Source organism: Sus scrofa, chromosome 6 (genome assembly GCF_000003025.6).
Source record: "Sus scrofa isolate TJ Tabasco breed Duroc chromosome 6, Sscrofa11.1, whole genome shotgun sequence".
Classification (NCBI taxonomy): Eukaryota; Metazoa; Chordata; class Mammalia; order Artiodactyla; family Suidae; genus Sus; species Sus scrofa.
Window position 1 is genome coordinate 88,131,872 of NC_010448.4, and position 124,016 is coordinate 88,255,887.

The 124,016-nt window shown below is 54.0% G+C and overlaps 3 protein-coding genes across 9 annotated transcripts; 1 reads left to right on the forward strand and 2 right to left on the reverse strand.

The window, feature by feature from the left end:
- On the forward strand, positions 7,752–17,660 carry HCRTR1 (hypocretin receptor 1). The gene is given in 8 exon segments (NM_001043346.1): positions 7,752–7,828; positions 8,984–9,321; positions 9,504–9,682; positions 10,829–11,072; positions 11,424–11,539; positions 13,545–13,771; positions 15,381–15,502; positions 17,189–17,660. Coding segments are annotated over 7 exon segments (1,278 nt in total). The 5' UTR covers positions 7,752–7,828; positions 8,984–9,122; the 3' UTR covers positions 17,380–17,660.
- On the reverse strand, positions 20,361–38,456 carry PEF1 (penta-EF-hand domain containing 1). Of its 2 annotated transcripts, XM_003127768.5 has the most exons (5): positions 38,352–38,455; positions 28,279–28,594; positions 23,570–23,725; positions 22,954–23,097; positions 20,361–21,326 (listed from the first exon to the last, which is right to left on the reverse strand). In XM_003127768.5, the coding sequence occupies exons 1-5, from the start codon at positions 38,373–38,375 to the stop codon at positions 21,097–21,099; spliced, it is 870 nt and encodes a 289-aa protein (XP_003127816.2). In that variant the 5' UTR covers positions 38,376–38,455; the 3' UTR covers positions 20,361–21,096. The 2 variants fall into 2 exon arrangements, with proteins under 2 accessions (XP_003127816.2, XP_020951433.1); XM_021095774.1 differs by having other exon boundaries at positions 20,369–23,097; positions 38,352–38,456.
- COL16A1 (collagen type XVI alpha 1 chain) lies at positions 45,927–111,847 on the reverse strand. 6 transcript variants are annotated; one of them, XM_021095778.1, is made up of 73 exons: positions 111,718–111,846; positions 107,462–107,557; positions 98,780–98,886; positions 96,792–96,866; positions 96,562–96,679; positions 95,561–95,684; positions 94,989–95,255; positions 94,331–94,411; positions 94,033–94,158; positions 93,226–93,279; positions 92,910–92,936; positions 92,326–92,361; positions 91,246–91,272; positions 90,066–90,128; positions 89,752–89,793; positions 89,579–89,623; positions 89,448–89,483; positions 89,020–89,082; positions 88,601–88,645; positions 88,421–88,516; positions 88,203–88,241; positions 87,583–87,627; positions 87,407–87,442; positions 86,536–86,646; positions 86,088–86,123; positions 85,832–85,867; positions 85,646–85,756; positions 85,241–85,285; positions 81,323–81,358; positions 81,156–81,200; positions 80,724–80,855; positions 79,638–79,673; positions 79,343–79,450; positions 78,907–79,029; positions 78,747–78,800; positions 78,500–78,541; positions 78,125–78,160; positions 77,986–78,039; positions 77,743–77,811; positions 75,323–75,376; positions 75,207–75,233; positions 74,410–74,469; positions 74,184–74,231; positions 74,006–74,059; positions 69,798–69,851; positions 69,551–69,583; positions 66,829–66,942; positions 66,702–66,743; positions 66,534–66,620; positions 65,699–65,743; positions 64,800–64,844; positions 63,011–63,064; positions 62,437–62,490; positions 61,861–61,914; positions 60,230–60,274; positions 60,073–60,126; positions 59,738–59,773; positions 59,316–59,378; positions 56,679–56,750; positions 56,442–56,495; positions 55,796–55,840; positions 55,560–55,604; positions 55,211–55,264; positions 54,753–54,806; positions 52,730–52,780; positions 52,308–52,397; positions 50,570–50,605; positions 49,959–50,003; positions 48,908–49,096; positions 48,490–48,556; positions 47,583–47,759; positions 47,346–47,423; positions 45,927–46,304 (listed from the first exon to the last, which is right to left on the reverse strand). In XM_021095778.1, exons 3-73 carry the CDS (start codon positions 98,850–98,852, stop codon positions 46,102–46,104), a joined length of 4,875 nt encoding a protein of 1,624 aa, XP_020951437.1. In that variant the 5' UTR covers positions 98,853–98,886; positions 107,462–107,557; positions 111,718–111,846; the 3' UTR covers positions 45,927–46,101. The 6 variants fall into 6 exon arrangements, with proteins under 6 accessions (XP_020951437.1, XP_020951436.1, XP_020951434.1 ...); XM_021095777.1 differs by lacking the exons at positions 107,462–107,557; positions 111,718–111,846 and adding an exon at positions 100,461–101,120; XM_021095776.1 differs by having other exon boundaries at positions 45,961–46,304; positions 66,534–66,743; positions 111,718–111,847.

A 124,016-nucleotide genomic window follows, 5' to 3' on the forward strand; every position in this document is an offset into this window, starting at 1 on the left:
GCAGATTGATGTCTTTATTTTTAATAATTCAATGGATTTTATTATATTTATAGTTGTACAACCATTATCACAACCAGGCCAAGAGTTTTTTCCATTAAAAACACTAGCAGGATTTCCCTTCATGGCTCAGCAGTTAGTGAACAGGACTAGTATCCATTAGGATGCGGGTTCGATCCCTGGTCTCATTCAGGGGCCCAGCATTGGCATGAGCTGTGGTGTAAGTTGCAGACATAGCTTGGACTCAGTGTTGCTGTGGCTATGGAGTGGGCCGGCAGTTGTAGCTCTGGTTCGACCCCTCGCCTGGGAATCTCCATATGCCGCAGGTGCAGCCTTAAAAACCAGAAAAAAAAAAAAAAATACGAGCCAACACTTACCTGTAAACTATGTGTCAGGCACTTTTGTAAGTGCTTTGTGTGTATTAACTCATTTAATCTAATGAGGTTGTGTAGTTTCTGTTGCTGCTGTAAAAAATTACAGCAATGGTTTTAAACAAAACAAATATACCCTCTTACTGTTCTGGAGGTCAGAAGCCTTAAAAACAATGTGTTGGCTGGGCTGCTTCCTTCTGGAGACTCAGGGAGGAATCCGTTTCCTTGCCTTTTTCAGGGTCCAGTGGCCACCTGCAATTCCTTGGCCCACTGGTCTTTTCATCACATCACTGGAGTTTCTTGTTCCATTATTGCATCTCCTATTTCTACTTTGATTTCCTGCCTCCCTCTTATAAGGACCCTTGTGATTACACTGGGCCAACCGGGGCCACCCTGGATAATATCCCCACGTCAAGATTCTTAGCATAATCACTCTGCCAAGTCCTTCTCCTGCTACACAAGTGAAGATTCACAGTTCCTATGGATTAAGCTGTAGACATCTTTGGGGGAGCATTATTCTCCTTCCCTCAGGCTGGAACTATATTATCCCTATTTAACAGATGAAGAAATCCAAGCACAGAGACGTTAAGTAGCCTGCTCAGGGTCACTCAGCTCATAAGCAGCAGACCCATAATTTAAGCCTGGACAATCTGGCACCAGAACCTTGCTCGAAACTGTGATATTCTTCTATCCTGGCAGAATTTGGGCTTCCTGATGATTGTAGAGCTGCCCTGCCAGCCCTGGATGGCCTGCAGGGAAGAATAAACATCCACCTTTCTAAGTCACTATCATGAGGGGAATCTTTGCTGCAATAGTTATATTCTAACACAGGAATCCATAGCTACTCTACATAATTAAAAATAATGATTTCACTTATTTATTCTGAGCGGTTGGAATCGTTTACAAGGAAAATGTGCTTTTTATTCACTTCCGATGTGTTTCAGTGGGAGGGTATGGCTGCCAATCTGTCCATATCACACCCTCACTTACACACGTACAGAGATGCCACTGCCTCTGGAATGGAGTCCAAGCTCCTCAGCCTAGACTCAAGGTCAGCCCTCCATCCATCTTTCTATTTCTCATTGCTTCTCTTCAGGGGAGCACCCTCAGGCCAAGCGTGTGCTGTGGCCCCAGAATAGACCTTTGGCCATGGCATCCCTCAGGCTGTCCTCTCTGCCCGGAATCCTGTCCACTTTTCCTCTCCCACTCCTGCCCAGCATATCTCATTTGAAACCCACCTGTGAACTCCTATTCTTCCTTCAAGACCCCACCCCAGTTGCCTCTGGAACTTTTTTTTTTCAGGGTTGTACCTGAGGCATATGGAATTTCCAGGCTAGGTGTAGAGGCAGAGCTGCAGCTTCCAGCCTACACTACAGCCACAGCAACACTGGATCCGAGCTGCACCTGTGACTGGTGCTGCAGCTCACAGCAATGCCTGATCCTTAACCCACTGAGTGTGGCCAGGGATGGAACCTGCACCTTCACAGACACTGAACCAGGTTCTTAACCCACTGAGCCACAACAGGAACTCCTGGAACATTTTTATCTTGGTTTTTCTCTGTCCTATTAAAGATTTTCTTCAAGTGTCTGGTGATCCAAGTCATAGCTAAGCCATTCTTCACCCTCAATCTACACACACACACACACACACACACACACACAAATACACACACACACACACACACCCCTCTCAGGAAGATCAGGCCTCTCCTTCTCTTCCTTCCCTTGTATGTTCTTGTGTTGAAATAACTGCACCTCCGTGCAGCAAGAGTTGACACAACATTGTAAATCAACTATACTTTAATTAAAAAAAAGTTTTAAAAATAAATGCACGAGCACACATTTCCTATGATCATTGTTTATTACTAATGTTACTTATTATTTTAGGATTTAGATCTTTAGCAGCCTCTAGCACCAATATATGACTCAAAATAAGAACAACACCAAATGACCTTACTGCACTGTTGGTGGGAGTGTAAATTTGTGCAACCACTGTTGAGAACAGTACAGAGAGTCCTTAAAAAAACTAAATATAGAACTACCATATGATCCAGCGATCCCACTCCTGGGCATATACCTGGAGAAAACCATAATTCAAAAAGATACATGCACCCCAGTGTTCATTGCAGCACTATTTACAACAGCCAAGACACGGAAGCCACTTAAATGCCCATTGACAGATGAGTGGATAAAGAAGATACGGTACCTATATACAATAGACTATTATTCAGCCATAAAGCAAGGATGAAATAATGCCATTTGCAGTAACATGGATGGACCTAGAGATTATCACACTAAGTAATTCATACCGAGAAAGACAAATACCATATGATAGCACTTGCATGTGAAATCTAATAAAAATGATAAAGAAGAACTTATTTATACAACAGAAACAAACCCATAGCTTTCAAAAGCCAACTTATAGTTATCAAAGGGGAAACTGTGGGGGGAGGGATAAATAGAAGGTTGGGGTTAACATACACTCACTACTATGTATAAAATAAATAAAAAGCCCCCCAAAACGAAACCAAAAGCTAAATGAAATAAATAGCTAACAAGGACATACTGTAGAGTACAGGGAAATCTCAATATTCTATAATAATCTACAGGGAAAAATGGATATATTGTATATATATAACTGATTCACTTTGCTGTATATCTGAAACTAAAACAACGTTGTAAGTCAACTACATGCCAATAAGATTTTTTAAAAAATAGAAACAAACCAACAAAGCACAACAAAAAATAATACCAAATGACAGAAAAGAATAAAGGTGTCTGGCAAAGTCCTGATTCTTCCCAGGAAAATCACTTTGATTTTTTTTTTTTTTTTTTTTTTTTTTTTTTTTTTTTAGGGCTGCACCAGTGGCGTATGGAGGTTCCCAGGCTAGGGGTCAAATCAGAGCTGTAGCCACTGGGCCTACACCACAGCCACAGCAATGCCAGATCCTTGACCCACTGAGTGAGGCCAGGGATCGAACCTACATCCTCATGGATACTAGTCAGATTCATTTCTGCTGAGCCATGACGGGAATTCATGACATCTAAAAATATTAAATTGTTTTTAAAATATTGTGTGAGGATTTCCCATTGCGGCACAACAGAAACGAACCCGCCTGGTAGCCATGAGGATGAGGGTTCAATCCCCGGCTCTGCTCAGTGGATCAAGGATCCAGCGTTGCCATGAGCTGTGGTGTAGTTCACAGACTCGGCTCAGATCCTGCATTGCTGTGGCTGTGGTGTAGGCTGGCAGTTTAGCTCCAATTCTACTTCTAGCCTGGGAACTTCCATGTGCTGCAGGTGCAGCCCTTAAAAAAAAAAAAAAAAAAATAGTGCATGAAGAGACCAAAGACTGCTGCCTCCAGCCCCCTTCCTCCAGCTCTGGCTTCAGGCTTGAATATTCTCCTTAGCATGTGAAGCCAAGGGGATGCCTGCCTTCGGCCCAGGCCCCTTGTTTTTCCTGTGGATGCTGGACCCCTTACAGCCACTCAAACCCTGGAGGAGGGCTGGCCCTCCCCAAGGAGAAGGGACACAAAGCCAAGTGTGTGGCCTGGAGATGGAGGACATGAGTTCTCTTTTCCCTGGAGTGGACATGGCCAGGAACTTCCAGAGGCCAGTTCTGTTGAGCCCAAGAATCAAAACACCCCAGCGGCCTTCATGGCCTGGCTGGAGTCAGCCCTGAGAACCCCCTTTTCGGGGCCCAGAGCCCAGTCACTACTGGCTTTCCCCCCACTCTGCCCCATACCTCTGCTTGTTTTCTGATCTCTGTTCTTCTGAAAAGCACCTCCGCCCTGCCCAGAGTATTCCCAACCCCATCCCGGGCCTGTGGCAACGACAGCAAGTCGAAAACACAATTACATTTCCATTACTCTGGTCCTAGCCAGACAGAGGTTTCTGTAAGTCACACTGGAATTGGGAGGGGAGGGGAGGTAGCACCTGGGGCCAGCACCCAGGCTGACACTTGAAGATGGATGTGACAGGGACCTGGGGCTCAGAAGCTCAGGATTAGATCAGCAAGGCTGAGGCTGGCTGGTTCCAGGAAAGAGGTCATGTGGCCGTGGCTGACTGGCAGCTCGAGCACAGCAAAGGCTTCAGGCTGGCCCTCCCTGGGAGGAGGAAGCACCAGCCGGAGAGCCCAGCCTAGAGATGGAGGATACGAGGTCGCTGTGTCCCTCCCCTGGGGCACAGGTCCCAGAAGACAGTGCTATTGAGCCCAAGGACCAAAGCACAGCAGCTCCTTGTGGGTCTCCTGGAGCATCGCTGGCCCCCTTGGGACCCCAGGGCTTTCTCGGAGCATACCCCCCAGGGTATAGCCACAGGGATCAAATAACTTGCCTCTCCCATCCTCAGGCCATGGCCAGTGGAGCCAGACTCAGGACCAGCAGGACCAGGGACCCAGAGGCTCCTGCCTGGTTAGGGTCTGATGGGGAGGAACAAAGATCTGTTTCAGGGTAGAAGGAACGACTCAGGATCCCTTGTCCTGTGGAGCAGCCATCTGTGGGATACCAAGGGATACAGAGGACTTTGGTACTTGAGAATCCCTCTTTTTTTTTTTTTTTTTTTTTTTTTTTTGTCTTTTTTCTACTTTTTATGTCCGCACCCATGGCACATGGAGGTTCCCAGGCTAGGAGCTGCAGCTGCTGGCCTAAGCCACAGCCACAGCAACGCCAGATCTGAGCCCCATCTGCGACCTATGCTGAGGCTTGCGGCAATGCTGGATCCTTAACCCCCAAATGAGGCCAGGAATAGAACCAGTATCCTCATGGATACTTGTCGTGTTCTTAACCTGCTGAGCCACGATGGGAACTCCCTGAGATCCCTCTTAAGGGGAGATGGGACTGGCTCCGTGAAACTGGATATTGTGGATGTGGGGGTGGAGTTTCAGCCTGATTCCTCCCCCACACAGACACATGCACCCTATTATAATGATTTTGGGGGACCTGGGGAGCCCCTTGCTCATTCCAATGCAGGGTGTCTGGAAGGCCCTGAATCACAGCATTTTAAGCTCTGGGCTGGATTCTAAGCCTGGGCTGTGGGGGCTCAGCTGGTGCCCACCGCCCACACAGGCACAGAGGGGTCTGTACTTTCCCTATCACCGGCTGTACCTTGTTTGCTGCAGCTGTCATTTGATTGTCCCTGCATGATCTGCCTCTCATCCCCACATGTGCTGCAGCCCCCTCCCCAGCCCCTACCTAGCAAACAGTTACAGCTCTAGAAGGGCGGGCGTTCATGTGGGGGATTAGATGAGTCATTGCGGTGGGGGCAGGCGTACCAAGTTCCATGTACGCACACTCCAGAGCCATGGACACAAAGGCACACCACACTCACATGCCCACACTCACCGGGGAACGCACTGGGAGGACAATGCTAGGCAAAGCCATAATCGCACATTCAGACACACAGAGAGACACCCTCCAACACACACACACACACACACACACACACACACACACACACACTCCTCATAGACATAAACACCAGTACAGTACACAGAGACAAATCAAGACCCATACACCATACAGACACAACCCATCCAGGGTGACCCCCAGGTCATCAACTCAGATCCCGTCCCTTATACACAAGCACACTCAGAGAAACACACACACACACACACACACACACACACACACACTGGATCCCCCAGACACACACTCATAGCCCTTACTTCTAAATACAGACACGCACACACACACGTCCACTCATCCATTCGCCTACCTTTGCCAGCACCTGGGGAGGCAGGACAGAGTGTTGGTACCACACTGATGCAGGTCAGAACGTTGGCACCACACGGAGGCTCTAACCCATCACCCACTGTGTGGATGCCACCCAGGGACAGAGTTCTGCCCTAGGGTCAGTTTCAGTCCCTCCTCCTGCTCTAGACAAGGTGAAGGAGGTCACTGACCCATCCCCTGTGCTGCCCCAGCTTCCTTCCCACACATTCTATGCCTAATGGTGCATCCTCAGCTCCTTTGAAAAAAAGGCTTTGGCTGCACCGGGGAAGATGGAGGTTACATCTCAGGAATCACCTCCCAGAAGGGAAGGGGTGTAGATCTCTGAGGGTGAGAGAGGAGCCTGAATCTGTTGGATTAGGAAGGTCCCATTCCGAGACAGAGGATGGCCAGGGTGATGGCTAGATGCCCAGAAGGTGACCCTTCATCTGCCTGTGACTCCCGGAAGGCACAACCTCACAGCTTTGCCCCTGTCATTTCCTCTGCCTGGAATCCTCCCCGCAGGGCTTCCTTCTCATTCTCTAGGTGTCTGCGCTCCTGTTCCAGGAAGCCAGTCCTGACGCCCTGGCTGAATCAACCTTTCCTTCTCTGCCCCATAGCCCCTGGGCCCCCTGGCAGCTCTCCTCACACTATCAGGACTTGACTGGCTGTGAGCCCGCTTCCCTCCAGCTAGTCTGGATGCCTCTGTCTGGTGAAGGAGGAGGGTAGACCTGGAGAAGTGTGCAGGTTTGAATCCTAGCTTGGCCTCTGCCGTGTGACCTTGGGCAAGTCACTGAACCATGTGAGCCCAGGGTCAGCACCTGTGAAATGGGGATGGTAACAGCTGCCTCACTGATTGATGTGAAGATTAAATGAGATCATGCGTGGCAGCTGTAGTATTCGAGCTCATTGCCTGGCACACAGCTTAGAAAATGTTCGTGAATTCATCAGCCCTCTGGCACCCCCCTTCCTACCCCCACCTACTGTCCCTGTGTTGGGAGGGAGGAAAGTAGGTATGAACAGAAAGGACTAGGGAGCAGATAGAATCGGAGGCTGCGAGATGGGCGAGAAGGGCCTTCTGGCATCGCGAGGAGCGAGCTGCTCCAGCAACAGCCAGAGCCTGGCTGGAGGCGGTGCGGGCGACGTTCTCTCACCCCGGTGACCCACCTGTGCCATCATCCTCGTCGGCTAGGTGAGGCAGCGGGGAGAGGTGGAGCTGGGATCCACTTCTGCACTGTGGCTCTGCGAAGCTGTCTGGAGCCCGCCGGGCACACAGTAGGTGCGCTCTGAACGCAGAGCAGTCGGAGGCATAAATGTTGAATGAATGAGAATCAGATGAATGAACGGATGGACACATGAATGGAGGTGAGATGGACGCGTGAGGTCGGGGGCTAGGAGGAACGCGCCTCTCCCTCCGCCCTCCGGGTCTCTGGTCTCGCGGCTAGGAGACCTGCAGCCGAGACCCGCTGGGGGCTCCCTCCCCGCCCTGCCCCTCCCGCCTCGCAACCCCCCCCCCCCGCCTCCCCGCGGCGCGCAGCCTGGCGGAGCCGGAGCCGAGCCACAGCCCGCGTTGGAGCCGGCTCTCGCGCCCAGCCGAGGGAGCCTCGGCAGCGCACCCTTGGGAGGGGGCTGCCCCGGCCCCCTCCCTCCGCCCCGGCCCCCAGAGACCGGCCTTCGGGGCGGGGAGGTGAAGTCACAGTGCAAGGTCGGGTGGGCGAGCAACCGAGGACGCCGGGGTCCCGGAGCCAACAGGTGCGGGGCTTGGGGGACCCCCGGGCCTGGGGTGGGGGATTCCAGAGGACCCTTGGTGGGAGTCAAGACTCTCCGGAGATAACCTGGGTGCTGGGAGGCTGGGTCCCCAGCAGGCTCTGCCCTCCTCCGGACAGGCTCCTAAAAACCCCTCTCGCTCTCGCTCCCTCCACTGCAGCCCCCATAGCCCCCGAGGTGCAGGGAGGTCCTGCTGAGCAAGCGGGTCTCACTGGCGCTGGGTGGGGGGTTAGAGCCCCCTCTTCTTCCCCCAGGGGTCTTACAGGCATCCGTAACCCTTCTACACGCTTCCGGGGTCGTCCCTGCCCAGGGGCGGGAAGGAGGGGTCTGAGCAAGCAAGGAGGGGCGGGGTGGGGTGCGAGGCCGGATTTATGAATGGAGAGGGAGGCCTGAGCGCCGGCCCAGCGACCCCTGGCGGCCACCAGGGCTCATCGCGGCCGCGCGATTCAAATGGGGACTAGCGTGGGTGGGAGACTGACCCGCCCAGCCGCTGGGCCTGGGGCCCTCCCTCGCATTCAGGGAGGTTGTCAGTTTCTCCTTGCGCCTCCACCGTGTGTGTGTGTGTGTGTGTGTGTGTGTGTGTGTGTGTGTCCCCACGGGGGAGGATCTGGCAGGTCTTGTAGGCAGGGCCTGGGTCTCTAAAAGCATACCATTTTTCAGGCCTGTGAAATGAGAGAACATTTGCAATCTGGTGGCTTCCTCTCCAGTCCGTGGTGTTTGGTGGACTGACAGCCCTGGAACAGTAGCTTTGTGTCCTTGAGCAAGGGCCTCAACCTTTCTGAACTTCTAACTCTGCACAGCAGGGCTCTTAATATTGGTAACGGCAATGGACACTGGCTGGGCAGCTGGCTTCCGGTGCCAGTCTCCAGATAAAGTACTAGGCATACATTAGAGCTCATTACTCCTCACCGCAGCCCTGTGAGGCAGGTTCAGTTTTACTCCATGAGACAGATGGGGAAACTGAGGCTGAGAAGGGCAAATAAGTTACCCAACTGGTATGTAATTTGGATGCGAAGCAGATCAGTTTTTCTCCATCAATTTCAGGCTCACCATATCCCCACATGGCTGTGAAATTAAGAAGGAGCTTATCTGCAAATTGCCTGACACCCTCCCTAATGTTCCCTTCCTTCCTTCCTTCAGAAGGTTTTGGGCTGAGACCCCAAAGGCCTGAGTGCAAGATTCGGGGACCCCCGAGGCAAGTGGGCTAAGGCCTGGTCCCAGTGCTCCCTGGTCTCAGGAGAGCCCAGGATGCCCATCAGCCGCAGCAGCTCCTGAGCTCATGGAGCCCTCAGCCACCCCAGGGCCCCAGATGGGGGTCCCCACAGGTGTCGGAGATCCGTCCCTGGTGCCGCCGGACTACGAAGAGGAGTTTCTCAGCTACCTGTGGCGCGATTATCTGTACCCGAAGCAGTATGAGTGGGTTCTCATCGCAGCCTACGTGGCTGTGTTCCTCGTGGCCCTGGTGGGCAACACGCTGGGTAGGTGTCTGGGTCCCTGTGGTGCTTCTGCTGGGGATGGGGAGGCATTGCGGGTCTTGCTTCTCGTCCCCTCTCCCCAGTCCCTACTGGGTAGTGTGGGGTAAGGGTCTCTCTGATGCAACCCAGCTAGACTGGGTGTGACGCTGCCACCCGCCTCATCTTTTCCTGGCCCCACCCTGCAGTCTGCCTAGCTGTGTGGCGGAACCACCACATGAGAACGGTCACCAACTACTTCATCGTCAACCTGTCCCTAGCAGATGTGCTGGTGACAGCCATCTGCCTGCCCGCCAGCCTCTTGGTAGACATCACGGAATCCTGGCTCTTCGGCCACGCCCTCTGCAAGGTCATCCCCTATCTACAGGTGAGCCCTGCCTGGGTCCCCCTTGTGATCACCCTCTCACACCAAGTACAGAAACTATGGCCTCGCGCAGTCTCAGTGATCCTCTGACTCGACTTTCAGACCGGACGCCGTGGCTCAGTACCTCGGCAGTGTCACGCTCTATTGTCAGCAAGGGCAGACCACCAGGCCTGATGTTCAAGGACACAGACACAGCCCCACATCCTCGTAAAGAGGTCCCCTCCAGGTCACACCCACAGACATACAGCCATGTGCAGACACATGGACGGGTATCTCCAGGTCCACGGGCACACAGAGGAGGAGAGAGGCTCAGGCTCACCGTGCCAGAGTCCTGTGCCTGCTCCTCCATCCCAGGGGGCCCAGACTTGAGGAGGCCTGCTGGAAAGAGCCCCCCCACCCCAATCCCTGGCCAGGGCCTCCCCTCACCCCCTGCCGTGGTGGGAATCAGGATGTCCAGGGGGATTGGTGGGGTGAAAGGAGGGCTGGCAGAGGCCGGGGTTCCATCCCTCAACCCCCTCCCTCTATCCCAGAGGGCAGGGGGCACTCCTGGAGCCAGTGCCCACCTACACCTCAGGCCTCCCAGAATGAGGCTCCTTCCCTGATAGCCTGGGGAAGGGCTGGGGTCCCAGGAAGGGCAGAGGGAAATGCCTCTTGGGTTTCCCCTTCTTTTGAGGTTTTCTAGTCAATCGAGTAACTCTAAGAATAAAGCCAGGCCGGTGAGGAAATTCACTTTAGGCACATTATTTAACCTTTCTGTGCCTCAGTTTCCTCCCCTGTACCACGGGGGTAAGAGTCCCCATCTCAAGGGGTTGTTGTGAGGATAATGAGAACAGTCCCTGGTATGTAGTTATTTCCAAAAGTGTTGGTTATTTATAGCAGGGAGCACCTACTATGTGCCAGGTCTGGAGCTGGACATTCTCCATCCCTAATTTCACTTATTCTCACAAGAATCCTATCCGGTAGTTGATCTATTCCCACGATGCAGATGAGGCTCAGAGAGGGTAAGTGATCTGCCCAAATCTACACAACAATAAGTGGTGGAGTCAGGATTTGCACTGCACCTGGCTGCCTGGTGTTTCTGGGCTGCGAGCTCCATCACTCACCCCACGTGGTCTCCTAAAGGACTGCCTTCGTGTCCCCACCGAGCAGGCCGTGTCTGTGTCAGTGGCAGTGCTGACTCTCAGCTTCATCGCCCTGGACCGCTGGTATGCCATCTGCCACCCTCTGCTGTTCAAGAGCACTGCCCGGCGTGCCCGGGGCTCCATCCTGGGCATCTGGGCGGTGTCGCTGGCTGTCATGGTGCCCCAGGCTGCCGTCATGGAATGCAGCAGCGTGCTGCCTGAACTAGCCAACCGCACCCGGCTCTTCTCTGTCTGCGATGAACGCTGGGCAGGTAATGGTGGCACCCCCGAAGTGGGCACCTCTGGGGCACAAACCCCCAGGGCAGACATCTATCAGGGCACTTTGGGGGCGGGCCCTCCCAGGGTGGGACATACCCTAGAGCAGGCATCTAGCAGGGGTGTCTTCAGGGTGGGTACCTCCTCCAGTGTAGACATCTGCCAGCATCCCCTCCAGGATGGACACACACCCTGAGCTGGGCAACGCTAGGGTTTCTCTGCCATGGTGCCTGAATGGGGCTCAGCTGCTCACATTGGCCCAAGTCAGGGCAGGGTGGCACTGCAAGGCAGGGCAGGCTGGGGGCTCCCACAATGGACCCAACCCTTGTCTCTCTTGGCACCTATAGATGACCTCTATCCCAAGATCTACCACAGTTGCTTCTTCATCGTCACCTACCTGGCCCCGCTGGGCCTCATGGCCATGGCCTACTTCCAGATCTTCCGCAAGCTCTGGGGCCGACAGGTGAGGCCCACTCTAGTGTCACTGTCTGGGCTGGGAGGGGACAGGGCTACGGGTCTGAGGGAGTAGACAATCCTCTGTCTTCCAGAACAAGCCATCCTGGCTGCAGCCAGAAAGAGGCAGGGCCCAGGGACCTGTCGCACTCAAGGTCCAAAGCGCTGGTGCCTCCCTGGAACCAAATAGTCAGCATTCGAACCTCAGTAGCTTCCAGCTGTTGTCCCAGGCCCTCCCAGCTCGTCCTATATCCTCTTCACCATCCTGCGCGATTCCCACCTTCGCAGATGAGAAAACTGAGACCCAGAGATCCAATCCCTGAGCAGTGAAGATCGGGGACCGACATCTGGGTCTACGGGCTTCCAAGCCTCAGTTCAGGGCCGCCACAACGATAGCGCCTCCGTGGTGCTTCCCAAAAGTAGGCACTTTGCTTGCAGTGTCTTTGCAACTGTCTAAGCACAGAACCAGCATTACCCACTTTATGAATGTTGAGTGAGGGCAACCATCTTTTTTGTGTGTGTGTCTTTTTTAGGGCCACACCCGCGGCGTATGGAGGTTCCCAGGCCTCGGGGTCCAACTGGAGTTGTAACCACCAGTCTACGCCAGAGCCACAACAATGCAGGATCCGAGCCACGTCTGTGACCTACACCACAGCTCACGGGAATGCCGGATCCTTAACCTACTGAGCGAGGCCAGGGATTAAACCTACATCCTCATGGATACTAGTTAGGCTCATTAACCCCTGAGCCATGACAGGAAGTCCAAGGGCAACCATCTGCCACAGCCAATGAATATGGCAGAACCTTCTGGTTCCAGGGCCTTGCTTCTTTCCTCTGTTACAAACTGACCAGAAGCAGGTTTTGTGGGGGTTTGGGCCAGGGGAGGGAGTGCTCAGAGGCCCTTGGCACTGGTGGGAGTGAGCGCTGGATCAGTGCCTGGGCAGGGGACGAGGCCGGCCAGAACTCCAGCAGCCGAGCAGTTCAGCAACACTTGCCATCTGCTCCTCGCTGTCCCCTAGTCAAGATGGCAGGAGTCAATATCCTTAACTAACAGGAAAGCCAAGGCTCAGAAAAGAAAAGTGAGTTGACCAAGGTCAATGGCTGAGCTGGCCCTAGCCCCCAAGTTTCCCAAACCTAGCCTTGGGCCCTTCTGTTGGGGTGATTCAGGGGTCCAGGGTGGGAGAGGCTTGAGGATATCCAGCAGCCTGGCACCATCATAGGCCTATGGGCACCGACCCAGGCTGGGACATTTACTCTGAGGACCAGGCCATTCCATGCTGCCTGCTTGCTCACCCTTTGCTCAAGCTTCCCCAGGTCAGGAGCTGGCCAGGGGGAGGCATGATTCATCACCCACCCTACCCCCAAGGATGTAAGTGGCGATTTAAGGAAGATGGGGGTGGGGGGCAGGAGTTCCCGTCATGGCTCAGTGGTTAACGAATCCAACTAGGAACTATGAGGTTGTGGGTTCAATCCCTGGCCTTGCTCAGTGGGTTAAGGATCTGGCGTTGCCGTGAGCTGTGGTGTAGGTTGCAGACGTGGCTCAGATCCCGCGTTGCTGTGGCTCTGGCGCAGGCCAACGGGTACAGCTCCGATTAAACCCCTAGCCTGGGAACCTCCATATGCCGAGGGTGCGGCCCTAGAAAAGGCAAAAAGACAGAAAAAAAAATAAATAAATAAATAAAAGGAAGGGGGGGTAGCTTGGAGGATGGTCAGGCCCCAGACTGTGACCCTGGGGACTTGTCAAGGGTCCCCTACCTCATCTATAACTAAGGACCAATAATACCTTCCCAAGAGGCATGTTGTGGGTGACATCACAATAAGATGGAGAATGGAAGTGCCCTCAAGTCGAGTGCTGGGCTTTATCATGAACACTAGGTTCCTTCCCACTGCAAGGGTTTGTTCCCCTGCCCACCGCCACCCTGTCCCAGGGTCCAGCCCAGAGCAGGCCCAGCAAAGCAGAATGACCCACCCAAGGGGCTGGACCCACCGCTGCTGTCTGTGTGTGTGCTGGACAGATCCCTGGCACCACCTCGGCCCTGGTGAGGAACTGGAAGCGGCCCTCGGACCAGTTGGAGGACCAGGGGCAGGGCCCGGGTGCAGAGCCCCCGCCTCGGGCCCGTGCCTTCCTGGCCGAGGTGAAGCAGATGCGGGCTCGGAGGAAGACGGCCAAGATGCTGATGGTGGTGCTGCTGGTCTTTGCCCTCTGCTACCTGCCCATCAGTGTCCTCAATGTCCTCAAGAGGTGAGAGCACGTGGGGCGTGGCTGCGGGTGGGGCGAGGTGGCGGGTGCAAGGAAGGTGCTCTCTCTGCTCTGGAGAAAGACCTGGCGCCACCGCGCATCCACCGTGTGACTTTGGGCCAGTCGTGTTTCTTCTCTGAGCCTCAATCGCCTTCTCTGCAAAATGTGAACAACAACTGGCCTGCCTCCTAGGGCTACTGTGAAAATTCTCTCTGATTCACTCGAGCCTCAGATTGTAGGGGCTAGGAACAGAGTGAACAAGTGCACAGGATACCGTCTTGCCTTCATGGAGGTGACCTCTAGTGGGAGAGAGAATGGATGGATATTAGCGTCAGCCAGTGATAACTGCTATGAAGACAAATAAGAGGGGAAAAGGCAGAGAGAGTGACAGTGACAGGTTGGTGGGGTTTTTTTAAACCTTTTTATTTTTTTAATATTTATTTATGTATTATCTTTTTAGGGCCACACCCACAGCATACGGAGGTTCCCAGGCTAGAGGTCAAATCAGAGCTGTAGCCATTGGCCTGTGCCACAGCCACAGCAACTCCATATCTGAGCCCCGTGTGTGACCTACACCAGAGCTCTCACAGCAACGCCGGATCCTTACCCCATTGAGCAAAGCCAGGGATAGAACCCCACGTTGTCATGGATACTAGTCGGGTTTGTTACTGTTGAGCCATGATGAGAATTCCTTAATCTTTTGTTTTAGATGTAATGGTTTAGGAAAAAAAAAAAAAAAAGCCTCTCTAAGGAAGTGGCATTTGGGAGAAACTTGAAGGAAGGGAGAGACCATGCCCACAGGTGTCTGGAAGAACAGCAAGTTTGCCATGGGGTGCAGGGCAGGACCGAGGGCTATTTGGCAAGAGACAATCTCATTGTGAGTTTGTGCTTGGCCGCCTCCTGGCTGTGTGAGCTTGGCTCTATCACTTTACTTCTCTGAACCTCAGTTTCCCTATTTGAAAAATGGATGATGTCTATGACTCATGCTGCTGTGAGGATGGACGATGATGTGGAGGGGGCAGTTCCTGTTGTGGCTCCGCGGGTTAAGGACCCAAAGTTGTCTCTGTGAGGATGCAGGTTCAATCCCTAGCCTGGCTCAGTGGGTTAAGGATCCAGCATTGCCGTAAGCTGCCACATAGATTGCACATGTGGCTCTGATCTGGTGTTGCTGTGAGCTGTGGCGTAGGTTGCAGCTGCAGCTCCTATTTGACCCCTGGCCCGAGAATTTCCACATACAGCAGGTGTGGCCCTAAAAAGAAAAAAAAAATAATAAAGTTGGGGGAGGCCCAGGGTATCGATAGCCTGTGACTGAGTGGAGGTATCCTGGTCCCTGTGCCTAGGCCCACTCTGGTCATAACCCCAAACTGTGGTCAGGACTCCAGATCCAGAGGCCCAGGAAAAGCCCCCCTACCCCAGGGGGACGGAAGAGGCAGTGGGACTCCTGTACTTTATAGCCATTCACAAGCTATGGGACCTTCATCAACTCATCTTCCTTTTCTGAGCCTTGGTTTTCCTGTCTCTTAGATGAGGGCAGTGACCCCCCCCTGCCCAATGCAAACACACGGACACACACCTCTACCCCATTTCTGAGTGTCTCGTCCCCCTGTCCTAGGGTGTTCGGGATGTTCCGCCAAGCCAGTGACCGGGAAGCCGTCTACGCCTGCTTCACCTTCTCCCACTGGCTGGTGTACGCCAACAGCGCCGCCAACCCCATCATCTACAACTTCCTCAGTGGTGAGTGGGCTGGGAGGCACAGGGACTGAAGGGGGCAACAATCCCCAGGACAACAGTCTCCCCACCTCCTATCCAGGCCGAATAAAGCCTGGCAGGGAAGGAGACACCTGCTCCCCCACCCCTCGGGGATCAGGGATCGGGACTCTGCTCTGGGACCTCCCACTGGAGGGCGGGGCACAGCTTGGCCCCGCCCAGAAGCCCTGGCCTAAGTGGGAGACAGGCCACACTCCCAACAGGGGCCAGAGAAAGGTGACCGGTACCAGGACCCAGTTTTGCCAATTATGCAGCCCAGTGAGAGGGTGGGAGGGCAGGGGCTAGGCCAGCTCACGTCCACTCCTGCCTGGTGCATGCACAGCAGGACTGCCAACCAGCCAGCCTGGTCCACACAGGCTCCATCTAAGAAGATGACTGCATAATTGAGGCATCAGGGAGAAGGGAGGGCCACCAGGAGAGGCAGCCCAGGGCCAGGGAGCAGCTTTCCCACACGCAGCTAGATGCTTACTGGCAGAGTGGCCAGAATTTAGGGGGCTACCCCTGAATCCACCTGCCTCTAACGCCAGGCCTCTCGCTCTCCCCTCTGCAAGTCCAGGCATCCCTGGTCCCCTGCCCCCAGCCTGGGCCTCCTCTCTGGGCTGTCCCACAGTCCCCACCCCCTCCCAGCACCTCCCAGTCTCAAGGTGGAAAGGCCCCCAGCCCAGCCCCCTCCCTGGGCTCAGCAGGGTGACTCACCAGACCTCTGACTCGGACAGGCCTTAGAGAACTGACCATATGATTATTTGAGCCTGGGCACCATCTTTGCAAAAAGGCTGAAAGGTTAAAGAAGAGGCTGGGGTCGGTATGGTAAACCCTCACTGAGAGTAGAGAGTAACTCCACACAGGCGAGCCTGCTGGTTTCCAGATGGGAGGAGAGAACAGATGAGAGGTGGTGGAGGACGTGTCAGGAAGCATCCCTTTGTTTGCTCTGCATTTATTGAATGCCTACTGTGTGCCTGGCCCTCTCCTGGGCTCCGGAGAGGCTTATGGGGTGATGAAACATGGTTATTCACTTGCAGCCAGAATCTGTTTCGTGGTGTCCTCTGGTTGTGCAGGTGACCGTAGTTGTCCCTCCTTCCCCACGTTCCACCCCTTTAAGCGGAGGACTCTGGAATTACAGCGGGGTCCAATTTCTAGCTGGTGACCTTGGGCGAGCCACTGCACCTCTGTGTGTCTCCCCTGTGGAGTGAGGATAGAGGACTCCAGCCTCTCTGACTTTTGGGGGGACAAGCTCAGGCACCTGGCACAGGGCCTTGTGTGAGGGCTGCTGCCATTTTCATCACCTGGGGGCAGAGATGGGTTAAGCCTAGCCACAGATGGTGAGCCCTGAGCCCTGCCACCTACACCCAATGAGGGCGGAGGTGGCCTGGGCCCCTGAGCCAGACACCGTGCTTGGAGCCGGGCTCAGAGCCAGAGCGCAGTCAAGGAATCAGATGAAAATTGCATTTCTCCTTGGGAACCAGCTCCAGAGCCTCTGTCCTCACTCTCTTTGGCAGTGACGAGGTTGCCTTGGGGCTCTCTCCAGCCCAGCTCTGCCCCTCCCTCCGCCCCTCACAGGCAGCTTGGCTGGAGCTGCGTGGGTGTCCCTGGGCCCAAGGCCCCTTCCTGCCGCATCCGTCTCCTTATGGCTGTGTCTCCTGTCTCTCAACCAAGGCAAATTCCGGGAGCAGTTTAAGGCTGCCTTCTCCTGCTGCCTGCCTGGCCTGGGTCCCTGCGGCTCCCTGAAGGCCCCCAGCCCTCGCTCCTCTGCCAGCCACAAGTCCTTGTCCTTGCAGAGCCGGTGCTCCGTCTCCAAAATCTCAGAGCACGTGGTGCTCACCAGCGTCACCACGGTGCTGCCCTGAGTGAGGGCCATCCCGGTGGCTCCAGGAGGTGCAAACTGTTCCCTGCCTGGGCTGCTTTTCCGGCTCCTGGGGGACCCACCCCTGCTCCTGTAGAAAGACTGCTGGATGCGGTGCAAGACCGGGGCTGCACTTCTGGTTTTCTGCCTGCTGAACGCTGGGCAGTGTCACTTCCCTTCTCTGAGCTGTGTCGCCTAAGCGGGATTGATGTGAGGATTAAGCATGCTTACGAAAGTGGAAAGCTCTTTGCAAACTGTAAAGTGCAATGAACAAGATTATCCCTGTATTCCTGTCGCTTGGCCATACCCCACAGTACCATCCATCCTGTCATCTTTCCAGAGCTTGGCCTTCCTCCCAAAGACCCCCCTTACCCAATTACAGGTCTTCCCCAGAGTCTGCTATAAGGGTCCCAGCGGGCATTTCCATCTGGTCCAGGGGCTCCCTGAAGTCCAGGCTGCGCTTGGCCAGCCGCTCCTTGAGGCCAGTGTGAACTAGTCTGAGCCTCATCCTCACTGCATGCCAAGCGCACACACCGTAGACTAGACCCCGTAGGTTTGGGGGTGTGATAAGACACTCTCCGTGGGGCCATTTGGCGTGGAGGCCAGCGGCCCGAAGCAACTGTAATTAATAGCCTGGCACTGAATGTTCCCTTTCCTTGCCACTGCACAAAATCTGTGCTTCTTAGGTTAGGAGTGAGAAGGTGGGAGGCTGGGGGAGCGGAGAGACAAGGCAGCGCTGGCATGCAGCGATCTTCTGACCGCTCCCACCTCTCCTCCCTGACACACGAGGTCCCAGGTGGCCCCCGGCCAGGCCTCAGAACGCACCCGCTGCTGCCCCCTCACGCACTGCAGACCCTCTGATGCCAGGACCTCGATCCTGGCCACATGTGTCTGCTCACGGGCCAGCGGCCTATGGAAGGTAAGGGGGTAGGGTGGGCGGACAGCAGCGTTAACAGATTGATTGAGTGTTATCTTCACCTTCTTGGAAATCAGGGCTGGCATTTATTTTCTATGAACTCACAGGATGAAAAGAGAAAGCCAGAGACTTGGCTAGACGTGCCCCGTCTGCCACCAAGATGATTAGAGGGCTGCCGGAGGCCCTGCTCCTTGCTGCCAGAGCGGGAGGTAGAACGCAGGCTGAAGGGCTCTCTGCTGGGAGGAGCGGGAGATGTCCATCTGGCAGAGGCCGGCTCGGCCGTGCGCCGCTCTGCTTAACCTGATTAATGACCTCGCCCGTCCAGAAGTGGGGCAAAACCCAGCTCCTGCCAGGGGCCCAGCCCAGGACTGCTTTGGCGCCCCTCCTCGCAGGCAGAGCAGGTGGAGGGAGTGGTCCGAGCACTCCATCCCGCCCGCTCTCCAGGTGACTCGCCGGCCAAGCTCACATGAACATTTCCACCGAGGTGCGGTGGCTGCCAGACAGGCCGGGCTGTCCCACCCACGCCCCACGCCTGCTCCCAGCTTTATCCAGTTCGTAGCAGGCATGGAGGGGCAGTGTGCGGAACGAGGTGTGAGGGCTGGCCCCCAAGCTCGGGATCAACCATGCCCACATGGCCGAACCCAGGTCCTGGACACCTCAGGGCGATAGACTACGACTGGCACTGTTCTAGACACGGGTTTCCGTAGACACTTGGCTCAGTGGGAAGAAGAAAACAATAGCAGTTTACCTAATGGCGGCAGTTCTGCTCTCATCTCTGCTGGTTGAACCCAGCACCCTGGTGGCCTCAGGCCCCCATTTTGGGAGACTCGGGTGAACTGGAGAAAATTCAGGGGAGGTGAAAGCCCTGGTGAATGCACCAGGGGAGGTGGCATCCCCAGGATGCCAAGGGGAGTGATGCTTAGTGAAGAGCTGCTGAAGGCCCGGGATGATCCAGCCTGGGGGAACCTGGGGCAGGTTCCAGTTACGAGGAGGGCCGCGTGCAGAAAGGGGTGAAATATGTGCTGGGTGGCCCAAGAGAGACAACCTTAGGCAGCGGGTGGCGTTTTCAAGGTGGCAGGATTTGGAATCCACCTCAGAAAGAAATTCCTACCAGTCAAGGAGGAAATGGGCTGCCTGGAAAGGCACGGAGTTATCTGTCACGGGAGGCTGGCAAGTGGAGGCCATTCTCACAGTGGGGAGATGGAGGGGAGTCTAGCTCCAAATGGGGCTGGCCTCTGGGAGCTGGATTCCATCTGATTCCAGCACGCTCACATGACAGCTTCCCAACCAAGCAGGGAGGAAAGCCCCGCTTTCTTATCTCCATCCCCAAAGCGAAAGGATTAGCTCACTGTTACCCATCGTAAGGTCCCCCAAGCAAATCAAAACATCTGGTGTCTTGGCTTTGGATTGAAATTCTGTCGGATCACTACAAACGTTTGGTATAGACTGGTTATTATGCTCATCTCAAGATCCAGCTGGCGAGTACAGATGTCTGTGATTAATAAAAATGGGGGGAAAGTTATGACTTCATAAATGCAGTTTGTCTGGAAGATAAAACTAGGGCTTGAGATAATAAAAAGGCCTTGCTGTGAAAAGGCTGGAGTGACTGCTTGTAGCCCAGGATGCCAGTCCTAAAACTGCTATAAAACACACAGCCAGCATCTTGGACTGGGCCTGGCAGGCCCCTAGGCCAAGCTTTACCCCGGCAAGGGAGAGCAGCCCCACAGAGGCGGTGATGCCCTGAGCTGCTGCTTTAGGCATGGCGTGGCAAACAGCATGTACTTAGATATTCACTGAATCAAAGAATGGATGAGTGTATGAACCTGTAACTGGGAAGGTGTGGTGGAAAACGTGGAACTGTGGAGTTCTTTTGTTTTTTTCTTCCTAGGGCTGAATCTGAGGCATGTGGAAGTTCCTGGGCCGGGGTCACATCAGAGCTGCAGCTGCAGGCCTGTGCTACAGCTTGTGGCAACGCTGGATCCTTAACCCACTGAGCAAGGCCAGGATTCCAACGTGCATCCTCACAGAGACAACACTGGGTCCTTAACCCATTAAGACACAACAGGAGCTCCACACGCCAGAGTTTTATTCTTTTATTGAAGCTTACAGTTTCACTGAACTTTTGGCCCCGAATGAAAAAAACACAAATTTTAAAAAAAGCATTGGCAGTGGGGGGTGGTAGCTTGTCCCCTGGGGACTGAAGCCAAGCAGAGGGGTCCACGCTGCAGAGGGGTAGCCTAGCCAAAGAGGCCCAGAGAACAGACTGCCTGAGCTCCCCGAGCAGGCACAGCCCCCAGGCAGCTAGGAGTCAACACCCACGGACCTGTGGGAGTGGAATCCGAGCCACTGGTCCCATGGGCAAATCTCTGGTCGGATTCCACTTTGGAGAAACGAGGTTCATCTGGCAGCAGAGGAGAGGGACGCAGGTGCTAATGGTACAAGGCCGATGACCACTTACCACTGGCATCAGGGCACAGAAAGGAAAGCTAGCGGCTGGAGCCAGCTGACTGGACACTAATTCTGCTGCAATGACCAGCATCTCCTGCACCACTTCAATGCTCAGGGCTGTAAGGACATTCAACTTCCAGTCCTCTCCTAGGTCAGGCCCATACCTGTGTGGCCTCAGCCTACTATTTGGTGGCTAAGACGAAGGACTCTCTGCCCTCTTTGGGAACAGTGCTGCATCAGGCAAGGAAAATTCTTTTTCTGGGAGGGGCAAGAAAAGAAGCGAGGCCTACATGCTTCTCCCACCCTAGGAGCCAGGAAAGGACCCCTGGTGCACTCCCCACTCCACAGATGGCCTGGTCATAGCATCCGAGAGGCTGTCATGGTGACGAAGTCCTCGAAGCTGAGCCGAATGTTGCCCTGCACAGCGGTGTCCTTCTCCCGGAAGGCCTCAGTCAGCACCTGCAGCTGGGTGCACACCTGGATGAAGCGATCGAGCTGCATGGCGGGATTGGCGGAGCGCGGGCAGTAGCGGGAAACCAGGAGCTGGGTGAACTGGGGGCTGAGGTTGTAGCCCATCTGGGACAGAGCTGGAGAGGAGGGCACACAGAGCAGACCCAAGAGCCTGTTGTGAGTGCTGCCATCATCCAGCTCCAGGGGGCACAGCAGTACAGGAACTTCAAGGCAACTGGCCCCAAAGCAGAAACAAACGTCCCAAGGGCTGTCCAAGACAGCAGGAGCACAGCGGGGGCTCTGCCTGGATGCTCCCCTTAGGTGGAAGGCCTCTATCCCTCTTTCTCAAAATCTCTATTACTGTCTGTTCAGTTAGGGGCCCAAGGGTCCCAGAATGACCCCAGTCTGTCCATGCTCATCTCTGACTTGTCTGTATTACAGACAGAAGCCTGAGTCCCCTCAGGCCCCGCTGCCCAGGGCAGGCACTAGAGGCATCTCAGGGAGATGACTCCTGTTCTGGAGTCAAGACAGCCCCTCGGCAAGCTGCTTATTAACCCTGCTTATCCTCATCATATCAGCTCTAAAACGGGGATAATAGTTATCTTGTAGGTTCTAGTAAGGATTAAAGGAAGCGATCATGCAAAGCACTTGGCCTAGCGCCTGGCACCTAAGAGGCACTCAGTTAAGTGTTATTTATTAAAAGTAATAAAATCATCATCATCTCCCCAGGCGAGGCTGCTCCCCCATCCCTCCACCTGGGTGCTTCCTTCTTCCTCTATCATCTACCAGCTCAGACTAAAATGTCAGCGCCCCTTCGCTCTTGCCCCTTGGGCAAGTTACCAGACTAAGCCTCAGTTGTCTCATCTGTAAAAGGGTAATAATAAGAGATCCTTCATCTAAGGGTGGGGAACAAGAATTAGTAGCTATCACAGAGGGAGAGCAAGTGATGTAACATCTCTCGTATGTAACAAGCACCTATGAAGAGTGCTTATTACAATGCCTGGCCACAGCAGGCATTCAATAAATAACAGCTTTCTCGTGATAATAATATCCCCTTAACCAATATCCATCACCACATCAGCACCTGACAACAGAGGGGGTCTCCCCCGCCTGACTTAGTCTGACCCAAATCTACCACCAGGGCAAGGGGCTGGGCTCTCTGGGAAGCCCTTTCTCCCTCTCATGTGGCAAAGCTCCCTGCCTGGTTCTCATCAGGTTCTCATCATCCACTAACTACCCATCCTCTAAAGTCAGAATTGGAACCAGACCTGGAGCTGTGGCCTCAGGTCATCTTATCCAACTGCAACTTTTAGAGTGGTCTGGGTCCCAGAGCTGGGAAGACACTGCCTTCTAGCAGAGCTGTAGCAACAGAAGCCATCTTTCTGAGCCCCTCTGCAGGGCTCTTCCATTCTGCACGTGAGGAGCTAGAGAGGAAAGAGCCACACAAGCCATACATACAGGTCTCAAAGTCCCCTGGGCCGAGTATCCATCCGCAAGGCTCCCTGCTGGCTGGGCCTGTCTCACCTCATGCTGCCTGGAATCCCATCACCAGAGTCCAGCTCTGATCCTGGAGCCAGGCGTTCCAGGCTCCCTGCCCAGCCAGGCCACAGAAGGGGTGGGGAGTGGGCCCGTGCTGAGGGCAGCACTCCCAGTGCAGTGGGATTATCTGGTAGTCAGAGCCAGAGAGAACCCCTTGCTCCATCTCAGGGAGTAGAGAGAAAGGTCCAGCTCTGCCTGTGCACCGAGGCCCTGCCAGGCCCTCACCTTGCTGCAGCTCTGTGTAGCTAATGGAGCCTGAGTGGTCCCGGTCATACTGCTGGAAGAGGTTCTTCCACTGCTGGATGAATTTCCACAGGGCCGAGAAGCCGTAGACGTCGATACGGCCTGTCTTGGTCTTGTCAAACAGGTCTTGGGGAGAAAGGAAAAAAGGCTTCAGGACTAAGGGCCAAGGGTCCTCAGGTACCACGGAGGCAGCCTTCTCCACAGGCTGGAGCAGGAGTCGCCACAGAATCACAGGCTGAGGCCCAGACGCCGCTCCCGACACCCGCCCCTCCCCCACATCGAGTACCACAGCAGCCCCTCCTCTGCCAGAACCACATCCCTCCCCCGGCTTGGCAGCTGACCCCTCCCTGCCATCTCCTACCAGGCCAGGGGGGCCCATCCTGCAGAACGAGAAACTGAGCTGGTCTACGACTCAGCAAGGTCTAGAACTTGAGAAAAGACCTAAGGAAAAGAGCTCTCGATCTAAGGGATCTCACCTTGAACCCAGCTTCCTGCCTGAAGGAAAGCATTCTCCTCAGAATGGCCTCCCACCCGCCTTCCATCAGACAGGAGGGGGCTCTGCCCCAGCTCGAGCCCTTGGGGAAAGGCTACGACTCACTTATCATCATGAGGCACGTCTCGTCGTTGAATGAGGACCAGTTGGAGTTGACCAGGGCCTGCTTCAGCTCCTTGATGGAGATGTAGCCACTGTGATCAGAGTCCACCGACTGGAACCAGGAGTAAGCCTCGGGGTCCACATTGGGAGGGGCTCCACCTGCAGGAAGGGGTGCCAACCAGGGCCATCAGACCCAAGTCTCAGGACCAATCTGCAGAGACGCTGGGAAGGGCCAGCCTTGGTGCCTCCCTGGAGACAAGCTTTCCTTACCCAGAGAGCCTCACAAATCTGCCTACCCCCCACCACCCCCGTCTTCCATCAAGACTACACCCTGACTCTAATGGAAGAGGACCTTCTGTGTAAACTCACGGGATCTGTGGTTGATTTCTCCTCCACGAAGCCTGAAGGAGCTCCAGTCACTTCTGTATTCGATTTTAAGTTTCTAAGGAATAGGGACTTGTCTGGCAGGTTAAGAATGCTCTGAAAGGGGGATTATCTCTTCCCCACAGACTAGGGACCCAAAACTATCTGCTGAGCACCTAACATGCACAGCCCAGAGGCAGGTACGAGAGTCCCAGCAGCAGGGAGCTCTCTGGCCTGGGTGCCAGGTCCAATGCATCTCTGACGGGCTCTGACTGGCACAGGGAGATGGCATGTTCTATCCCGAGCTGCCTGAGTGTGGGTGGCCATGGAGCCCCATCTCTCTTCCCTCCCTGTCACCTCTGATGCTCGTCCCCATCTCCAGACCTCTCGAGAACATCTCTGACACCTTCTCATCCCAGAGATCCAAAGAGCTACCCAAAGCTGGCAGCGCCACACACTGGTATCAACCCTACCCTGTTCCTACTGCTCCTGCCCCGATTCTGACACCCCTCATCTGGCTTATGAACAACCGCCGATTCCTAATCAAATCATCCTCAAAGCAACTCTCTAACACCGAGCATTTGCTGTTGAGTAATCTCAGTAAAATTCCACTCTTTTCTCACCAATTTCCCCCCACCTCAACTCAAAGCTCTTCAAAGGCTTCCCACTGCCTACAAAATAAAGTCCAGCATCCCTAAAGCAGCATTCTAGTCCCCCTGCAATGCGGTCTACCCCCGTCTACCTGTCACGCTGCCCCCACTGTGCTCCAGCCTAGATGCAGCAGGATGCTCGCTCCTACCCAGAACTGCACAGCCCCCCGCGGAGCCTTTACTCCCCGGGTTCTCTCCCTTCTCCCTCAGCTCTGTGCATCCACCCTTCAAAACCCAAATAAAATGCTCTTCCTTCCCTAAAGGCTTCCCTTGCCCTCCATCCTTTTGCAGGCCTCCTTCTTCTCTCCTTTGCACTCCGTCTCTTGAAGGCCCTGATCACCCCACAGCATACACATTTTTTCCTGCTCCCTCGAGGTTAGACTTGGAGCAACATGTGGGCAAGATCCCAGCCTAACTCAGCTCTGCATCCCCAAGGCCAGCACGGAGGCAGACACAGAAAGGAGAGGAGCTCCGTTCGGCTAGAGTGGGCCTCTCAGTTCAAGTCCCAGCTCTCCCATGTGTGACCCTGGCTAAGTTACTTAAGTTCTCTGGGTTTCCGTTTTCTCAACTGTGAAAGGAGGACACAACAGCATCTACTTCATAAGGTTAAGGTTACTGTCAAGATATAATTAATATATGAAAAACCCTAGATCAGCACCTGGCACCATCTAAGTCCTATATAACTGCTCATTATTAGTGTGGTTGTCATGGTTCAAACAGCTTTGTGTGTCTCGGAGCTCTGTCTGTACATCAGAAGAGGGAAGAAAAGCTCATGAGTTTGGAAAGACATGCCGGGTGGGCTGAGGGCGAGGGGAGAGACGGTGTGCAGAGGAGAGCAGAGCACAGAAGACTGTCTTGGGAAAAGCCAGAGTTACTACGTTTTGGTAAACCTGCTGAGTTGGCCAGCCACAAAAAGGACTCCTTTGCATAAGGGAATATCAGAGACATGGCGAAATCACTGCCCGAAGGTGAGGCTGGAAGGAAACAGGTTTGCCTGACTGAAGGATTAGTCTGACCTCGCTGGAAGATCCAAGCAGGCCCCATCCTCCTTCCTAAAGAGCTGATATGCCATAGGGGAGGGGAGGCCACAGCCACGGGCGGGAGAGTCTCTGTAACAGGTGGTCTGTGCAGTCAGCATAGACGAGCTCAGGCTCTGGAAGCAAAGAGCTCTGATCCTCACTAGCCTGTGTGACCCTAGAGAAACTGTTTCATTTTCTGAGCACTGCGTTCCCCTTTTCTAAAATGGACCTACTTCCCAGGCTGCTGTGAGGATTAAATGAAATTAACAGCAAAATAAAGTTTTTGCAAAGGGCCTGGAACATGTGCAGTCACCTAATCCTAGAGGAAGGGCTATTTAAACTGGGTTTGGAAGGATGATAAAGAGTTGCAGCGATGGGGAGAAGACAAAGCGTGTGGCAAAGGCACAATGTGTTTGAAGTACTCCTGCGGTGGTGGTGGTGGTGGTGGGGGTCTCTGGTTGACCAGAGGGCGGGGCAACAGCAGGTGAGGAGCTGGGAAGGCCTTTAGGGAGTCGAGTGCCCTTAGGATCCTTTCTGCGGGCAGTGGGCACCGTTATGGTCAAGCCTCTTGTATAGCGTGGTGCTCAATGTTTAGATCCTGGATCCAGTGGGGCTAAGGCGGGGCCCCCAGGTCACTGCAATGCAGGTGAAATATGGATCATGCTCTAGGAAGCAGGGCTCCAGGGGCTCACTGGCAGCACTGGTGAGGAAGTGGCCAGGCCAGAGGCAGCTGCAGAGGCTGAGCAGCTAAGAGTCTGAGGCATATCTCCCCTCTCCCCCACAGCCCCAGAGATTAGCTCTGGCCTCAGGCCCCAGAGGGATAAGCCTCCCAGCCAGGGGCTCCTTTCCCTGCAGTGACCTCACGCAGGCTCAGAAACAGGATTTTAAAAGGAGGAGAAAATCTACCAGGAAGCTACTGAGCTGAAAGCAAACAACCAGCAGCTCTGGCTCTGACAAGATAAATGCCACCGACTCAGAGTGTTCAGAAGCCCCAAGGTCTGAGCCTCTCCCTTGGCCACCTGCGGGGTATGTATGCTAAGATGCCGCAGCTTCCCAGCAGCACCTTCCCTGGAGGCCCTTCAGGGGCGCCAGAGTGATTCCAGCTGCCTCACTGCTGCTGTGGTCTCCTGGGAACAAGCATTCTGCAGAGAGGCTGACTGGACAAGTTTGAGAGGATGCAGGGGTCTGGGCACTTACCTTCCCTGACCCCCAGCCCCCCGCCCCCATCCGAGACCACTCAGAAACCTTCACTGAGCCTGAAGCCCCCACCTAAGATCCCCTGCTTCTACTGAGTTGCCAAGCCCCCTCCCCAGCCCCCAGCCCGCCCAGTGCCTCACCTTTACGTCTCTGCTCTTTATTCTTCTCCTGTCTTATCCCATCACTCTCCTGCCTGCCTTGGCATCTCTCAGGGATACAACCCTTGCTGCATCTGCTGTCGCATTAAATGCCGAATACTCTGTTGAGTTTGCCCCAGACGCGTCCTCTCACAGAACACGGTTCACTGAGCCCCTCCTGCTCGCCAGACACTGTGCCTGGTGTTTACCTGCACGTTCCCATCTAATCCTTATTAAAAATCTTGTGATGGAGTTCCCGTCGTGGCGCAGTGGTTAACGAATCCGACTAGGAACCATGAGGTTGCGGGTTCGGTCCCTGCCCTTGCTCAGTGGGTTAACGATCCGGCGTTGCCGTGAGCTGTGGTGTAGGTTGCAGATGCGGCTCGGATCCCGTGTTGCTGTGGCTCTGGCGTAGGCTGGTAGCTACAGCTCCGATTAGACCCCTAGCCTGGGAACCTCCATATGCCGGGGAGCGGCCCAAGAAATAGCAACAACAACAACAACAAAAAGACAAAAAGACAAAAAGACAAAAAAAAAAAAAAAAAAATCTTGTGAGGTAGTCGCATTTACCTATTTTACAGATGTGAACACTGAGGCTTAAAGAGATGAAGCAGTGTGGTCAAGTCAGTAAGTGGTCTGATCTCAAAAGCCCAAGCTTTCAACCACTATGCCATCTCGCCTTTCTTCGTACAGCACTCAGTGTCCCTGAAATGGGGTGTCTTCCTACGGCAGATGGTAGTGTTGTCTCCAACTTGCCTGCTAGCCCAGCCCCTGCCCCGCTTCCCTACAAGAACACGGCGCATCCTCTCCACTGCCGCGGCTTGCACAGCCCCTCCAAGGAGAGGAGTATCCATCCCCACCCTACAGATGTCAGGCTTGCAAGAGGATGTGGCTTGGCCAATAGATGGAGGGGAAGAGATACAAAGTACTTCAGAGCAGAAGCTTTAGGCCTCCTGCCTTCCTGCCAGCGCTCCTGCCCCTTTCTGTCCGCCCCAAGAACAGCGTATCCCAAACAGGGGCTGCTCCTCCAGCCTGGATCCTGGAAAGAAAAGACATGTGGAGCACAGCCTCAGCTCCAAGCCCACAGCTGCCCACACATAAGCAAGAGTAAATAAGTGCAAGCGAGCAAAAGAAATAAATGCCGTTGTAAGCCAAAGAGACTTTGGAGCTGCTGTTACCGTAGTAAAACTGACAGACTTCTCATTCTGCTAATGCGAGCTAAGCTAGAGGCAAGAGGCTACGGTGCCAGAGCCCAGGCTGCCTGCACAGCCACAGGAAAGGCAGGGAAGGGCCCTGGGTAACTCAGAACAAGATCGGAGGCACCTGCAGCCAAGATCTCTACTTACCTGGAGGAGGTCCCTGTCCGTAAGGGCCGGGATGCTGGGCACCATAGGAACTTGGAGGTGGCTGACCATAGGGGCCCCCTGGAGCCGCACCACCATATGGTCCTCCTGGAGTGCCAGAGGGGAGTCCCCCAGGGCTGGGGTGTCCATAGGGTCCTCCACCAGCTGGTGGTCCGTAAGGCCCTCCAGGGGCAGGACCTCCTCCATATCCGCCTCCAGGGGGTACCCCACTACCATACTGCCCTCCACCATGGGGGGGTCCGGGGTAGTAGCTACCAGGAGGGGCTCCGGGCGCTTGTCCTCCGGCTCCTGGGCAGCCCTGCAAGAAGAGCAAGAGGTCAATCAGAAGACAAGGCCAGAAAGTAGCCACATATGGTACTCCATGACTATAAAGCACTGCCACTGCCTTCCTTTTAACGGAACCTACAGGCTGGCCTGGAATTATGATCTCATTGCTCAGATGGGGAACCGGAGGCTTCTAGAGGAGACACAACTTACCCAAGGTCTCACTGCCAATGACCTGCAGAGGTAAGGCTGAAACCCTTCTGGCTACCCTTTCCTCCACACCGAGGGGCTCCATAAGGGCTGGGATCATGTCTGGCTTGCTACTTTACCCCCAATCCCCTGTGCAGAATGGATGCTCAGTAAATATTTATTGCATGAGTGAGCAGTCAAATGACTCAAACTGAATTCGAAATCCTCGCCCCGTGGTACCCCCATCTTTATCTGCAAATGTGATCTCCATCACACCCCCCTGACCATCCTCACCCCATCACAAACGGTGTATCCTTAGCACGGATTCATCTGCAGCATGTCTTCCTTACCCTACTCTAGCTTATGAAGAAAAAACATTTCCCCAGCTTCCTCAGGGCCCTATAAGACAGGCAGACAAGACGCTATTCCTAGGGCAATACAGGACAGTGGTGAAGGGCGGAAAAAAAAAAAAACCAGTTCAAGTTTGGGTTCCGCTACTCACTGCTACTAACGGGTCTACTCTCTTTAAGCCTTTGCTCTAATAGTGCCTGTCGACCTCCAGGTTAGTATGTGAATGAAATGAGGCCAGTCACGTGAAGGGGTCTGATACAGGCCCTAGCGCAAAGTAAGCACTCAGTACACATTAACTATTAGCAGCAGCACTTGTCTACGGAGAAGGAAAATCAAGTCCAGAAAAATCATCCTAAAACCGTGTGGAGGGGCTGGGTGCTGAGCCCAGGCCATGTGTACAGTGGAGAATACCTGGGAACACTCCCTCTCTTGTCTGTGTCCCCACTAGCCAGGGACCCCTGCGGCTCAGGGTGTTTGGCTCCATCTCCCTAAATGGCCAGCAGAAGGCCCAGCGGAGCACAGCCCCAGTACACCTGCAGGCAGGCTGAGCTCAAGGGCCCAGCTGGGCCCAGCTCTGGGGATTGGGAGGATGGTACCATCTAGACATGTTCTAGATGAACCTGTGAGGCACACCAGTGCCCTAGCCAGTGAGAGACTGGACTCTCTCTCCCTTTGTTTTGGCTGCACCTGTGGCATGTGGAAGTTCCTAGACCGGAGAGCAAATGCACATCACAGCAGTGTCTGCGCTGCTGCAGTGACAACTCCCGATCGCTAATCCACGGCACTACAAGGGAACTCCTGAACTTTCTCTTTGTGTCTGATAGCTTCCAAAACAGTTACCCTCAAGGCTAAGGCCAGATTCACACTTCACTTAAAGAGGGTCTGCTTGCACAAGAGAGGCTTCTTGAGAGAGGGTGGGAAGCAGGCCCTCCCACCTTCCTCACGCAGCATCATGGGAGCTCTTCTGCCCTGGCCGCTGCCACAGCTAGGAGATAGACTCCTTCATAGGTAACTAAGTCACAAGCAAATTTCAATTTAAAACTCCACTGTCAGGAGTTCCGTCATGGCACAGTGGAAACGAATCCAACTAGGAACCAGGAGGTATTGCAGGTTTGATCCCTGGCCTTGCTCAGTGGGTTCAGGATCCGGCGTTGCCATGAGCTGTGGTGTAGGCTGCAGACGTGGCTTGGATCTGGTGTTGCTGTGGCTGTGGCGTAGGGCAGCTACAGCTCCGATTAGACCCCTAGCCTGGGACCTCCATATGTAGTGGGTGTGGCCCTAAAAGGACAAAAAGACAAAAATAAATAAATAAATAAATAAAACTCCACTCTCATTATCTGAGTTCATGACTATGGGCCAGCGGCTTAACCTGTCGAAGCCTGTTTCCTCACAAGCAAAATACAACAACCCCCTCCTCACTGGATTGTTTTGCAGATTACAAGAAATGAATATAGCAGAATTTGTTAGTTTAAACCTTTAGATAAATAAAAATTTAAAAACAGATCAGAGAAAGCTGCTCTGGTTGAAGGTGAGGGTTTCAGAGCCCTAACCGTGTGGGGTCCCTTCCTTGCTAGACGGTGAGGGCGTTCTGCGGAGCCTCCCCAGTGATTCAAAAGTCAGTAGGAGCAGTGTCTGCTGTGGTGCAGTGGGATAAGAACCTGGCATTGTTTCTGAGGCAGCTTGGGTTCAATCCCTGGCCTAGCGCAGAGGGTTAAGGGATCTGGTTGTGGTGTAGGTCACAGCTGTGGCTTGGATTCAGTCTCTGGTCCAGGAATGTCCATGCACCACAGGTATGGCATTAGAAAAAGAAAAAAAAAGCATGAGGAACTAGTGTTTAGGAGGAGTCCCCTGGCAGCCTAGCAGTTAGGGATCCAGCGCTGTCACTGCTGTGGCGCAGGTTTGATCCCTGGCCTGGGAACTTCTGCATACGGCAGTGTGGCCAAAAAACAGGAAAAAAAAAAAAAAAAAAGGGAAATAAGTATTTAAAATGGACACATAAACTACGTACCATGGGACCACGAAGGAGGTGAAATCAGGAGGGTTTCCACAAGAAGGCAGTATTTGGATTAGAACTTAATAAAGGGAGAGGGAGAGGTGTGATGGGAGGGAGCCTGGGGCACCTCTTGGTCTAACCCCTTCAGTTTCAGGCCAGGTGAGGGGAAGGGACTTGCTCAAGTGATGCTGAGTTGGAGGTAGTGGCAGAGTTAGACCACTCCCCAGACCCCAGTCCAGTGACCCCCACCACCTGCTACTACAGTGCTCTTTCCCTAAGCGATAGGGCACAGGACCCCAGGGCAGGAAGAAGAGGGGATGGGGACTCTGCAGGGCCTGGGCACACACAAAGGACAGGCGGACCCCAGGCCAGGAAGCGGCTGCTCCACAAGAAGTCCTGTGAGCAAAGCCATAAACCGTTCCTGGCTTCGGGTGCGGGTAGAGCAGCCTTCCTGAGAAACACCCCCACACCAGCCAAGCTGGTGCTGCCAGGCAGGTCTTCTGACAGCGGCGCTATTCCAGTCCAGGGGTCGGGTGCAGCCTGGCGGCAACAGCTAAGCCCTTTCCTTTCTGCCCTGCATTAAAGCCCTCATCTGTACAGTTTACAAAGTACTTTCACATACACACAAACCCTACTGGCAAAATCCTGCCAACGATTCTTTAACAGAAAAAAAAAGAAAGTATTAGTAGGCCTATTTTCAGATGAAGAAACTGAGGTGCACAACTGTTAAAAGACTTCATTCACTCAGCAAGCATTTACAGAGCAACAATATTATGTCAGGCTCTGTGCTGGGCAGGGAGCAATGGGCATAAAACTAAGCAGGGCCTGGCCTTGATAATTATGATAGTCTGATAATTATGGCCAGATAATTATGATATAGTCTAGTCGATGTCATCAGAAAAGTCTACTTAAATGCTATCAAAAAAGGTTTGGGCAGAGGAATTGGTTCTGTCTGTCAAAGGATAAATGAGCCATGGAATGAACAAATGCAGGCAGGGGGTCAAGGAAGGCTTCCTGGAGGAGGCAGGTGTACTATCGGAGCTGGCATCAAAGGATGCACAGCCGGTCTCCAAAAGGAAGGCAGTAAAGGACATTCCAGATAGAAGGGAAAAGACAGGAGCACAGACTTATGAGCGAGCACAGGGTGGTCGGGAGCGGGCTCAAAGGCAGGAGGGCACACAGTGTGAACTCAGAAGGGCAGGCTCCGTGTGTACTCCTTGTCCAGTCACCTCTCCTGCTGCAGTCCACTGAGCTGGTGGGTAACTGCGGCTTAGAGCAGTTTCTGTTATACAACAGTGAGCTCCCCGGGGGCAGACACTGGGCCTCATTCATCACGGGACCCCAGGGTCCAGCACACTGCCTGGCACCTGCAGGTCTCCACAAGAATGTTAGCAAATGAATATCACTCTAAAGATGTGGAGCTTTTTGCTGGGGGAAACAGAGCACCATACAAGGGTTTCCAACAGGGAAGGAACGTGATCAGAGCCTTGTTTAGAGAACTAAGCGGCAGCAGCAGCGGTGTGGAGATGAGCTGGCGGGGGAGGCGGTGGCCCAGGTGCTGGACAGGCAGGGCATGAACCAGACAGCAGACTCAGAGAGACCGGGATGGATTCCGAAGCTATTTCAGAGATAGACTAGACATGACTTGGCAACTAATTAGGTTAGGGAAGCGATGGAGGGGGCAGTGAGGGAAGTGTTCAGAATGACTCAGGTTTCTAGCTTGCACCAGAAGATGAAGAAAGTGAAAGCACCAGAAGCCAGGCGGGGAGCACAGTTCCCAGCATCACTGAGTTGTTAGCAAAGGTCTGGACCAGAATCCTGACTCCATGCTCTTGTATAGTGCTCCATGCCATGCTGCCCCCCCTTTAAGAGCTTTTCCAAAGGCATTTCAGGCTGATAAATACAAGACTGTTTAAAAAAAAAAAAAAAAAGAGTTCAGTAATCATGGGTTTCCAAAATATCACAGAAACCTAATCCTAGGTCTTTGCAAACATTTGATAAATTTGGGTAGGGGGAAGGGCAATTAACATTTTACTAAGGCCGTCTTTGATTCTCAGTCCTATGAGTGCTATGATTCCCATTTTATAGGTAAGAGAATTAAGATGCAGAGTTGAATCATGTGCCTGTGATGAACCAGACTCCAAACAGGGTCTGCATGACTCCACCACTCTACCCTCTTCTTCAAGTTCATTCAGTAAATGAAGGGGCGTCTACCATGTGACTTGCCAGGGACCATCCTAAATGGATGTGTCAAACCCGATGGACTTCTACAGTGGACAGGGTTGATGTGAGAAGGGCGGGATTAGATGATCTTTCACAGTTTTCAAGCCCAGAAATCAGGGAAACTCAGAAGAATCTTACTCTGTTTTCACCTTAGCACCCAGATCCAATTCGAGAGCCACAGTATTTAAGAGATCCCAAAGATCTCCCAGCCCAACCTCGCAGGGGATGATGGACTCTCTATAGCACCATCCGGAATCTCTGCTTTCCTCCAATGGTGGGGAGCTCACTCATTCCCAAATGATCTACTCAGAAAGTCCTACACTTCTATCTTTCCTTCTTTCTTTTTTTTTTTTTTTTTTTTTTTTTTGGTCTTTTTAGGGCCACACCTCGGCATATGGAAGTTCCCAGGCTAGGGGTCAAATTGGAGCTACAGCTGCTGGCCTACACCACAGCCACAGCAACACTGGATCCAAGCCATGTCTGCAACCTATACCACAGCTCACATCTACACCGGATCCTTAACCTACTGAGCGGGGCCAGGGATGGAACCTGCATCCTCATGGATACTAGTCGGGTTTGCTACCACTGAGCCACGACAGAACTCCAGAAGCTCCTACATTTTCTTTTGGCTCTGAGGGCTCAGTCGTCTACCCCCAAGATCCCTGGGAGGCTCAGAGGTGTCAAAGGTTGGTCCACGGCGAGTTCTGATGGGGAAGAGTAGTCTGTGTTGCAATGACAAGCCTGTTGGTTCAGAGCTACCCCCCAGCCCACTGGAGGAGGACAGAGCCCATGCTAAGGGGTTAAACAATCACAAGACGACAGAAGGAGTGGCTTGTGCCAGCAGACCCTCCTAAAATATTTAAAGGCCAGAACCCTGCAGTCAATAAACAGTGAGCCAAGAACTGTCCCAAGACTTCAATTACCACCTCTCCGCTGACACTCGCTGATACTTTCTCTCCAGCTCCATCTCTCCTGAGCCACAGGCCCTCATACCCAACAACCTTCCAGACCTTCCTTCCGAATCTCCTCCTCCTCCGTGTTCCCATCGCAGTGAAGGGAAACCCTGGTGCCTTTGTGGACACCTTTTCATTCTTCCCCTCTGTGACCTCAATTAGGTACCAAGTTTTCTCAATTCACCTCCCAGCTCCACGTTCACCACATCACTGCTCTGGCTCACCTAGACTTCTTCAATAGCTTTGAAACTAGTCTCCCTGCCTCGTCTATCCTGCTTCAACCCATCCTCACAGTGCCCCGTGGTCACAGCCCCAAAGCACGAAAGTGAGAACACTCTTCAAGCACTCCATCCTTTAGGGTGAAGTCCACACTCAAAAAGGCACACAGGCCCTTTAAGATCTGGTCCTTACCTACCTTTCTGGTTTCATTTCTTACCCTTCCCCCTCTTGCTTCACTACAACTAGACTCATCTCCTTAAATTCTTCCAAAACACACCTTTCTCACTTGCTTCCTGGTCTTTGTGAATACCACTCCTTCTGCTAGAATACTGGCCTTTCTTCACCCAGCTAACTCTTAATGGAGATTCTGTTTTTGGCTTAAATGTCACCTCCATCAAGAAGCCTTCCTCCCACCCAAGACTCAGTTAAGTACCCTCCTGTCCTGGCCTGACACTTAGTCCCATTTTATACATATGACACTGATTCTACAACTTACATATCTACATTACTCTTCCGCTTGGAATGTTAACTATATGTCCAAATGCCATACCAAGCCCTTAACATGGATTATCTCATTTGATCTTTACAGTAACCCTTGAGGTGGTACTCTTATGACCCATTTTTAAAAAGGGGAACCCAAGACTCAGACTTCTGTAAGAAATTTCTGCAAGAAAATGGCAGAGCAGGTATTTGAAGCCAAATCTCTCTGGCTGCAAAAAACCAGGCTCTCAAGCATTGAAATCTATCAGGCTGGCTCCCCCACAGGACCAAAGGGTCCTTGAGTTCTACTCCTCCAACCCCTAGTCTATGCTTGAGGACCCTGGGGCAGAAGGCAGCAGAAAATTACAGGAGTGCTGACTCCTAACAGTAGGCTGGAATCCTCTAGGACTAGGTACTGGGTGGAAGGGAAGTGATGCTGACTGAGCCTATGGATGCTTTCAAACAATCCACTTCCTTTCTTGGAACACAGTGGACCAGGAATTGGATAGGAGGACAAAGGTACAATGAGGGTGTGTGTGGGGGGGGGCATGTTTCTTCTTCTACTCAAGACACATTTCTCTCGGTACTCCTTTTCAATATTTCACTGAGCATGAGCCCAGGCGGCATGGCATGGTAATAGCAATCACAGTAGCAAAGCTAGGCCACCCCACACTGGCAAGCACTGTGTATCAGCAATGTGCCAGGCTCCTTACAAGCCTTATCATCTTCTTTTATTTCATCTTTTTAGCCCTATGAGGTATTATTCCTTCCTTTTTGCATGTGAGTTAACTGAGGCTCAGAGCCCTTAGATGATCTATTCAAGGGTGTTAACTAACAAATAGCAGAATTAGGATTCTAGCCCAGTTCTGTCTGTCTAATCTGGAAGTTCATGTTCTAAATTTCTATGCTGCTGCTTCTAGGATGCATACAAATTACCTCCAAAAGCTTATTAAAATGTAGACACTTGGCTCCTTCCTGGGTGCACAACAGGTCTGAGGTAGAACCCCCAAATGTGGTGTTTTTAAACAACCTCCTAGGCGATTTTGATGCAGGCCATGCACTGAGAAACAAAGCACCATGGCAATGTCCTCCCAAACAATGTTCCCTACATTGTCACCGAAAAATGACGAGACTTGGGGTTCCGTCCGGGCACAGCAGAAACGAATCTGACTAGGAACCATGAGGTTGTAGGTTCGATCCCTGGCCTCTTTCAGTGGGTTAAGGATCTGGTGTTGCCGTGAGCTGTGGTGAAGGTCACAGACACGGCTCAGATCTGGCATTGCTATGGCTGTGGCGTAGGCCAGCACCTATAGCTCCAATTAGACCCCTAGCATGAGACTTAAAAGGGCCGAGGAGTTCCCTAGTGACTAATGGTTAAGGATTCACTGCTATGGCTCAGGTTGGAGCCCTAGCCCCAGAACTTTTGTTAGTCTAGCCAAAACAAAAAAAAAAAACGGGGGTGGGTTCCACGGTTAAAAAATTTTAAGAAACACTGTATATTCTATCCCTCTCTGCCAGATTTACGTCTATTAACAAATTAAGAATTCTGAGATGCTCTGTGGTGAACAAACTTATTAAGCTGTTATACCTAATACCGAAGAATTTCCCAAACTTATTTTACCACAGAATACTCCTTTACCAGCAGTACTTCTTAACATCTCACAAGACTCAGCAAATGGAACTTGCTTGGGAAACACTGCTAGGTTATACTTCCTTCTGACCCCAGCCCATGCTGGCTTCTCTATTTCCCACCACTGCTGGGAATGCGATGAAAGGAGCTCTAAGTTCTAGCACTGGCCTCGCCCCCTGCCCCACTTGCTAATGTGTGACCTTAGGCAAGTCGCTTAACTTTTGGGGGCTCATTCCTCAGCTATAAATTGGGGGAATAATCCTTGCCAGACTGCTTTCAGGGCCTTCATGATTTGAGATCATGGATGTCCAAACACTGTGCGCAAAAACCGTACAGGGCTGCACTCTCTCAGACAGTTCTTGCCACATCTTTTGGTATGTGATTATACTCAGTCCAGCATTTAGTAATAAGCCATGTGACCTCATTTTCCAATTGTGCCTTCCTGGGTTTTATTTCCTAAAATAGCATGATCTTGGGTAACTCAGGAGCCCTCTCTGAGCTTCATTTCCCTCCTTTTAAAATGAAGGGACTCTTTGAGTTCTGTTGTGGCTCAGCAGTTAATGAACCTGACTAGCAACCATGAGGACGAAGGTTCGATCCCTGGCCTCTCTCAGTGGGTTAAGGACCCAGCTTTGTTGAGCTGTGGTGCAGGTCCCAGACGTGGACCAGATCCAACATGGATGGCTGTGGCTGTGGCGTAAGCCAGTGCCTGTAGCTCTGATTCGACCCCTAGCCTGGGACCTTCCATGTGCCACGGGTACAGCCCTAAACAGACCGAAAAATAAATAAATAAATAAAATGAAGAGACTCTTTTGAGGGTCCTCCCAACACTGACCTTCTAGGAATCTAATAAAAATCAAAATACTAAAAGGTAACACCTGTTACACTCTTAGTAGTACCAAATGCTTTACAAGCATCATTTCATTATTCTTCATACCAGCTCTATGAAGTAGACATTATTTGGCCCTGTTTTACAGAGGAGGAAACTTAAGCTCAAAAAGGCAAAGTACTTTGCTCAAAGACTCAAAACTATTTAAGGGATGGAGCCAAGGTGTGAATCTTCCTCTGACTCCAAACTGCACTTCATCACTCTACCACTCCTGTCATCCACCAACGGATTCTGGCCACAGAATCACCCTGCTGTAGTGTTCTTGGCAGGATCAAATGGGCTGGCAAGTAGGTAAGAGGCATTTGCTGACAGCCCTGGGTTCTGCTACCTAACTCCCTGGTGACTAAATTCCATGTCCTCTCTGGGTTTCACTTTTCCTGTGTGTCAAATGTGGAGGTACTGGACTAACTCAGTAGTCAAACAAGCTCATTCATACTAAAACCTACTAAACCACAGTTTCTCCTGATTATTCAGAGAATAACCAGTACGTCAGGGGTGTATTTTAATCTGACGCCCCAAAGGATACCGACAGAACCAGTGCTCTGAACGTTCCGGTGACGTTGATGACCCCGCCCGGAGCCCCAGAGGGAGCGCAGGCCAAGCGCAGCCTGACTCCGTGGGGTCTAGGAGCCCCAAATCTTCGCGTGCACGACGTCACAGGGGGCGCGACACGACCTCCCCAACGTGCAGTCCTGCGTGACGTGAGCCAGGTGCGACTGACCATCCCGTTTCCCTTCTCTCCTGCGCGACACCGCCCCCTGCGTGGGAAAAGCGCGGAGGATGCAGGGAGAAAGCGAAGCTGGGGGTCCTGGCCAGGACTTGGCGAGACTTCTACCTATATTGGCCCACCTCTTACACACTCACCTGCCCGTATGGATAGCTGGCCATGGCGACTCTGACGTCACACGTCGGCGGGGGGCGGGGCTTCCCAGTCTCAAATCCGCCTCCTCCTGGGCCTGGGGGTGTGCCCTATTCTGATTGGATGTACCTGACTATCAATCCTGGGCGCAAAGGTCGACGGAAGTGACGCTAGAGGGAGGTGGTCAGGTGCCTCCCAAGGAGATGGAGGAGCTGAGGCTCCTATGTCAGTTTCCGGAATCATGTTTCCTGTACTGGCGCAGTAGTTCTTAAATTTTCTGCCCTAGAGTAGGCCCCAGAACTGGTCAGTCCCACGTATTTAAAGAGAAATTTAGGTGGAGTGTTACAGTGGTGGCCATGTTTTAACCTGGCAGATGGGACGCATGGTAGTGGCGTAGTTGCTGTCGTCACTCCAAGTTTTCCCCGGAGAAAGGCCCGGGCGGTTGCCGTGGCAACAGGGAACAGACCCAAGCTTCCAGGGAAGGCTAGAGGCTACGGGCGATAAGTACTTCGTTCTAATGTCAAGACACCACGTGCCAGTTAGTAGCTTTGGAGTGGGATCTATGGTATTTGGTGAGGCTATTCCAAAGCGGCAGAGTGGGAGGGAAATTAGATCTAGGGCCTCTTCTTTGATAAGTGGGGAAGCTGAGGTCCGAAGAAGCAATGACTTGTCCTAGTCACTGTGGGTTAGAGGCAGAGGGTAGCCTAGAACTGGGGTCAATGGATGCCACATTGCTCATCAGGGAAGTCTTGACTCGTCTCGAAGGTAGATAAAATTCTAGTTACTAAGTGACCTCATAGTCATGTACTTGCCTCTTGGTGGTTCAGGCATTCCACCTTTTTGCATGCTTATTTGACTAATTTGTTAGTTCTTCCATGTAGACACAGATTGTGTCTGGTTTTGCTTGTCATAATATCCACAGGGCCTCTATATTTTTTTATTTTTTATTTTTATTTTTTTGTCTTTTTGCTATTTCTTGGGCCGCTCACGCGGCATATGGAGGTTCCCAGGCTAGGGGTCCAATCGGAGCTGTAGCCACCGGCCTACGCAAGAGCCACAGCAATGTGGGATCCGAGCCTCGTCTGCGACCTACACCACAGCTCACGGCAACGCCGGATCCTTAACCCACTGAGCAAGGCCAGGGACCGAACCCGCAACCTCATGGTTCCCAGTTGGATTCGTTAACCACTGCGCCACGACGGGAACTCCTTTTTTTAAAATAAATTCATTAATAGTGTTACAAGGTGTTGTCCATTCCAGCCCATCTATCTAACTATCTAGCCAGGCACTTTCCAGAATTACAGTGCTGATCATGCTACTAGCCCACTGAAAAGTCTGCAGTGGCTCCTCTACCTGCCCAGCCCCTTCATTATGGCACCACAGGCCTTTCACAGTCTGGCCCAACCTGACCTTTGCAGTCTTATCCAATAGCCACTGACTGCTGTGCTGTACTGCTATGTTCAGTTCTACCACCCAGCCCACTTTCTCTGAAATGGGGATCTTGATTTTACCACTTTCTAACTTCATGACCTTGGGCAAGTTAATTAACTTCTGAGTCTTAGTTTCCTCAGCTGTCAGAAACCAATATGTAAAGAGATCTGAAAAATGAGCTTATGGTACCTGCTTATGCCCAGACTTACTTTCACAGGACGAGCAGCCCTCCCATCTCCAGTCCTTCAAAGCTCAGTTCCAATCCCATCCTCCACCTAATCCTCCCACATTCCCCTAGCTCCAGAATTAGTCACTCTGTTGCCTGCCTCCCTTTGCAGTTGGTACTGTGACTGTGCTATATTCTAGCCTATCTTGTATAAGAGTTCTCTTTGATATTTCCCCCAACATTCCTCTCCTTTATCTCAGAAAATTCACCCATCTCTCAGGCCAGAAACTAGGATCATTCTTGTGGGGCTTCTATTTCTATGCAAGCTCTCCCATCTCTGTGTGCTCTAGTTCAAAAACTTCAGCAAGCTTGTCCTATCACCCTAGTCCAAGACATCATCATCTGTGGCCTGGATCATGACCATAGCATCCTGATTGATGTTCCTGCTTTCACTCTTTCCTGCACATTCTACTCTGTAGGGCAGCCAGAGTGATTGTCTTCAGTGTAAATCATATTATGTCATTCCTGGGCTTAAACTCCTCCAGAGACTTCCAGTAACTCTTATAAGAAAATCTAGGAGTTCCCTGGTAGCCTAGCAGTTAAGAGCTCAATGTTGTCACTGCTGTGGCTGTGGTTACCACTGTGGCTTGGGTTCCATCCCTGGCCAGGGAACTTTTGTATACTCCAGGCACAGCCAAAAAAAAAAAAAAAAAAAAAAAGTAAATAAATAAATAAAAGTTACACACTTTAAGTATTAAAAAAAGAAAATTAAATTCACCCTCATGACCTTCACGTCTCTCTGTAACCAAGACCATGTCTGCATCTCCAGCCTTACTTGCTGCCACTGTAGTTCTCAGGTGACTCCAGCTGTGCTGGTCTGGTCTCTACCCTTGGAACACACCAAACTCATTCTCACCTCTAGGTTTTGGATTAGCTCTTTTTAATAATTTTTTTTTTATGTTTTGCTTTTTAGGGCCACACCTGTGGCATATGGAAGTTCCCAGGCTAGGGGTCCAATCAGCGCTGTAGCAGCCGACCTATCCCACAGCCATAGCAACCTGGGATCTAACTGCATCTGTGACCTACACAACAACTCACAGCAACGCCAGATCCTTAACCCACTGAGCGGGGCCAGAGATCAAACCCACATCTTCATGGACACTAGTCAGGTTCATTTCTGCTGAGCCACAACGGGAACTGCAGTTAGCTCTTTATTATCTGGCATGCTCTTCGTTTGGCACTTCACTGGCTACATCCTCCTTGCCATCCAGGCCTCTGTTCAGATATCACCTCCTGGAGGGGAACATTAAAGTAGCATTGCCTCTCCACACGTTCTAGTCATTTATGGTTATCATTATGTCTCATTTTTTCATAGCACTTGCCATTGCTTGAATTGTCCCTTTAAAGTGTCCATGTATTGTAGGATTGTCCTTTTCTTATTCACTCCTCTATCCCCAGTGCCTAGAACAGTGCCTGGCATGAGTTCAATAAGTATTAGTAGTTAGTTGTTAGTAGTAATAGTAGTAGTAGTGATAGTAGTAGTATCCTGTATTGAATGCTTACTAGGTGCCAAACGTTGTGCTAAGTACAATGTGTTGTTTCATTTTCACCACAATCTTTTGAGATGGATACTCTTACCCATTTATAATGAGGAGCTGAGGCTGAGAGAGGCTAAGTGTCTTCCCCGCTATCAAAAGGAAATGAAGGGAGTTCCCATTGTGGCTCAGTGGAAACAAATCCGACTAGTGTCCTTGAGGATGCAGGTTGGATCCCTGGCCTCACTCCGTGGGTTAAGGATCTGGTGATGCTGTGAGCTGTGGCGTAGGTCACAGATTCAACTCGGATCCCACGTTGCTGTGGCTGTGGTGTAGGCCAGTGACTCCGATTCCACCCCTAGCCTGGAAACTTCCATATGCCATGAGCCCCAAAAAGACCAAAAAAAGGCGGGGGTGGGGGGAGGATGGAGAAGGCAGGATTTGAAGCCAGGTCCACATCTGTTAACTAATCAGTGCCTAGTAGTTAGCTGGTCTTACCTTTTTTGCCTTTGTAAACCCACCCCACCCCACCCCACCACACACAATCCAAAGCAATGGTGGAAATGAATTACAAAATCTCAGAAAGAAAGAAGTCCTATAGTCTGGGCTGAAAGTCAAGGGGTATTTTCTGGGAGAGAGAACAGTGACACCTGGCCGGCAAACTGGGATAATGTGAGGCTTGCTCATTTTATTCCACAAATGTATTAACCTACAGAGTTCCCACCACTTGCCTGGCTCTGTTCTAGGTGTCGGGGATTAAGCCATGAGGTTCACGCCCCAGCCCCCTCTGCTCAGCAAAGGGCTCTTACAAGAACGTTCTCTTGGATGTCTGTGTTGTTTGGGGGCAAGGTATCCAAGTCATCTCTCAGGCAGTCAGAGACCAGCCAAAGCCAAGTCCAGGGCTGTGCCTCGGAGGACCTGCAGCAGGCCCAGGTGTGTTTATTTTGGAGAGGGCTGGGCAAAATGAAGAGCAGATCTTCCAAAGACTGAAAAACAATCAACTCATTTCCAAAACCTTAGCTACCTGAGGCAGACAGAGGTGGGTGGAGAAGTTCCTGTTTTTGTTTAAACTTTGGCCAAAGGGGAAAACGTGGATTCCAGCTCTTTTTAGAGCACAGAGCACTTTCCGGAGCTCATGGAAGCCCCATGCTCGGCCCATTAGAGGTAAAGCAGAGCTTGGTAATGGAAGGCCCATCCACTGGAAAAGATTGCCACCCCTGGAGACACATCATTCTCCCCAGGCATCCTGGCTCAGCACCAGCTCCAGTGTTGCTTACAGAGAAGGAAGACCAATAGCCACTCAATTATTAAGGAATTAAGTCTCTTTGATTCTGACTAGATCCAGTTCCAAAATTTAAATTCCAGTTGGATGCTTTGGATCAGAGGGCGATTTGCAGCTTTCCACAGAACCAACGGAAAAATGAGAACAACAGACATGGCAATTTGGCCACACTCCCCTGCATTATGGGATTGTATGGCAGGTACATTGATAAGTTCAATTCCCGTAAACTATTCAGGACAATGACAAAAAGATCGAGGCTCATCGGGGGTTAACAGACCACATGTGAAGCAAGAGTCTAAATAGAGTCTGTTGAATTCTGGTGACAGGGGAAAATATTATGACAGAAGAGAAGATTTAAATTCCAGAAGGCATCAAATTTGGAGATTTTTCTCTGCAGAATAAAGATGCAGCATCCTTTTTTCCGTCTTACAGAGCAGAGGGTTTTTCAAATTAAGAATTCCTCATCAGGAAGTTCCTGTTGTGGCTCAGTGGTTAATGAACCCAACTAGTATCCATGAGGACACGGGTTCGATCCCTGGCCTCGCAGAGTGGGTTAAGGATCTGGCATTCCCATGAGCTGTGGTGTAGGTCGCAGACGCAGCGCAGATCCCATGTGGCTCTGGCTGTTGTGTAGGCCAGGCGGCTGCAGCTCCAATTTGACCACTAGCCTGGGAATCTCCATATGCTGCAGGTATGGCCCTAAAAAGACAAAAGACAGGGGGGGAAAAAAAAAAAAGGAATTCCCCATCAGGCCAACCTGGCTCGACATAGCCTCACATGAAAGCCTTGCTTCCCCGATCTCACCCTGAGCACAGCCCACATTCCAGCCACATGCACTGTCCCCCGTCACTCAGCGTGCTGACTTCAGTCATGGCTGGACCTTGGCTCATACTGTTCCCTCTGCCTACATCGATCTCTGTCCAGACAAGGTTAGGTCTCAGCTCTCTGCCTCCCTGGCTCCTGGTGCTGCCCCATCATTCCACTTTATTTTAACTGCTTGTTGAACCCTCTGCCCTCCCCCAGACATTGGGTGGGGAGGCATATATGTCTAGTTTGCCTGTGAATCCCCCAAACCTGGTACCATTTCTGGCACAAAGTAGAAGGAAGAAACGAACTCGTCAAGTGAGACGCTGCCAATCCAAATGATCCGTGGGTTGCCTTCAAGGCCCGGAATAAATACACTAAGAAATGAAGACAGGAGGATAAGGGCGGGAATGTGAGTGAGCTGCCTGAAGGGAGAGGGAGGGCATCCACTGCTCCTTCCCTTCCCTTCAGCTTACCCAGTGCCCGAACTTAGGAGCAAAATCTATGGATTTTTTTTTTTTTTTTTTTTTTTTGCTGACCACAGTAACAGAAGAGACTATAAAATTCAGCCTTCCATCTGGTTCTTCATGGTCCAAGAAAATACAGCAATTTCAAACTCCAGGGAGACAAGCACTCAAATCATGAAAGCTCGAACCTCGCCTGTCGTAGGATCCCCTAAGAGTAGGGTGAACTTGACTCAGGAAGAAAAGTGAAGAAAGCATCATTGACTCTGTGAGGCTTGATTCCCTGGTGGTCCTCGGAGGAAATGAGTTTGATGTTTCCTCACAGCGATTTCCCCTCTGGCCCCTGGAGCCAGCCTGCTCGATTCAGCAGCTGGTCCTTGCTTCTCTTTCTTTCTACTCATGCCAACATGCTCCTTATCATGAGGCCCATCATCAGTGCTTTGCAGACTGGGCCAAAAAGAAGCTGGCTTTCCAATGGGAGCTCTTTAACATCTGTCCTTGTCCACTGCCCCAAACTGGCTGCTACTTCAATGCAAGGAGGACGCGTTTGCTTTTTAATGGTTTCTGTTAGAAGCAGGGTTAACTGAGAATTGCTGGTAAGAGATAAAATAAGAATCGGCTCCTCCTTTATCTAAAACCTCATGTGAGACATTTGGCATACTTGGGAGTCTGCCTGATTTCATTTCCGGGGCCAGTGGCACACCTCTGCTCCTGGCAGGAAAAAAAAAATAGGACCAAGGGCCTGAAAAGCTCTTGATATTTTGGGGTTCGATGGGAGAAAGGAATTTTCAAAACTGTGCTGGAAAGGGCAGCAGCTCGGGAGAGATTTGACAGCCAGTTTGAAGGCTTCAGGCGGTTTGGATAAGCATCTGGACTCTGGGTTCATTTCTCAGCCTACTGTGATCCCTTTGAAGTTTATCCAACTTGAAGAAATCTTCCAGAAAGCTGGGGCCAGTAAAAAGGCTTTCTTTGGAAGTCCCTCTGGATGTGTGCTATTGCTTTCTCACAGGGCAGCCAGCCCATCGGGACAAGAGATCTGAAAAGTAGAAAGAGAAGAAGCTTGAGATAGAATGTATCTAGTATATTCCACTTGCTGTCTCTTTTTTCTTTTTCTTCCTAGCCTTTTTACATATGGAGAAGGAGGCAGCAGACGGATCACCGGAGTCCCAGTGGACTTCGAGGACCTCGAACTCAAATCTGATCATGGCTTGCCCATGACCCCTTGGCACTGATGCAACCTGTTTCTGAAGGCCTAGGCTAAGAAGTACAGGAAAAGTACCACACATGCTAGATTAATAAAGAATCAAAGATGCCATGTGAAACCCAGAAGAGCTGGTGACAGGGTCATGCATTGGTACAGGTAGAACTTTCCATATCATTTCCCAGAGAAGCATTCCCTGGTCACCTAGGCCAGGGGCTACAGCCTATCTTTCTAATCACAGAATTACTGGAGCAGCAAGACAAGACCCAGTGTGTGGAGGTGCTGCCAGGCAGATGAAGGCACCTTGGCACTCGATGGCATTTCCCAAGATGCTCCCTGGATTGGCTTTGGGTTACACCCAGGAAGTGAAAATGGTAGACACAAGGTGAGTCGGGTACTGGTTTCTTTAGGGAAGCAAATAGGTGGGGCCTTTATGAGCTGAGAGTGGGAACTTCAAGCTTGTTTTTGGTTCATTCGTGAGGAGAAGCTGAGCAATGCCCCTGCTCTGACTTGGAGAAGTGAGCCATGAAGGACAGAACACAGGTCCAGGGGGTGGCTCAGAAGGATCGGGAGAGGAGAGCTGAGCCGGCGGGTCCTGTACAGCAGCATCTTACAGCTCCATTGCTTGACCAGACGATGAAGGAAATGCCCTCTTTCAACCCAGGGACCAAATGACAAGAGGAGTATGACATGGAGGTGCAGTTGCAGCCCGCTGGGAGTGAGACTGCAGATAGTTTTGTTTGTTTATTTATTGATAAAAAAATATTAATAGCCATTAAAAAAACCCCAAACATTCACAACCCATCACAGAGTCCTGCAAGTTTTAGCCATTTGTTCCCAATGGAGTTCTTCATCTGACAGAGATGGAGATTTCAGCCAAAAGGCCCCTTCATGTTTTTCATGGGCGGGTACTGCTGCTCCATCGGCATGGCCCCAAAGCAGTCAGAGGGGTTACAGTGGCCGGCCTTGCCCGGCTGGCCCATGGGGCCCGGGGGGCCAGGGATGCCAGGAATGCCTTGCTGGCCCATCGGCCCAGTTGCACCCATCTTGCCATACCCTGGGGGACCTTGAGGACCTAGGAGGGAAGAGTCAGAGAAAGAAAATCAGGAGACCCAGATGACAAGCAAAGGAGAAATAATAGTCATGGCAAAGAACACCTTATGTTTGATTAATATTTCTCGGGTTACGACATGTTTCCATGAAGACCTGATCTGATCCTGACATTTATTTCATGGTAACAGTAATACTACAGGCTAGTTTTATTCAGAGTTTTCATGTGTCAGGCACAAGGCAAGTGCTTTTTCTGCATTATTCAGTGAATCTTCATGACAGTTCCACAAGAAAGGAGCTATTATGTCACCTTGGAGAGGAGGGCCCAGGCTCAGTAACAGATCACCCCCCCCCCTGCTGAGTGGTGAAGCTGCAGCTCAGAGCCAGGCTATCAAGTGTGAGTCATTTCTCTCTTGGGCTCGTCAAGGTCATGCAGCCAGTGTGATGTTGAGCAGGACCTGAACTTGTGTTGTTCCCTGGCCTCACCACATCCAGGGCTCTTGCACTATGTCATGCTAGCCCAGTTTAGGACTTGAGGACAGGCACTGGGTCTTCCACTCCATCCCCAAACCCCCTCCCCCTCCATACACACACATACCCGCCCTGGTAGAGTATCTTGCACATAGTGGCACGCTATACATGTTGAATGAGAGGCCTGTGGTGATTTGAGATTCTACACAACTATGTTATGGAAGGAACGTAAACAAAGATGATCCCAGGAGTTTCCGTCATGGCTCAGTGGTTAATGAACCCCACTATCATCCATGAGGATTCGGGTTCAATCTCCGACCTTGCTCAGTGGGTTAAGGATTTGGCATTGCCATGAGCTGTGGTGTAGGTCGCAGATGTGGCTCGGATCCCACATTGCTGTGGCTGTGGCGTAGGCCGGTGGCTACAGCTCTGATTGGACCCCTAGCCTGGGAACCTCCATATGCCGTGGGTACGGCCCTAAAAAGACAAAAGACCAAAAAACATGAAAATGAAAATGAAAAAAAAAAAAGAAAGAAAGAAAAAAGGTGATCCCAACCACTCTAGATTCATGGTCTCGAAGGCTGGCTTTTCCTACCTGGGGGACCAGGGAGACCAATTTCTCCTGCAATGCCAACACCGATATCTCCCTTTTCACCTTTGGTACCAGGCAGCCCTGAAACAAAAGAAATAAAATATCCCTGAGTAGAAAAATGACACACCCATCAGATCATTTAAACCACACACATGCACACAAGAGCCACATTCATAGCAGACGCTCGTACTTGCCCCAAGGAGCTAGGCGTGCACCTCAGTAACCAGAGGGCAGACCTACCTCTCACCCCTGGCAAGCCCTGCCGTCCTTCTCTGCCAATCTGGCCAGGGAGCCCAGGTGATCCCGGGGAGCCAGGCCGGCCTGGGGCACCGTCCTTCCCTGGGGGCCCTGGTCGTCCTGGAGCTGCCACCATCTCCATGGGGAACTGCATCCTGGAGGTGTAGTAAGCCATCCTCTCTGTAAGTAAGGGACGGAACAAGTCACAGGGTGCCCCAGAGACTTGGGATGACCACAGATGCTACAGAGAAGCCACCAGCATGGAGTCCAAGACAGCCTCTCTTCAGAGCAATGTCAGAGCAAGGAAGGTGTGGGCGAATCTCTCAAGTGGTCTCCTGTGCCCTCGCCCCCGAGGGTGGCTCCCCACGGTGATCTTCCTGAAGCACAGATCTGATTACAGCATCTCTCCTCCCCAACGGCCTTCATTAGTTCACCCCTGGCTTCAGAATAAAGTCCAGACTCCTTGCTTGGCATGCCAGGTCTGCTTCCCAAGCAAGACGCCTAGCCCCTTCAGGAAGGGTCCCTGCTGGCCCCAGTCCTTAGCATATCAAGGTTGGATGAACAAATGCACAGAAAAAAGCTTAAAATGAAACAACACCAGCCATCGTACAGCTGCAGCTCGACCCTCTACTTAGAGCTCACTCTCTGCCGACTGGTTTGACATCAGTTTTCCTGTCTCCTCTGCTTCAGTGGGGGCTTGGGGGGGAGCAGGAAGGAATCATTTTCCCGCTGAACCGAGCAGGTGACAGGGAAGGTCTGAAGCCTAATTGAACACATGCCCATAAGTGGGGGAGGAGGGTCAGTGGGGGTGCGGGTGTTGAGCTTTAAGGAAAAGGAGGCCGGGCCGGGGTGGAGAAGTAGCTGGGAAGGGCGAGCAGCCCCCACTGCCACCCAGCCGGCTGCCAATTACCATCAAACATTTTAATGATCTCTTGTCTGATGAACCTCTTGATTTCATCATAATTCACCATGTCTCCCTGAGGAAAGAGAAGAAACCTGCCTCAATTATGCTTCTAAGCCCAGTGCGCATCTCCCCTGGGAATAGACTTCACGGAAATAAAGGTTGGGGAGAGGGATAGAAGTTTCCAAGCTTCCCTCAGATATAACCCAGTGTCCTAACTTCCCCCAAATGGTCCAAAACATTTTGTGCATCGGTGCATTTTTCTGGGGCGAGAGTCCTCACCCGCCCCCCATTCTCCCACACAGTTAGGAGCCACCCACATGTTCCTTCCTGTAAAGCGTCAGCAGAAGCTTCTAAAATGGTCCATGCTCTACCCCACATGCTTGCTCTGTGGGTCAGTGCCCGTGGCTGCCAGCGTCCCCCTTACCATGGAGCCTGGCACCCCCGGCAATCCTGGGCTCCCTGCAGGCCCCGGAGATCCAGGGTGGCCTCTCTCTCCTGCAGGACCCGGTGGCCCAACAGGTCCCATGGAGCCACTCTTGCCAGGCCCACCAGGCATGCCAGCTCGTCCCTTCTCTCCTGCCTGGCCCTTCTGTCCTGAAGGTCCCGGGTCACCCTACAAGGAGAGGAAGTTACAGCCCAGCACTGCCAAGCACTCTCAAGTCCACCTCGTGATGTCTCAGCCATCCGCTCCTGGCTCCAGCCCCCTACCGAGCCTCCCAGCATCCTGACAGGTGGCTCGTGTCACTGCCCCCAAAGCGGTCCTTCTAAAGGACAGTTTTCATGGTGTTACTCCTTGTTTGGAAATTCTGATGGCCAGCTGCTCTCGGGATAAAGGTCTAATTCCTCAGCCAGGCATTCAAGGCCATTCATGACGTGGTCCTGACCACATCTTCTCCAGCCTCGTCTCCCTGCCCTTGAACCTCCAGCCACACCTCGCTGGTTATGATTCCAGTTCAGCCATGTGTCTTAGTCCCCCCTGCCCGGAATGCCCTCCCCTTCCCCGAGCACTCCTCCCACTCAGCTGAAATGTTCCTGTTCTCTGCACAGCCTCCCTGGCGCCCCGGGCTGAATCGATCACTCCCTCCCTCTGATGCCACGGTGCTCCATCCAGTCTTCTGTAAAACCTGCCATGCTCCCGTGTATGTGTGACTGGACTAAGTGGGCACCTATTGTTCAGGGACTTCTGCTTACTCACTGCTAGGACAGAGGGCCTGGCAAGTGAGCAAGGCCAAGTGGATGCTCACAGAATGAATGAATCCATCATGAGTGAATGAACTGTTCTCCCAACCATGGCTAAAACCCTGGAACAGCCCCATGTGAGGAGTTTTCAGAGTGGATATGGCTCGAGTTCTGCCCACTTTCCCCCCTGCCCACTGGCCTCCCTGTGTCTTCTCTCTACAGTTAGAGTCATAGCCTGGACCTGGGCTTAACAACTCATGAGCTTCTTCTCTCAAACTCAGCCAGTGCCCACTCACCTTTGGACCAGGGGGTCCATAGAGTCCCTGTTTTCCAGGGGGTCCCTAAAAGAAAGCAAAAGCCAAGGGTTAATTCTGGGCAGCATCTCCAAGCCATCCAGGGGAGGCAGGTGCCATGGAAGGACCTTCCACAGTGTTGGGCCCCCAGGCTGTGTCCCCTGGGGTCTATGTGAGAAAGGACAGTCGCCTCCCTGCCAACAAGGCTGAGGACAGCTGGAAGGGAGAATTGTGTTCCTGGGGTGTGGCCTCATATGATCATGTTGGTTGGGTCCCTCGTCATCGGCAAAAAGGGGCGAGAAGTCAAAATGAAGGGAGGGCCCGGCAAGAGCGGGTGCCTGGAAATGTTTATTGGGGTCTATTATCATTATCATTGGCTCCTTTTGATGAGGCACATGGAGAAAAAGAGTGAAAAACAAGCCTCATGCTCATCCATCTCCCTCAGTCCCCAGTTCCTCTCCCCAGAATAACACGGGCACCAGTTTCCTGTGCATCTGTCAGAGGTGGTCTGTGCATAAGGGACATTCCCTGGATGAATGAAGAGGGGTCAGGGAAAAGCTGGGAGCAAGGACAAGCATCCCCGAGAGAAAAGGAGAAACCCAGCACAACGGTACCTCTTTGCCGGCTGCACCATCCATGCCAGGCTCACCCTGGGGAGTAGAGAGCAATGGAGGTGTGATGAGAACCAACCCAGCCTGGCATCACATGCCTCACCTCGCCCACTAGGCATGGCCAAACCACGTTCCACTAAGGAGCTGTGATCCTCCCCGGACACTTGAACCCTGGGCTGTGGAAACTCAGACCCCACCTCATGCTCCAGCCTGGTGCTCTATGAGAGAAGAGCAGACTGCACCTGCCCTGTTCTCTGCTTGAGATCCTGGCATCTCACACATCCTCTGGTTCTGAGTGTGTGGCCAATATTTGCTGAATAAAGGTGTGAACTGTGAACCTCTGCCCTTGATGAGGTCCCAGAGATCAGCCAGGGCAGTCTGAGTTGGCTCCCTCTGCTAGACCCCTAGACAGGAGAGGCTGCCTCCTGGGCCCCACCCATTTCTGGTGGGATGCTGATGAAGAGGAATCTGAGGTTGCAAGGCAACTGGCAGATTCATTCGGGGACCCTGGAGGCTCCTGAGCCTGCAGACAGGAGGGACAGAGGATTGGTAGGTCCTGCCTGCCCAGGGTCCATGGCAGGAATCAGAGTGAGTGGGAGGCAAAGCTTAGCCCACTTAGCAGATGGGCCAACTGATCTCCCCTGCCTGGACTGGAGTTGTCCACCCCATTCCTGGGCACCAGTCCCAGGGGCATTGCTACTGCTCCCCAGAAGGAAGTCTGCTTCCCTGGAAAGCACCCTGACCTGGGGGCTAGGTGACCTGGGTCCTGCCTCAGTCCCCAGGGAGACTTTTTTTTTTTTTAATTTTTAGGGCCAAACCTGCAGCACATGGAAGTTCCTGGGCTAGGGGCTGAATCAGAGCTGCAGCTGCCAACCTATGCCATAGCCACAGCCATAGCCACACTGGATCAGAGCCTTGTCTGTGACCTACAGTACAGCTCACCGCAACACCAGATCCTTAACCCACTGAACAGGGCCAGGGATCAAACTCACATCATCATGGACACTAGTCAGGTTCATTACTGCTGAGCCACACCAGGAAATCCCCCCGCACCCCCAGGGAGACTTTTCATCCCTGAGGGTGGCAGGCAGTTCCATCTGATGTGGTCCACCCGTCTGGAACCTTTGAAAGAGGGACTATTGCTGCGTAGTGACAGACACAGGTTCTGGAGACAGGCAGGCTCCTCCACTCACTAGCTGAGTGACTCAGCAACCTCCTTAACCTTGCTGAGCCTTGGTTTCCTCATCTGCAAAATAGTGACAATCAGACCTACCAAATAGGGTTGCAATCCGGATTAAATGACAAAATGTCAAGCACATAGGTCGCCGTTCAGCACACTGTCAATGACCAATGTATCCTAGCTCTCAGCATAAACCGGAGCTGAGGCCAAGGAGGGGTTTCTGAGTGGCCAAGACAGCTCCAGCAATAGTCTGCGTGTCTGGCTGCTGACATTTACAGGTTTCCTGTGTTTCCCAGCAAGCTCCCCTGGGGAGGGGCGGGGGTGGAACAGGGGCCAGTTTCCCCTGTCTGACACCTAGTGGAGGGATGTGCGCAGGTGGGGGTGCAGCCGGCCCCACGCTGGCTTGTACATCTTGTCCTTTCTTCCAAACAGGACGTGATCCTCAGGCACAAGCTCTGTGCTGCGTCTTCTGTGCTAGCCGCCTCTCCCTCCCCAGAGACCGACCGGCTGCACACAACCAACAACATCCACTGACCCCGCCCCCTCGGCACAGCCTCTTACCGGGGGACCAGGGTGTCCAGGGGGGCCAGGCTGGCCTGGAAGACCTAAAAGGCCCCTTTCTCCAGGCGATCCCCGGTCTCCTTTCAGGCCCTAGAGAAAAGGAAGGGGATGGTGAGAGGGGAGAGTGAGCCCCACACAGCCAGAGCAGACGTGGTTTGTGCCAGGGACAGTGACCCCCACCCCTAGGCCCCGCCTCAGGAGGTGCCGCTGCCTGAACTTGGGGCCCCGCCCTGGCCTCTAGCCCTCTCGAAAAACCTTCGCCAGAGGCCGGTTAGGAGAACTCTGGAGGCAAGAGAGGGCGATGCCAGGGAAGGAGCGGGCGTGGGGACACACTGTCCTCCTCCCAGGTCCCTCTGCAAGGAGGCCACGCAGAGCAGGGCCAAACTCCTGGGAGGGAGGGGCGAGGGGAGCACGTCACTCACCACTGCAGAGATCCCAGCTGGGCCCGGCTGGCCTGGAGGCCCTGGCGGCCCCTAAAGAGAGATGGAATCAGTGGGATGGAAAGAGGCTCCTGTAATAAGGCCCTGGGGGCGGCGAGGACCCGCCAGCAGGAACAAGCCCCAGAGTTGTTATGGCAGCTCGGTTCTCTTCCCCAAACCCTCCTTCCTTCTGCTCTGGCGCTTGATCTGTGCCAGAGCTGAGGCCTGCTGGGGGGGTTCCTGAGCACACAGGACCCTTGCGCCTGCCATACATCCGGGGCCACGCTAAGGGGACGGTCCGGGAGCTAGAGTCCAGTGCAGAGGGAGTAAAGTATGCGGTACGTGGGCCTGGATGTTTTCTGAGCACCTCCTTCCCCCGCTCTGTGCGAGGAGCAGAGACCAGGGCTTGTCTCTGTGCAGCAGGGGGTGAGGGGCAGGGGCTTAGCACCAACCCCAAGTCCTTGCGGGTAAATGAGCTCCCTGGTCTCCTGCCTCCAACAGCAAGAGTGCTCCTGCTGCCCCATCTCGCACATGCCCACTGAGGCCCAGCCCCAGCATCACCTCCCTGGTCAGAGTTACACCTTCTCTGAACCCCAGGACACACAGGTCCCTCTCAGAGCTCCTCCTCCACACTCTCAGGTGGAAAGTTCTGGAGGCACAGGCTCTGTCCTACTCATCTCAAGCCTCCCAGGGCAGGTATGTCCAGCACTGGGACTGGCACACCGCAGGTGGCTGGGCTGGCAGAGGTGGGAAGAGGAACCCGCCCCCTACCTCCACCCCCTGGTCTCAAATGCGGACACATCCAGGGTGTGTGACTCCTCCTTTCATCTGTAATGGGGGGGGGGGCAGGGCTAGACCCAGGGTCCCCAATTCAGGGTCTCTGGACCCCTTGAGATCCATAAAAATAGTGATGAGGACCTGAGAGTTCCTTTTTTTTTTGGTCCTGAACTATTTTTAACATGTCCAAAAGCCTTCTGGAAAGTGCGCAGCCAGCCTCAATAGGCTGCAGTAACATGCCCGTGTATTCCCTTTTCTCTGGAACCCCACCAGCTCAGCGCCGTCACACGGATCAAAGGCCCCATTGGCAGTCATCTGTGTTACAGACGAGTAAAACGGGAAAGCCATTATTGCTTAATAAAAATCCTCTCCAAGTCACCCTTTCTCAGTAAGTGCACACCCACTGCCCAGCTGCTCAAGCCAAACAGGAGTCACAAACAGTGCCCAGCAACTCCTTCTATTGCCCCCTGGCTCCTCCCCACCCAGGTCATTAGCAAGTCCTCGACTCCAAAGATCTGTCCCCTGCCACCTGTGTCACCACCACCATCTGTCCACCGATAACCCGTGTTTTCATTCTCGCACCCTCCCCTCCTGACCACACCCCCAAGGCCTCCACCATCTGCATCGTGTCTTCTCTGAGCTCAGCTTTCCTGTTCACCGCTCACACCTTCCTCCATCTCCATCCGCCACGCTGACTCTGGGGCTCCCCTAACAGGAAGCCCTCCCTGCCTCGGGCTCTTCGCAGCAGCTGCACCCCCTGCCTGGACCCTCTTCCCCCAGACTGCTGGCAGCTGGCTGCTTCTCATCATCTGGGCCTCAGCTAAAGGCCACTTCTCCAGTAAAGTTGCCTCCCAGCCCCTCTCCCATGACGTCACATCGCTGCCTGATCCTTCCTCATTAATTTGTTTGTTTGTTATGCCCACTCAGAAGCTCTGGGATCAGGGGACCGAGTCTACCTCACTCATTGCTGTAGCCCAGGGCTTGGAGCAATGCCCGGCATGGAGCAGGTGCTCAATAATTATTTGTTGAATAACCAAATGATCTTTGATAAGCAAACTCGAATGTGCCCAGAAAATAAGAAAACAGCCAAGAGTTGGGGAGCCACTGGGTTGAGTGAGTCAGAACCCCTATTCTGCTGCACACGGCTGGGGCTGCTCCTCTTTGGGGTCATGACCAGTTTGCCCACCACCACCCGGCCCAACGCCATTCTAACTCTCATAGAGGCAGAGAGGAAAACAGTTTAACTCACAATATGGCCAGGGGGGCCGGGTCTTCCCTGGGGTCCCATGGCACCAGGCTCGCCCTGCAGGAGCCAGAAAAAGGAAGAAACGACACAGAAACAGATATACACACATGGGCTGTTAGGTAGGAGAGCGCTGGGCAGAGCAGAGGTCGGAGGAGCCATGCTGAGCCCCAGCCTCTAGCCTGGCGCATGAGTACAGTTGGAGGGGAAAGCAGAGCCCAGCCTGAGAAGGTCAGGCCTGCCTTTGTATAACTGGTTCCTCTCCCAACAGCCTGTAGGGAGAGGAACCAGTTATAGCCTTAAGAGGAAGAAGCTCAAGGTGTGCCGTGTTGTGCAAAACCTCCCCCAGAAGGCCGAGGAGAGGAGGCAGGCGCTCTGCCAGAGTGGAGGAGGTGGCTGCAGCCCCAACTCGGTAGAACCGAAGCGCTGTCTAAAGGCAGCCTGTGTGGACCCAAGGCCCTTACCTCCGCTCCAGGCCGGCCACTGCTGCCCGGGGGACCTGGCTTTCCACAGTCACCCTGGAAGAGAGAGGGGTAACTGGAGCTCCCCAGGCCTCCATTTGGCTCCCTCACCTCAAAGCTGACCCCACCTCGGAGGGGTCCTGCCCCAGCTCTGACACCCTCAGGTTGGCAGACAGCAAAGCCCTGACCCAGTCTGCCAGGCACCAGTGGCCTCAGAAGGCCGAGATGCTGGGAGAGCATCTCAGCCAAGAATCGCAGAGCACGTCCACTCCGGCTAGGCTTCCACTTCTGCCTGGGGTCAGGTCTTGAGGGGCTGAGAAGACCTGGTTGGTAGAAGTCACCAGGCCCTTACCTTCGGTCCTGGGAGGCCAGGATGTCCTGGTTTTCCCTTGAAGCCCTGGAAGACAAAGCAGGAGCCACCACATCCCTCACCTCAAGCACAGGCTGCTTCCCACTTCCTCAGGTTGAACAAACCAAATCCATCCAGAGTCAAAGCACGGTCCACGGAAGATGTGGATTTGAGCTGCCCCCCCAGCCCCACCTGCCCAGCTCTGGAATCTCCCAGCTCCTTCCTGCAGCTCTACTTACTGGGGGTCCCATGAGTCCGGGGGGGCCAGCAGGACCGGGGTCCCCCTGGGGAAAGAGATGGGGCACTGAGACAAGAGCTTTGTCTGGCTTGTCCCCACCCATTCACCACCACCTCCCTGTTCTCCAGCCCCTCCCCCCAGGATGGAGGGACTGTCCTGAGAAGACTGAGCTGGGCTCAGCCTCTGGCTGTGGACCCCGAGTGAATCCAGGCCCCTTTCTGAACCTGTTTTCCTTCTTTCAGGTATAGGAGGGGGTTGATCTTGATGCTCTGTCCTTTGCCACAGCTCTGTCCTTTTCAGATGCTCCAGCAAAACCAGGCCCCAATTTTTCCAGGTCTGCAGCCTGTTCTTTCTGACACCCGCCTAGTTTCTTTAGGTGATTGAGTTTTCTGGACATAAATTTACTCCCCTCACTGCTGGTCTTTGGTAAGACCCAGCTCATCCAACCCAGTTAAGGCTACCAGGGGAACAGAGAAACCGTGGGGCTCTGGTGCAATCAGATAAGTGGGGCATGGTGACAGGCAGACCGAGGGAAGGTGGGGGCACCTCCTGAAAGGGGTGCTGGGGGTGGGATTCAATTCCCTTCATCAGAGTTCCTTGAATTTGGATCCTAGAGAAGGAAGGCCCTTTGGGGCTCAAAATCTCACCCTCAAGCCAGGCTTGCCATCCTTCCCATCCAGACCGTCCAGACCGGCGGGGCCCTGGAAGTGGGGAAAAGGCATTTCTGCATGTTTGTGCTGGAGTCCTAGGAGGTAGAGGGCCTGACCCCTCTCCACCCCTCACCTGGCTCCCACCTCATAGAACAAGCGCGCGCCCGCACACACACACACACACACACACACACACACACACACCCATATCAGGCTAAGAGGGCACACACTCACCTGAATCCCGGGAGATCCTGGTGGTCCAGGGGGACCAGGCAGGCCTGACGGGCCTCGAATCCCTTCACTGCCCTGGAAACGAGCCCCACAACAAAGTCAGCAGGGCCTTGCCCCCCAGCCGCCCTCGGCAAGAGACAAGATCCTGGGCCATAGGGGCTGGTGACTACTGGACGTCAGGAACACTGGCTTCTAACCCCAATCTGGTTCTGGTCTAACTGGCCCTATCGCACACACCACTCCCCCAAGAAGACCTGTCTTCACCTGACAAGCATCACCCTTTCCAAACCGCTCCATGAAGAAGCGGCAGAGCCTTTTCAATCCAGCACCTTCCCCAGGATTGACCAAGGACTGGCTGGCAGGTGCTCCATAACAAGGGCTGAACCAGAGGCACACAAGCAATTCACACTGATCCCAACAAGGTGCCAAGCTCTCCATCTGATTCCCACAGATGGAGAAAGGGTGGCCCTTGTCCTCGAGGCGCTCACAGTCCAGTGAGGGTCACAGGCCCACAACGAGCAAGGGCAATGCAACAGTGCATGCACTGGGTGTGGGTAAGGGGCCATGGGAGTTCAGAAGAGGGAGCAGCTTGCTCTGGTCAGGGGTCAGGGAAGGTGTCACAGAGGAGTCAGCAGATGCTGGGCTCTGAAGGACGCCTGGGAATTGGGCAGGTGGAGAGGGAGAAATGGGCATGCCCATCTTGAGTGCCCATCATCTCAAGAAAAGGGTAAAGATTTGGAAGTGGTCACATGCCTGGTCAGCCCAGGTATTTGGGGAGCCTGTGTGATGGGGGTGCGGGGAGAAGAGGCTAGAGGAGTTAGACTGGGGGAGGGCCCTGAAGCCTGTACTAGACTTTATCAAATAGACCAGTGGTTCTCAAACTGTACTTCACAGGGCTTGGGGGTTCCTGGAGGAGTCTGGAGGGGCAGGGGCACAAAGTGGGAGCCCCGAAGGTGGGAGTCCAGGACCCCTACCCTTGCCTTAGCCAGAGCAGCTCCACTAGCGTCTGTTTTATTTTTTTATTTTTATTTTTTTGGCTGTGCTCACAGCCTGCAGAAATTCTGGGCTGGGGATCAAACCCATGCCACATCAGCGATAACACCAGATCCTTAACCACTAGGCAACCAGGGAACTCCCTCACTTGTATCTATTTTAGAGCCTGAGAGTTCGTGTGGGGTTTCAGGTGGCAAAAAGCCTCAGGGACTACAAAATGTCTGAAAGACATTGTTACAGGCACTGGGGAGCCATTGATGGTTCAAAGCAGGGGAATGATGAGAGTGTACATGTAAATTAGAATGTTTATGGGAGAAGGGAGGGGGAGACAGGTGGCTCCCCACAGCATGTAGTGGGGAGATGGTGGCTGCCCTGGAGCTGTGGCTATGGAGGTCACCAAGGGAAAGGGATCCAGCTAGAGACCCCAAGGTGGGAGTGGGGGGTGGGGTGGGGAAGAGCGCTGAGTGGCATTGCAATGCCACCAACTACCAGGAGGGGTCAGCACAGTTCCAGGAAATGGCTGCCCCACAGGGAGTCTGGATGGGGACCCATTGGCCAGAAGTTTGGGATTCTCTGCAATGACCTATCTAAGGAGAGCAGGCAGCATTGGGGTATAGAGCCAGCACAGAAGACTCTGGTGGGGGCCACCACCCAGGTGCCCCACAGAGAAAAGGGAGGCAGCATCCTGCCTCAACCATGGCTGCTAGGTGCTGGCTCTGGGGAGGGGCACGAGGGTTCTCCTGAGTGTCTTGCTGCATGTCCCTGGGATGCCCTCAGCCTTTCTGGGCCTTATTTGCTCACCTGAACAGTGAGAACCTGGACCAAGGTGGCCCTTCTGTAAATCCTTTCCAGCTTTTGGAAGAAAGAGGCACCCCCGAGGCTGCAGACCAACTGCTCCTCACTCTGGCCATGATCCCCCACCCCCGGCTTAGAAGTCAATTTGGGGCCTCATTACGCTACTGTCTGTCACATCTGAATTCCCCAGAGGATGGGCGGAGACAAGGATGTCAGCCTCCAGATCAAGGCGGAGCTGGTCTTCAAAGTCTACCAAGCCAAACCCAGGGGCGGCCTGTACGGGGGCTCCCTAACTCTGCTCTTTCACACCCTTGTCACCAGGTCACAGGCCACGCCTGCTCCTTCTGGCACTTGGGGACAACCTAAGCATGGCTTCCCAGGAGGCCCGTTCCCCTTTCCTGCTGTTGTCAGACCCAGAAGGCAAATGGCCAGAGCCCCTCCTGCTGCAGGGCCCAGAGCTCCCAGTCCTGGATATGCCTCCCATCTTCCCCCACCTCCTTGCCCTCCCCTGGAGGAGATGCAGCTGGCTTGTCGAATTCTAGTCACCCACCTCTCACTACACCCCTCTGCCTCTTCCCCACCCACCCTCTCCCAGCAGGTGGGGTCCTGGGTGGCACAGAGGCCAGTGGGCCTCCTGGACCCAGCTGTCAGCCCTAGGGGCCTGCTGGTCCACCGCAGCCCTGTGGCCCTAGAACAGTTGCTGGACCCACCCTGGAGGTCTTTCCCCACCCTTGATGTAACTGCATCAGTCCCTGAATTTCCGAAGGCCTGATGCTGGGGCGAGGAGGAGACAGGGCTGTGGAAGCTACATTGCTGAGATCTGTGACTGCGGCCAACCAGGGTTTGGCTCACCTTCTCTGCTTGGGGGCCCGGGGGACCAGGTGCTCCAGCTTTGCCTGGGAATCCAGGGGGACCCTGTGGCAACAAAGGAGCAGGCAAGAATGAAAGCGGGGCTGGAAAGGAGCTCCTCTTCCTTCTTCCTCCTGCAAATGCTTCACTGTTGTTAACGTGATGCATTTTGACTTCCTAGAAACATCAGCAGGAGCGTCATGTCTGGCTGGGCTGATTGGGCCAGGGCCCACCCAGGAGGCCCTGCTCTCTAGGTCCTGGCTCCTGGAATCAGGCCTGGCCACCCAGGCCGCTCCTCCCTTCCTCCCATGCCTGTGCCTCTTCCCTCCCTCCCCAGGGCCATCCTTGCCCAGCCCGGCCTCACTGGGCCTGCCCCTCCCAGATGGGATCATATGGGACAGAGCTGGCTTTGTGTCTTCACTCACCGGTGGGCCTGGAAAGCCTGGCTGGCCTTGAAATCCCTAGAGGAAGAAAGCAAGGGACAGCTTGCTGTGCTGCCTGGCTGCCCAGGTGGAAAGAGTGACGGGATGAGGCTGCCTCAAGCCATGGGGCCTTGTCCTCCACTCTGCTGGCAGGCGAGGCCCCAGGCACAAGAGGAGAGGTTATATTTCAATGACGGTTGGGAGCTGGGAGGCTAGAGCTGGTCACCTCACCATACTGTGGGGGTGACCACCAGGGGGAGGACCCAGTCCCTTTCCTGCCGCCCCTCCAGCCATCCGCCATGGTCAGGACAGCCAGCCAGGTGCCTGTCACCACTCACCTGGTCGCCTTTCTCACCCGAGTTCCCTTGGGGTCCTCGCTCTCCTCGGGGACCCTGTGACCACAGAGAACAATGCATCTAGAACTCAATCTCCCTGCCCCCCAGACCCCGGGGCAGGACCAGGGATCCCCCTCTCCCTGTCTCCTTCCTCACTCACCGCTGGGCCTGGGGGACCTGGGAGGCCTTCAGATCCTGGTGGGCCCTGGTGACACAAAGGAGCAGAATGGGTCACTCTGATGGGGGGGGGGAGATCAGGGGACAGGGCACAGAGCAGAGGCACAAACGCGGTGGGAGGCCCCTTTGAGCCAGAGGACTCCTCTCCCTGGTCTGTTCAGGTGTCCCTTCCCTTGCCTGAGCTCCTGACTCAGCCTTTTAATGAGTCCTGCCATCTCTTGGCTCACTCCAACCCAGCCAGCACCTGGCTGCCATCTCCTCTTCTTCAACACAGCTCTGATAACCTTCTCCTGCTCCATCACCCTCCATGGCTCCCCTCTGCCAACCGAAGGAGGCGCACACTTGCCACCCAGGCTGGGTTTTGAGGCATCCTCTGATCTGATACCTACCACCCTTTTCTGCTTCACTCCCCTCTCCCTTTCTTATCTTCTGCCTTGCTTGGTCAGACCGCCATTCCCTGAACACTACACATTCATATAGCAGGCCGTATATTTGTATATTCTGGGCCTTTGCACGACTGTCCCCTCTACCTAGAATGCCCACCATCATCCCTTTCTAGGTCTCTTGAAATCTTACCAAATCATTAGAAAGCTCGAATCTGTTCCTGAGGTGCCCCCACCCCTGGCCTCTCCCTCTGGGACTCCCCCACACAAACAACCACGTGTCCCCCCTCCATCCCCACCCTGGCACTCCATTCAGGGCTCAGCTCAAAGGCCACCTCCTCGGAGAGGCCTCTCTGCCCCTGATTCATGCATCCTGTCTGTGGCTCCAGCTCCTCACCCTGCTTGATTTTCTTCACCCGTCCTTTCTCTCATAATTCATGTGTATCTGTTTACTCATCTGTTATCTGCCTGCCCCACTGGAATGAGAGCTCCATGAGGGCCAGGGGCGCAACTGCCTCTTTTATCCGAGGAGGCAGCCTCAGAACAGAGCCTGACACCCTGAAGGCCCATGAGAAAGATTTGTGACTGAATAGATGCACCATGGGGTTTGCTACACCGCAGGGGGTCTCACTGGTCTGTGTGAGGGGGAAGGTAGGACAGAGGCTGGGGAGGTTTGTCACAAACAGACTTAAGTGCAGGTCCAGGCTCTGCCCTATTTCACTAACTAACTGCAGGATCCTGGGTGAGCCATGTCACTTTGTGAGCCTGTGTCCCCATCTCCTGGGCTCAGTATGGGCCTGGCATACTGGCCCTGTGAGGGGCAGCCCTGGGCTGCTGGGGACAGGCACAGTGGCTGAGTGGGGTCCAGAGTCTCCAGCCTGGCTCTCTGGCCCTGTGGACATAGGAGGTTGGGGGGGGTCCCTGGGGGTCCCCCCAACCAGCCAAGCTGATTCAGACCCCCTTTCCCTCAGGCAGCCCTTCCCTCTGTCTTCAAGAAACTGGTTGGGATTCTCCTTGAAGCTTCCGCCCCCGCAGCAGCCACCAGCCGGCAGCGCAGACTGCTTGAGACGCAGCTGGAATGACTCAGGGGGGTCTGGAAGCTGGGGTCACGTCTCCCCCTTTACGGGCGGCTGGGAAGCTCTCCAGGCGGCAGGCAGGCAGGCGGAGGCGGCAGGCAGGGACCAGCCATTTGAAGCCCTTCCTCCCGCCCCGAGGAGGGAGCTGCACTCACCGATTCTCCCTTCTCTCCCGGGGAACCCGCGTAGCCGCGCTCCCCCTTGATGCCCTGACAAGCAGCAAAGAGACAAGGAATTAGCCCCGTGGCCCACCAGGCATGGTGCTGATGCGAGGGGTGGAGACTGCAGCTGGCATGAAGGCTGGCATTTAGACACAGATGGCACGAGGCTAGGGGACCAGAGCCGTGGGCTATTCCCAGAGCTGGAGTGCCATGGCAGCCTCCCACTGCTGCCAGTGGAAAGTGGGTCGTGGCCACCTGAAAGGGGCCTCCCCAACTCTCCCCCACCCCCCAGGATGGAGCCCTCAGTCCTCTGCCAGTCTGGGCCACTCAGGGTGCAGAGAGACTGGCCTTTAATGTGCACTGACTGTAGTGAGCCCCCGAAAGCCCCCGAAAGCCGAGAGGTGAGCCAAGCTCCACCACCATGGGGGCTCTGGACAGACAGCATGGCAGAGACACCAGCTGAAATGCTCAGAAAGGAGGGAGCCCACTGTGGACATCCCATGCTTGGGGGCCTGTCCTGACCACCACCCCCGACTCTGGTACTCTCAGAGCCCGAGTCCCCTCACTCACAGGCAGTCCTGGGGGGCCCATGGCACCTGGGTAGCCAGGTTGCCCTGGAGGACCCTGCAAAGACAAGGAGACATGATGGACCAGCCCCCCCGCTCCCCAACATTTCTGTTCCCTTCCCTGGGCATGAGGGTGGCCAAGACCAGAGAGTCTGAAGCTGACCCTCAGCAGATGCCCATCCACCCCACTCCAGTACAGCACCACCTTGGGCCATTTCCCTCAAGTCCAGCTCCCCTCGGTCCCATCATAGACCCAGAACCCGAGAGCTGAGCCCCAGGAGGCGGCCCAGGGAAGGGGAGGATGAGGATCCGGGGTGCGGAAGGGGGAGGGGCACACTGAATGCTGCAGGAAGAGGGAGGGAGAAAGCCCCCTTACAGGGAGCCAGGGCACAGGGAGATCAGCTTCCTTTGATCCTGCGGGGGTGGGGAGACCCCCATACTGAGGGAATCAGGCTGAGAGGCAAAGAGTTTCAAAAGAAGGAGCCCACCTCCCCCCTTCCACTGAGCACCTTCCCGGGACCCAACCTCCGTCCCCCCAGGGCTCTTCATGTAGCTCCGTCCCTGTCCCCTCCTCTTACCGGTTCCCCCTTCTCTCCCGTCAGGCCCCTGAGGCCTCGCTCTCCCTGAAGACCCTTGGAGAGAAAAATCATGAGAAACTGCCGGGGAGGGCAGTCCCACCCAGCCCCTGACTCCTTCCCCCTGCTCCGCAGCCCTCTGATCCCATTCGAGGCAAAGGTGGGGGGCTGCTAGTGGCCCCCTTAGGGTCCCCAGCAAAGTGACCATAGGGGGTGCTTCCAGAAGGGTAACTATCAGTGGCATAAATTCCCATATAAGGGTGCCCGTCAGGAGCGTCCCCCCCTAAGACAGGTCACCACAGAGATATGCCTGTCCAGGTGGGTGACTCTCAGAAGGTACTTCTCGGGTGACAGTCATTGGTGTGCCCTGCTGTGATCACTGTCTGGGGTGTACCTTTAGGAGGGTGACACATGTTCCCTTTGAGGGGCACCTGTCAGGAAAGGCGTCCCTAGAGTGATGCTCCCACCAAAAGTTGTCACCTGACACCCAACACTTACCTGTCCCAGCCCCCACCCAAGCCCCAAATCACCCCTTAGGGATGCAGGGGAGGGCCACGGGAAGGCTCCCTCCAGAGCAGTCCCTGTCACTTTTTAGGTGGAAAAGGATATCTATTTCAGTCAAAGCCAGAGTCCCCAGCCCCTGCACCTCACCCTGGCCTTCAGAGATGCATTGCACTGGTAAGGGGCCATGTCTGCCCCTTCTCCCTTGTGCCCTCAAGAGACGGCGCCCAAACCTTTCCACAACACAAGACAGATGGCTAGACGGACAGATGGCCCCTTCACCCAAGCAAGCAGAAACAGACAAGGTCCGGCCAGGATGAGGACGTGGGGACAGATGGAGCTGCGACAAGGAGGGGCCCTGCTCCCGAGCCTCCATCACCAGGCCTGGGAGGAGAGGAGCCAGGCCCCAGGAACACGAAATCTGACAAACGGGAGGTTAGTTTCCATGACCCAGGAGGGAGCAACAGTGAGGATGGGGATGATTTAAACATACTTGTGACGCTGACGAAGGCAGAGCAATTAACGACACCTGGCAGAAGGTGGCGGCCAAGACCCTGGGCACAGAGGGGCAGTGCCCCACAACACCCAGAAACCCTACCGCTGGCATCACATGCCCAGCCTCAGAGCAGACTGGGACCGGAGCCAAGGCAGAGGAAAGGAAGAGGAGGAAGTTTCCTCTAGGACGACGGGAAAGGTTGCAAGCATGGCCGCCTTGAAATCCCTGGGGTGCCTCTGGACAGCCCTGCCAAGCAGCAGGGCAGCAAACCCGTGCCAGCCTGCAGTGTGAAGGCCTAAAGCTTTGGCATCTCCACCGGGCTCTGTGCCAGGTGCCTGGCAGGGCCCCAAGAACTACTTTCAGCAAATCTTCAGTCAACACCAAAGGTGGGAGAAGCAGCAGGCAGAAGTGAGAAGGGAGGGATAAAGGGGCCCCTAGAGGCACCAGCTTAATATAAGAAGGTAAAATAGCTCTGGAGGCTTTGGGGGAAGTGATGTGTGATTATGGGAGAGAACAAAAGGGAAACGGAAGAGGGGAGAAGAGAGTAGATGAGAGAGAGAGAGAGAGGGGAAGCAGGAGAAGAGGGAGGGGGGAAGATGGAGAGAAGTCAGAGCCTGGGAGGCTGTCTGAGTTGCTGGGACCTCAGGGAACCTGTGTCGTTAGCTACCCAGCCTGCAGGGGGACAACGACAAACACAGAGGAGGGAGGCCGGGCACGACAGGAAGGGATACAAGCAAAAGCCACAGAGACCTGGCTGGCGGGGGGAGGGGAGGTCGAGCAGCGCTAGGTTCTTACAGGCAATCCGGGGGAGCCAACAGCACCAGGAAAACCTGGGGGGCCCTGGTGGGAGAAACAGGCAGGTCACATCTCACAAGCACAGTACCCCTGGGTCACCATCTGGACCTGAGGGCGTCATGGGAATATGTTCAAGGCAGCTGGAAAAGAGATGCAGTGCCGAGTCTTGGCCCAGAAGACATCTCCTCGCCTCGGCTCCAGGAAGCCGGCTCCGCCGTCAGCGGAGATGCAAAACAGCCCCTGGTGGCGGCGTCAGACCGCCCTGCCTAGGTCCTCCCTAAGTGAATTCCCTTGCCAGTGTCATGCCTGTCACCTGACCTCCACGAGCCCCCAGGTGGAGGGCGCCCTTGTTCTAAGATGACTCTCACCAGCCTTTTTTTTTCTTTCTTTTTCCCTCCAGAGAAAGCACTGTCAGTTCTTCCAGGCTTTTCCAGTCACTTCTATGTTTCTGCCACATCAACACCACAGAGGACTCCAGGGCAGACGTCCCTCATCTGGCCTCTGGAGGCTTGTCCTAGAGAGGGCCCTACAGAGCGATGGAGGGCAGCTCCATCCCGGCCCCTGGCCCCTGTCTGAAGGTGGCCACTCGCCTTCCAGGCTTGCCCTGACCATGAGCCATTGTGCAAAACACAGCAGGGATGGGGCTGGGAAAACAAGGATGCGCCCGAGGGCCACCTCGAAGCAGGACCACAGGCAGAGCGGGAGGAGCAGGCCGGTTCTGGCATCAGGGAGTGGGAGACCCCAGTCCCCAGAGATGCTCTGACGAGGGAAAGGAGAGGCTGCGGACGGAGGTTCCCTCTGTCCTGCAGCTTCCCAGAGACAAGGCAGCAGAATGGTGCCTGGGCTTTCCAACCCCTTCAAAAGCCTCTCAAGCAGGCCAGGAAACCACAGATACTTACAATAGGGCCTGGAGGACCTGGGGAGCCCCTCATGCCAGGCGGACCCTGCAAAGGAAGCCAAGGGAAAAGGATAAAAAGGCTCAGGCCCCTCCAACCCCCCGGGGGAGCTCCACGGTGCTCCTCTTAGGCCACCACAGCCAGAGTCAACAGGCAGCTGCTGCCAGAGCAGGATGGTAAAGCTGACGTTAAACCTTTCTTTTGGTTCATTCGAAATCATCCAACAAACATTTATTGAGCAGCTATTATGTCCTGGGCACTGGTCCAGGCGCTGAGGACACAGCAATAAACAGAACGTTAATATCCGTGCCTCGTGGCGCTTACCCTCTAGGGAGAGGTGGACAGTAACAAATAGAACGGGGCGGGCACATAGGCGGTGCTCAGAAGACACCTGCAGCATGTCCCCAAAGGAAGGGAAGACACACTAAGTCAGAGGGTGACGGGGGGAGGCAGGGAGGGAGTCTGGGGTTTGAGGGGTGGTGTGGGGGCTTCCATTTTAGAGCGAGTGGTCAGGGAATAGCTCACTGAGAAGGTGACATTTGAGCAAAGCATTGAAGGGGTGAAGGAGCAGGCCCTGGAGAAGAGCTCCAGCCAGGCAGTGGGGAGGCAGAGTGGCTAGGGGACCAGAGCTGCAAGGAAGCCCAGGAACCAGGAGAGCAGGTGAGGACAGAGCAGTGAAGGGTGGCCGGTGACCTAAGGCCTCGAAGGCCCCCATAGGACTCCCAGTGAGGGAGCCACCAGAGGGCCCAGGAAGACTTTCGGAAGGAATGAAACTGCCCTCAGGAACGGAGGGTCGTGCCTGTGGAGACTCCAGCCCAGGCGAGGGCCCTGCTCTTACCTCTTCGCCTCTCTGGCCGGGCAGTCCCGGAGGACCGGGCAGGCCGGGGCTCCCCGCACAGCCTGGATCGCCCTCGCCATTGTCCCCCTGGAGCGGGATGGATGGTGAGTGTGAGCAGCCCCATGAGGCTGCGGGCGGGAGGTGATGAGGAGACGGAGGCCCACTCACCCGGGCCTCCTCGGCTCTTGGGTGCTCCCGCTCCATGAAGCACTGCGGAGGACAGCCAGAGGCCCTGTCAGCGGGGACGGCCAGGGGCTCTCCCCGCACCAGGGCCTCCCCATGCCCAGCCTCCTACCCGGGCGCAACTGTCAAGGCCTGGCACTCCGGGGATGCCCTGGGCTCCCTTCTCTCCATTTTCCAGGAGGGCCGCCGGGTGGGCCGTCTGCCCTAAACAGTCTCCACAGATGCTCTGATGAGAAAAAGGGGAGGGAAGCGGGGCCTGGATTGGAGAAGGCCAGGATGGGCCGTAGCTGGGCCCACGGCTCTGAACTCAGCCAGGGGGACCCTGCTGGCTGTCCCCCACCCACTCTCTTCCTCCCCGGGCATGTCCCTGAGGCAGCTTTGCTGCATCCTCAGGGGACCCGATCCCAACGCTGGCTTTGAGTTTCCTCCAGGAAGAAGCTCCAGTAGGGCCAAGCCAAAGCCACTTTCCAGACAGGCGTGTGGGAGGAGGCGGAGGGGCCCGCGGAGGGACCATCTGTCCCGGCTGTTCCTGAAACCTGCACCCACTGTGAGGACATGCCACGAGGATTTAGACTGAAAACGCCAGCCCCAAACACCAGCTTCTCTGCCCAGGGGAGCCAAAGAAACAGCTGCAGGAGAAGCCAGGCCCCTTCGCAGACGGCCTCTGGGACGGTGCCTGCCCTCCACTCCCCAGCAAATCCCGGCTGTCAGAGGCTCCCCAGTGGGCAGGGCCTGGCTGGAAGTCTTCCTGATAAGAAAGCCTTTTACCTGGAGGCGTTAACCTCTTTGGGTCACAGGCCTCTCTGAGAGTTTGTTGGAAGCTGTGGGTTCTCTTCTCCCTAAAATGAAACCTACTAGTGAAAACTAGACTGCAGGGAATTCCTGTTGTGGCTCAGTGGTAAAGAATCTGACTAGCACCCATGAGGACACAGTTTCAATATCTGGCGTCACTCAGTGGGTTAAGGATCCGGTGTGGCCGTGAACTACGGTGTAGGTCGCAGATGTAGCTCGGATCTGTCATTGCTGTGGCTGTGGCATAGGCCGGCAGCTACAGCTCCGATTGATCCCCTAGCCTGGGAACTTCCATATGCTGTGGGTGCAGCCCTTTTAAAAAAAAAAAGCCAAAAACGAAAACAAACTAGACTGCAGTTTCAGAGGATTCAGAAGCTAGCATCTATCCACAGTCTGGTGGGGTGTCCATGGGCCCCCAGACAGGAGCTGCTGCTCCACCTCCACTGTTTGCTGCAAAATTCAGTGATAATGGTTGTCATTTACTCAGTGCCCATGATGCCAGCCATGGCAACAGGCCTTTGCGCATTATCACATTCAATCCTGACAGTGCGATGAGGCAGGTCATCTTCATAAGCATCATGGAGATGAGAAAGCCGAGGCTCAGAGAGACGGCGTGACTTGTCTGAGGTAAGTGGGGCCATGGATTAGGCCTTGGTCTATCTGAGGGCGGAGTGGGCACTCTGTCCACAGGTCCAGGCTTCCTCTGGGCTGTGGGGGCCTGTGGGGGTCAGCACACCCTGGGCACCATCTGACCCCTTCTCCAGACCACACTTGGTTCCTGTTGGGGACCCTCTGTGGAATACCTGATGAAGTAGCCATCAGCTGAAATGTCACACAGAGAAATGTTGAATCCCTGCTCTTGGAGTCATACAGTCCCTTGTCCAAGAACAAGAGCTGGGGTTCGTGACCCAACCTCTGACTGCTGCCAGGAGGTTAACCTGACCTCAGCTGCTGCCAGGAGGTTAGCCTGACCTCAGCTGCTTCTGGAGATGACTGCTGACCAGGACCGGGGCTTTGGAGGCTAAGGCCAAGGCCTCTAAGGATGTAAAGCTGGAGGAGAGAAGGGTCCTGGTCTTGTCTCTAGAGGTGGCTGAGCAAGGAAGGGCTGTGTCACCCTAGTCCCCAGCATGGGGGGTCAGACTAGGCCACAGCTCTCAGGCATGGTCTTAAGGCTAGTGACACACTCTGGCACAGGTGGACTCACCCACCAGGCCCCAAGTCCCCTTCTTGCATCATTAGACTTGCTCTCAAATCCCATCTCCTCTCTGGATTCTTCCTGGATTGACCAAAGGGGCAGCCAAAGCCTTTGTCCAAGCCCCCGCCCAGTCTTTTTTTTTTTTTTAATATTTATTTATTTATTTATTTATTATTGAAGAATAGTTGATTTATAATGTTCTGTCAACATCTGCTGTACAGCAAAGCAACCCAGTCATACATATACATACTTTTTTTCTCATATTACCTTCTATCATGTTCTATCACAAGTGATTGGATAGAGTTCCCTTGTTCTTTACAACAGGACCTCATGGCTTATCCATGCAAATGTAATAGTTTGCATCTACTAATCCCAAACTCCCTAATTATTAGAGAAATGCAAATCAAAACTACAACAAGGTACCATCTCACATTGGTCGGAATGGCTATAAGTCCCCACTCAGTCTTATCATAGAACATAACTTTTGAAGCCCCTGCCTGACAACCCTACAAATGCACTTTAACCCTCCCTGCCCTGTCCTGGAGTGATGGGGGTGCAGGCCCTCAGTTGTGGCTGCTGCAGGGCAGGTCTCATGGTTACAAAGGCCCAGAGCACTCGTGGCCATTGGGTACCTTCGCAGGACTCCTTCAAACACCCATTCAGCAAACATGGACTGGGGGGTCTGCCATAAGCCGGCACTGCGCTCGGCCCTTAGACTGACGCATGGCACACACACTCCCCACAAACATTCCACCGGCAGCTCTCTGAGTCACACAGCTGGGCGCTTACTACAACCATCCCCTTAGGGAAACCCTGCCAGTTCCTGCTCCCTCCCTCTCTCCCTTACCTTAAGAAGGTGCTGTTCAATGGGCAAGGATCCCTGCAAAAGACAGAACGGAGGGCTCAGATGGGAGGGGAGGCGGAAGGAGCCAGGTGGAGCCTCGGGAACCACGTGGCATCCAGGCTTCTCCCAGCCTCCAAAGCAAGAGAGAAGAGGGACCCCCTTCCCCCACTGCAGCTAAGGGTGCTGGCCCGGCAGGCTCAGCCCTGTGAAGAGCAGGGGAGGCGCTGGACAATGAGCCGATGGTACCTACCAGTTCTGCAGTTAGCCCAGGCTGTCCTGGCAAACCGTTGTTTCCAGGCACTCCCTGCAGCCAAGAGGAGACTTGGGTAAGTGGATGCTTTCTTGAGCTCGAGGGTCACCCTGGTTTGTGCTCGCCATCCCCACAGCCTCTGCCCCTCATCCTGCAGAGCTGAGAGCCCTGGCTGGCAGAGGCTGGTGTCTATTCTTAGCTCAAAATTCTCCAAACCAGAGTTCCTGTCATGGCTCAGCAGAAACGAACCTGACTAGTATCCATGAGAATGCGGTTCAATCCCTGGCCTCACTCAGTGGGTTAAGGATACATCATTGCTGCGAGCTGTGGTGTAGGTCGCAGACACAGCTCGGATCTTCATTCCTGTGTCCGTGGCGTAGGCCGGCAGCTGCAGCTCCGATTGGACCCTTAGCTTGGGAACATCCATATGTCCCAGGTTTGGCATTAAAAATACCAAAAAAAAAAAAAAAAGTCTCCAAACCGTTTGTAGGGGAGCTAAGGAGGCCTGGGGGTGGGACCCTCAAAACCAGTGCAACTGAGTTCTTCCTCTACATGGTAAGGCGGAGGGTCTTTTATATAGTAAATAATGATGGTTTCTTTCTGTGCTCAGTACTTTTCCTATATTTTCTCACTACATTCTCATATATATTCTCATGGAATCACCACAGTTGTCTTGGCGAGGTAGATGTTATCTCCATCTAAAAACAAGAGGAAGAACTCAGAGAAGTAAGTAATTTGCAAAAGGTCACAGGATGAGCAAGGACCACTGGCTTCAACCCCTCCTTTAACCACTATTTCAACATCATGCTCACACAGAGTGCAGGCTTGGGGGTCACACCCACACAAGCGCAAGTCCTAACTGCCTAACGGTGTAACTTTTGGTAGGTACCTGGGAAGAAAAAAAAAATCTCTGTGCCTTGGCTTTCTTTTCAGTAAAACAGGGATGGTTTACGGTGAGGCTTAAAGGAGATCATGGCTATAAGGAGCTTAGTACAGAGCCTGGCACGAAGGGATGCTCACATGAAACGTTTTGCCACCCAGATGCTGTTCGCCTTACAGACTCACAATGCACATTTGCATATTAAATAGTCCGTGGAGGCAGGGAGTTTGTTCGGTTTTAAATCCCCAGTCCCGGACCTGGAGGAGGTTGCATTAAATACTCGCCGAGTGAACGCATGGCTGCTCCCCCTGCTCCCCTGACACAGGATTTCCCTGGCTCGCTCTGAGAGCTGGCCTCCCTTCAAGTCCCAGCTCCCAGCAATAGAACATGTCACCTTCCCCGGCAGCCCACCCGATTTCAGGCCAGGTTCCACCAGGCCTGGGTCAGATCTGGGGTCTCCCCCGACCCCCACTCTGGCCCCTCCTGCACCCCATGTGATGTCATCCAGCCCTGCATGAGTTAAGAAGGTAAAGTGTTCAGAACAGCGCCCGGCACAGGGAAAACACCTTGACCGTGTCAATTACTATCAGGTCCCTAAATTATTGTTCACCCTCTGCTCCACTAGCTCAAGCCAGACACTTGGTAATGTCCTTTTCCTGTCCCCCCCAGTCCCCAGAACTATTTTTCCCACTTGTTCTACTGTAGAAGCTACCTACGCACTGTCTACCAGCTATAGGGCCTCACGATTCTCAACCTCCATGTCCCAGCTGGTCTTCTGAGGAAGGGATGTGGATTACACGAGGTGACAGGATTGGGGCTTTGGATGCTGCGTATCTCTGAGCCTCTTCCTGCATCTGAAGAGAGGAGCTGCAGGACCCTCCCTTCCTTGAAAGGGCTGCAGGAGATGACCAGGCTCCAGGACCTGCACACCGCCTGGCACTGGGCAGGTGCTCTCGAGCAGCAGCCTTGGCTTGGTCTCCGGCACTGGCACTGGACGAGGACTCTGATGCCTGGGACCAGACTCGCCGGCAGGCCCTCTTTTCTGCCTCATTCCCCGCATGTCTTGGCAGGGCCCACAGGACATCAGCTTGCGCTTGTTAGTGGGTCACTTTGAAATGGCTCTCACGCTTCCCCAAGCAAACTGCAAGCCACCTGCAGACTGATTCCCATTTCCTGGCAGTGCAGCAGGAAGCCTGGACACTTGGTAAAGGTGTGGCTGGCCTGTGGGGGATCCAGAGTTGGCTCTGATTCTGAGCTTACAATGAAGCAGAGACCTGGGATTCCCGACAGAGGCTCCCATCAGTAAAGGGGGCCCACCAGAGCAGATTCCCAGCCCAGGGTGGAAGGGGTGTATATAAAATCATCAGGGCAGGAATTCTTGTTGTGGCACAGCAGAAATGAATCTGACTAGTAACCGTGAGGTTGCGGGTTCGATCCCTGGCCTCGCGTAGTGGGTTAAAGATCTGGCGTTGCTGTGAGCTGTGGTGTAGGTCACAGACATGGCTTGGATCTGGTGTTGCTGTGGCTGTGGTATAGGCCAGTGGCTATAGCTCTGATTCAGCCCCTAGCCTGGGAACCTCCATAGGCCATGAGTGAGGCCCTATAAAGCAAAAATAAAAATAAAAATAAAAAATAAAATCACCAGGGTGGTGGGGGGTATGCTGGAGGTGGTGGTGTAGTTCGTAAAACGCTTCCATGAGATTCTGCTCTGCTTCTTCAGGGGAGAATCGCTCTTTGAGGAGCGGGGAACCAGACATGCAGAAGCCACTGTCTGGGCCTCCCAGGGCCCCTGGGAAGTGTGGCCTGGCCTGCAAACCTTGGGGAGCCGCCCTGCAGGGCAGCGGAGGGCAGAAGGAAGTGCTCTGCTCGGGAAAGCCCCAGTCCAGCGCTGCCAATTCCTAGCCGATGATCTCAGACAAGACACTGCCTCCCAGAGCCTCAGTGAGGCCTGCTGTGACTTAGGGATAAACGGCCTTCCTCCTGGAGTTAACGTAAGGCTCAAATGAATGAGAGAGGATGATGTAGAATCATGACAGTAGTTGTTGTGATGATGGCTAATGCCTTCTGAGCATTTACTATATGCCAGGCAGGGTTCTATACATTAGCATGCGTTAACCTTTTTTTTTTTTTTTTTTTTTTTTTTTTTAATGGCCCCACCTGTGGCACATGGAAGCTCTCAGGCCAGGGACTGAATCTGAGGGGCAGCTTTGGCAGCACCAGGTCCCTTAACCCACTGCACTAGGCCGGGAATCGAACCCATACCTCTACTGTGACCTGAGCTGCTGCAGTCAGATTGTTAACCCACTGTGCCACAGCAGGAACTCTGCATAAACTTATTTATCACTCACAAAAGCCCCATGAGATAGGTTCTGTCATTATCTCCACTTACAGATGAAGGAACTAAGACACAGAGAGGGTAAGCAACTTACCCAGTATCACAGAGCTCACACATAGCAGAGCTGGGATTCAAAGTCAGGCTTCCCAGCTCTAGAACTCACACTCTAAACACCATGCCACACAGATGTCAATTCCTGCTGCTCTCCCCTCACTCTCTGGCCTCCTTCCTAGTCCCCAAACACGGCAGGCACATTCCTGCCCTCAGGGCCTTTGCACATGCTGCTTTGTCTACCAGGAATACTCTCCCTCACAGGCTCCCTCCTCATTTCCCTCAAGTTTTTTTCCTTTTCTTTTTTTCCTTTAAATCTTGACTCAAATGTCTCCTTCTTTTCAATACTTGTCTCAAACATGGTCCCTGGGCTATTCCCATTTTTTATCCTCACTTCTTACTTTAACTTTCTCATCAGCATGTAGCACTTTCTAGCATACTATATTTTATGTATTTCTCTTGCTTATCATCTGTGTCTCCTGCTAGAAAGCAAGCTCCTAGGGGGCAGAGATCTTTCTGTCTACTGCTGTTTCGCCAGCACCTAAAACAGTGCCTGGAAAACAGCAGGTGTGCAAAAAAAGTACTTGTTGCATGAATGGATGGTGAATGCAGCTTCAAAATGCAGCTCAAGACGGTGAGCTCTGTAGCAGCGTCCCGGATTGTTAGCTGACTCAGAGTCTGGGTTCCTGACAGCTGACGAAGGTCTGAGCTTGGCCCGGGTGTCAGTGCTGAGCCTGGGCTGCACGCAATGGGCATTCCTCCAAAAGAGGCTGGGAGTACACACCAGTGGGCCCTCCTGACCACTCTGGGAAGCAGCAGCGCAAACACTGAGAAATGACAAGTACATGGTCGGGGCAGGGGAGCGGCACACTTGAGGTCCAGCACAGAGCATGCGCCCTGCCTCCCTGCCCCTAAGCCCCTCCTCCTCTTCTCTCCCCTTACCTGCAGCCCAGGCATTCCAGGGGGTCCTGGTGGTCCAGGAACACCCGGGGGACCCTGAGGGAAAGACGGAATCATCAGACCCAGAAGAAAGCTCTGCCCCATCACTGGGGGCAGTGGTGTCAGGATGGGCAAGCCTTGGGGCGCTGGCAGAGAGACAGAGGAGACAAGCGACACACACCTGCGGGCCCGGCTGCCAGGAGCTGCCCATCCAAAGTCCCGGAGCACCCTGGGTGGGAGTGGGGGTCGCAAAAGAAGGGGAGAGGTTATAGGCAACGTCCACACCAAGCGCAGGGCTGCATGGGGAGGCAGCTGGCCGGGGGGGCAGGGGCCCGTGCATCTTGGGCACGAGGCAGGAAGCCAGGCCTCTCCCCCCGACTGGGGGGAAGGCTCTCGGCACCACTTACCGGCATGCCAGAGAAGATGGGGTCCCCTCGGGAGGGGCAGGAACACTCCCCTGGCTCGCCCTGAAAAGACAAGAGCCTTAGTTAAGAGGGGTGTGGGGCGAGGATGGAGGACCCTCTGAAAACTGGCAGCTGGGAGGCAAAGCAGGCTCTAGAGATATAAAGGTAGGGTTTGAGTCCAACGCCCCTGGACAATTGCTCAGCCTCTCTGAACCTCAGTGTCCCCAACTGTAAAATGGGGATAATGAGACCTAATGCGTAGACTGTCACATGGATGAAATGGATGAATGTATAGAGTTCCTGTTGCGCGCCAAGCGCTTAGCAAACTATGGCTCCTGCTCTTACTACGGTTTGAGCTTCACCGTCCTCTTCCACTGCACAGGTATTCAGCCCCATTCCCCTTGGCCCAGCCTGACTTCCATGCTCTTCTCTCTTGGTCCCTCCCATCCCTGTCCTCTCAGTAGCCCTTCTGAACTCAGTTCCTTCCCCTGTCCTGCGACCCAGCACCCCTCTGAAAATGCAGCTTCCCCGCCCCTGCCCTGCCATGGGGGCCCCGGAGCTCTCTGGGCCTCCTGGGATCCTGGTTGAGTTCCGGGCCAGCAACCAGATGAAGTGGGAGGTGTTTGGGGCCCGTGCAACCTGGAACCAGGGAGCTGGTGAGTGTCAAGGAGACCAAGATGATTCCTCAGCACCACCCTCCAGTCCAGGGCCACGACCCAGCGCACAGGGTCCCCTGGGTGGCAGGGTTCTAGAGGCTGCAAATTTCCCAAGAGTATTGGTCACAGGTCCCTGGGACTCACCTTCTCTCCCTGTGATCCCTTTTCCCCCTGCAGGGAAGAGACACAGAGAGATGAGCAGATGGCGGTGTGGAGCAGGGCCCGCTGCGGCTTCCAGTGCCCTAAGCCATGGTACTCACCGGCATCCCTCTGGCTCCTGGAAGCCCAGTCTCTCCTTGTTGCCCACGAGGGCCCTGAAGTGAGAGAGCCCAGGGTCAGGGGCAAGGCTGGAGGGCAGCCAGCCATCTGGCCCACCAGAAAGGCAGGGAGATAGGATAAACAGAAGCAGCGCCAGTCTCCCCTGGAACCCACATCCTAGTGCCCATGTTCCAGAGGGAGAGACTGAGGCCCCAGAGACAAGGAAAGGAGGAAGGAGGAAGAAGGCTGGCATTTCTGGAGCCCCTTCCGGGTGCCAGACCCTGGGCCGAACGCCTGTCGGAGAGCGCTGGATGGGATTACCCCCGCCCAGCCCTGCAGGATGCTATTGCTCCATTTCACGGGTAAGGGAACTGAGGCTTAAAAAGATTTTGTAAGAGACCCAATAGCATGACTGCAGCCAGGTCTGTGCGGCCCAAAGTCCCCACTCTGGCCTCTCTCCCTTTAGTGCTCGACACACACTCTCCACTGGAAAAGTTCTCATGGTTGACTTAAGGAGGAGGTAGGAATTTCAGCTCTAATTTGTCAACAAGGAACTGAAGACTCTGAGAGGCTGTCACTTGCCTAAGGTCACACGACTAGTGAGTGTGGGCCCGGGACTGGAAAGCCTCCCAGATGGGATTCGGCCTGAGAGAAGCCAGTCTGGAGAGGTCAGGGGGCCCCACAGGGCCTTCAGATGGGCACTCTCTTGTGGGACATGCCACCTTTGCCCACGGCCATCGAAGCTCCCCGAGGACCAGGGCCACCATCATCTCTACCTCTGCCTGGAACAGGGGCTCCCTGGGCCAGGCAGGGACCGTGACCACCCAGCTCTACTAAGCGACCCCACTGATGGTAGGAACCTGGGCAAGGCCATGGACCCTCTGGGCTTCTGTGCACCCTCAGGTGGAATCCATTAGGGGTCCCCAAACTGGACCTGGAATTTCTCTAGGGATCCATAATGATAGGAAAAATATGGCTCAATATACTATTTTCAACATTACCAAAAGCCTAAGAAAAATTATACATTTGCCCACAACCTGGCACAGCACAGGCTGGCTGAAAGGCTGCATTTCTTTGATTTAGGCTAGAATTATATCATCTTGTAAAATTCTAGTGGGTTCATGTGGAGTCGAAGCTGACTATTATATGAGTCTTTGATGAATAAAAATGAGGAAATGCGTTTATTATTACCTAATCTATGCAATTTGTTCAACAGACACAGTATTCAAAACATGGGCATCATTAGCAGGACGGTAATAAAGAGAAGTCCTTGAGGGTGACGAGGTTGGAAGTATTGCTGGTCTAGATGGACCTGCGCTAGCCAGGATGGGGGCCAAGAGACACACTTGGCTTTTTTTTTTTTTTTTTTTTTTTTTTTCCTTGCTTGCTTTTAGGGCCGTACCTACGGCATATGGAAGTTCCCAGGCTAGGGCTCAAACTGGAGCTGTAGCCACTGGCCTACAGCGCAGCCACAGCCAAAGGGATCCGAGCTGTGTCTGCGACCTATACCACAGCTCACGGCAACGCCAGATCCTTAACTCACTGAGTGAAGCCAGGAATCGTACCCACATACTCATGGATACCAGTCAGAATCATAACCCGCTGAGCCACAAGGGGAACTCCCCACATGTGGCTATTTAAATTTAAAATAGTTCCCACCGTGGAGCAGCAGGTTAAGGATCCCGCACTGTCTTTGCAGAGGCGTGGGTTTGATCCCCGGCCTGGCACAGTGGGTTAAAAAGCATCCGGCATTGCTGCAGCTGCGGCATAGGTTGCAGCTACAGCTCAGTTTTGCTCCTTGGCCCAGGAACTTCCCCATGCCATGGCTGCAGCCAACAAAGAAATAAATGAATGAATGAAATGAAATGTAAAATTTAGCTCTTCAGACGCACTAGCTACATTTTGAGTGCTCAAAGACCACATGGGCTGGTGGCTAGGTCTCAAGCAGGGAAGGAGAGAACTTTCAGCATCTTCGCAGAGCGTTCTATTGGACGGCACTGGTTTAGATGATCCCAAATGACTCCAAGGTTTGAAGTGGGGGTTGGGGCATGTACACACGGGCTTTGAGTGAGACAGACCCGGGTGCAAGTGCTTCAGTTTCCTCATCTGTGAAATGGGGCTAATGAGAACTGTTCCCTGACAGGGTTGTTGCGAGGATTAAGTGAATATCTATTCAGAGCTTAGCACAGGGCCTCAGCCTTGGTCCCTGCTCAAAAAATCATGACGTTGGACATTGTCACTGTTCAGGTGCCCCCCTAAAACAGGGTGGTCTTCCTTCCCCAAGGCTGGGCTGGGCTGAGGCCTCCCTCCTCCACCCCTCATGCTGCTAGGACAGGCAGGGTCAGCCCTGTGCCGTCTTCCCAGTGAAAATGCCCTTGGTCCCAGCAGGGTCCCCAGGGTGGAGTGCAGAGAGGGTCCTTACCGGAGGCCCAGAGACACTGGCACCAGGAGGTCCTACAGGCCCAGTGGCTCCTTTCACCCCTGGAGAGCCCTGTGGAAGAGAGGGTGCAAAGGTTGCAGAGGCAGAGTTTGAAGCTGGCTCCAAGCCAGTGGGAGATACCAGGTTTTGGGCAGCCCTCTGACAAGCATCACTCAGTTCCCGCATCCCAGTGCCAGGACATTCCAGAGCATTACAAGTCTAGAGCCCAAGGAGGCAGAGGCTCACCTTGGCACCCTTCCCTCCAGCAGGGCCAGGTGGTCCCTGAGGTCCCGGAGGCCCCTGCAGATGGAAGCGCAGTTAGTTATCTCCAGGCTGGAGGGGCCCTTTTCCCTCCCAGTCTCCTCCAGGCCCGAGGCAGACGTACCTGAGTGCCAGGCAAGCCCTGGGCTCCAGGCTCCCCCTGCAAGTCAGAAAAGGCAAACTGGGCCACAGCTGCCTGTGCCAACCTGTCTTACTGGCAGACCTGGTCTGGGGTGGGGTGTCTGCCAGCCCAAACTCAGGAGAGCTCAGCAAGGAGACTCTGAGGGTCAGAGAAGGGCAGGGAGTCAAAACCAAAGTCCCATACAGAAGCAATGGCAGGCCAACTAATTCCTAATTCTGCTGCCCAACTCCCCAGAGCTATGCCCTGGAGCATCAGGGGACAGGGAGAACTCTGAGGTTTGGGAGGGGAACGGGGGTGAGCCCCTGGCTAATGGGAGTGTGGGGAAGCAAGCAGGCAAAGGTAAGGCTGGAGACTCACCTGGGACCCTTGGACTCCCACTCCTGGAGGCCCAGGCTCTCCCTGAAGAGGCAGAAGGACAAGCCTGGGCATAAGATTCTCCACTCACCCCTCGCCCCTGCCCCACCCCTCCTCCTTAACCTCTTCCACTCCATCGTCTTCCTGCCCTGAAGCTGATCTCCATTCCCCACACCAGCCCCACTGCCCTCAGGTATCCCCCCACCCACCCCCACATTGTGGCAGCCCAGGCCCCCACACTCTCACATACCTGTATGCCCTTCAGTCCTGGGGGCCCTTGAACTCCAGGTAGACCAGGCTGGCCCTAAAAGACACAGGAGAGCCATGGGTCCCACAGGAGAAAGGGGGCAGGAGGGAGAGAAGGAGAGCCCAGGCAGGGAAGGGCAAGAGAGAGGGTAGCCAGAACTCACCGGTTTCCCAGGCCGGCCCACACCTTCTGGCCCCTGATCTCCTTTCGGGCCTGGCTTTCCAGGCTGTCCCGCCATGTTGGTCATCGCCCCCTGCAGGCTGGGGCAGGCAGTGCAGCCATCACCCTGGTCAGAGATGAGCGCAGGCAAGAGCCGGTGAGCCAGGCCTGGCAGCCCGGCTGGGAGGAGGCACCGGAAAGGGGGTCCTTGTGCCTTTCTGAAAGCTCTGTCTCTCCACTGTCCCCACCCCAGCCTGGGATATCAAAATCGGCTCCTGACACTCCCAGCTCTCCTCCCTGCCTCAGAGAAGAGCTAGGCGCCTCCACCTAGAGATTCTGGCATCCCACACGGCTTGCAGCCTGACTCCAAGTCTCCCCTCATTAGCTCTTAGCCCGATTTTTTTCTGCTCATGCAACACACCGCCCCCTGCCTGACTGACCTTTTCTCCTTTTGGCCCCGCAGGGCCCCGGACACCAGGCTCTCCCGACAATCCCGGCTGCCCCGTGGTGCCCGGTATTCCAGGATCTCCAGGATTCCCAGCATCACCCTATAAGGAGTCAAGTTCAAGGAGGGCGGAGGTGACCCAGATGGGGGTAGGGTGCCCTCCTGAACCTGTAGGCACTCAGAGTCTTTCCTGGGACTGGGGGGTAGGCAGGGAGCAGAGAGTGGGCACAGGGCAATCAGGATTGGGAGGTGGGGAGGGCATCTGAGAGGCACCCTCTGAGTTCTCTTACCTTCTGCCCCTTCAATCCACGCTCCCCGGCCTTGCCCTGAGGAGAAAGCATTTCTAGCACCCATTCACTCGTCCTAGACGCCCTTATGTATCTGGCACAGTGTTAGACCCGAGGAATATGCAGCATACAAAACAGACCAAATTCTCTGCTCTCATTCTAGTGAGCAATCCGGTATAGATTAAGAGAAGAGGAGTTCCCATCGTGGCGCAGTGGTTAACGAATCCGACTAGGAACCATGAGGTTGCGGGTTCAATCCCTGGCCTTGCTCAGTGGGTTAAGGATCTGGCGTTGCCATGAGCTATGGTGTGGGTCGCAGATGCAGCTGGGATCCTGTGTTGCTGTGGCTCTGGCATAGGCCGGTGGCTACACCTCCGATTAGACCCCTAGCCTGGGAACCTCCATATGCCTCGGGAGGGGCTCTGGAAAAGGCAAAAAGACAAAAAAAATAAAAAAAAGAGAGAGAGAGAGAGAGAGAGAAGAGTCTTGAGCCAGACTCCCTGGCCTGCATGATTCTGGGCAAGTCATTTAACCTGTCTGTGCCTCAGTTTCTTTATCTGTCAAATGGGGATGATAAAAAGAGCATCAGCTTCTACCCTGTAGGGTTCTTGTGAGCTTAGACACGCTGATGTGTGGGAAGCAGTGCACAGCCCATAACATACACTCCGTCAGCATTCACTGCTATTAGTGAAGCAGTAACAATAATAATTGCCACCGTGGTAATTATCTTTTCTTGAATGCTTATTGTGTGCTGTTAAGTGCTTCACACACATTGTTCCCAGGCTTTACAACAATCCCATGTGTAGGAAATGAGGCACAGAGGGGAAAAGTAACTTGCTCAAGTCAAAGAGCTAGTAAAAGGCAGAGCTGGACTTTGAACCCAGACCTGTCTAGCCCCAGGGTGGTGTTCTTTCTGCACACCTGACCATGCTGTGCCCCAGCTCCCCAGAGGAGAGGACAGAGGCACCAACCCCTCTTCACGCTCCCATCTGCTCCCCACTGCGAAGGGAGCCTAGTGATCCAGGCGGCCCCCGCCCCCCTCTCCACATATCCTGCCAGCATCCCACCCCCACGGGCCCCAGAACTCACGTGTTTTCCTGGCAGGCCAAAGCCTGGAGGGCCAGGCTCCCCCTTCTTTCCAGGAGGCCCAGGCAAGGCCACCACGTGGCTGTCCTCCTCCTGATGCTGGAACAGGGCTGGGCATGGCTCACAAGGCTCTCCCTGCCAAGCAAGGACACAGGGTTGGGGGACCCTAGGCCAGGCTTGGAATCGGGGGCTGGGCAATGAAGCCAGGCCTGACACAGCACCTGTGCCAGGCCAAGGATATCTCAGGAGAGATTGACGGAAAATAGGTAAAAAGCAAAGATGGAGGCCAAGGCCCCAGGAGTCCTGAGCATCATGCGGAGGAATCAGATGTTACCCTCAGGCAGTGGGGAGCCTCAGAGGGTGTGAAGTAGAGCAAGACAGGCGTGTGTTCAGGACTCCGCCCTGGCTGCGGCGTGGGCAATGTCTCAGACTCACCTTCTCCCCTTTGATGCCTGTGGGTCCCACCGGCCCTGGAGGCCCCTGTGTGATAAGAAGGCACGTGTGATGCCTGGCATCAGCTTTTGCTGCGCTGGAGCCTATGGTTGCCCCATCTTCCACCGTGTCCTCCTCCCCAGAGCAGTTGCCACCCAAAGCTCACTTACCGGACTGCCGGCTGGCCCCGCCTCCCCGAAATTACCCTGAGAGCAAAGCAGAGAACACAGGGTCAAGGTGGGGAGGCAGACAGATGCTATGTCACTCCCAAGGCCCAGACTGCAAAAGGAGCTCCTTGGGACCTCCCATGGGCCCCCTCATTTCCCAGCTAGAGAAACCAAGACCCAGACAGGGAAAGGGATTTTCCCAAGGTCCCCAGGGGAGTCTGTGGCCAGCCTGTGTCACAGCCTCACTCAGCAGAACCCCAGCTTCAGCCTCAGCCCTGACCCGGCACACAAAGATCATGGATTCATTAATCCAAGAGATCCTTGCTGGAGCCCTGGATGCGCTGTGTACTGGGCAAGGTGCAGTAGGTAGCAATGAACGGCACAGACAAACACGCCTGTGGAGCTTACACCCTTGTGGGGATGCTAAGAACTTTTGAATAATAGTAACTATGAATAGCAATGAGTGCTGTGAAGGAAATAAATAGGGTGATGAGACAAAGTAGATGGGGAGGCTTTTTTTTTTTTTTTTTTTTTTTTTTTTATCTTTAGGGCTGCACCTGCAGCATATAGAAGTTCCCAGGCCAGGGGTTGAATCAGAGCTACAGCTGCCAGCCTACACCACAGCCACAGCAACGTGGGATCCAACCTGCGTCTGTGACCTACACCACAGCTCAAGGAGACACTGGACCCCTGAGTGAGGCCAGGGTCAAACCCGCATCCTCCTGGATACGAGTCAGGTTTCGTCACTGCTGAGCCACAATGGGAACTCTAAGGGAGGAGGCTGTTTTAGATAGGATGGTCAGAGAAGGGTTAACCACAATTATTATCAGAAAGACAAGACTAAGGCCGGCCAAGGAAAGAACAGGGGGAGGTAGACAGGAAAGATGTCCTAGACAGTGGGAGCCATAGGTACCAAATCTAAGAGGTGGGGACAATCTTGATTGACATACTGCAGAAAGGAAGGAGGGCAGTGCATAGAAAGCCCAGGAAATAGGAGGAGCAGAACCAGATGGACCTGCAAAGGCAGGCAGGGCCAGGCTAACGCCTAACATTAGGCATTAGCAGACCTTTTGTACAAAGTCGAGTCATAGAAGGATTTAAGCAGGGAAATAATGTAACCTGAGTTTGATTTTTGGTTTTGGTTTTTTTTTTACACAAAACCACATTAGCCACTGGGGAAAAAAGCTAAAGAGCCACAGTGGCCACAGGCAGGCCAGCTAGGGGGATGCCACCACCATCTAGGCCAGAGAAGATGGGACCCAGACTAAGTGGCGGTCATGGCGGTAAGCAAAGCGGGGGGGAGTTGAGACAGATGCTGTGTCAGGACTGTCAGGTGAAGGAGACGGTATGGAGACAGGAGGAATCAAGGCTACTGCCAGAATTGGGGATCTGAGGAGGTTTGAGGTGCTGGATATACACCATTCACAGAGAGGAGAAGAACTGGAAGGGGAAGCAGATGTGGCGCAGGGTCCAAATCTCCATCTGAGAAATGACAGGTGTGGTTTGCCTGATAGAGCTGCGTCTGAACATACATTCTACTGTGTCTCACACTGGAACACTTGTACACCCACAGAACCCCTCATCTGAGTAACACTGCGTTACAAGTTCAGTGCTGTCATTTGTCTCTAATGCAACCCACAAACATAACTGTTCACATGGGCACTGAAATTAAGTGACCCAGCCAGGTAGTGAAGATGACAGATTCTGGAGCCAGACTCCCCGGGATCAAGCCTAGGTCTGCACCTAATAACCCATGTGACTTTGGGCCATTCACTTGGCCTTCCTGGACCTCCGTTTCCTCAGCCATAAAATGGGAATAATGCTGCAGACTATACCACAAAGCTACAGTCATCACAACCATATGGTACTGACACAAAGACAGAAACATAGATCAGTGGAACAGGATAGAAAGCCCAGAATTAAACCCACGCACCTACGGGCAACTAATCTATGACAAAGGAGGCAAGAATATACAATGGAGAAAAGACAGCCCCTTCAATAAGTGGTGCTGGGAAAACTGGACAGCCACATGTAAAAGAATGAAATTAGAACACTTCCTAACACCATACAAAAAATAAACTCAAAATGGATTAAAGACTTAAATATAAGACCAGATACTATAAAACTCTTGGAGAAACATAGGCCAAACACTCTCTAACATTAACCATAGCAACATCTTCTCAGATCCACCTCCTAGAATAATGACAATAAAAACAAAAATAAACAAATGGTACTTAATTAAACTTAAAAGTTTCTGCACAGCAAAGAAAACCCTAAACAAAATGAAAAGACAACCCACACCATGGGAGAAAATATTTGTAAATGAAGTGACTGACAAGGGATTAATCTCCAAAATTTATAAACACCTTCTAAAGCTCAATACCAACAAAACGTACAACCCCATCAAAAAATGGGCAGAAGATCTAAACAGACAATTCTCCGAAGAAGACATACAGATGGTCGAAAAACACATGAAAAGATGTTCAACATCACTAATTATTAGAGAAATGCAAATCAAAACCACTATGAGGTACCACCTTACACTGGCCAGAATGGCCATCATCAAAAAGTCTACAAACAGGGAGTTCCCGTCTTGGCGCAGTGGTTAACGAATCCAACTAGGAACCATGAGGTTGCGGGTTCGGTCCCTGCCCTTGCTCAGTGGGTTAACGATCCGGCGTTGCCGTGAGCTGTGGTGTAGGTTGCAGACGCGGCTCCGATCCCACGTTGCTGTGGCTCTGGCGTAGGCCGGTGGCTACAGCTCTGATTCAACCCCTAGCCTGGGAACCTCCATATGCCGCGGGAGCGGCCCAAGAAATAGCAACAACAACAACAACAACAACAAAAGACAAAAAGACAAAAAAAAAAAAAAAAAAGTCTACAAACAATAAATGCTGGAGAGGGTGTGGAGAAAGGGGAACCCTATTACACTGCTGGGAATGTAAATTGGTGCAACCATTGTGGAAAACAGTATGGAGACTCCTCAGAAAACTAAAACTAGAACTACCATGTGATCCAGCAATCCCACTCCTGGGCATCTATCCAGAGAAAGCCATGACTCAAAAAGACACATGTACCCCAGTGTTCACTGCAGCACTATATACAATAGCCAAGACGTGGAAACAACCGAAATGCCCATTGACAGAGGAGTGGATAAAGAAGATGTGCTACATATACACAATGGAATATTACCCAGCCTTTAAAAGGAAAGAAATAACGGCATTTGCAGCAACATGGATGGACCTAGAAATTATCATGCTAAGTGAAGTCAGTCAGACAATGACACATCAACAACAAATGCTATCACTTACATGTGGAATCTAAAAAAAGGACACAATGAACTTCTTTTCAGAACAAATACTGACTCACAACTTTGAAAAACTTATGACTTCCAAAGGAGACAGGTTCGGGGGTGGGGGATGCACTGAGGGTTTGGGATGGAAATGCTATAAAATTAGGTTGTGATGATCATTATACAACTATAAATGTAATAAAATTCACTGAGTAATAAAAAATAATAAAATGAAATGGAAATAATAGAGTACCCACCCTATAAGGTTTTGGGAGGAGGAAACAAGTCAATATAAGTACAAGCCCTTGGAATGCTGCTCAGCACAGAGTAGGTGGTAAAGAAGTGTTATTATCATCATTATTTTATTACAAGGTAATCTTGAATGTACTTAACTGTTTCGGATTATTAGTAAATTAAAAGTACAGCACTAAGCAACTCTCTTGGAGAGCATGCGGGCTCTCAGAAATTAATTCTTTGACTCCAGTCTGCAAAACACTGATGAATGTATTTCTCTGTGAAGTTACAGTTTGATCTCTTATCTGTGTTGTCCCCATTCCCTGCCCAGGGGCCCCCTCCTTGCCTCCCTGCCAAGAAGCCCCAGTGTCCATGACATCTAACCCAGGTCTCACCTTCTCTCCTTTCAGACCTGTTGGCCCCGGAGCCCCAACTTTCCCCTGAAAAACAATCATGTCACATCACATCACAGCATCTACCCACCCCCCCCCCCCAGGACTCCACAGGTCCCAATGTCTACCCAGAAAGAGACAGGCCAGCTCGGAATTACAAATCCTACAACCCTGCAGGTAGCTGCACAATGACCTCTGTTATATGGCTGGGCATTCAGAGGTTCTAAGAGGGTGTCCTGGGGCAGTGCAGGAGTGGGGGGGAAAGACCAGGCTACATGCCTGGGACACCTGCCTCAGGGCCTCCCTCCTGGTCTCTAACTTGAGACTCTGGGCCTAAGGAACCAGAGAGGCCAGCAGTGTGGCCAGGATGGGCTGACCTGCCCGGGCTAGAAGGAAGCAATCACTCACCGGAAGGCCAGGCACACCGAGGCCAGGAGGGCCCACATCTCCTTTGGCCCCTGTAGAGGGCCCAAGGTGCTGGGCAGCTACAGCTGAGCTGCAGGACGAGCAGGGCTCCCCCTGGGGAAGGAAGAAAAGGAATCAGAGAGGCTCCCAAAAGTCGGAAGGGGGCAGCCAGAAGCCAGGGGCCCTCACCTTCTCTCCTTTGAGGCCTTGGATGCCGGGGTCTCCCTGTAGGGGGAAAAGGTTTATGAGCTGAGGCTGGGTATGTGGGGGGGCACCCCAAACTTCCCAGCCACATAGGAGATAACACATCACAAACCCTTCAAACACCCAGGGTTCCCAGGGGATTCAAGGTCAGCATCCCAGAATCAGGGCTCACCAACCCATGGAACAGATGGAGAAAACAAGGCCAGGCTAAGCTACCCAAGCGGCAATTGTCTACACATACCCGATCACCTTTTTGTCCAACAGCTCTCAGGCCCTCCTGAAAAAAGGGGTCTGTGAAGGAGTGGGGTACATAGTCCAGGCCAGGACCCTAACCCAGCCCTACCCATCTCTTTTCTGTACCCCCAAGGAACACCCAATCCAGGAGGAAGGTGCAGCCTCACTCACTATAAGGGCTGGCTCCACCCCAGCTTGCCCAAAAGGCATCTTAAACCTTGGCTGGAAAACCCTGATTGGTTGCCGTGGAGACCTGGGGTGGCCTTCTAGCCCAGCCCTAAACTCTATGGTTAAGCCCCCACACCCCTGGAGTAAAGAGCCTAGATTCTCTGCCCACAATGTCTCTATGGCCATGATAAGTTTCCAGCCCCTCTACACAATTCTTCTCCATGAGTATGCCCCCCGCCCCCGAGGGTGTTTTGTGGAGCCCCACAACCGTCACCCTGGACACTCACCCTTGCTGGTGCTGGGTCACCTGGTTCTCCTTTGGGCCCTGGCTTTCCAGGGAGCCCCACAAAGTTCTCAAACCCTTTAGGCAGCGTTGGGCACACTTCACAGGGGTCACCCTAGCAGAAAGGAGAGACCATGAGTGGACAAGGGGGGCTGAGACCCTGAGGAAGACAGAGTGCTCTAGACATGGGGGGGGGGTCAGGGCAAAGTGGTCGGCAGGAACACTGGGGGCGCTTTCTATTCAACTGACTCATGCATTCAGTTTACGCGTCCAGGACATCGAAAACAACACCTTCATAACAAGCCACGAGAAATCATTGCGGCCCACTTAGAGATGTGGAAACTTGGGCAAAAAGAGAAGTTAAGGAGTTCCCATTGTGGCTCAGTGGTAACAAACCGACCAGTATCCATGAGGACATGGGTTCGATCCCTGGCCTTGCTCAGTGGGTTAAGGATCTGGCATTGCCGTGAGCTATGGCGTAGGTTGCAGACGCAGTTTGGATCCCTTGCTGCTGTGGCTGTGGCTTAGGCCAGCAGCTGCAGCTATGATTCAACCCCTAGCCTGGAAACTTCCATGTGCTGTGTGCAGCCATAAAAAGCAAAAAAAAAAAAAAAAAAAAAAAGAGAGAGAGAGAGAGAGAGAGAGAGAAGTTAATTGACTTTCCATGTTCACATGCATGGCCAAAGTGGAATTTGAACCTGGCTGTGTCACTCCCAAACCAGGCTCTTTGGTTAGTAATCACACAGGCACCCAAAAGAACAAAGAAGAGGTGGGAGGTTCTCCCAGGAAGGTCCCAGGCCCAGTGCCCTTGATGCTCAGTGTCACCTCCAGAGAGAGGCTCACACTCCCACCCCAACCCAAGGTCTGGGACTCACCTTCTGTCCCTTCAGCCCGGGCACCCCTGGCTTCCCCTGTTGGAGAAGCAGTGAGAATTAGTGTCACAGAAGCTTGGGCCCAAGGACCTAGCCCCCTCCCCTGGAGGCCCTGGAAGAGCAGCCCTGGGCATGGTGGGCAGCGGCCCCCTCCCCATCCCCAGAATGGGGTCACTTACAGGTTTCCCACCAGGACCTTCCTTTCCCGGCACCCCAGAGCTGCCCTGTGGTCAGAAGAAGAGTTAAGCTGGCGGCTTTTGGCCATGACCTCAGCCCATCCACCCCTCCCGCATCCAATCTTCTCCCTGGCTGAGCAGGACAATCTCGCCAAATCTCCCATCTCCTCTTGGTCTGTTTTTAAACAAACACTCACTTCCTGTTGCCTGTCCTTCTCCATGTCTAACCCAAGTCCTTCTACTTGCAAAGGAAGGGAGAACATGAGGCCTCTGTGTGCCCCTTCCCCTGTGTGGCAGGTTGGGAGGCGACCGGAGTGACCCCAGAGAAATCACAGCAGAAAGACCTTTCTAGGGCTTTCTGCTCTTCAAGGCACAAGGACCTAAAATGAACTTAGGCTGGCCTGTCATTACCGGACGTAGGCCGGCCTGTCATTACCAGACTTAGGCCGGCCTGTCCCAATGCCTGGAACCCAGGCCAAGGCTCCCACGTCAGCAAGCACTGGGATGGGGACCCTGCCCGCCAGCCCCTTCCCCCCCAACACGCCCACTCCCGGGCTCCATTCTCCTCTCTCCTCCCAAGGAGCAGGGGTCCCCCATGCAGCCTTGCTCCTGCCCATGCTTACCTTGTCTCCCTTAGGGCCTGGCGGGCCACCTGGGTCCCCCTGAGGGCAGAAACAGGGTCAGCCAGGGGCTTCCTGGGGCCCTCGCATTACAATGAGGTCCCCTCTGGCCCTTCCCCACAACCAGGACCCCTGGGACCGAGCCTTCCCTCCCCACCCTGGCCAGGAGGGAGAAGGGTCTCTGAGAAAAGGATGGCAGGAGGGGACAAGGGGGTACTCACTGGAGTCCCAGGAAGTCCTATCCCAGGGGGCCCAGGGAGGCCAGGAGGTCCAGGCTCTCCTGCCAGCCCCTCAGGCCCAACAAAACCGGGGTCTCCCTGGTACAGACACAAGGTAGGTGTGAGAACGCCACCACCTCTGCCTATTATCCACCCTTCACCCCTTGGACACCCACAACTCACCTTCTGCCCTTTGGGCCCCATGACACAGATCTCTCCCGGCCGGCCCTGTGGGCGGGGGGAGGCTGTGAGAATGAATGACCTGACACCTCCCTCGGGCGGGAGCCCCCCTGGGGACGTGGAAACTCCCAGCCGCCTGCCCTCAGTGCCCCCTCCCAAAGCCAGACTCTGCCCAGTGCCCCAAGGTCATCAGATGTCAACCCCAGGGCCTAGAGGTCAGGGGCTCCTAGGCTGGGAGTCAGGAGGCCCGGGTTCAGGCCCTTTTCTGCCCCCTCCTGGGACACGGCCCTCCCCTCCCTGGGTTGCCTGTCTCGTGTCTGAGTTGGGTAGTGTCAGACTCCAAAGGTTCTATTCTGGCCTCTCTCTCAAGACCACGTGCTGAAGGAGGTGGGGGCTGGCGAGGAGGGTCCCAGGCACCGTACATCTCGGCCTGGCTTTCCCGGCGAGCCCTGGATGCCTCCGTCTCCCTTCTCGCCTTTCTGGCCCTGAAGAAGGAAGAGGCAACGTGACTGGGGCTGAGGGATGGGGCTGGGAGGCTCCAGGACAGCTCCCTCTGGGGAGGGACACCTGCTTCCCAGACCTGTGGTCTCAGCCTCCCCAGAGATTAAATGGCTTTACAGGAGGGTAGACAACAGGAAGAACTTCCAAACCAGCCAGGCCATTCCTGCAGAGAGTCTGTCCCTTTTCCCTCTGGGGCTGGTGGGGATTTGGACAAGGCAGGGTGGCTGAGAGGGCTGGAGGTCACTGGCAATGACAACATCCTCTAGGAAGACTTTGGATGCCCCCTCCTCCTGGCTATAGCGTCCGCAGACCTCCGCAGCACCCACCCCTCAAAGTCCAGGACCATTACCTTCTGGCCTGTGGAGCCTGGGAGTCCGGAGGGTCCCTGAGGTAAGAAGGGGACAAAGGAGGAGTGAGGAAAGTGCGGGTAGGCTGGGCCGGGACCCCGCTGCCCTCCCCTGTCCCTGGTCCCGTACTCACCAAGGCTCCAGACTCCCCCTTCTCTCCCTTCGGGCCTTCTGAGCACTGAACAGAGAGATGAGATGTTGAGAAGGGCCCAGGGTCACCCCCTGGGCTCTGAGGGCACAGCCCCAACCCCAGGGGCTTGACTCCACATTGGCCTTAAAGCAGTACCCCCCTCCCCGAGGTCTTACCCGAAGTGGAGCGTCCAGGGAGATTCGAACACAGTCATTGCCCTAGAAGTAGGGATCAAAGGATCAGGGGGACCTCCTAGGGGAGTCACCCTAGATCTGTTTGGAGGACGAAGGGCCCAGGAATCCCACAGTCCCAGGTGCCCCTAGAAAATAGAGGTTTCTACACACTGAGCCTTAGAGGGACCCTGGCCCTCTCCTCTGTATGGATCAGGCTGTAGTTTTCCAGCTGAGAGGATGGGATGAGGGCTCCCATCCCGGCCCAAACCCAGGACACAGCCAGGAAGGTATGCAGTGGGCATGGCCATGGCACTTACCCGGGCTCCCTTCTCTCCCTTGGGTCCTAATGGACCAGGCGGGCCCGGCTCGCCTTTTCCTCCCTGTGAATGAGAGCAAAACAAGGGCTGGGACCACAGGGGGCACATGGGACCCTCAAGGAGGCTCTCCCCCATCTGGTCTTCCCCACACATCCACACACGTGTGTGTGCAAATGAGCACAGCCCTGCCCCAACCCCCACCACGCACACAGCATATGGATCCCATACGCAGTCATCCACATGTCCCTCCCACCCCCAAAGGCTATATTTGGCTAATCTATGGTCTCATGCAGAAGGTATCTCTTCCCCACACCCTCACCCGAGCACGCTAGCTCACACTCAGCACACCCAGGGGTGCAGGGGCTCATGTGCATGAACACACACGTGGAGTGGCAGAAACCCATCCTGATGAGTGTTAGGCTGCCTGAGTTCAAATCTTATCTCCACCACTTAACAAGCACGTGACTCAGGGCAAGACACGTGACTGCTCTGTGCCTTAGTTTCTTCATCAATAAAATGGGGTTCGTGTCAGCACCTACCTCAAGGGGATGTGGTGGGCAAGAAATGGGACCCTGCAGGTAAAGTGCTCGGTGCCACTCAGCACGCACATGAAGGTGACTCTAAGAATGCCAGTGTATACTCATGGGCACACACAAGTGTTCAATATCGCATTTGCATGTATGCTGCCTACCCCATCACCCACAAGCTCTGTGGTCCTGTCAGGCCCATGGGTATACGGGTTCACCCCCCACATCCCAGTGGGCTGCACACATGTAAACAAGTGTCCAGAAATGCACATAGCCACATGCAATTACAATCACTCTGACACACCAGTCGCACACATGTGCACAGCCGGGCCTTGGTTTTCCCTGAAATAAAATGATAGTACCCACCCCACGAGATGCCTGAGACCGTTCAGGAAGGTCACAGGGCAGTGGCCCAGGCCCCGATACACAGCAAGACCTCAGAAAAAGGCAGTTCATCACATCCTTACATACACACAACCTCCTCTACTTTCCAACACACACACACACACACACACACACCCCTCTAATGACCCCACACATATGCGGGCTTTGGGGGCCCTGATATGCACACACAGCCAAGGGGCCACATGCTAGGAGATGAGCCAGCACCACTGAAGAGGGCAGGTATGTCCTGCTTTCCACTTGGGACTCACCTTGGGACCAGAGGGACCAATTGTGACCTGAGGGGACAGAGGAGAGAGGATTAAGCAACTCAGGGAGGGAGAAGAAACCAGGGGCCCAGAGAGGGTGAGCATTTTAGCCAGGGTCACACAGCATGGTGGCTGGACCAACAGCCTGAATCCCAGCCCATGCTCTACCTCTGAGGCCAACTAGCATGCTGATTTACATCCTAAAACTGTCAAACTTACAAAGGGGTCTGACCTGCCTTCTGTAACCTGCCTGACTTTGGCTAGCTCCACCCCCCCACCCCCCACCCCCACATTGCTAGGATAATATGGCTGCTCGGTTGCCATGGTAACCCCTGCACATCTGGGGACCATTCGCTTCACTGGATTTGGTGGGAGACTGGATGGAAAGAGGGGCGGGCAGTGAGGGGATACTTTCTGATGTCTCCCAAGGTCAGGGGCTTAGAGCTGAAGGGAGTGGGGCTGTGCCCTTTGTAGATCAATGTGGCATGTCAACTCAGAATGTCAGGCTGTGGGAAAGTGGTGACTCATACTGCCCACGGAAGAGACACAGTTAGGAACCAGCTGGGCTTGCCCTGAGCCCCCTTCCCTTGTCTTTCTGGCCCCCCAGAGGGAGGATAGGCCAGGACCAACTGGAGAGGGAGAGGAAAGGAGGCCCTGAGCCAACAGGTGTTTTGGGAGCCAGTGCTGGGCTGTGTCACCCTGAGCCAGCTCTTCCCCTTCTCTACCTCCGAGATAACACGGGAAATCGCCCCCAAGGAGAGCAGGTCTGAGTCCTCATGGGGGCTGCCAAGCTGAGATTAGTAACCAAGGCCCTGACCCGCCAGCCACCACCCCGTCCTCATTCTGCCATGGATCCCAAAACATTGCCCAGATCACAGGGCCTGAGGCTTCCTTCCATGGGGCCCTGGCTTGGCAGGGAAGGGGGTGAGGGTCAGGTCCAGCTCTGGGGGATGGGCAGGCAGAGTGTGCGAAAGTGCACAAAGACCCCCTTGTCCTGAACCAGGAAGCTGCCAAGCCAACCTCTAGGCAACATCCATTCCCAGCCCCCATCCACTCCACCCAGCACACCCGCTCTTCACTCACATTGCTCTCCCGGGCGCCATGGACACAGGGTGGGCACTGAAAGGGGAGAATGGGCCTGGAGGTCAGGTCCGAGAGCCCAGGACCAGTCCTCTCGGCCCTGTTCCCCCGCCATTCACACACCAAGCACACAGAACATCACAGGAATCCTGGATGGAGGTGAGGGAGCATGAAGATGGAAATCCGATCAAACAGCCCTCAGCCCTGGATTCCCATCAGCCCAGAGGCGAGCCATTTCTCAGATGAGGAAACTGAGGCCCAGAAAGGAGTAGCAGTGGGCCCTGGGTCACACGGCATGTTGGAGCAGAATAAGGCCCAGAATCCAGGGTCCCCAGCCAAGGTTTCTGGGCTCTCTCTCGGGGATGCCCGTGGCCATTTCCTGCCAACTCAGCAGGAGTGTCCAGGGCTAAACAACCCCCTCCTAAGGAGAAGCAGCAGACAGGCAGGGCCCAGCATCAGGCCCCCAAGGAATGCTGGGAGCTGTGTGGTCATCCCACACCCCCATGTCTGGGCTCCAGTGCCCCAAAGGGCTCATGCTGGCACCTCACCAACCAAGCTCTTTTTGCCAGTCTAGATGGGAGGCTTACCTCATCGGCTGCTGTGTCCTGGTGGGCCTGGGAAGAGGGAGGGCATGAGACTGGGCCAGGGATGGGGAAGACAAGTGCTGTGCTTCCAAACCCCTACCCAAGAACCACAGAAGCGGGTACCCCAGACAGGGCCAGGTACTATCAGCCTCGCCCCCATTCATCCCGCCTTCTCGGAGCTGGCACCTACACATCCTCAGCTCTGTCCAAGAGTGCGGGCAGAGCGTGGGCAGAGAGTCTCTTACTCGAGGGGTTTACGGAGGACATGGAGGGCAGGCTGAGGACACTGGGGGCTCCTCTGCCCACCCACTGTCTCTACCTTTGCTCCTCTTTCGGCCTTCTGGCTGATTCCTCCTGTGAGCTGGGCATCCACCTAGGCAGACAGAGGGGGGATATCTTGAGGGGGCAGTTCTGGGGCCCACCCTAGAAAGGGGCCCCCAGGCAGGGCATGGACCTCAGGTACCCCTCAGCCCAACATCCGGCAGCTCCCAGGGCATCAAGAGCCTGCTCAGGCCTCTGGCACCCCCACAGGCCCCCCTCCTTTTCCCCCCACCCACGTGATGTCGGAGAAAACAAGACCATGAATCAATGGGATCCTGTGTTCCTGCAGCCAGAGGCTGGGCATGATGCCCGGTGGGCAGGGAGGCTACCCGGCCAGGGGGCAGGGCTAAGGGAGGAACTAGGCTTCCCTACCACCCCTAAAGAACCTGGCAGTGGGCAGGGCAGCTGGCCATGGTACTGGGCGTGAACCAGCCTAGCCCAGGAGAATGAATGAGCCCAAGGCAAGCAGTGTGGCCTGGCCTCTGACCCCAGTTATCCTTGTCCTAGAGAAACTGCCTTTGGGTGCCAGCCTTGTCCTTCTCTCACCAGCAGGGTCTGGAGTAGCACCAGTGAGGGTCTGGGTAGTACCAGAGCTAGATGGGCACAACTCTCAATGCCAGCAGGCAGGCGGGCACAGGGCATACTGCGGGCTGTCTCTGCCTCTCTGAGTCCAATGAGGGTGGGACACAAACAGGCAAGACCTCCAGTGCCCTCCCTGCCCCCGGGCACATGACCAACTACCCCGGGGAAGAGGAGTCCCTCCTGTGCCAGCCTGTGCCCATGTCTGCCTGCCCTGCCCACCCACCTTGCTGTTTTGCGGCTCCTCCAAGCAGAAGCAGCGGGTGTAGACCTTGCCTTCAGTCTGTGGATTGATCTCGATGAGCTCATTGCTCTGGGTGTCCCGGCGGGCCTTGGAAGTCTCTGGGGGACACTGCCCGGGGTGGGGAAAGGGTTGCCGTTAGTATAGAAAGCAGAGTGCCCCTTCATCCACTCATCCTAAGATCTCTAGGCATCCCCTTCCTGGTCCCTCTTCTCCAGCACACTGTCCCCCTGGGAAGTGCCCCCGCAAAGCCTCCTTGCTATGCTGGGGCCAGGCCACTCACCCCTCCTGGTGAAATCTCACAGCAGCCCTCCTCCAGCACAAACTCCGGGTCACAATAGATGTGTGCCTGCTGAAGGTCAAACTGCAAAGGACACGCAAGTGTCATTTCATTTTAGCAAATAGCTCTGTGTCCTGGTCCCCAGTGAGACATGAAAATGGTTCCATCCCAGGGTTTGCCCTCAGAGGATTTCCGGTCTGGCCTGGGAGACCATCGAGAACAGAGCTGCTACAAAAAGAAAAACACAACTAAACATGCAAGGAAGAGGGAGACAAGGGAGCCATGTCTCTTTGGCCCAGAGCAAGAGGGGAAGAGGCACTGGGCCTTGAGGACCAGAAGCTATTCAGCAGGTAGGTAAGCAAGGAAAAGCACTCAGATGGAGGCAACAGCATAGGCATGGGCTGGAGGTGTGAAGGTACCAAGTGCAATGGATGGTCGGGACGGACTCCACCAGAGCAAAGCTGTGAGGGGAGATGGAATGGAAATGATGCTGCAGACATTTATAGGGACCAGCTCATGAAAGACCTTGCATCTTCAGGCTGCATCTGCAGGTCAGTGGCAGAACCATGAGCGGATTCTGAGCGAGCGGAGAATCTCGTCAGACATAGGTTCCAGGGAGTTCACCCAGGTTCCCAGAGTCCAAGCCCGACCCCACACTCACCGAGACAGGTTTGCCCTGCTCAGCATCCAAGCCCAGAAAGACATGACCCACAGGCCTAATGGGCCGCCGGGGCCCCAGGGGCTGGGAGGAGGCTGATGTACAGTCCACATGCACGGAGGCCACCCGTTCGGCCACGCTCAGCACCAGCTTGTGCCAACGCAGGTCGAAGAGCTGGGGCACCAAGAAGATGCAGGACACAAAGTCGCCGTCTTGGCCCCGAGCCCGGAGCTCCAGGCTCCGCTCTTGGCTGTTGACTTCCAGGGAAATCTGTGTGGAATTGGGAAAGGCACAGGACAGAGTGTCAGAGCGCCTGAGCCACAGCATGGCAAAGGGCCCTCAAGCTCGTTTCACAGGAGGGGACACTGAGGCCCAGAAAGGGAAGAAGGCTGGTTGGGGTCAAGAAGGCAAGACATCCTAAGAGAATGGGACAGGTGTGGGGGGGTGGCCTTAAGGGTGGGCACCAGGATGGAGCAGGGAGGCCCCAGAAATCATAAGCTGGCACCAAAGCCAGGCTGGCACTGGTACTGCTGGATGCTCCAAGAGCAATGGGGGTGGGCGGGGATTGGGCTCACCTGCGGGTACCCATCTCCATCGGTCACTTGAAACAAATACCACGTGTTCTGATGGGTGTGTTTCTTCAGCAGTAGCGTCAGCACCAGCGCGAACTCACCGGGAAGGCCCCGTGGGAACACACGTCTGGGGGTAGAGCAGGGAGGGTGCCCTGAGGCTCAGGTGAAAGACTACCTGCTGCCCAGCCTGGGCCCGCAGGACTTACACGAGACACACACAGGCACACACTTCCACCCTGACACACACACACACGGACCCATGTTCATTCACTCTACAGACATTTACTACAGGACTACTGTGTGCCAGGCGAGGGTCTCGCTGCCAGGCATAAGTGGTGAAAACACAAAGAAGGGGTCTGTCCTCAGGGAGCCTTCAAGTCTAATGGGGGGCAGGGGGTGGTAAGGCTGTAAACAAAGAATCCCCAGAATGGCCGTTTCACTATTTCATTATGATCGCAGTAAGTGCTTCCAAGGAATCCAGGATGCCTTGGGGAGAATAACTGGGCCTGGGGTAGGAGAAGAGACACTGAAAAAAGATGAAAGGGTTCAGCATGATTAGAGCAGCAAGAAAGAAAGATGAACATTTTAGAAGACGAGGCTGGAGAGGTAAGCAGGGGTCAGACCATCCAGGGACTTGTGAGAGTTTAGACCTCACACATGTGGTCACGTGTGTGCACACACATGCGCGCACACACACACACACACACACACGACACTTGCAGGTCCCCACCTCCATCCTGGGGTTCTCACGGTGACCATAGGGTGCAGATCTGTCCTCCACCCACTGTTAGCCAGAGATGGCGAAAGGACAGAGGGTGGGCCTGCCAGCCCCCTCCTCTCTGCCCACCCTGCAAGGCCCAGGGGTGGAGGCCAGGCTGACTCCTGGCAAGAAGTGGGCTAAAAAGACCCTCAGGTGCCCCCAAGCTTAGGTTCCATGTCCCGAGTTGCTGGGGAGTGTGACTGAAGTCAGCCTTGATCCCAAGTGGTCACAACGGGGCCCTTACCGAGTGGGCTGGGTGACTGAGGTGGCCCCCAGGCGCAGGATGAGAGGCCCCTTGGGGTTTCGGATCTTCTTTATGGCAGATGTCTTCATGAGGCTGAGTCGGTGGATGAGATTGAAGCCTTTGAGGGAGACACCAGACGAAGAGCTCAGTGGGACAGGTGAGTCTGGGAAAGGCCACTCCAGGAAGATGGGTGGGTGGGGTGGGGGTGACAGGATGAGATGAGCACTCACCTGTCACGTTGGTGGATAAGTCACTTCTGTGCTCCAACTTGAGTCCTTCCTGCTGTGAAGGTGGGCACTGCTCCCCTGGAAGAGAATTGGCAGTGGGGCATCCGGTGGGCTCAGGCGGAGGCAGCGCACAGCCAGGCTCTTGGGGAACCCAGGATGGCGTAAGTGTATGTTCCCCACTCTGGATCTTTAGCCAGGCTCTGCCCTGGGGCTGCTTTCACCTTTTGCCTTTGGACCCCGGCTATCCTGAGAGCCAGGAGGCCCCCCAGTACACAGATGGGCAGACAGGCCTGGCCCAAGGCTACTAAGTGAGTTCATAGCAGAGCAGGACCAGAAATCCTAGAACCCATGTCTCCCCAAGACCCCCTAGCAGGGGCCAGGCTAGTGAGGGAATGTAAGAAACTCTGGGCAGCCCTACAGCTCAGATGGGGTGGGGAGCTCTGTATCTACAAGTCGGGGACAGAGGAGAACTTCAGGGGCAAGGAAGCACTGGGTCCATGCACCCTGTGCTATATGCAAGCGCGTGTGCGTGTCTGCACATGTGGGAGCTGTAGATGCCCATGCCACTGGCAATGCCACATGCCGCTGGTACACATGTTCTCATCAAGGGGTGGGGTTCTGCTTCTCGCAGCCAAAACAGACAAGCAGGCCAGACGCAAGTCTGAGTCAACAGATTGACTTTTCACCTGGATAACCACGTTATGAAACACTAAGAAGAGACTGAGGGCCTGAGTGGACCACAAGCTCAAGGGAACCACCAAAGCCATGGGACTCCAAATGGGGTATATGAAGGGGATAAAGGGTCCTGGAGAAGGGGATAGCTTAATTCAGGTCTCCAAAACCTTGAAGGGACAGGTAGGCAGCCATGGGCCTGCCTCTTTGCTAGGGCTGACTGAGCAGAAGTACTGGGAGAGGTGCTACAACATAGAGGCCAGAATCAAAAAGGCCTTCTCATCAATGCAGATGGGGTAGCTGGGATAAGACGGTGGATACAGCTCCTAGAAGTTGGGCGATGGGCCCCCTGGATGCCTGGCTAGAAGAAGGCATCCTGGATCCCTCGGCCCAGTGACCCCACTGGAATCTTCCTCCTCCAGGTCTGGCCAGAAAAACTATCACTGTCTTTAGCATCGGCAGCAGCGATGGGTGACTCACCCCTTGGCCATGGGCCCAAATTCCTTACAGATGTTGAAATTTTCTACCCCAACCCCCAAGGGATCCGGTGAGGGAGAAGAGAGTAAGGCACACATGCAAACATGCAAAAACACATGTGTACACACACAGCCCACAGGTAGTCACATGTCCCCACCTCGAGCATCTGCATCTTGGTTTTTCTGCCTCCTTTGGCTGGACTGGGGGTTCTAGGAGTTCTATTTCTGCTCAGTTATGCAGCTAGAGGGCACCCAGCAGGGCAGGGCAAGTTGCCCGGTCAACTTCCTCTGGCTTTGGGCCCTGGAAAGCTGCACCCTCTGCCCCATCCAGCGTCTGGGCCTGAAGGCGGGCCCTTTATCCAAGATCGCTGTGGAGGAGGAGGAGCACGTGGGCTAGAGGATGGATTCTCCACCATGGGAAGGACTGGAGAGGTCTGGCCTGTTCAGGGATGTAGCTTCCTCAGTAGGGAGAGCTCATTGCCGGCTCCTCACCTCCACACTGGCCTCGCTGGCACTTAGGGCACGGGATGGGTTTATGTGTTGGGGAGGGGGGTTCTTCTCACACACAGAGACACAGGAGTAGGTACAGATGCACAGAGCGACTCTGCGATGTAGAGTGGCCCAGAGTCACACCAACATGTAGATAGAAACACATACAGTCTTGAGCTCACCTCACCCTAGTTCATGTCTACAAACACCTCAGGCCACCCTGAGCCAAGCCCCAGGACTTGCCTATTAAATGCCCACATGACCCGGACCCATGGTCATATGTGTGCATGGACCCTGAACCTCAGGGAGCCAGTGGCAGGCCTATGGCACTCTGATCCTCCCGTGTCATCTCACCTGTCCCTGCCCCATGGCTGCAGGTGATGCAGATACTGAGCAGCCACAAGCCAGGAGCCCAAGATGCCCACATCCTGGTCCAGAAGAGTCAGCCACAGCCCCAGCACCTGAAAACCATCAAGAGCAGAAAGGTGGATTCCTGGGCTTACAGAGCACGAGCACACACGTGGACAAGCAGCAGCCAGCCCGTGGGGCCCAGCCCTGGTATTGGGGTGGTAGAAGGTCTGGCCAGGCGTCAGTCCCTCTCAGAGGCCCAACCACAGGCCTTGGGCTAGGATTTGGGCCGGGGTGATCTTCAAAATATTTAACCACCGGTATGGCATAGACACGGAATAGCCAGACCAGGATGCTGGCTAGAGCAATGAAACCAGGTCCAGGAGGCATCTGGCTGTGCCAGTGGATAGTTGCTCAATTGGGGAGAGATCTAGAGGGTCTTAGATGGCCAGTTCACTTGGGATAACGAGGAGGCTTAAGGCAGAGGCTATTTGTCAAGACCCTTGGAAATATTTCAGTATTTTCTCATCCCATGCGCTGTAGCAGTATATGCTAGCCTAGTGCCTGGCTAGTAGCACCCAGCTCAGCCATGCGGCCCTGTCTGGCACCCACAAGGTCAGGGACTGACAACTGGGCTGAGCCTCCTGGCAGGCATCACAGGGTTGTGTGGGGGCCAAGGAAGCTTCCCTCATGGTACAGTGGGCAGGAGATCAGGTCACCCAGCTTGGGACCTTGTTGCCAACCTCCCCGGCTGATGGATGCTCGTCTTTTAGTTTTATTAAACCCTGATGGATGGGCCCAGATAAATCAATGCGGGCTCAGCAAGCGTCCAACAGAGCCATACATCATCCGGCTTCCCCAGAGACAGGCAGCTTCGTTTGCACACAATCACATGTGTGTCGGCATGACACACATAGATACACAGACACATACACACAGGCACATTTGTGCCAGTGTGTGCATACCATCCTACCTGCATGCATGCTTGCAGAGACCCATGCTCATGGTACACCCAGACACACCAGCTTGCACATAACACACATGCACACAGCCAGTCTGTGACTACCCCTCCTATAAGCCTTCCTGTCGGGAAGTTCTTATGCAAGTCTGATCTCATTCCTTCCAGCTGTAAAGGAATTCTGGTCACCCTCCTTCAGTTCTGCATGGAAACCGAGAGCAGGAGGGACCCCTCATCTCAATATATTTGCAGATAGGACCCCAATTTCCTTCTTCCCGGGACAGAACAGTTCCCCTCCGGCTATTCATCTCCCTTTCTCCTGGTGTGCACATCCCATCTCTCAAACTCTATCCTGGCCTCCCTCTCCTGCCAGTCGATGGACGGGCTGCCAACCAGTGAGAGGCATGTGAATGCGTGAACATCGATGTGCTCGGGTCTCCTTCCCGCTCCTGACCCCTGGCCTCCAGTCCCCTAGCCCCCACCAGAGCAAAAGACTACAGGGATAGAAGGAGAGAAGTTTCCAAGGAGATGATCTGTCCCAGTGCAAAGGCACAGACTTGGGGGCAGGGAGAGTCAGAGCTGCAACGGAGTTAGAGCTCATGCCGCTCTAGAGAAGAGGACCGAGGCCCAGAGAGGGGATGCTTCTTGCCCCAGGTCACACAGCAGGTCAGGGCCAGACGGGGCCCTTCAGCCCAGAGCCCAGAGGCAACCCCCTCAACCCCCACTTACCGTGGCTGGGGATCCCCCACCTCACTGAGTAATCCAGGTAGCCCAGCGCAGCCAATGGGTTTCTCAGGCCCGCTGGGAGGTCCTCTATCACTTCTGGCCGGCCTCGGGGCCCCAGTTTTCCAGGCCCCGAGCTTTGGGGGCTGAATGCAGCCCCGCGCCGAGCGTCTGCCGGGACTGCCGGCCACTCCGGGCGGGGGAAGAGGGGGCGGTCCAGGGGGCTGGGGACTTGCCAGGGCGGCTAATGGAACACAGCTGGACCCGCCCGCCAGGCAAGAGGCGGGAGGGAGGGCCGGGAGGGGGCTCCAGCGGTGGCAGAGGCGGCGGGACGCACGCCCCGCTCCTGGCCTGGCTGCGCTCCCTGGCCGGCCCCTCCCACCTCCTGCCAGGTGAGCGAGCAAGGCGGGACCTTGCGTGCCCGGAGCTGCCCTGCAAGGGGGCTCTGGCGGCAGCTGGTGGGCGGGGAGTCCGGCCCTTTAAGAGCCGTGCCTGGATCTTGAAGGGCCTCCCCTATGCCACCCCCTTCCCCTTCTCAGGCTGGGCCTCCAGAAGGCTTGGGGGGGTTGGGGGGAGGCGGGATAGAGACCCTCCTTCCCAGTCGCACGGTATCCATGACGTGGCTGTGCCCAAGCTTCCTTGGTCAGCTTTTTCCAGTTTCTCAGCCTAAGAGTCCCAGTTAGTCTGACTCTGACCGTCTGAACTAGGGGGAAGGTGGCCCTCCAGAAGTTGGGTGTGTGTGTGTGTGTGTGTGTGTGTGTGTGTGTGTGTGTGTGTGTGTGTGTGTGTAAATTAACCCTTTCTGTTCTGGCTTGGCTTCATTTCCAGACAAGTAGAACCCAGCAGGTCTCCTTAGTCTTCCTTATTCCATGAGGTTAGAAGGGCTCAAATCCCTGTCCTCTGCTCTAGCTTTGTGGTTTTGAACTTGCTATTTAACTATGACTCCACTTTCTCATTTGGAAGATGGTATGTATATACCTTAGAGGTTGTCGTGATCAGGAAACAAGGTAAGACCGGTAAAAGTGCTTACGAAGGGCACAGAGAAGGAGCTCGACAGTTATTCTCATTACTGTGAACTCTGGAAGGAGGTGAGGATGAGGTGAGGGGGGTAGGACTAGGATTCAGTTTCTTTTTTCTTTTTTTTTAGTACCTGTAGCACATGGAGGTTCCCTAAGCAGAGCTACAGCTGCTGCCCTACACCACAGCCACAGCAACACCAGATCCGAGCCATGTCTGTGACCTACACCATAGCTCACAGCAACGCTGAATCCTTAACCCACTGAGCAAGGCCAGGGATGGAGCCCTCAACCTCATGGTTCTTAGATTCATTTCTGCTGCACCATGACGGGAACTCCCGGGATTCAGTTTCTACGCCAGTCATGGAGAGGGCTTGCTTTATAATCAGGATCCAAGGAAGTGAGAGGAATTGAAGCTGGATGAGAGATGGGACTTCAGTGGAAAAGGGAGCAGGTAATGTGCCCAGTTCTGTACAGAGAAAGGGGGGTGATCAAGTGACCCTCGCAGGGATCTACCCTGGAGGCAGCAAATTCCTGGGTCCCAAGAATGAGGAACTACAGAGAAGTCGATTCAGGAGGCCCATGAATAGTAGGAACGGGTGTGGGGGAGCAACTGGAGTGCCCAGATTGGTGCTAGAGGGGCTTCCTGGAGAAGCAGCGTGGTGGAACTCAGAGCACTTGACCCCATTTAACCCAGATGGGGGAGGGGGGTGCAGGCCTGGGATTTCTCGCCTCCAGAGCCAGAGGCGCTGAGTCAGCGGAAACCCCAACCAAGGCCACAGAGACAGCCACTGTGGTCCCTGCAAGGAGCCAGCCCAGATGTGGCTACGACAGTGGTGGGGCCTGGGAAGTGCTGAGCTCAGCAGGCGGGAAATGGAGGGGCAGAGCTTTCTGGGAGCTTTGGCCTGAGGGTGGGTAGGCACAGGCTCCGCCCACCCATAGAGTGCTACCAGAGTGGTGGGCACTTGGGAGTGAATAGACAACACCCACAGGTTAGGCTCTGTGCTAAGAACTTCACATGGGCTGGCTCCTTTCACCCTCACAACAGCCCCAGGAGGTGGGGCTTATCCCCATTTTACAGATGGGGAAAACTGGAGCATCAGAACATCCCAATTTGCCCAAGATCCCATGGTTAGTGGGTCGTGGGGCAGGAGCCACCACGCCTGCCAGCCTGACCCATAGGACATGCTCTTAACTGCTGTACCATCCTGGGTAACTCTTACCCTTCCCCCATTCAGACCCTCCCAGGCTGGAGGGGATGGCTGGACCCAGAGCAGCCAGAGCTGGAGGGACCTGAGAAGAGGGAGTCCAGATACCTTCCGACAAGCACCCAAGGGTGCTCACAAGGACAGCCAAGCCTAGGGCGCACCCCATGCCTGGATATAGACCATCTAGCAATGTGCCTATGCCCCTTCCTCGGAACCCTGACGCATATGTGTGCCCATCCAGAAGCATGTGGTTAGATATGTTCGCTCACATGTGTGTGTCGACTCCACATTGCTCACATGTGTGTGTCGACTCCACATGCATGTGTAGGCACTTATGTTCACACAGACACCTGCATACACAATCCTCCTCCACATACACAGACACACAGAGATACATGTGTGAACACAGAGGAAGCCACAGAAAAACATCCTTGGATGTACTCAAACAGGAGTGCATAATTCTCAGAATGCACGCATACGGCACTGCATGTACTTGGATACACACACAGACACACGCATGTGCACACTGACATGTGCACAAACATACACATGGAAAAACGCACACAGGTCCCCAGAGGCATAATTATCTACATATACAGAGAAACATGCAGACCTATAGCACACAGTCAGAGGTGGCCCCACAGACTCAGCTCCCACAGAAACGCCCACTCACGTATGCATACACCAATGCATATCCATCTTCGTGCATGCAGTGATGCTGACACATTAACATGCATCCAGCCCCAGAAAGTCCTGCATGCCAGCAAGCAGGGTATCCCGTGGGGCTGGGCTCAGTGCCCTCACCCCAGATGGCATCGCCACGAGGTAATCAACGCTGCTAATCGCCACCAGCTGCCCCAGAGCCTGCCTGCTGCTGCCAGGCGGGGCTCCCAGGCCTCCTGGGCCTGGGGTTGTGTGCCCAGATGTCAGCAGTGCCAAGGGCCCGCCCGCCCCTTTGTTCCAGCTGGCCACGGGGGAATCCCCATTTGGCAGGGGCACCTGGGGCTGGGGGAGGTGGTCCCAGGTCGGGCCCAGGAGCCCCCACACAGCCAAGCAGAAGTGGTCCGAATCCCCACATGTACACGTGCACACCTGGGCCCCGGCCTTTGTGCACACAGGTGTGCACAGGGGCACACACGGGCATATCGCACTTAGCCAAACCAGTGCTGCCCCAGAGATCTGCATCTCCCTGTCTTTTTCATTCTGGTAAACACCACCATAACTCACTCAGATGCTCAGGCAAAAAAAAAAAAACCAGGAGTCATTCTTGGCTCCCTCCTTTGCCCTGCTCCCCACCGCCATCCCCACTCTTCTGTTGATTCTATGCCCAAAACACAGCCCGCGTCCACCCACTTCTCCCCAGTTAAGCCGAAGCCACTGTCCTCTTCAGTCTGGGCTGTTGCAGGAGTCTCCCCACCCCCCACTTCCCACTCAGCAGCCAGCAAGACCTTTCCAAACCTGTGGTTTCGCTCTCTTCCTTCAATCTTCCCGTTTCCACTTCACGGAGAAGAAACCCCACCATCTTTCCCTCGGTCTTACCAAGTCCTTCATGATCCAGCCTCCGCCTTCCTGTCCAGCCACCTCACCCCAGAAGCTGTGGCCCTGTGCTCTCCTTTCTCAGCCCTTAATTCACCATATTGGCTTTCCCCTCGGGGCTTTTGTGCCAAGTCTTCCCTCAGGAAGGAAGGAGGGAAGATTGATCGCGCACCTGACCTGTGCTAGGCTGGCAAAGCTGAGCAAAGGCTAGGCTGGCTCCTTGACATCCAAGTCTCCCGTCATAGGTCACCTCCTTGGTGGCCTTCCTTGACCGCCAGAGCTGAAGGAGCCCTGAGTGGGTCTCTAGCACGTGACTCTGCTTTAAATCTCTGCACAGCCCTGGTATTTGTGTACTGTCTCTGCTAATAAGCCAGCTTCTTCATGAGGGGGCTTGTCCACGGTCCCCACTGCTCTGTAGCTGAGCCTGGCACCCACGGGCACCCAGGCAGATGCACGCACACGAGCACCGTCTGGGCACACAGACACAGTCAGGAGGAGTGACACACAAGCACAGACATGAATATGCATGTGGGACACACACAGGCGCCTGGCTTCTGGGTCACAGAGGGGAGCCTGAGGTCAGAGGACCTAGGTCTCCTTATGCCTCCTCGGATCCCCTGGGTGTCTCTGGCCGGTCTCTTGTGACTGGCTCGCCTCCCTCACGGAATCTGGCCTCTTTTCTCTGCGTCTTGTTCTCTAGCTCTTTCTTCCCTGCGACTCCAGCCCCCTCTCTAGCTCTCTCTCATCTCGTCTCTGTTTCTGACTCTCCTGTTTCCTTCTATTTTTAGATCTGTGTCTCTAACTCTGCGTGTGTGTGTGCGTGTGTCTGAGAAAGAGACTCTGTGTGTGTGTGTGTGTGTGTGTGTGTGTGTGTGGTCTGTTTCTCACATTTTCTGCATCTTTCTGTCCTTATCTCCTGCCTCTCTTTGTCTCCGAGCTTCCGTGTTCTCCACTTCTCTTCACCCTGTCTCTCCTCTCTTTCGCTCTGTCTCTCTCTGCCTGTGTCTCTGTTTCTGGCTCTGTATCTCTGACTCTCTGACTCTCCCATCCTCCCTGCCTCCCTCTCCTTGCCACCACATCTCCACAGCTATCTGCACCCCTGCAGCAGGGGGACCCATCTTTCACTTCCAGTGGCAGCTTTATGGTCCCAACCAGCGGGCAGGTGCTTCCCCCTGCTGATGCCTGCTCCCCTGCAGGGCCATGGCGAGCTCCACTCTGACACCCCCAGCCCTGGCAGCTTTGTCCTGGCAGCATTCTTAGATGCCCAACAAGGGTGTCTTAGTTCAGCAGCACATGGCACCAGGCGCCTGTTCGGCTTGGCCACCCTGGAGCTTCTGGAAAGGTAAGCCCAGACTCTGATGGGCATCACTGTGGACGTGGCAAGGACCAGGCAGGTAGACACTGGGGGAGGAAGGGGGAACACTCCACGCACCCTGGGCCCCAGCTTGGTGGTCGCTGGGCTCTGCCCACCTGTTCCGAAGGAACTGTGGAGAGGTGACAAGCACAAGAGCCCTGGATTCCAATCCAACCTCTACCCACCCTGCCAACTATACCCTGAAGTAAACCGTAGGATCCCGTGTTAACCCACCTGATGTGGTCAAGCACCTAAAACCACCTTGCCTGATTCTGCTACCTCAGTAGTTCTCAGATGGGGCAATTTTACTCCCCAAGACACATTCACCCATGTCTGGGGACATTGGTTATTGCAATGTGAGGAGGGGGCTACTTCCTAGCCTCTAGAGGCTGGAGGTCAGGGGTGATGCTAGACATTCCGCAATGCACAAGGAGAGTGGCCCACCACACAGAATTATCAGGTCTGAAATGCTCTCCCCCGGGGGAAGACTCCGCTCCTCAGAATTCCCACGCTCTCTGACTTCCTTTAAACTCTTAATCCTGCTCTGACCAGGGGTGGGGACGGTTAGAAGACACCAGGGTTTGATCCCACCTCTGCCTGTAATAACGCAGCTAACATTTATTGAGTCCTTTTGAAGTGCTGGCCGGCACCATGCGCGGAGAAACTCATTTCTCACAGCAGCGGCAGGAGGCCCGGGCAGTGTTATGATCCCCATTCTAAGCCTGAGGAGGCAGGCAGAGAGAACGTGAGCAATCAGCACAAGGTTACACTGCCGGCAAGGTGGTGTTGGAGGTGAAATGGTCATCTGGGGACAGACCCACAGGGCAGAGTCCTCTCTGGGAAGGAGCCCACACCAAAGGGTCCTGGACTAGTCCCTTTCCCTCTTTGAGCCACCATTTTTTTAATCTGTCAAATGGGAGCTACTCACTGAACCCAGCCAACAACTCTAGGAGGTGAGGCACTGCTATCACCTCCACTTTACAGGACAGAAAAGCTAGGATTCATGATTGAAGTCTCAAGGTCATGGGGTTGGGCAGTGGTAGAACAGAGATTTGAACTCAGCTTTGCCTGACTCCAGGGTCCATGACCTTAGTCAGGTCACCTGCAGCCCTACCCCCACCACCCACCCATCCCCCCTCCCCCAACCAGCCCCCCTCCTTCCCCAGGTGCAAGAGCAGAAGTTCTGGAGCTTGGAGAACTTATTAAACATAGATTGTCAGGCCCCACCCCCTGATTCAGTCGAGTTTGCTTTTCAAATAAGTTCCCAGGTGATGCTGGGGCCACTGGCCTAGGGACCACAGTTGAGAACCCCTGCCGTGGAGCAGAATGTTAGATTGCCTGTGCCTGGGTTCAAATCCTGGTTCTATAACTTGGTAGTATCACATAACCTCTTCCCTAGAAAGGCAGAAATAACGGCCATTATTTGTCACCTAGGGTTGGCGGAGAGGATTAAAGGAGAGAATGGCAAAGGGAAGGGCCCTCTCAGGGTGCTGGCACCTAGTAAATATGCCGTAAATGCTCGCCAGTGTAACAGTCCCCTTCCCAGACAGACTGGAAGCTCCCAGGAGGTGAAGGACTAAGCAGAGGACTAAAACTTGCTTTTCTCCTGTCTACCAGCCACCTCCCCAGGCCTGCACAGAGCAGGACACAGAGACGACATCTCATAACAAACAAGGAGGGACAGTGGAACAGTGTAGCCCACATCTGCCAAGGCATCCCAAGGGTCCTTTGCCCCATAGCACAGGGGTGAGGGTGGAGCCCAGGCAGCACTAAGGATCCGCAGAGAGACCTGGCCCCCAGCCTTCCTCCAGGCTGGGCCCCATCCCCAGTAACCCCTCTGGCAGCAAGAGTTGGCCTCCCAAGGTCCTGGTGCTGTAGTTTGTATACTCTTACCGAAGCATCCTTTTGGCTGCCGACCAACTCACAGTCCTGTTGTGCTGTGTGACCTTTAGCCAATCCCTAGGCCTCTCTGGGTCTTATTTTCTTCACCTGAAAGTCAAACAAGAACTCAACATAGTAGTTAAGGGTCAGGGCTCCAGCTCTAGAATAATTGGGTTCAAACCCTACTCCTGACACTTATTGTGTGACTTTTGGCAGCTCCCTTCACCTCTTGGAGTGGCTTCAGATTCCTTCTTGGTAAATGGAATTGACCACAGCTCACAAAGATGCTGTGAGGGTTACCTGAGATGACACATATCGAGTGCTGAGCACAGTTCCCAGAATTCAGTAGACGCCAGCTATTCCATACCTACACATAATGCTGCGAGAGTGCCACCTTTCAACCACAACAAACACAATCTGCTGGCTGCCTTCCCTCCCCATCAGCCCCTCCCATGTTAGGTTTTGAGACTATCTTCACTTTGCCTTCTTCCCAGTAGGGGCTGGGGAAAGCAACTGGGAACTGTCTCCCAGGAGGAGCAGAGCTGAGCAGAAACTGGAGGGGGGGGGGTAATAATCAATTATCAAATTATCGACTTTTTTTTTTCAAGATGCATCCACAGCATATGGAAGTTCCCAGGCCAGGGGTCGAATCAGGGCTGCAGCTGCCAGCCTACACCACAGCACAGCAACGCCAGATCTGAGCTGAGTCTGCAACCTATACCGCAGCTCACAGCAACACAGGATCCTTAAGCCACTAAGTGGGGCCCGGGATCAAACCCACATCTTCATGGATACTAGTCAGGTTCGTTACCACTGAGAACTCCCAATTATCAACCTTTGATTTGTTTTAGCGACTTTGTGCCCTGCTAGACTGTAAGCCATAGAAAGAGCTGCTTTTGCTACCCTTTCATCCCTAGAGCCTATGACAAGAGACGAGGCACTTTATAAATGCTTGTTGCGGGAATGGAAGAGGGGCACAGCTCCTTCCAAGGACAAAATGCCTTCTGTGGAAGGCAAGCTAAGGAGTCTCCTGGGTGAGACATGGTGAGGAGAGGAGCACCCAGGGACTCCCAGATTCTGTCTTTGCATGCAAGAGCCTCAGACAGTTGGTCTCATAAATTCTTTGAATCCTGGAATCTCTGGGTGGAGAGAAACTTTGGCTGCTGCCCAGCCCCACCTCCTCCCAATAGTGCCCAGGGCTGGGCTGCAGAGGCCTGACGACCTAGCTAGGAAGGAAGGCTGAGGGAGTGGGTAAGGCAAGGGAAAATTCAGGGTGAAAAGCCAACTTGTTCATCAAGGCAGAGGACAAAATCTAAGCTCAGAGACGGTTTGATGCTGGCTCTGCTGTTTCCTGGCTTTGTTCTCTCAGGCAAATTCTTTTACCTCTCTGAGCCCTTAGTTTCCATTCCAAATGGGGTAATAATGATAACACCTAACCACATGGAACTGTCGGGAGGATTAAATGAGATAATGCATGAAACTAAGCCAAGCCCATAGTAAACGCTCAAAAACGTCCATTATTAACATTATTATTTTGGGGGAGGGCTACTAATTCACCAGGGACTCTTTTCATTTTTTTTCTTTTTTCGCAGCCGCACCCACAGCATATGGAAGTTCCTAGACTAGGGGCTGAATTGGAGCTGCAGCTGCCAGCCTACGCCACAGCCACAGCAACACCAGATTGGAATCGCATCTTCAACCTACACTGCAGCTTTTGGCAACGCCAGATCCTTAACCCACTGAGCAAGGCCAGGGATTGAACATGCATTCTTATGTATACCAGTCAGTTCTTAACCTGCCAAGCCACAAAGGGAACTCCTCACCAGGGACTCTTGCCCAGCACCTCACACCCATGTTCATCTCTGACAGTCCTCCACCTCCTTCCTATTTACAATATAGCTGATTTCCTGTAGCTTTGAAAGGTCAATGATATTTCCAACAGATATCAGACATGTTTTTCCCCATGAAGTGGCATAAATAACAAATAATATGTAAAGAAATAAAAGCAACTGGATCATTCAGAAAAGACTTGACACTGGTGTTTGGAAGAATGAGAAGAGGTGGTTGGAAGGTGGGAAGAAAGAGCCTGGGACTGGGGGACCTGGTTTCAGGCTCGGGGTCAGGGTCAGCATCAGCTTTAATGCACTGCTTGGCTTTAGGAGGACCCCTGCCCTTTGCTGACACTAAAAAAGCTGATCGTAAGGACTCTTGAGCCCCTTCCATTCCCCAGGGCAGAGGCTCTTAAACCCGTAATGACCCAAACATGCCCCCTCCTCAGAAAGGGGAACAGGTGAGACAGACCCATGCCAAGCCAGGATGCCCCCCATTTCCCCCACTTTGGCCCAGGTGTTCTACATTCACCCAAGCGCCCCTGTGACCAGGCCCCAACCAGCTTAGCTGAGCCCTTCCAGGCAGAGAGCTAAGCACACCACACCCATTAATCCTCCTCGGTACATCCAGAAAAGGAGAAAAATAGGTGCCAGAGATGATAACTAACTTGCTGAGCAGGACTGAACCCATATTTAACACCCAACATGTCACTGCTGTTTTTTATTTTTATTTTTTAAATGTTTTCTTTTTACTGCCGCACCTGCAGCATGTGGAAGTTCCCAGGCTAGGGGTCGAATAGGAGCTGCAGCTGCAGGCCTATGCCACAGCCATAGCAACACCAAATCTGAGTCGCATCTGGGACCCATGCTGCAGCTTGCGGTAACACCCAATCCTTAACCCACTGAGCAAGGCCAGGGACTGAACTCACATCCTCACAGATGCTATGTCATGTTCTTAACCCACTGAACCACAATGAGAACTCCATTGCTTCTTTTTAAAAAAAATTTTAATGGAGTTCCTGTCTTGGTGCAGCAGAAACGAATCCGACTAGGAACCATGAGGTTGTGGGTTCAATCCCTGGCCTCGCTCAGTGGGTTAAGGATCTGGCATTGCCGTGAGCTGTGGTGTAGTTCACAGATATGGCTCGGATCTGGCATTGCTGTGGCTCTGGCGTAGGCTGGCAGCAACAGCTCTGATTAGACCCCTAGCCTGGGAACCTCCATATGCCATGGATGCAGCCCTAAAAAGACAAAAAGACCCCCCAAAAATGAAATGAAATAAAAATAAAAAAGAATTTTAGGAATTCCTGCTGTGGTGCAGTAGGTTAAGAGTCCAACTGCAGTGGCTGGGTCCTGGTTTGATCCCTGGCCTGACACAGTGGTTGCCCCAGCTGTGGTGTAGGTCGATCCCTAGTCTGAGAACTTCCACATGCCATGGGTAGCAGCCAAAGAAAAGAGAAAAATCAAAAAAGAATTTTATTCATCAGGACAATCCTATCATTACTCCCATTTTACAGGTGAACAGTTGTCTTCCTCAACTTGAGCACTTCACAGTAAGGAAACAGACCCTAAGAAGTGGCTTGCTAAGAATCAGAGCTGTGATTTGAATCCAGGGTTGTTACAGCGCAATCTGCTGTGTCATAATAGGCCTCTTCCTCTCTCTGGAACTGTTTTCTGTTGGGGGTGCTAACTCCGAAACCTCTAAGATCTAAATTAGGGAGTTTTCCTGCTCTGAGCCCAGGTCCCCACCCAGAAGCCTAGAACATCTCCATGGGCCTGGGTGGGAGAAGAAGGGCAGGTGTAGCAGTGACCGTCCCGCCCGCGGGCGGGGGATTGGGGGGGGGCTGCCGCCAGACGCACAAAAACAACGAAATAAATCAGGACCAGAACCTCCTAATCCTTCCCGGCTGTGACGGCTACCGCTCACCCGGCCTGGGCCGCCATCGCCTGGACTGCTCCCCGGGCCTGGGAGGGGGGACAAGGCACCGCCAAGAGCGCAGAGTCCCGCCAACAGGATCGGAGCGATGCCCGGCCGGGCGTCAAGGCGTCCTCGGCTCCCGAGATGGGGGGTAGCGGGGGAGGCCCTCCCGCCAGGGTGACTCAGGCCTCCCAGACCCCCTCCGGGATAGGCAGGTTCCCGCGCCTCGGTCTATTTTTAGAGACTGCTCCAGGCCTGAGCGCAGAGGGGAAGAAACGCCGGCCTCGTGGCGGTGCAGGCGTCTGACCCGCTCCTCCTGTTCGGGGCTTGAGCCCCAGAACCTCCAGCTGTCTATCCAGAAAAGAACGGACACCCTTGGGATCGCGGGGGGCGGGGGGGTGGGGTGGAGGTGCAGGCCCAATAAATGCATTCCCTCCCCATCCCCCACGCCCGCCTTCCTCCTCCCGCTCCTCAAAGCCTGGCAGTTCCAGGGAGCTGGGCGCGGCCTCCCGAGAAAAGACCTTTGTTAAGTGGGGCCTGGAGCCTTCCGACGGTCGGTCTGTCTGGCTATTGGACTGAGGGCCAGAGCGGGCGGGGCTCCCGGGCGACCGCAGCGGCTGGGGCGGAGGGTGGAGCGGCTGGAGGGCTGTGCGGAGGGTGAGGGGAGGATGCGACCGGGTTCGGGAAATCCCCACCCCACCCCCATCGGCCACGCCCCTAGCTCGCCTTGGGCCACACCCACCACCCGGGGGCCTTTCCCTGACTCCACCCTAGGCCCCGCCTCCTATCTGGCTCCGCCCAGAGCCAACCTTGTATCCTGGCCCCAGGGTCCAGAGAGGCCTGGATCCCTGGCCTCTAACAGCCTGGGACTGGTGCTGGCCCCCTCTTCTGGCGGCCGGGACAGAAGCGAGGGGAACGGGAGCCTCCTCCTCCAGCGCGGGGTCGGGGAAGAGAGCGTCAGGGAGTAACAATGGCGCCATTGACGGGGAGGCCTCTAAAGCTGAGGACGTATCTGTCTGTGGAAGCCAGGCTGTCTTGGAGGCTGAAGCGGTGGAGGCAGCCCCGAGTATGCAAGCACCCCTGTATACGCGGGCACAAAGCCGGGCACGGGGGCACTTGGGGCAGAGGTCTTTGGCCTGTTGCCCCTACTGCTGGGTGCCCTAGAGACTGAGGGCACATTCCTGGGGAGTGGGGGCAACTGCTGGCCCCCAATACATGCGCCCTTCTGGCGACTTCAGCGATGCGGGGTTTGGAGAGGCGCAAGTGGAGGCCCATCCCACCGGGGGTTGAGGGGCAGAGGATGGGAGGCGGACTGGTCTCCCAGCACCAGTCCTCCATCTAGTGGGAAGTTTGGGAATCGCGGGATGCAGAGATGGGGTGGGGGGTGGCGTCCATTGTACCCCTAATTCTTCCTTCCTCTCCCTGGATGTTCTTCCTTCCTGGCACCCTCACACAACCATCCTGCTCTGCTCCATTTCAGGGATTCGCCCCCTCCCATAGTCATTTGAAGATCTTCCCCCCAAGTCCCGTCTCTTCTTCCTCATTATCTATGGATATTAGCTTCTGCCCATCACCACCACTGCCAAGGGTCCAGGAAGCCTCTCTCCTTTGCCTGGATTTCTGCAACTCCTGCCAACTGCTTTCCCTGCCTTCAATTTTACCCTCTCTCTATCCACTTTTCTACTACTAGCAAACCAAGTGTTTCTAAACCAGAGATCTGCTTGTGTCACTTCCTGACTCAAAGCTTTCAGTGGCGGGAGTTCCCAATCATGGCTCAGCGGTCATGAACCCAACTAGTGTCCATGAGGATGCAAGTCCTATCCCTGGCCTCGCTCAATGGGTTAAGGATCCGGCGTTCCTGTGGCTGTGACGTAGGCCGGCAGCTACAGCTCTGGTAACACCCCTAGCCTGGGAACTTTCATATGTCTCGGGCGTGGCCCTAAAAAAGACAAAAAAAAAAAAAAAAAAAAAAAAAAAAAAAAAGCTTCCAGTGGCTTCCCCTGGTCAAAATGAACTCTAAACCTTGGCTTGGGACTCAGGAGGCTCTTTATCACCCAGCCCCACCTCCTCAGTCCTAGCTATTCTCACAGGGCAATGTTCAGTCCCTCAAACACCCGTTGGCTCTAGCCTTCATACCGGCCATTCCCTTTTCCTTGCTGTCTTCAGGACTCCATCTGGCTGCTCTCCTTCTTGGGCAGGAGTCAGGAACCCCTTCTCTGAGCTCCCGCAGGACCCAGTGCCCAGGTCTCTCATCACTTACCCACTTTTGTGGCAGAATTATCTATTGATATGTTAATTATTTTGTACCCCTCCCAGTTCCAAGCTGGTATCCTAGCCATTTGATTTTTCTAGCCTCAGGGAACTTGTGCAGGGCTGAACACAAAAGCTGCTTGATGTCTGATGGCTCATCCTGACTTTTGAAAAAGCTAGCCTTCTGGAATTGACTGTGTTCCCCAAGGGATGGAGAGAAGTGGGCAGCAGATGTGGGTAGAGGAAGGAGAGGGCGCAGCCAGCTGCAGAGGGGCCAGACGTGGGGGTGGTGTGAATGGTGTGGATCTGCATTCGGCAGCCCCTCTCCTGACAGGTAATAGGAGCTGGGGTGGCGGGCAGGGTGGGTAGAGCATCTGGGGAGGCTGAAGCCCAAGCCCTGGGGTACTAGCCTCAGTGCCTCCAGATGGCAGAGGAATGGCTGAGTTGCTGAACCTCGAGGGACCACATGGCTAGTACAGTGGACATATATCTCTGTGAAACCAGTGTACCCAGAATCAGGACTTCATGCTTAGACCCAGGTGGGACTATAGGACCTTGCACAAGCCTATGGAGAAAGTGGCTGGGGGCCCCAGGGATGTTTGCGATTGAATTTTATGCCAACTTGTAGGAAAGGGCTGAGGGCAAAAGTCAGATTGGAGCTGATTCAATAAGAATTCAGAAATAGGGTGTTTCTTTTCTTTCTCTCTCTCTCTCTTTTTTTTTTTTTTTTTTTTTTTTTTTTTGGCTTTTTAGGACTGCACCTGCAGCATATGGAAGTTCTCAGGCTAGGGGTCAAATTGGACCTGTAGCCACTGGCCTACACCACAGCCACAGCAAGGCCAGATCCAAGCCAAGTCTGCAGCTCACGGAAACACCAGATCCTTAACCCACTCGGCAAGGCCAGGGATCAAACCCGCATCCTCATGGATACCAGTCGGGTTCATTACTGCTGAGCCACAACGGTAACTCCCCAGAAATAGGGTATTTCTTGAGTTCATGTGCCAAGAGTTCCACCTGCCCCATCTGCCTGTTGTGTCCTGGCAGGGCTGAGACTGGCTGTGCCTCATTTGGAGTGGAATCCTCAGGACCCAGAGTGGGGCGCAGCACATAGAAAGTGCTCAAAATATATTCGTTGAATTCATCTTGCCTTGGTAGCTACAGAAATCTTTCTAAAACCCAAGTCTGCTCCAGTGATTCGCCAGCAGCCCTCAAAATAGAATCCTAACCTCTATCATGGCCCACAGGGCCCACTGCCATCAGAACCTGCCTCCCTTGCCACTCATCTCTGCAGCCCATCCTTCTGAAACTCTCCTCTCCACCCAGACCACATGATTTGCAATTCTCCAAACCTACCTCCCTGCCTTTGCTTACAGGGCACCCTCTGCCTGGAGTGCCCTTTCCCCTTCTCTGCCTGCTGAGCTATCAAGTAGTTTTCAAAGCTCAGCGCAAGGGTTGCCTTCTTTTTTTTTCAGGGCTGCACATGCCGCATGTGGAAGTTCCTGGGCTAGGAGTCAAATTGGAGCTACAGCTGCCAGCCTATGCCACAGCCACAGCAACTTGGGATCCAAGCCACATCTTCAACCTATACCACAGCTCAGAGCAATGCCAGATCCTTAATCCACTGAGTGAGGCCAGGGATCAAACCTGTGTCCTCATGGATACTAGTCGGGTTCATTTCCACTGAGCCACGACGGGAACTCCCGAAGGGTTGTCTTTTTTTTTTTTTTTTTTAATTTTTATTGATATGTTGTGATAATTTAATTTATAATGTGATAATTTATGCTGCACAACAAAGTGATTCGGCCACATACACATACCCATTCTCTTTCTGATTCGTTTCCCACATAGATCATCACAGAAAGTGGTGGAGAGTTCTCGGTGCTACATAGCAGGTCCCCGTTGGCTAATTATTGCATATGAAAAGCGTTGTCTTCTTTAAGTGGCCTTCCCTGACACTCTCCCCATGAAGGCAGAGGAGACCCTCCTGTTCCAGGCCTATTGCTCATGTCCAGATCTGGCTCCCTCTTCCCCAAGCCCCATTTCCTGGGCTGTGGGCTTCTCCAGTGTGATGGGTCCCTAGTGCCCAGCGCAGTGCCAGGGACGCCATAGGTTCTCCATAAATGCTCACTGGCCCCTGAGTCTAGCCCCAGGGACTGCTGGTGTGACTTCGAGCAACCTCTTCCCTCCATGGGCCTCAGTTTTCCTCTCTGCACAATGGGGGGAGTGGGAATCCATGAAGGCCTTGCCTTCCCTCAGTTGGGCTTGGAAGCTATGGCATGTAAAATTCTCAGCACCTGTGTGCACTGCAGGCCAGCCAAGGGCAGAGCCTGCTGGGACATGCAGTTGCCCATGGAGCGCCCATGCATGGGCACCTGGGAGCAAGCCCCTGCCTAAATAGCCGCACATGACACTCTCACACACAAGCAGACGTGGCCTTCATCCTCAATCAACCATTGGCCTTGACAGTGAAAAATTCAGCAGGAGCAAGAGCTGCCAGACCGGCAGCAAGTTAATATGCAAGGAGGGAGCCTCCTGCAATATACATGCCCTGAGGTTGATATCCTCTGGGGCTCTCCCCTTCCCAGGCCAAAGCCCCCCTCTCCACTCCCAGGTCTAGAGGCAGACCCAGCCTGTGACGAGACTTTAGCTTTGCCTGCTTCCTGGATACCCACCTCTTGATGTGCTATGGGAACCTTAAATTCCACATTCATTCATTCATTCATCCATTCGACAATATCTATTGAGTTCATATCGTGTGCCAGGCAACAGTATGTATGTTCGTGAATATCACCGAGTTTTGTCCCCAGAGGCTTACAATCTAGTGAGGGAGACCGGCAATAAACAGGAAACAGGTGCTGTAATTTCAGACTGGGAGAAGAAATACTAGGGCAGAATTAGGGTGATGTGATAACAAAATGATTCAGAAGGGTAAGGGGTAGGCAAGGAAGGCCTTTCTGAGGAGGTGGTATTAGGGCTTCAATCTAAAGATGAGGAGCCAGCAGAGCAGCTAACTAGGGAAGAGCCATGCAAGGGGTTGGGTACAGCACATGCAAAGGGCCTGGGGTGAGAAACCATGCAATGTGTCAGGAGCACAAAGGAGGCCAGGTAGCTGGAGGTCTGTCAGTGAGGAGACAGTGGCAAAAGACTCAGTCAGAGTGGTGGGTGGGTGCTTAACTTTATTCTAAGAGCATCAGAGACCCCTGGAAGGTTTTGGGCAGGAGAAACAAAATCCATCCCTCTCCCTGCTTCCCCCCACCTTGGTATCCTTCTTAGAAACTGTTTTCCTCATATTTACACTGTCAGTGCCCAGCTCAGGGTCTGACACAAGTTGGCATCAGACAATGTTTACTGAACAAATGAATGACCAAGTCAGGGTCTCCTGGCTCCAGGCTTGAGCAAGTGGTTCCGAGTGGGTGAGCTGGGCCACTGAGGAGTCCATGGGCAGCTCAGAATGGGAGTCAACTGGGTCAGACTAAGACCTTTAGATGCTCTTAGTGTTCCCTATCCATCATTCATAATAGAAATCATAGTAACCCATGAAACATTATTCTTACACATGCGCTGAAATGAAAACAACTTCTTCGAGGATTTTTCTTTTTTCTTTTTTCTTTTTTTGCTTTCTAGGGTCGCACCTGCAGCATACGGAGGTTCCCAGGCTAGGGGTTGAATTGGAGCTGTTGCTGCCAGCCTATACTGCAGCCACAGCAACGTGGGATTCGAGCCACGTCTGCGACTTACACCACAGTTCACGGCAACGCCGGATCCTTAACCCACTGAGAAGGGCCAGGGATCGAACCAGCAACCTCATGGTTCCTCGTTGGGTTGATTAACCACTGTGCCATGATGAGAATTCCTCTTTGGGGATTTTTCAGTTGCAAAACTCTCGATAAGTTCATTGAAGCCGTATTTCTTCCCACTTATGTGTTGCTGCAACCTTGCTGGGGCCCCAAGCTGGACTGTCTGCCTGTTGGGTCACCTGGTGCTAGATGGCAGGCCTGGCCCAAATGTCCCCTTGGTGACAAAGTCTTGGCCCGTGAGCTTGCGATAACAAGCAGCATCAAGTGTGCCACAGTGGCCCGGGCCTGACAGTGAGTGGCCTCATAGCAGCGTGGTTGGTAGGTTGCCCTGGGCATGCAGGTGGGGGGCTCCAGGAGCCTGAGCGGGCACAGCCCTCGGGCTCTGGGTCTCAGGACTTGCCCTCACTTTTCTCCCGCAGTGGCAAACTTCAATTTCTATCCTTCCCTCCATCACTCAACTCGCAACCACATCTACTCTGTGTATGGCCCCTGCAGGGAATGAAGTGTAGTTCCTGCCTGGGAGCAACGTGGACCTCCCCTCCCCTCCTCCTCCCTGGAGACAGGGCTCAGGAAACTAAAAAAAAAAGCAGATCAGGAATTTTCAGGTAGAACAGAAAGCTGAGCGGCCGAGGGCATCACCCCCACAGGCAGGCTGGTTTTCCCAGGCTGACCCCACGCTGAGCTCTGCCTCCACTGGGTTTCAGTACTGCCCCCGCCATGGGTGGGAAGTGACAAATGAGCTTGAGGAAGTGGAGGGGCGCTGTAGGTAATCGATGGCATTAACATGGTGCCCAAATTAAATATTGACTTTCTCAGTTGACTCTAGGGATGTCTGGATTGAAGGCTGGGGCTGTGCCGTGCCACTGCAGGGGATGGGGCCATACCAGCCTAGAGCAGCCCCGGTGGGGAGAGGAGGCTTGTGGGGAGGGCTCACTCTTGCGCCTGCCTGGTCAGAAGGAGCAGGGACAAAGGCTACAGAGAGCCCAGGACACCAGGTCTATATCTCTATCTTGCACTGAGAGCTCCCCATAGAGTCCAGAGTTCCCTCCTCCCAAAGATCTCAGAGCCAGGGTTTTGTTGAAGGCCCACCCCATCTTCCCCCAGGCCTTTCAGGAACTGTGGCTGGCCTGCAGCCCAACAAATGAGCAGAATCCATCTCTGTGATGATATCCATTACCAGGTGTCAGGACCCTGCCTCCCAGGTTGGTAGGGCTGATTATTTTTGGTCTGTCATTATGGAGGTTCTTGTCATTATGTAGGTTCTTGGGGAGCGGGTAAGGACAGCCTCTCCACTCTTGGAGACAGTCCATCATTCTCCCCAGCTATTTCACCTTCAGGGCAAATAGTGGGCCCTGAGCTTTCTTAACCTCTTTTCTTTTTTTTTTCTTTTTGCTTTTTAGGGGTGCATTCATGGCATATGGAGGTTCCCAGACTAGGGGTCTAATTGGAGCTACAGCTGCCAGCCTACACCAGAGCCACAGCAACGCAGGATCTGAGCCAAGTCTGCAACCTACACCACAGCTCACGGCAACGCCGGATCCTCAACACTGAGCGAGGCCAGGGATTAAACCCGCACCCTCGTGGTTCCTAATCGGATTCGTTTTCGCTGTGCCACAACGGTAACTCCTCTCTCCCTCTTTTCATAGCTCCACTTCAAGAACTGACTATCCTGTCTTAATTTCTTCACCTCCAAATCTACAGCCTGCTCCAGTAAGGCTTCCTGCCATGCCATCCCAGCCTTTCTCCTGAATTCTAATCCTATATGTCTAAACAACTACCTCCTTGAAATTGCCCCTTGTCAATCTCCAAAGTACTGCCAAGGTTAGCGCACTCAAGGTGAAAGCCATGACTGTCTCCCCCAAAGCTGGTCCTCTTCCTGGCCTCCAAATTCATGGAATGGTCATCCATCCAGGTGTGTAAGACAGAAGCCCACAGTCACCCTTGGCTCCTTCGATACTGTCCATACCAGGGGCTCACAGTTCCACCACTGCATGCATATAGATTCCATGCCTGGTCCATAGCTACCCCTCTAGTTAAAGGTTTCCTTTGTATGGACAGTCTCATCACTGGTCTCTCTGCAGCCACCTCACTCTTCAGTAACCACCCCATCCATCTCCCATCCACCCAGAGCAATCCTGTTAAATCTGATCATGCCACCCTCTGCCTAACACTTCTTGACTCCCCACGAGTCTGAAATGCCCAACCCTTATTGTGGGTTTTGTGACTCCCCTGCTCTAGACATTCAGCATGTGTCCGGAGGGCCCGAGAGGGTAGGGGTGTCCCTGGGGTTGGTGTTCTTGGAGGAGTACAGGGAAGAATAATGGGGGGCACTGGGAATTGGCCCTAAGAAGCCCCAACTGTTGGACTCCAGGAGCTGCCTGAGTGGGCAAGAGAAAGCCTTGAGGGAAATGAGTCCAGAGAGACAAGTTGGCAGCATCCTGCACCCAGGTTCTCCCTCAGGCCACCTAATTTCCTTTTAATTGGTGCCTAATAGAAGTGAATTAAACCCAATTGAGCTTAATGTGTCCGTTCAAGTGCCATTCCTAACCTGCCTCCCTTCTCCCAGGGTCTGGGAGGAAGAGACAGGCTGTGGGGGTGGTTGCAGGGGTGAGGGGAGAGGTGCACCCTTCCCCCAGCCCTGCTGAGGTAGGTCTGATACCAGGGCACAGGTCTCCCCAGGAGCTTCTCCTATATCCCCAACACCCCCTCCCACCCACCTGTGTCCCCCGAATACCTGGATCCTAGGAACACCGACTTAGGACCTACTTGGTGCTGGCACTGTGTTTACGTCACCTCCATGAACACTCAGCATGACCCAGTGAGACAAGCAGGACTCATACCTCCTTTCCAGAGAGCACACTGAATTGACCTGCCCAAGATCACTCCCCACCTTTGTTCTGTCTAGAGCTGTGCTGTCCAATATGATAGCCACTAGCCACACACAGTCACTGAGTCCTCAGAATGCGGCCAGGCTGAATTGAGATATACCACACACTAGATTTCGGAGACTTAGCATGGAAAAGGAATGTAAACTATCTTGCCAGTAATTTTCTATATTGATTATGGGTTTAAATGATAGTATTTTTGATATAGTGAGTTAAACATATTAATAAATGAATTTCACTTTTTTTACATTTATTTATTTACTTAGTCTTTTTAGGGCCACACCTGTGGCATATGGAGGTTCCCAGGCTAGGGGTCGAACAGAGCTGTAACTGCTGGCTTTACACCACAGCCACAGCAATGCCAGATCCAAGCCGTGTCTGCAATCTATACTGCAGCTCACGGCCACGCTGGAGGCTTAACCCACTGAGCGAGCCAGGGATAGAACCCACATCCTCATGGATCCCAGTTGGGTTTCTTACTGCTGAGCCATAACGGGAACTCCTATTTTTTTTTTTTTTTTTTTACTTTTAAAAATAGCTACTAGAAAATTTTAAATTACATATATAGTTTGCATTATATATTTTTTTGGTTATTCCCTAGGGTCTGGTCTTATGAAAGTAGGATGCTCACCCATGATCTTTCTTGCTGGAAGGCAAAGAAAGGCTGCAGCTGAGCTTGAGTGAGCTTCTCAGGCGGGCTCATCGATGGGGAGGGCACGAGGTCCCTTTCAGCACCCTGGACAGCATCCAAGGCTGGCTTTCTACTTGGGGTCCTATGATAACATCGAGACCCAGGAATAACCAGGAGAGGGATGGATACCACCTACAAAACTCTCCCCAGGAATAACATCAAGCTGTGTTCTGGATACCCAGTGAGGAAGCCTGGGTAAGGATTATCATTATCCCCATTTTGCAGATGAAGAAATCAACATTCGAGAGATTTGTGCATTCCTTTCCATCTGTTCATGGAGCCCTTGGCTGAGTGCACAAACCCAAACCAGGTCAACATAGATGACAGCCATTCTGTGTGAGCGGTGCAAGAGTGAAAGTGTGCCAGGGCTGTGGGAGCCCAGCAAGTGCTGACTGCTGGGGCCAGGAGTTTATAGGTGGCTTCACACAGGGGACCATTGGAACTAGATCTGGGAGGATGAAGAGGAATTTGTCTGTGAGCAGGTGGAAGTTTCTTTCTTTCTTTTTTTTTTTTTTTTTTGTCTTTTTGCCATTTCTTGGGCCGCTCCCACGGCATATGGAGGTTCCCAGGCTAGGGGTCGAATCGGAGCTGTAGCAACTGGCCTCCACCAGAGCCACAGCAACTCAGGATCCGAGCCGCGTCTGCAACCTACACCACAGCTCACGGCAACGCCAGATCTTAACCCACTGAGCAAGGGCAGGGATCGAACCCGCAACCTCATGGTTCCTAGCTGGATTCCTTAACCACTGTGCCCCGACGGGAACTCCGGAAGTTTCAGGCAGAAGGAATGGTATGTGCAAAGGCATGGAAGTGAGAGAGATGGGCCACGAGAGGTAGGCAAGAGCCACATCACCAAGAACCTTGCATTGTAGCCTAATTCTAGTGTCCCTGGAAGGCTGCTGAGTAGGGAGGGCAGTGGCTTGGCCAGATCTGGATCTGGAAAGATCACATCTGGACTAGGGGAATAGCTGGAGACAGATAATGAAGACAGTGAGATGAGAAATTCAAGGCCAGAAAAGACATGACAGGTTGTTATCTAACTCATTAGATATTAGCCCAAATGAATGGACTATCAAGCCTACAGATAAAGAAACCCAAGTCAGACAGGGCCCAGTGACCTGTCTGAGGAAACATAGCAAGTCAGTGCCTCGGGAGTGGGGACTGAGGGGCAGAGAGAAGCACAGCCCTTGACCCAGGAAAGCTCTGCCCCTGAACATGGACGTGATGAGTCTCAAAGCCCCAAAGAGCTGCAGCTGTGGCTGCTCTTGGAACAGAATCAACAAGGTGAATACTAAACTCCTCAAACCAGATGCAAAATGAAACTCAACAGGGAAGGCGAATATACACTGCAGCTCAGCCTGAGAGATCCCTGCGGTGGCCAGCAGAGCCCAGGGCTGGGAAGAAGGGAGGCAGGAACACAGGAGAGGTGGTTCCTCTGAGAAAGCCCTGGTCCAGGAATGTGGGGTGAGGTGTGCTGGCACAAAGTCATGGCCAAGGGCTCTGTGTGAACCTATCACCCCACTCTGGGAACAAAAGGTCTCCCCTTTTGGAGACCTACCCCCCTCCTCCTCCCCTGAGGTTCCCAAGGGGGCTGCCAGTCACAATGCCCCACCCCCTGCCTGGAGCCAATCAGAGCCCTTCCTTGGGGATTTTCTGATTTGAATGCAGGAGACAGTTTCTTTCCCTCTGGGGGCAGAGTTGAATGATAGGAGCTGGGAAAAGGAAGCCTGTCTAGTCCAGGGGGGATGAGGAAGCTTGCCTAAAAGAATGGAGCAGACCCAGGGAGCAGCTGGAAGGGACAGGGAGATCTGGCCACACTATGACCCTGACTCTCATCACCAAGGGCCAGCCACCTGCCCACCGCGTCCCTGCTGCAGCTTGCAACTCCTAAGAGAACAAAGTCCCCTTCAACCTAAGCTGGCTGGTTCTGGGACTCAGCCAACTTGGGCCCCAAGTTCCAATATAGCCATTTACAAGCCATGGGAGTTTGGGAGTCAGGTCCCTTCTCTCAGCCTTGATCTTCTCATCTGCAAAATGGGGGAGTCCCAATACCTACCTTGCAGACTCAAGTGAGGTGGTGTCTGAGTGAGTACTTTGTACCCGTAGGTGCTGGAGTTGCCTGAGGGGAGGAGGCCCAGGTGATGAGTGACCACCTGGGGGCCGGGCACCTGCTCCCTCCTCTGACCAGGCCCACAGCTGGCAGGATTCAGAGGAGACTGAGGGAGCCTCTACCACCATGGCCATCCCTCCTGCAGCCCCTCCAGGGGGCCATTAGCTGTGACCCCCAGCCCCACCCCAGCAGCCAGTCCCTTCTTTCTCCCCTATCCAGGCTCCTATGGAACCTAACCCCTCCCTCTGACATGTCCACCCCCAGAGACGGTCCGCTCTCCCCGGACCTGCGACTGTGTCTCGGAGTCCCTGGCGAGGGATTCAGAGATGGCTGTACTGCTAAATCACCAGACCAGCAGCTGCACCTACAGCCTCCTCACTCCAGCTGCCGGACCACAGAACAGCCACGGCAAGACGTTTCCACACCGATCCTACACGCTCTCTTTGTGTGTTTCTGGGAACCGGGTAGGATCCACTCGCGTGTGTGACAACTATGCCCCACAATGAATCTCCCACCCTTGCTCTCTGGCACCAAGCCAGCCTGGCCCCTCCACTCCACACCCACCCTGAGCCCTAGGACCTAAGGCTCCCCCACCACCCAGCTCCCAGCCACTGCCCTGTGGCCCCGAAAGGCAGGTCCCAGGAAGTTGAGCTCAGGCTTCTGGTCCTACCAGGGGAGGCACTAATGATGGTGAGGTCCTAGCCCTGCCTCTGACTGTGGCCTTGAGCAAGTCACTTCCCATCTCTGGCCTCATTTTCTTATCTACAAAATCGGCCACCTAAAACCTTCCAGCAAGGTTGCTGCAAGGGGCTGGGGACCAAGTGTGTGGAGCTCCTAGCACACAGCACAGCATGAGACCGCATGCCCTGGACACCAGCTAATACTTAAAGAACTCCTTCTGTGCCAGGCTCTCGCTCAGCGCTCTACATGTGTGAATGTGTTCCATCCTCCTAACAACCCTGTGAGGTATACTGCTACCAGCTCCACTGCACGGAGGGGAAAACTGAGGTCACTAAGCTCTGCCTGGGCTCCTGTCCAAGCAGTCTGGCCTCTGGGTCCCAGTGAAAGGCAGCCACTGGGGAAGTCC

Excerpts from the sequence above, each read along its gene's own strand:
- PEF1 (XM_021095774.1), bottom strand. The coding sequence starts at position 38,375 with ATGGCCAGCTATCCATACGGGCAG. Across the intron at positions 28,595-38,351 it reads CCAGCTATCCATACGGGCAG|GGCTGCCCAGGAGCCGGAGG; the intron begins GTGAGTGTGTAA and ends CTCTTCTTGCAG. Across the intron at positions 23,726-28,278 it reads CGGACAGGGACCTCCTCCAG|GTGGAGCCCCTCCCAATGTG; the intron begins GTAAGTAGAGAT and ends CCCTTCCTGCAG.
- COL16A1 (XM_021095775.1), bottom strand. The coding sequence starts at position 98,852 with ATGTGGGCATCTTGGGCTCCTGGCTTGTGGCTGCTCAGTATCTGCATC. Across the intron at positions 65,744-66,533 it reads CCGGCCAGAGAGGCGAAGAG|GGTCCGCCTGGCATGAGGGG; the intron begins GTAAGAGCAGGG and ends CTTCCTTTGCAG. Across the intron at positions 60,275-61,860 it reads CGGGAGAGAAGGGAGAATCG|GGCCCACCAGGATCTGAAGG; the intron begins GTGAGTGCAGCT and ends TTGTGTCACCAG.